Raw genomic sequence first — 138485 nt, forward strand, 5'->3', positions numbered from 1 at the left:
AGGCTCCCACCCCTCTGCCCCCAACCAAAAGCTCCCAATAATATGCATGGGAGCCTGGTGCATTCGTCCAATACAAAGGCCAGTAAGAAATCCCAGCACTCGGGAGGCAGAGGCAGGTAGGTCTCTGAGTCTGAGGCCATCCTGGTCTACAGGGTGAGTTTCAGGACAGGCGGGGCTATACAGAGAACCCTGTCTCGAATAAACCAAATCAAACCAAACAAACAATAACAAAAACTGAACAAGACCAGTAGGACCAGAGTGTCAGAGAAAGTGGACGGGAGTGAAGTGAGAAACACAGCCCAGGAAGTTAGGCTGGACCTGGTTATGTGGTGAAAGGCAGGGGCTTTGTCAAAAGAACTAACTGTGTTTAAGAAAAAAAATCTCCCTGTCTATGTTGAGGGAGGAGATATTGTAACATAATAAAAAAAATAATTGTTTTTTTTTTTTTTTCTGTTTCTGGTTCCTATCATGGAGTATCTGGAACCTTTGTCTTTTAGCTTCCTCCTGTTGCTGTGATGAAATACCACGACAAAAGCAATGAGAGAGAGAGGGGGGAGGGAGAGAGAGAGAGAGAGAGAGAGAGAGAGAGAGAGAGAGAATTATGCCAGCTCACAGTCCAATCATGATGAGAATGTCAAGGTGACAGGAACCGGAAGCAGCTGGTCACGTCACATCCATAATCAAGAACAAAGCATAAAAAAGCGTGTTGAGTCTCAGTTCCCTCCCGTACTCTTTACTTACACAACTAAGGAGCTCAGCTAAGAACAGCGCCACCTGCAGGGGGACAGGCTTCCCAGCTCAACGAACACAGTCAAGACAATGTCCCCATAGGTGTACGTGCACTCTGAGGCCATCTCCCAGGTGATCCTAGATTCTGTCAAGCTGAAACACTAACCACCACAACTTTACCCTTTGTAAACACCCAACCATGTTGCTCTTAACCTTCCACCTCTTGTTACCATGGGTTCATGACGATCTTACAATATAAAATTGCATTCTGTTTCGGCTCTGAAAAGCCCTATAAAACAAAAAAAAAAACAAAGTTGCAGACTTCCAGCACATAAGGGCAGAAAGTAAGGGTACGCGTAGGTCAGAAAGGAAGAATCAGGAAATAGTGGGGAATAGTCAGACCAAAACCTCAGCAGGATGAATCTGAAAGCTGAGATGGAAACTGTCACCATAGTTTAGATGGACAAGGTACCTAAGTGCTGTGTGACTCTTTTCTCACCTGTAAAGACAATGAACGCTCCAACTCTTGAGTGAAAAATGAGAAAATCGCTATACACAGAGTGTTAGTGTGAGCCCTCCATAGAGTGAGCACTATTTAAGCATTGCTTCTCAGCATCATTTTCCCGTTCATACAGCCGGCAAATCACACTTACACAGCAAAACATCGGCCACTGGACCACTGAGCCATGGTGAACCTCCCTGGTCAGGAGTAGGTTGCCAGGGAAGTACACAGCAAGGTCATTCAAAAAGCTGATGGGAGAGGTGATGAGGTGAGTGTCACATGCCAAAGAGACATTTAATAACTCGTGATTAATTTGCTCTGAATAATACATTGTAGTGAGGACTCACCAAAGGTTTATTTGGATCAAATTCCTGCCTGTTCCAAGGCTCATCTCACTGGCCAGGAAGCGTGTGGTTTGAGCAGTGGTGTTTTGCCCTCAACAGTAAGAGTCCAGTTATTAGCAGGTTCTGCCCCCTGCAGTTCCTTACTGTTGTGTGAACTTCCCCCCACGAAGAGGACAATAGATGTCTCCATCCTCAGATTAGGGCACCACGAACAAACCAAAGCTTGATGCCATTGAAATACAACTTTGGAAAACAGTGGGCATATTGGTCTTATTTATAGAGCGTAACTGAGGGATTACTTCCATGAGCATGGTGACCCCAAAGTAGCTACACCACCTACAAGTCTCACCCCAACCTGGACAACAACTTCCCTAGAGCTGCGTAGGTGGAGTCCTCACTTCAGTTAGCCTTTCAAAAGGCTGTAAACTCTAGCATCTTCAGATACAATAAGGTCATGTGTAATAAGAGCGGCGTAACATGCAGCCATCTGGGAGATTTAGGGTTCAATGACCTTCCCCACCCTTTATCCCTTCTGTGAGAGAATGTCTTCAGTCAACAGGCCTCATCCTGAGGGTCTCTTCCAAGCAGTCACAGATGCTCTGCTGAAGGTAATGGCTGTCACATCAGCCAAAGTTCTGCATCTCAAGCTTTCGACTGGGCTTAGTGATTGTTACACACTACAGAGTCTAAGACACCTACCAGTCAAACTAGGGTAGATTCCTCTTTGGTAACAAAAGCCAAGACTGCATTTCAGCAGTTTGAAATGACTGTCTCCTCTTGCCTGTGTTCTTGCCAGATCCACGGAAGTGATGGGAATGCCCCGTTCCTTAAGGCTCTGAGGAGCCAGGCTGGTACCTCCAAAGGAGACTCAGACATAAGAACAGAAGGAATAGAGTGATACAAACCACACATTCTCTCGTAAAAGTTTTTGCCTGGAAATGTCTACCATGCAACTCTTATTTTGTTGGTCAGAAAAGTCACGCGGTGGTCGTGCCTGGGCTTCTTAAGTACCTCTACTGTCCTGAAGGGAAGTGCCCCAGGTGTGAGAAAACAATGAGATAAACTACCAGAACAAGGTCTCCATAGAAACTAGAAACTTATCTAATGGCATTGTAAACAGTAAAGGGATGGTTTTTCCTTCAACAAGAAGTCAAGAGGCAGATGAAGCCCAAGCAAGAGAGCTCAGTGGTTTTTTTTTTTCCTTTTTTTTGGGGGGGGGGGGGACAGGGTTTCTCTGTAGCTTTGGAGCCTGTCCTGGAACTAGCTCTTATAGACCAGGCTGGCCTTGAACTCACAGAGATTCGCCTACCTCTGTCTCCCAAGTGCTGGGATTAAAGGTGTGCACCACCACTGCCCAGCTGAGAACTCGGTAACTTAAAGATATTTTCAGTAATCCTTTATCTCTGAATTTCTGCTTTGCCATTTTTAGGCTACCAGCAACTCATTCATGGCCAGATATCACACGTACTTCCAAACATCCCACAACATCAAAGAATAATAAAAAGTGTCCCCCATGAGTTATATTAGTGATAAAGTCTTTCCCAGAGTCCCAGCTTACTTTCCTTTGGACCCATAGACTGGAAATAAGTTATATACCCATGACTGAGACAGTCACTGGTACGGGGAGTACGGTCACCTTCTGGCATGAGAGAAGACATATTTTCCCTATCTGTACAAATAGTCCTGTCTTTCTAATCTTGCTTTTGTTTGTCTTTTGCAGATTAAGCCCACAGTCTTGTGCCTGCTACATACACACAGACTCTTGGCTTTATTGAGCCAGTGGCTCACTAAGTAGACCAGCCTGGTCTTGAACTTGATATCCGCATACCTCCACCTCCTAAGTGCCAGGAGTCCAGGTTTGTACCACTACACCTGGTAGCAATTCTGGCTTCTCTAGGCAACAGGGCACACTGAGCTGTGCACAAGCCTGTGATTCTAACACTAGGTTCTTCTATGGGAATACTGAAGGTTCAAGACCAGCCTAGGCCACATAGAGATTTTGAGGCTAGTCTATATAGAAAAGGGGTCTCAATAAGAAAGGGTGGGAGGGAGACAGGGGAGGAGAGAGGGAAGGGAGAGAGGAGGAGAGAAGGCAGCATAAGAGGAGAATTCAGATGATAGGAGTCAGGGAAATATAACCTGTTTTCACCACTTCTGGAAGCTCTTTTGTTGAGAGGACCCACAGTGTCCCTTCACGAAAGCTTATGCGGTTATTCATAGGGGACTAACTGTGGTCAAATAAAGAGAGCAAAGCCAGCATTTAATAAGGAAGGATCATTTACCTAAGGGTCAGGGAAATTAGAAACTGCTCTGGGCTGATATTACATCCATCTCAAAAGAGTTGACCAAAAGAATCCACCACTCCCTTCGAGGTGACCCCTCCATTATACCTAAATATTGGTGATTGTTTCACTCTTTGTTGTCCGTATCTGTGTACCTGTCTGTCTCCACCTCTGAGGCTGAAAATTTAGACCGTTTTGTGTTTTTAATCCTCTGCATGATAGGCAATAGTAATAGCTGAGGGCCTTTGTCCACTCTATACACCCGAGCCGATTGTAAGTTCTGAGGAAATTAACTCTTGTAAACCAACAACCTGTAAGGCATGTGTTGATATCTGTGTTTGCTAGACCGGGAGGGTACAAAAGTTAAATCATTTGACCAAATGTACACAGGAGTAAGCAGGATTTCAAGTGAAGGCAGCCTATAGACATGCTTAGTGAGCCTGATACACTTTATGCACACGAAGGTGAAGGAGGACAGGCAGGAAGAGCAGTCGATATCAGCTTTCTTTTACACGCTTGTGTTACACGACGCGGCCACCCACGCATGCGTCCCTTAGTTCCATCTGGTGTCTCTAACTCCTAGTACAGTTGTTCTCAGCACCTTGGGAGGAAGGGAGGGACCAGGAGACAAGGAAAGAAGGGAAAACGCTAGCGCCTTCTTTTTTCCCCCATTTTCCCACCTCCTCTTCCTCTGCAGTGTGCAGGAGCAACTTTGTTTCTGCAACCTAAGTGTCACTTAAGATACTAAATGTCACTTAAGATAAGAGGAACTGTCAGAGTTTCTCAGACCCAGAGGTTTTCAAAGGGAAATGTTGAATTGTAACATTGTAACCCAGCAAAGCTTCTCTGCTGGCCTTCTCAGTCGGTTGCATTTGGAAACAATGTGTCTCACAGAATTTTTTTCCTTTTTTTTTTTTTCCTAATTGTGTACTGTTTGAAATGTCAGTGCAAGGAAGGGATGCCAGTTTCTTCTCAGGCATATTGATTTATTTTCTTAAAAGCAACTCAAGGTCATAAGTAAACGAATGGCAGTAATTAAGGGCCAGGAAACGGCCACTGTCAGTTGATGGGACTGTTGCTCCAACATCCTCTTTGCAAGCCGCATGTTACATTAGACAGATAATAGGCTACGAACATTAAAAGCCCTGCTTTCCTTCTTGCTTCCAGGACTATTATCACAGGACACCGCTCCCCAGGATTGTTCCAAAAGCCAGACAGATGTAAGGTATCAGATCCAAGCTTCAGACTGTGCAGACTCTGCTCCAGAGCACAGCAAAACCATGGTGAAAAGGAAACACTGCTCTTTTGCTGGTGTGTTCTTGTTCGTACACGTTGTTCAGATTTTCTGTTGTTCATTCTGCTGTGTTGAATCCTATCTGGAGAGCTGTGCTGTGTGTGTATCTGCCCCCGGGGGTAGGAAGTATTGGTGTGTGTCCCTGCAGAGCCAGGAGGATAACCTTCTGTTTCACCCTTGGGAACACCACCCACCTCCTTTGAGATAGGGTCTCTCACTGCCCTGGAGATCACCTGATTGGCCTAGATTCGCCAGTGAGCCCCAGGATCACCCTGGTCCTGTTTCTACCTTTCTAGCACTGGGATGGTAAGTGTACACCACGGGATATGTAGTGTTTACATGGGTTCTGGGTCCCAGTTCAAGTCCTCATGCCACTGAGGTATGTTTTCTGACTGAGCTATTTCCCCAGGCAAGGCAGTTGATTTATATATAAAAAAGATTGCATCTATTTATTTATGTTGGGGTGCTTATCTGGGCATCCATGTGGGGGTCAGAGGACAGCTTTCTAGAGCTGACCATCTCCTTCTACCATGGGGATCTCAGGGACTGAACTAGGCTTGGTGACAAGTGCCTTTGTCCACTGGGCCATCATCTCACTGGCCCCTAAGCAGCTATGTTCGTGTTCTTTTTTAAGGCATTTGGTCTAATGTTGAACTAGAAATTTGTGAGTCTCTAAATATACCCAAAATTCTCTTATTTGATTGTGTGGTGTGGTGATATTTTGTTTGTGCTCTAATAAAGAAAGCTTGCCTGAAGATTAGAGGTGGAGCTAGCCACTAGTTAACCATAGAAGCCAGGCAGTGGGGACATACCTCTGATCCAGGCACATGCCTTTGATCCCAGCATTGGTGAGGTGTAGACAGGAAGTGATGTGGTTGGCCAGAAAGAATATAAGGTGGGAGGAGACAGGAGCTTGGCCTTTTTGGTCTGAGAATTTCATAGAACTCTAATGGCTGGCTGCTCTGCTTCTCTGATCTTTCAGCTTTCACCAGCTAATATCTGACTCTGGGTTTTTATAATTAAAATCAATTACAATTCATGCTACAGATTGTTAGTCATTCTTGGATTATTTTTATATTTTATTCAAATTTCTTTGAGCTTGGGGAAATTTTTTAGGTGTCTTCTTCAATTTCAAGATGTATGAAAATGAACTTCTGAACTTCCCCTCTGGCTTTCTCTCGGGTCCTGTCTCCTGTCAACATCAGCCTCATACTCTCTCTGAGAGACTTCACGGTTTTGCCGTTTGTGACAGCTTTCTTTTGCCACCCACAGCCACTGGATTCCCCAGTATTCAGTCTGAAGGACTGTTATTTCCTTTTTATTATTTTCATACCCAGGATCCTGAATCAGTCTTTCACTATCTTTTCCTGGAACGTTGTAATGGCTTCCATAGAGCTAGGCCATCTTCTATAATTGCTATTTGAGAGAGAGAGAGAGAGAGAGAGAGAGAGAGAGAGAGAGAGAGAGAGAGAGAGAGAGACAGACAGAGACAAGATAAGATATCTCTGAATAGCCTTGGACTATACTGGAACTTGCGCTGTAGACCAGGCTGGGCCTCTAACTCAAAGAGATCCTCCTGTCTTTGCCTCCCAAGTGCTGGGATCAAGGGCATGTACCATCACACCCCACTTTACTACTAATTTCTTAGGAGCTTATTCTCTTACTGAAGCTCATATCTCTCTTCAGCAGCCCTGCCTGTCACTCCACAGATGCTTTTTCCCCAGATTCATCAAGATGCTGCTTAGGCCCAGCCATCTGGCAGAATCCAAAGGACCTTCTAAGGCTTTGCTCAAGCACCCACTCCTTCGTGGGTCTCCAGGCAGAATTACTCACTTATTTCATTCAGACCAGTGTTCCTGTCTTAGGTCAAGGTTCCTAGAATCTCACTCTGAGAGGAGAACATGCCGGGATGGGAATGCTCCCAGAAGAGGCCAGCAAGTGAATATATGAGGTATAAGGAGGGAAAGAGACTAAATAAGGGGAAGAATTTAACTCTAAGTTCCCAGGGAGCATCAGCTTGCCCCTTCCCCACCGGCACTGACTTCTCTTACCTTGGTGCCCATTGGCTTATTAGTGTCCCCTGAAGGAGTGTGGTAGATGCTGGCCTCTGAAAGCAGAAACATGCTGGAATTGCTGGTAAAACAATCTCAGAGCAGCATCAGCCATGGGCAGTGTTGTATTCTGCCTGGGAACCGTTGTATCCCAGTAAAGTAATTGTGGATGCTGAGGCATAGGGAAGCAAAGACTGCTTCTTAGTCATCTATATCCCTGTCACAGCCACCAATTCTCTTGCAGCTGGTCATGGTTTACATAGCATTGATTGGCTGGAGTCAAAAAGTCCTCATGCAACAATCTAGGGCTTATGATCATGGTACTGAGACCCCTTCCCCTCACCCCAGTGGTTTTAGCTTAATTATAAAATTCATGGTTTATGGAGTTTCAGAACTGGAGGTCCAACTTCTCTTCCTGGTACAGCAACGCGATCAGCACAGCTCTTCCAAAATTCCAAGACAGGCTGCTTGCTCTGTTCAGTCAAGATGCCAACCCGAGACTCATTTCTGAAAGATCACAGTCAGCATCATTGCCAAGAGAAGGAGTTCTTGGCACACAAAAAACCTGTTTCAATCTGAGATGCCAGATGGTGATTTCAACTTCAGCTAAATTCCTGCTGAAAAGTGTTTGAACTGCAGATGAGAAAAGATTCTATGACAAATTTCCAAGCGTGAGAAGCTTCAGAGGAAAATGGCAAGTGTTGAGACTTCCCCAGCCCCCAACAGCCACATGCACACATACCTCAGAGTTACTACTGGCATCTGTGGCCAAGATTCCCACAAAGATGCTTTTGCTTCTGAGTGCACTGTGGATCCCAATCGATGTTCCCCGAGGTTGACGGGGTCCACTGAAAGCAAATACCACTGCGCTCATAAGCAGTGCTTTGGTGAAGAGTGTCTCCATGGCTTCAGAGACAGCCTTTCCTTCTCCACTGATGGCATCGTCCTCAGGCCAGTGGATCATAGGTGTTGCTCACCTCCCTAACCACCATCAAGCCACAGGGGACCTGGCATCCCTTTCACAGGTTCTTCTTGTCCACATCTGCACCAGAACTTTCATGATTGGTTCTTGCAACTGTGATCAAATACAACTATTGGGATTTTATCTTTTTACAGACAACTGGAAACTTCTGGAAATTTCCCACAGTCTTGAGGTGCTAACCGTCAGGGACTTACTCCTGCAGGAGAATGAAAGTCACTCTCCTCTGACTTGATTTAGAGCCAACACAGTGATGAATTTATGCCCCAGAATGCTTGCCACTGTGAGGTTGAGACTGGTACTTTGCCCAAGCTAACACCCTCCTGTAACTCCTTCTCCCTCTGTCTCTTGCTCCACTCCACATGCCACACTCCCTTGTCCCTCTCTTCTTGATGCACACACTAATTATCCTAATAAAAATCATGTATAGAGATTGCCGAGATGATTCTGGACAGTGAAAGAGTTCTGGAAGTCCCACAGTACCACTGAGGGGACAATGGTCTCTCGAGCAAGAGTGCATGCGTTTCCTACTTCATCGATCCTGATCTCAGAAGGCGAGCTGGGAAGGTGGCTCAGTTAGTAAGAGGCTTGTTCCATGAGCATAAGGACCCGAGTTCAGGTCCCCAGCATCCACACAGAGCCCAGCGGGGAAGCCGAGAAGAAGGAACCTTCCACTTACTGGCCAGGAAACCAAGCTGAATCAATCAGTTTCAGGTTCAGGGAAAGATCCAGTATCCAAATAAAAGTTGGAGAGCAGCTAAGGAAGCTGCCTGACATCAATTTCTGATCTTTTACATTCACGTATGTGTGTACATGTACATGCACACACATGCACGCACGCACACACACACGAACACGTACATACAAAACTCTAACTGGGCATTCACAGGCTAGTTAATAATGGGAGGCCTATTTGTAACAGCACTTGTAGAGGCAGACAAGCAAGGCAAGTGCAATCCTAGAAGCTGGTCATAGCGGCCATTAATGGCCATTATTGACCCTGGGCATCAGGGTAAGGAGAGAGCATGGCTTTGAGAGCTGGTGACAGAGCTGTGTGACAGACCCTACAGGGAGGGAGCTGGGACCCCATCAGCTGAAGCTAATAGGATTCCAGGTTTGTTTTGGGGGAACCTGTTCATCAGAGATGTCCTGGGGAACAGAACAGGTGGAATAGGGCAGAGAGAGGATGTAGAGGGACAAATGAGAGTGACCCAGCATACCTACCTATCACAGGCAGACAGACAGACAGATCTCGGGTCAGGAGGAAGGTGAGGATCAACACCCAAGGTTATCCTCTGACCTCCACAGGCACACCATGGCACATGCACACACATACACATGCACACACACACCAAACACACACTCATATACTCACACACACCACATATATACACACATGTGACACATACACCACACACACACACACACCTGTTCTTGATATTTGGGCCTTTTACCAGATGCACACAAACAGACCCCACCCTTTTTCTCTCTGTTGGTCTTTTGTCCTGCCTTATTTGCTTGCCCTTCGGGAGACCCAGAGATAGGCTACCTATTGTGGGAGAAAGGGCCTGAACAGCCAAGAACCAGACTAAGTGCATTTCCTTTACAGTCTGGGTACGGCGTCTGGGTTCCTCAGCTCTGGCTCAACTACAGCAACCTCTGAGACAGAACTTGATTGTAACTCGAACGTGACTCACAGAGCTCACTGCCATAAAGATGAACACCCCTTTAACCTTGGAACTTGGGTGTGCAGAGGTCTCAGCGTAACCTTAGAAAGCCACGCCATTTCTTTCCCAGTTGAAAATGAAATGCAAATCAAAGGTTTTCTTGTTGCTTCCCGTAATGCCGCAGCTGATTGTACCCTCATCAATCCAATCAAAGAAGCCTTCCTTATTTCGATTACTTCCCATTGCCCTTATTACTGGGAGCAATGAACCGCTCTCACTGGCCTTGTTTTACTCTTTCCTCTGTGTTTCAGATTTGGTCGGGGGAGAGGGTAAAAGGACAGATCACCTAGTTATCATCAAGGCCTTTGAGACTAATCATGGACAGCAACATGGGTCTCCAGGATGCTGGCAGGGGCTGATGTGAGTGGGATGGAGGTGGATGGGGCCCAAGCATCCTCCCACGTTTCCTTGGAGGACCAGCATCTCACAGTTGCCACTGCCTTCTTAGTCTCTGGTCTTCTCTGCCAGGCTCCCTGCAGACTGGAAGAACAGGTGAGGCAAACTTCAGCAGTTTTCTAGTATCAAAATACTGTACAGTGGGTGCCTTCCTTCTGAAATTTTAGTTTAAGAAATACTTTTGGAGGGAAGTGGAGAGATGGTTCAGTGGTTAAGGGTACTGGCTGCTCTTCCAAAGGACCTGGCTTCAAATCTCAGCACCCACATGGTGGTTCACAACTGTCTGTAAAGCCAGTTCCAGGGGATCTGACACCCTTATAGCAATGCACAGAAAATAAAATTAAATAAATTTAATTTAATGGAGATCTGAAGAGTTTAGAAGGTGGCAAGTCTTAAATAATAATATCATTACTTTGACAACTTGCATTCTTTTAAGGTAGCTAATTGGGTCATCCATAAACAGTCCCAGGAAGCAGATGCTGTGGGACCAGGCTTGGGGTCAGATACATCTACTTTGTCTTCTTTTGTTTGTTTGTTTGTTTTGTTTTGTTTTCCAAGACAGGGTTTCTCTGTAGCTTTGGAGCCTGTCCTGGAACTAGCTCTTGTAGACCAGGCTGGCCTCGAACTCACAGAGATGCACCTGCCTCTGCCTCCCAAGTGCTGGGATTAAAGGTGTGTGCCACCACCACCCGGCTTACTTTGTCATTTTAAGCATAGCAATCTCCATCGGTCTATATGACCAGCACGAAGAGAGATGGGCTACAAGCAAAAATATATAGCAGGAGCCAAAAATCACACAAACACAAATGGAAAAATACTTCATTGGTTTTAATAGTGATTACATGTTGAAAAGATATTTGGGGACATATTGGTTAAACATTTTAAACAATAATTTCATGTGTTTACCTTTTAAAATACTGCTAAAATACCGCCACCATTAAAAGCTTGAGCTACACATGTAACTTACATTTATTTCTATTGGACAGAACTGCTTTAAGTGGGTCCCCAATTCTTGTACAAAACCTCAAAGGTAGTCCCATTTGGAAAAACATTATATTCTACTTAAAGATCTTTTAAGTGAAGCTTTCATGTCGCATTGGTCAAGTGCTTAGGGTTTTTTTTTTTAACTAATTTTCCATTTCCTTCTTTGAATGAAGCTGCAGTGGCCATCTTTAGCACGTTAGAACAGTAGACCATTTCCAGACTCCAGACTCACAGAACAGGATGGTTCCCAGAACGATAAGCAGCCTAATGCCACCAAGGGCATGCACCATCCTCTCTGTGCTGTGTGCCAAGTATCTGGAATACACCTAAATGTTCAGCTCTAAAGATCCGCAAGTGCAAGGATGGAGTCCTGCTGTGCTTTTAACTTCTGCACCAAAGACAGAACACGGGACAGAGACAAAGGCACTAACTACGTCAAAGGACCGATAGTCTGGTTAGAAAGAAAAACTGTGGAAAGATTCAAAGGCACATGCACGGAGCTGAGCGCGTGGAGGTCGGCTTCCAAGAGGATTGGCTTTTTCTCTACTGAGGTGGGCCTTAGATGCCTAGAAAGGCACCAGTGGTCTCAATGAGAGTGGCAGCCATATTTTAGCGACATCCTTGCCCTCTGCTCCGCTGTGCTGAAATCCGTCTACGTTTGCCCAACAAAGTCCAGTGCTGCCTCCAACGAATCCCCTACTCTATCACACATGGGTATTTTTTTCTTCTCTAGGGGCAGGAACTGAGAATGCTTCCTCAGAACACTATGGCAGTCCTGGCTACTTTCAAAATTTGAGCCGAACCCATCTCCTCTTCTTTTATATACCTCACAGAGGAGGGTGGAGAGACGGGAGTCCTAAGGAGAGTGGCCAGGGGTCAAGGCCAAAGTCAATCTTCCATCCACTCCCTTCTTTCTGCTTGTGTTCTTTCTTCCAGGCGGACTGTTGCTACATCTCCTAGTCCCTGGGTTGCATCTCTGGAATACAGATCTCTCTCTCTCTCTCTCTCTCTCTCTCTCTCTCTCTCTCTCTCTCTCTCTCTCTCTCTCTCTCCCCTTTTCATCATCTAATCTCTTCTTAGTTCCCGGGATAGCCAGAAGGATTTGGGAGCTATTCTGTGAAATAGGAAAGAACACACAGAGCACGGCATGGTGGCACATGCCTTTAGTTCCAGCACTCAGGAACAGAGGTAGGTAAGTGGTCTCTGTACCCTGGTCAACAGAGTGAGTTCCAGGACAGTAGGGCCAGGGTACACAGAGAAACCTTGACGAAGGAGGAGGAGGAGGAGGAGGAGGAGGAGGAGGAGGAGGAGGAGGAGGAGGAGGAGGAGGAGGAGGAGGAGGAGGAAGAAAGAAATAGTGAATGGGGGTGGGTAGGTTGAGTTGGGTCAGAACTGCAACCTTGCCCTTACTTGGGGCAGGGCATCATTCTTTAGGTACCAGGAAGTTTGGATTTGAAACACCTGACAACTCCAGCCCAATACTGCAGTATGCAACATACAAACAAACAAATGTAGCGAGCAGAAAACAAACCCCAAACAACAGGGGAAAATACTTTAAGGTGCCAGGCTTCATTAACAAGGTTCTACAAAATGAGGATCAAAATCAAAAACAGATGAACTATGACAAATAAAAGGTGAAATTTTGCTAGCAATGGATGGTTGTAATTGTAAAACGCTCACAGGGCTCACAGGGGAGGTTTGTTGGAAGGGGAGAGAGAAGGGGCAGAGAAGGGGGCAAAGAAGGGGGCAGAGACCAGTCCCTGGGGACAAGAGGGGTAGAAGAGAGAAGAGAGGAGAGGTGAGGAGAGGTGAGGAGAGGAGAGGAGAGAGAGAGAGAGAGAGACAGAGAGAGAGAGAGAGACAGAGAGAGACAGAGACAGAGACAGAGAGACAGAGAGAGAGAGACAGAGAGAGAGAGGAGAAAGAAACAGGAGGTGGGCAGGGCCATTTTAAAAGGGAATGTGCACAGGTGGTGCTCTAGGGGATGCAGCTGAGGACATATCCTGTCAGGATCCCATGGTCAGGCCTGTACAGATGCCTAAATACTAACAGTGGCCATAACCTCCATCCTGTCAGGACCCCACGGGCAGGCCAGTACAGCGCCTGAATACTAACATTGGCCATTACCTCTAGGCAAACGTTCACAGCGCTTTACATTTTTTTCCTTATCAGTAGAATGAAAACTATTTCTGCCAAGCGATAGGTTGGTTCTAAGTGAAGCTTTTGGTTTTTTTCTAAGGCTAATTGCCCACCATGTGCAACCTAACCTGCAGGCACAGGGTCTTAAAGAATCTGCCTCTCCCGTGCTCTCAAGAACCCTGTACTACCCAGTAGCAACTGCCTGGTTCCATGCTATTCCCTCCTCTGTGGCACTGCTGGAGGCAATCCCAGCACTAACTCCACCCTAGCGCATCCTTTCAAAAAACCAGTCTTGTGTTTTTCTAGTTACACCATTCCTAGCAATCTGTGCTTCCTCCGCAAGGAGCGAACACTGCCTCTGAGATCTCCTGCCCAAAGGATCCCTGCTTTGATCTAAGGCACTATCTCCTTCTCAAGGATTCTTGGTGGTGAAATAGAGAGAGATAACCAGCAGGATGGATCTGCCCTGGCAGAGGCTGGTCGAAACAAGGAAGCTGCCTCTTCATCCTTCCCCGCTGAGGCTGTTGGTTGTTTGAGTGTTCAGTGAGCTGATTCATTCTCTTGTTCATGACGTCTCTGTAAGTATCTGGATAGTGGGTTGATGAGTGGTGTTGGCCAACTGAATAGCTGTGTTTGTAAGTTTCTGTATGCTAAAAGGGATGGGTACGAGGAGCTCTCCTTTCCTAGTCTCCAGATGCACTGTAGCAGAGATTTGGGTTTTTCAGATAACTGGCTTTGTTATATGTGTTTCCTAAGTTTTGAGACAACTGTGGATTCATGTAAGAAATCATGGAGAGTCTCTAAACGCTCCACTCAATTTTCTTAATTCTGCAGAACTGTAGCACAATACAAGCAGAAAATAAGGAACTAGGCCATGCTCGGCCAGGAGCCCCACTAAAATCTCACCGGTTTCCCGGGTTCTGGGTTGTGAGCATTTAAGTTCTAGGCAGTTCTGCGGCAGATGCGCTGTTCTGAATTCTAGGTCTGTGAAGGGCTTTCTGTGTGAAGCTCTGGTTTCCGGCACTTCCAGCTTCCTGCTTTGAAAAAAACGCCAAGGCATCTGTCTACCTCCTTCGGGGCTTCCAGCCTCCTGGCTTTTAAAATGCTGTGGTGTCTGTCTCCTCGGGGTGCTTATCATGAGGAACAGGTCACATCTGTTTCCAGAAGCCTGAACTTGCCAGTTTCCTTTCTGTCCCCTAGAATTTGTCCAGTGTTCTTGTGGAAATCACTTGAGAGTGTAATAATTTGGGCAGATCCTTTCTTCCACAAGGGCCACTCTTGGAACCCGGGAAAGGTATTGCCTCCGGCCTATAGCTCCCTCCACCTCTAGCCTGGATTTGTGACCCTGTGACAAAGGATTGCACCCTCAGAGGTTAGACAAGGGGCAGGGCACCTCTGAGGAAGAGGTGGGCAGCTACTGATGTATCTAGAAGTGGTAGGAGGTTCAGAGGGCTCAGCGCTTTACAGGGTTCTTTGCTCTTTGGGACCCTTCCCGCGACCTTCTGGGGCTGGGAATTCCAGGGTCGCCTATAGGTTACAGAGGCACCCGAACTTCCACTTTAGGTCTGTCAGGCTGGGGTCTTCACTCTTCAGAGACGTTGTGGGCCATGCGCCAAGCCACCAGGTGCTAGCGGATGCCTTTGAGAGGAAAATGAGGCGACGGGCAAGGGACCTCGTGGTGGCAGTGCCAGCTGGTGCACCGAGGTGACCTCGGGACGCCGAACCCGCACGCAGAGCCAGGGCGTTCCCAAGTTCAAATCTCCTAGGAGGGGGTTCGCTCCCGCCGGCTTACAACCGCCACCCGCTCCTCCCTCGGCCGGGGCAGGAGGAGGAGCCGCGCCCTGGCCGGCGTCCCCTTGACTCCTCCCTGCGCGGCCCGGCTCTTCCTCCCCCGCGGCCCGATCTCCCGGTGGCGGCAGCTGAGCGGGGAGAGAGCGCGCTGGGCGCGGCCGACCCGTGCTGCCCGGCGGAGCTCAAGAGCCCCGAGGTCATGGTCTGTGCTGTGACGCGGGGTGCCTGAGCCCCGGGACGCGGTGAGCGACAAGCTGGGGACCCCCCGGGAATCTAGCGACCTGGGAGATCGCAAGGCCTTGGCTGCCCACGCGCCGTCTGCTGGGGACCCCGAGCGTACCGCGCCGCGCTGACCCGCAGATCCCGGGATCTAGCACGCGGTGGCGGTCCGGGAGGGGCGCTGTCGCCGGAGGGTGGCGGCGGGGGCGGGGGAGGGGCCGCGGCGCCGGCGGGGGCAGGGGTTGCGCCGGCGTGCTTTTGTGAGCGCTGGCCCCTTACATATGGAAATGACGCCCGCGCGGGTCCCCAGTCGCGTCCTCTGGAAGGACGCGTGCCCGGATCGGCGGCGCGGGCTGCTCGGTGTCGCGGCGCTAGCGGGGCCCTAACAAAGCGCCCTTTCCTTGCAGAGCTCCGGAGGCAGCTGGCGCGGGCGCTCCCCAGAGGCCGACGGAAGGTAGGCTAGGCCGGCGGGGCCGGACCACCGGCCTGAGCGTGTGAGCTCCGCGACCCGTGGGTGGGCAGGTGGAGCGGGGACGCCGCGCGGGTTGCTAGGGACCTGGGCTGGCCCGCCCTCCCGCCACACCTCCGCTTCCCAGACCTGAGGAGTCCGGAGCTGAAAGCTGTTACTGTGCCTCGCTCCAGCATCCGGCAGGACCGGGAGCAAGCAGAAAGGGTTCTTGTTCTGTGAGTCGAGGCCACCCAGGCAGCCCCGAGGTCCAGAAGCCTGCGTGGGGAGCCCCTGGGTGTCGGCCCGGGAACGCAGGGCTGTTTGGAGTCCTAAAAGTGGAGATTTTAGAAGGTGCGTGGGATCTGTGCAGGTAGAGACTTTTGGGTGCAGCTAGCCGGAAAGGGGGACAATACATTTTGACACTTGTTCTGAAAACTCGATCGCCAGAGCAGAGGAGTGTGGAATGAAGTGAGGAGTGGGTGTAGGTGCGGAAGAAGTATCCGAGGCTCGGGTCGGCACTGCAGTACCACCCCCACTTCCCCCGAAAAAGATAACTGTTGGAAAGCATCCTCCGCTAAAAGCTCTCTGTGAAACTGAGAGAGACTGGAAGGGGTGATACTCCCAGCCTCAGCCCCGACAGATCCGAAGGTGCAAATGAAAGGGGACTAGTGCTGGGGTAGTGCCCTGCCAGAGATCGTGTTTCCATACAGCTATTATGAGCCGGCCTCGACATCCCTTACCGGGAACCCTTCTCCAGTCGTTGAGGAAGTCTGAGAAGGCTTTCCATGCAGCTCAACCAGTACCGGCTGTGTGGTTGTCTACGTGACGGCCACGGTAGCTTTTAGGGCGCTCCTCTCAACCTCATCGTAGCACCCGAGCTAAGCTCCTGAGACCACGAACTATTTCTCAGTCGGGTTCTCTCAGATATATCATGTTGGCATAAATTTATCTGTTCGCATACTTCCTGAGGCCTAACAAACCACAAGGAAATATTTTGGGGGCATTGGTGTGCCTTTTTCTAATGTCTTCTCCAGTGGTAGCATGGGCTGTTGGGAGCTGGCCTGGAATATTAGTATGTCTCGCTGTGGAACTGAAAGTAGCTGTGAAATACCCAGACTGTTTGCCGGTGACATTACAGGCAGGCTGAGAGAGGAGTTTGTGTGGTCTCTTCGTCTGTGGTTGGTGTTCATAGGGAGGTGATGAGAACCTCTGGGGTCAGGGGCTGTTGGCAGCCTGTTTATTTTCTCAGCTCTCTGGTGCTTTTGAAAGAGGCCTTCCGAACTGCAGCATTGAGAAAGCAAATGGATTGCCCTAAGCAAAGGCCAACACAGATACCGGGGCAAAGAAGAGGAGCCACCCCGTATGTGGTCCTCTCGTTGAAATGTCACAGTCATTTTAATAGGTGCTTGCTCAGAATGTCACAAGTTCTTTTTGCTTACTCCCTCTTCATTATAGATATGTCACAGTCCTTCACATGAAAAGATGTCAACTCACAGGACAAGAACAGCCAGTATTCATTTAATAGGCAGCGTTCTTATCATGAGTCAAATGTTGTTCATATAAATTGTTTTAAATGTCACTGTAAATGACTTTCTAAACTAACGTTTCACTGGTCTTGAAACTTCCATTTTATGTTGATAATGAAAATACATTTTCTGTGTCTTCCACTGCTGGAGGCTTGGCAGGTGTCACCAGAGCATTTTAAAGGGAGTCAGACAGAAGGCTTACTTTTATAGATGCCATCTCATTTGTCAGCCAATAAATAATGCAGTTTGAATTCTGGCTATTGATCTTGCATCTGTTGGCCAAAGACTTGTGGGGTGACTCACTGAACCTTGCAAAAAGATGTACTTACCCGATTATTTTTACAAGGAAGATAATTTAAAACATAATGGATTTATGCAAACGAGAAACTTCATCAGCAATTAGCTTGCTTCTTTACCACAGTTTGTGTAAGCAATTAGATCTCACTCTGCACCGAAAGGGCAAGAAGCATCTATACACTAATACCCCAGCCCAACTGGTGAAATATCATGTGTAGGCGCAAGGACAGCCCTTCTCCACGCATGCATCTATATACTAATACCCCAGCCCAACTGGTGAAATATCATGTGTAGGCACAAGGACAGCCCTTCTCCACGCATGCCCTAGGGAGTTCATAGCTTCAGCCATCCTAAATAAACTTATGCAAATACAGCTCAAGAAATGAAAGCTGAGGTGGATGGTGGTGCGCGCCTTTAATCCCAGCACTCGGGAGGCAGAGGCAAGCGGATCTGTGAGTTTGAGGCCAGCCTGGGCTACAAGAGCGAGTTCCAGGACAGGCTCCAAAGCTACAGAGAAACCCTATCTCAAAAAACAAACAACAAACAAACAAACAAACAAACAAAAACCCAAAAAAGCAAAACCACCCCCCAAAGAAAGAAAGAAAGAAAGAAAGAAAGAAAGAAAGAAAGAAAGAAAGAAAGAAAGGAAGGAAGGAAGAATTGAAAGCTGTTTCAGGCTTTCATTTTTAGAAAAGAAAGTAACAAACACAACTTTTTTTGGCTCCTGTAGTTTGCTGTAGTGGTTGATTGTAGGTTACAGGATCTGTGTTGTGCAAAGCTGTTTCTCCTTAACTGATTAGGTAATCCACCTGCTATTAGGTGTTACAAAAGCCTGGGCTCAGGACAGTAAAATGCTAAAGCGTGCTTAGGCTGAGAGTAAATGCTAACAGGGTGCCCTTAGCACAATTACATGTTAGGATATGGTTAGCAAAGCGAGCTTTCAAGTTCATTTGAATGTGAATTTCCCCTGTTCAGTGGCATGCTATCATTTCTCTCTACTTCAGTTGTGTTCCTGGTGATGCTGTGCTGCGTGTGGTTCCCAGCTTAAAGGGAGGAGGCCTTTGGCAGTTCGCGGCTGAGCAGCAAGCAGTGCTTTGAAGAAGTGATTTAGGTAAAAGTGGGAGCCACTGCTTACCCTGGAGCTTGTCCCGCACTTGAGTTTATATTCCTTATTATTTCCCTTTATACTAAAATTGGTACTGGAATAAGCCTGGAAAAATCTTTCAGCTGGAAAAAAAAAAAAACGCTTGTGGAAGAGAGGAAAGAAAAAGGAATACTTTAATTTGCTCATGGGCATTATTGGGGTCTAATAAAGGCGCACACGAAAAGCCTTAGCAGGCGGGGTTTGTCTGTGTTCATCACTGCTACCCCGAAGTAAGGAAATGAGTGACTTGGTGGTCACTGCCTGGGCTGTGGCCCCCCAACAGCTGTGTCTGAACACAGGTCCGAAAGCATCTATTATGTACTCTCGAAAGGAAAGAGGCTGAACCTAGAGGGGCGCGCAGACATTCCGCAGAGCTGTTCAGCTGCTGGGCCATCTGGAAGGGAAATAAAAGGCCTGGGTTAGGGACTCTGGTTTTGTGCTTATTTATGATTTAGTTTTCACTCGCCAGATTTTGTCCCCTTTTCACTCCTTCCAGCCCAGAATGGACACCCACCTTGGCTAGGCTTCCCTTCTTCCAAGCTCCTTGCTATAACCTGGTATGGGGAAGTTTATACATGTACTTCATGCTGACCTTCTGTGGGACACTTCATTACTTCAACCCCCCCCCTCCCTCCACCTATTTTTTTTTTTTTTTTTTTTTTTTTTTGGTTTTTTTCGAGACAGGGTTTCTCTGCAGCTTTAGAGCCTGTCCTGGAACTAGCTCTTGTAGACCAGGCTGGTCTCGAACTCACAGAGATCTGCCTACCTCTGCCTCCCTAGTGTCCACCTATTTTTTTTTTTTTTTGAAGTCCCATTGTCATCTGCGGGGTGGGGTGCCGAGTAGCGAGTGGCATATAGCACAGATCTGAGAGCTGTCTCTGCCAGAGTCTGTGGCCTGGTAACGTGGCCCTCGCCTTGTTTAGGGCTCTTTGTGAGTAGGATGCTCCCGTCATTGTCAGTACGGACGGTTATTGGGCAGTAAGTGTTTGGAGTGCTCGCTCTGTGTATCCGCCTTTTATTCAACTCTCCCTAGTTACAGCGTCAACGTATCGCCCACTCCGGCCCCTTTATTCCTAAGAAGTCATAAAGGCTTCTGGCTGGCTGATTGGGAGGGTCCTCGGTGAAGCTTTACCAGGGTTTATGGCTGTCTTCATTGAACTGGAGCTGTTCTTTGCAACTTCAGGGAGTATTTACTATTCTAAACTTACTTTGCAAGTTTCCTGCTGCTGACGTGTGTCTGCTGGGCCTGGAAAGCACTGACTTCCCAGATTAGACACTGAGTATTCATTCGGGGAAAGGCCCAGAATGATGTGTGAGTCCTGAGCTGTATCCATTACTGAAGGTCTGGGGCACTTCATGGTCATTTTAACATAAGAATGTATTTCTTCTCAGCTTCAAAGCCAACGCTGCTTCAGAAAAAGAGAGTTCCTATTGTATCTGGGTATTCCTAGAGATTTATAGGCTGTGCTCATTTGATCACTAGATGGAGGTAGGTGGGGATTCCCCCACCTCTGCCCATTCCAGTTTGGAAGAGTATGGCCAAAGATCTGTGCAAGGCTCTCTCTCAGTTCTGTCCCACCTGCTGCCACATAAAGGGATGTCATTCAGTCGTCCCTCCATTGTTGCTTCCGGGATGCAGGTATCAGATTGAGGGGTAATAATGGTTACACTCTAAGTCAAAACATAGCTCTTCCTCCACCGTAGAGGCATTTCATTTGTATTTTAGTCAATAAAGCTTGCCTGAGGATCAGAGAGTAGAACAGCCCCACTGGTCAGCCTTACAGACCAGGCAGTGGTGACACACACCTTTAATCCCAGTAGCCACACTAGTTTGCCATAGAAACCAGGTGGTGATGACTTTAATCCCAGCCCTAGAGAGGAATATAAGACGAGAGGAGACAGCTCACAGTCTCAGTCTCATTTTGAGATTCCTGGAGCAGGATTGCCAGTTCGTACTGAGGTTGAGGTAAGAGCCGGTGATTAGCTGTTTTGCTTTTCTGACCTTCAGGTTGAACCCCAATCTCTGCCTTTGGGTTGTTATTAATCGTGCTTCACTCCAATATAATGCTGTGGCCTTGAGCAGGTTGCCTAATTTTGCCAAGGCCCAGTTTCTACATTTGAAATGGGGAAGTGAGACTATCTGTGCCCCTGAATTAGGAGGATTAAATTCTATGAATCACAAAGTACTCGGCATAGGCCATGTTCACTGTCTAAATGCTGGCAACAACTTAATAGTGATGCCTTCTGAGGTCCCATCTCTGCCTCGGCCTTCCTGCAGTTACATGATGTTAAATTTGTCAGTAATCTGCCGTTTTAGGCTCAGGGAGCCGAGCTCTGTCTGTTACCGTCACCACTTACTAATATAGTGATGTTCCTGTGGGTGACATCGATGGCCCATTCTTAGCCACTGCTCCCTGGCGTTCCACGTTTGGCTGCTCTGAAGGCAGACGTCTTTCTGACTGACTTAAGTTACTCTCCTGAGCTTCCTTTCCAGGCCTCAGGTATTTTCTTGCCTGATTTTCAGTTGCCTCTCTTGGACCGGTTTCTCTGAGTCTAGCCACTTCCACTAGCTTGCCCTACTTAGTTCTAGAATAACCCTTCCAGATGGCTGTTGTTGTTCCCATTGTCTAAACGAGGGGACTTGAGAGGTGTTTCAGCACAGATCCTCCTCCCAAGTTTTGTCTCTTCACTACAAAATGCAGCTGTAGTTTGTGACCCCTTTGGCACCATCTCTAATGCACCAGATTTTACTTTTGATGTTTGGTAGTATTTATTCTTGGTTATGCCTAACGCTGAAAGTGCCCTGGGAAAGGGGGAGGGGGATGGAAACAACGTCTGTGTGTGTGTGTGTGTGTGTGTGTGTGTGTGTGGAAGAAGGCAGTGCAGAAACAGTCTGCGCTGACTTTGGCATCTCCCGCAGGGGGTAAGTTTCCTTCCCTGGAATCTCCATAACATGAGGTCAGCCCATTTACTGAGTCCCTCGGCCAAAAGGATGGATTGTTATTTTGCGGGGGAAGAAAGACAATAATGAAGTAGAAACTGTGGCCCCCTACGCTTGCGTTCTTGGCAAGTGGGGAGGGGAAAAATTCTTGCACGGGAAATTTCAGATGAACATTTGGAGGATTGTATCACCAGCAAAAATGCATTTGGTGCCAGATGAGAACTGACAGCTTGTCACCGTGTGTGACATCTCCTGGATGCTGCAGCTGGGGCACTTGTCCCACTGGGGTGGAGCCCCCCTTCTCCCATACCACCCCACCCCCACCCTCACATACCCCTCACCTCCCACCCCACCCTCACGTCCCAACCCACCCCCATTCACCCTTCATCTCACACCCCCACTCCCATTCACCCCTTACCTCCCAACCCCCACCTTCGATTTCAGTCTGAAGAACGTTCTCCTAAGCTTTATGCTCGCTGTCTGGGGAACCTGGGAGCTGAAGTTCAGGGCTAAGAAAGAAAAGCTGCTTTCAAATGAAGGAAGTTTGATCTAGTGAAAATCCAATGGCCTCCCGTAATTGTTAAATTACGGCCCACTCAAAGCAGCAGGTAGGGCTGGGCCTTGTCAGCACATGGTGAGTTTCGCTCCCTTCCATTGGCTGAGACAGACAGATCACCAGCCCTAAGATGATGTTGAAGAGGGGACTGTTGGGAGGCTTTCACTTTTGAGTTTACAAACACGCATGCAGAAATCACGTGAAAGTAGACTTGGCTGGCTTTTCTGAAGTTGGTCAGATTACAACCCAGAGGACTAAGAATGAGCCTTCGAGCTGTGAAAAATCCCAGAGCCCATGGGGGTTCCCAGCAGATCTTAGTTGACAATTAACTGGCCCACTTTGGTGAATCTCATTAGCCAGAGCGCCTTCCTTTTGTGGCTTGGTTTAACACCTTCCTGTTTCTTTTCTGAAGCTCTGCTGTTTATGTAGCACTCCCAACATATTTTGAAAACATTTACATACTGATTAGTTAACCCAACAGACCAACCCTGGGAAGGCAGCCAGAGCCCGCTGCACCTCAGGAGTAAGCTGTTGTTGGGGGAGACCTTCCCAAGCCGAGGAGCCCGGACCCACACACCCTGCCATGCTGCTTTCGGAAATGGCCCTCCTTAACACTGAGCTAGCTGTGTGGCGTCATTCCAGCCCGTCTGAGGTCACCTAGCTGCGGAGGTCATGGCTTTGTCCGGCCTTGTCATATTTTAGACAGCTGTCTGTGGAAAGAAAGCCATCAGCCTAGAGCACCGCTGAATTGCTTCGAAAAACTCCATGGCCTTCGGTCCTAGCTGTGTGTAGCTTAAATTACCGGGTCTCTGTGTTACTGAGAGCTGCCCTTTGAGTTCTGACTCAGGGCTTTGTTGAGTTAAAGGTGCTGCTGTTACTGTCAGTGCTCTCTGGGGGGTTGAACCCAGGACCTTGCGCTTGCGCACATGCATACATGGTGTGCGGCCCTGGTGGAAGGTGCTGTGTTCTGTAGTAAAGGGGCTGGCTGAAAGCCTGATTGCAAATGGCTGAGGTCACCCTCCCGAGGGGATGTCTTATGTTTGACAACCACTGATTGCATCATGAAGTTTCTTCCAGGTGCTCAGGATCTGGGCCGGATCCAGCACACTAAAAAATTGATTATTGATGCAAAGGGAAAGAAACATCTTATCCCTCTCCACCCCCACCCCCCGGTTTATTGAAACAGGATTTCTCTGTGTAGCCCTGGCTATCCTGGAACTTGTTCTGTAAACTAGGCTGGCCTTGAATCCAACCATCCACCAGCCCCTGCCTCCCAAGTGCTAGGTTTAAAAACATGCACCACATCTGGCCTATGAAACATCTTATGCTTGAAGTAAAATACCTGGAATTGTGCGGGTTTAGTGTTAGCAGAAGATGATTCTGAGTTTTTGATGGCTTCAGGTTTTTACTGCTCCTAGGGATAGTGGAAGCCTGGGAACTAAAGTCTGAGGGCAGGGGGATCAGAGCTATAGGGACAGGGCAGCCGGGAATGAAGCCCAGTTGCTGGAGGTAGTGGAGTTCAGAGATGCTGTTCAATTCTCAGAAACAGCTGGTGCCTCCTTGGGACCTCTCCACGGGAAAGGTTGGAGTGGTGTTTTGCCCTTTCTCTTGGCAACGAAGATTTACCTAGAGCACCCTGGGATTACAGAGAGCCTCGGGGAATACGTCCTGTCATACTGCATGTAATTGCACCAGCAAGGCTAATTGAGTTGCTTTTTGAGTAAAAGGCGTCTAGTCCCCTGTAAATGGAGATGGCTAAGCCAGTGCCTCTGTTGTCACTGTGATGCGGGAGTACCTCTGCTGAATGTGGTGGAAATAGCTGACTCACCCCTCGGGTCCCAGCATCGGGGCAGGTTGTCTGGAGCTTGCTGACTTGCCTGTGGCTTGGTACTGACAATGATCTCACCTGACCTGACTGTCAGGTAGAAGTAGGCCTTTCACTTTCTTGAGTCATCGGGGATGATAGGGGAGAAACCCTCCTGGGTTTGATGGATAGGCCGTGATCTGTCAGGAGCTGAGATTCTCCCTGCCTACCTCCTTCTGTTGTAACATTGCAGATTTGCCCCTGGTACTAATGTGTGTAGGAGTACCATTGGCCAGGAGGGCCTTGCTGCAGTGTCCCGAGTGGCTGTATGTGTCCAGAAGTGACCTGCCCCAACCTGTACTCCTCTCTATCCCGCACAGGTGAGCGCTGTGGGCTATGGGATGGATGAGGTGGAGCAGGACCAGCACGAGGCCCGACTCAAGGAGCTGTTTGACAGTTTTGACACCCTGGGAACTGGGTCTCTGGGTCAAGAGGAGCTCACCGACCTCTGCCATGTCCTGAGCTTGGAGGATGTGGCCCCGGTGCTGCAACAGACGCTACTTCAGGACAACCTCGTGGGCAGGGTAAGAGCTGGGGGACAGCAGTTTGTGGGAAGTGGGGCGTGGTTTTCTGTCAGGGTGCTGGGGCTGGTGACAAGCCACAGGTGTGTTGCAACTTGTCACTTGCATCCTGGCCGTTAACCAGGGCCATGCAGTTTGTTCTTGTGATAAGGGCATGGTGAATTCAGTCTGTGCTGAGTATTATGGGTAACAAGGGAAATAGACTGTCTCCCAGATTTTTTTCTTGTTATTTGTGGGTCATTTCATTGAATCTACATTTATCATCGGGACAGAGAAGGGAGGGGCAAGGTTGCCATGGCAAGGAAGAAAAAGGGAGGAAGAAAAGCTGCCCTTCACAGGAAGTGCAGGTCTCTAGCCCAACTTTTAAAAACCTGTTTCTTGTGAGGGCCATTTTGAGGTGGAGATTAAACCTTCCATCCAGGAAGACAGGAAAGTAGACATGGCTCAGGCCAGCATGCATGTGTGTGTGAAAGCCAATGTTAACTTCCACATCTGACAACAAATGCTCATATTTTCCCCTAGATCACATCACAGGCAAGAGAAAGAGGAAGGAGTTTCCCCTTCCTCCCGCCCCTTAGCAACGGGACAGACGTTTGGTCTGTTCCAACCTGAAAGCGCCTTCAGTTCTCCCACTCTTGACCAGTAGCCTCACTTAGGACGCTCTGGCAAGAGTCGTTCACTGTTGCCTCTGGACTGGGGAAAATGAAAGAGGCGGAACTCTGAGCTGTGCTGATAATTGTAACACTCTGTCCACGGGGTTTGTCCTGTGCTATATAGAGGAAGCAGTCATGACCTTGATTCAGGCAGCTGGACTTCCTCTCTTTATTTCCTGTTCACTGTCTTTCAACTGACAAGACGGATAAGTGACCCAAGGCATAGTAGAAGATCTTGGCTGTGTGTCGTGTGAAGGAGACAGGTGTAGCACTAACCCTGAAATTAATGTTAAAAAAATGACATTGGGGGCTTGACATCATGGACGTGAGATCAAACAGCTCACCTCACACTTAATGAAAAGGAAGTTGAATTCATTGCAGAAAGTTGGGCCACTCTTGGTCACTTGAGGAAGATTAGATGTCTGTGACTATGTATAGTTCCTAGAAAATGTTAAAAAAAAGACTCATTGCAAAGGCAGTAAGAATAGGGGTGTGGAAGATCAAACCATTTACTCCATGCGTGTTATATCGTGCGCTTTAGGGTTTTGAGTACTGCCTGGGGTTTAGGTGTGGTGGAAAACAGAGTACCATCTCCCAGTGTGGTCCTCAGAGGTTTTAGGCTTTTTGGTGATGAAGGAGTTGCTTTCTTGTTTCAGAAAGCATGCTTGCCTTGCTTTGACTGATGGTCTCCCCAGGAACCTCTCTTAGAGGAAGAGGGGATCCCCGCTGCACTCAGATTCCACTGCAGCAGCTGGCTAACAATTTGCTCTGCAGATGTTAGGCCAAGACCAGGGAACAGTTATCGATTGATTTGTTAATGGCTTGACACCACCAGCCCGCTTTTTACATTTGCTATTTGCCTGAGTAACATTCACCTAAGTGGTCTAGAGTGTGATATTTACTTAGTGAGCCAGTGATAAAGTTAAATAGATGTCTGCATATTGATTTTATGTGGGAGGTCCCCGATGACTGTCTTGAGAGACAGAATGGGCACGAATTAATGCACTACTGTTAGATTTGCATTTTTATGAAACTGAATTAGTCTCCTGGGTTGATCGTATAAACTTGGCCATATGCTGTGAAGACGTCTCATGGTTTGTAATTTTAAGTTGTAAAGCAATAAATCTCTTAGAGTTTACTGGAGCCATTCTGTATATCACCTTCATGATACACTGAGTAGGGATCAGACATTGTTAAGGTATAAGTGTTAAAAATTCAGTATACATGACACATGGTAGCTGTGTGTACTAATGGGACAGAATGTGGAATTTCAATACACATGTGCTATACATTGTGATCAGGTCAAATGATTGGCATGTCCTGTGTTAGGAACATTACAAATCCTTTCTGTTATCTTTTTTGAAATATTCTTTTATTATTGTCAACTGTAGTTATTCTACTTTTTAATTTTTACTTATTCTCTGTGTGTGTGTGTATGTGTGTGTGTGTGTGTGTGTGTGTGTGTGTGTGTGTGTGAGAGAGAGAGAGAGAGAGAGAGAGAGAGAGCTCAGTGAGGGTCAGTAGACCACTCATGGTAGTAGGTTCAGTAGTAGGTTCTTTTCCTTCTACCATTTGGGACCTGGGGATCAAACTCAGATTATCAGGCCTGGGTAGCAAAACTTTTTACAAGTTTTTGTTGTCATTGTTTTTGGTTTGTTGATTTGGTTTGTTTTGAGACAGAGTCTCGCTCTGTAGCCCTGGCTGGCCCAGAACTGGTTATGTAGACCAGGCTGGCCTCAGACTCACAAAGATCTTCCTGCTTCTGTCTCCCAAATGCTGGGATTAAAGGGATGGGCCACTATACCTGTCCTAAATTGATTTTTTTTTAATGTCAACTGTCAACTGTCTTTTTTTCTCATTAGAAGTCTATTGAGAAAGTTACAGACTGGGGATATAACTCAGATGGTAACGTGCTTGCCTGGTATATATGAAGCCTCAGGGTCAGTCTCTGGGACCACTGCCATCCAAGGGTGAGGGATTATAAGGACTAGAACCTTGATAATAAATAGAAAAAGTAGCATGATAAATCATAATACATTCATCAGTTCATTAATTTAGCAAATAAATATTGTGTGTCATGTGACAGTCATTCTCCTTGTCTCATTGTACTGGTGCAATTTATTCATGTTTATTGTAAACTATAGTAGTTCAAAAAATTAGTTTTTGGATACATTAGGATCCATTGTCCTCCTAAATGTTATAGGCAGACTTTTCTGTCCCACCAGCCAATTCCCAAATAACCACACAGAGACTTCTTACTAATTATAAAAGCTTAGCCAATAGCTTATGCTTATTACTAACTAGCTCTTACAGCTTAAATTAACCTATATTTCTTATTTACTTTCTGTCACTTGACTGTACCTTCTTTCAGTACTGCATGCTCATCTCCTTCTTCATCTGCATCTCTCTCTCTCTCTCTCTCTCTCTCTCTCTCTCTCTGTCTCTGTCTCTGACTCTCTCTCCTCCTCTTCCTCCTCAGACTCCACCCTTCTTCCCAGTGTCCTGCTAGTTTGGTTCTCCCTCCAAATCTCTTCCTGCCCAGCTATTGGCTAGTTAGCACGTTATTAACCAATGAGACTAATACATATTTACAGTGTACAAAGATTGTTCCACAGCAAGATGCTTATGACTTTAATCTACCTTTTGAATACAAATGAACACCTTAAGTAGATAAAACTTTTATTATTATGTGTGTGCATTTACTTATAGAACATTTCCTTTTAGATTAGATTTAGTTGATCTGCCTGGATTTATAACTTAAATTTTGTACTACCCTGAGCCTGTTGATTACTGTTCGGATATATGAAAGGCGTTACTCGTGGACCCTTGATTTAAGGGAAAGTGTAGCACAAATAATAAAAACCCAGAGACAGAAATTGAGGTTAACCTGAAAACCAGAAAAGCAAAGCAGCTACTAGAGAAGTCTCACCACTACCAAGGCTGGGCGACTGCAAAACTAAGCAGACTAAGCCTCTCTTTGCTCCCATTTTATGTTCCCTCCAGTGCTGGAATTAAAGGTGTGAGACTCCCTAGGGCTGGGATTAAAGGTGTGAGCCACCATCACCTGGATTTGTTTCTGTATTTATCTTGTGTAACCCAGGGTGGCCTGGGAGATCCATCCGACTCTGTCCCCCAAATCCTGGGATTGAATGTGTATGCCACACTGCCTGACCTCTCGTGACTGTAGCTTTGCCCCTGGTCTTCAGGCAAGAATTATTTATCAAAATACAAATGATATACCACTACAGGAAAGGTTCTGGTGTGTGCGTCCAGTCCATGCCATCAGCTAAACATAAGTGACTCCCCAACACTAGGGCCTCCTCAAGACACTGAAGCATTGGTGGTCTCGTTGGGTGAAACACTTGGCAGGTGCGCGGTGAAGGCATGGGGCACTCACACAAGGACGGGTGCTGTGCTAACTCTTTGCCGGACCAGGCAAGTAACCCTGTATTAACGTGCTGCTTCCTGTTTCTTGTGTCCTCATTTTTAAAATTAATTTTTATCAGTTTTAAAAGTCAGCATACAAAGCGATGGATTTCATGATGGCACTATCAGAAACACTTTGTTTCTTGTGTCTTTTATTTTAACTGAGGTGTTTCCCCAAGCCTCTTTTTCTTTTATCAACAGTTAGGACAGAAAGGAGAGAGCACTTGCTTTGGTTTGATAGATAGTTTCAATTTAGTTCAGGTTTGATGGCTGGCTCAGGTTGAATTTAGATAGATAGCTGAGACTTAGTTGGAAACTAAGAAACACACTAGAAACCTTCCGACTCTAGTCACGTCATACAGTGTATTTCCCTTTCCTTATCCACGGGGACAACCTTGAGACAAGACAGTTCCCTGACGTTTTGGAGGCTTCCATCTCTGTGTTCCTTGATACAGATCTAAAACACCCTGTGTTCTTGGCACACCTGCTTCAATGAAAACAAGCCACCTGGCAGCAGAACTCACCACTGCCTCCCAGAGTCCCATGGGTATGTGGCCTTTGGAAGTGTTATTATTAAGCCAAGAGATGGGGCGCACATCTTTCTTTAATCCCAGCACTCAGGAGACAGAGGCAGGTGGATCTCTGAGTTTAAGGCCAGCCTGGCCTACACACAGAGTTCCAGGACAGTCAGGGCTACAAGGGAAACCCTGTCTCAGAAAAAAAAAGAGTTTTAATATTAAAATTTGATAGCTGTGCAAACATTATAATTTAGCTGTACTCTCTAACTTCCATTTCAAAGTGCTTAGGGTTCTTTTCAGAATGTCATGATTAAGTTTGAATGGTAGATTTGCCCCTTTTTCCAGGACATTAAAAGCTTCTCCTGGTTTCTTCGTCTTGCACATATTTAATTATTAGAAGAGTAAATCTGAAATAGAGAAGGGCTTTGGCGGTGCTTATTTGGACTCGTTCTCAGTGTATGCAATTACACTTGATCGTCAGCTCTTGCCTATTTATAACCCACTGCAATCACACTCCTGTGGATATCGCTGAGCTGAAGCCCTTCAGACTGCCTGCAGCGGGGTGGGAGCTGTCTCTCTCTCCTCTCTCTCTCTCTCTCTCTCTCTCTCTCTCTCTCTCTCTCTCTCTCTCTCTCTCTCTCTCTCTCTCTCTCTCTCTCTCCTCCCTTCTGTTTAAGGTGTAGTAGTGAAAACAGTTATTCTTTGTGCTGGTTTTGTGACTTCCTTTGGGACTGACTGAAATTCCACCGTGTCTGTGTTCAACCTGATCTGGGAGCTGCTGGATTTGCTATCATGTCAAACAATGAACTCACGTTTCCAATTCTGTGACTCCTTAAGACTCACAGTATTTAGTGTGACAGGAAGGAAGGGTAGAGGGGTGACCTGGACTCTGAAAAGGGAGGCAGGACAAGCACTGGATGGCCACTCTCTTCTGTCTGCATTGCTTCAATAATGCCTGACTTCTCAGTCAGAGATGACAAAGTCAGGAAGGCTCATTAAAATTTGCCAATATTTTCTGATCCTTTTCTTGGGTAGCTTCTTGTCTGCCAGTGGGTATCTCACATCCTTCGGTGTCCATCACAGCTCTTAGTCATCAGGGCTCATCTGTGTGACTGAGAATCCTAGTACCTTCTAAGGTTTGTTCAAGGTCAGATGATTCCTTGAGGCTGTGCAGTTGCCAGCCCTTGCATTTAAGTGTGAGTCTCTACACTAACTATGCAAAAATAATCTCCCCGGGTGTGGTGGTGCCCGTCTTTAATCCCAGCACTTGGGAGGCAGAGGCAGGTGGATCTCTGTGAGTTTAAGGCCAGCCTGGTCTACAAAGTGAGTTCCAAGACAGCCAAAAACCAGAGAAACCATGTCTCAAGAAAGCAAACCAAACAAACAAAACAACAACAAAATGAATGTCACTCTCCACATCTGTCTAAACACCGCCTCCACCGCCACTGCCGTCACCACAAGTCCATAGTGACAACATGCTGTCACAGTGCAGTTCTTGATGCCAGACCTCAACTCAGATACGGGCTCCTGCCACTTCTCAGCTGTGTCACCTTTCCCAACCTTGGGTTCTTCATCCAGAGCCTGAGCATTGCAATAGCTTCCTTCCAGGACTGATGGGAGCCCCAAGTGTGTGAACCAAAGGGCCATCAGAACCAGCGATACAGCCCTTGGCTAAATCTTACTGTCTTCCCCCTCTACAGGCATGAGTCTTTGATATGACTACCTATGATGATTTTTCTACGAAAGCCTGTTAGTGTTGAGGGCGTGTATGGTGGTGGTTTTACAGTGTCCCCATCATTAGCAGGACTCCTTGAGCCTGTCTCGAAGCATATAGTTGCCTATTGTTTAAAACTTGTCACCTGCTTAGATGGTCTTTGCCTCCACGCTGTCTGCAGTAAATGGCTGCTAAGTCATAATAGCCCCAGTGCTTTAATGAGAATAAAACATTTCATGACCTGGTCTTTTATGGCATGACACACCTGTTCATTAGTCTATGAGGCCTCTCCTTACGTAGACTGTTTTCGAATAGGTCCATACATTTTTGCCCATCTCAATTAACAATGTCCTGAAGTTTCTGTCACTGATTTCCTTATGGATTAGTAGATACAAACCAATAGCATTTAATGACAGTTCCATAGCACCTTGTCTTTAATTAGCTCACCCTGTTATAAACATTGGTTATGATTCTCTAAGTTTGGGTCTCTTTGAATATTACCTGTGTACCAGTGGAAGCTGTAGGCATTTGGTCTCTATGACTGCACAAAGTGATTGTGTGCAATATCAGATTTTTTTTGTGGGGTGGGGGGGAAAGGGCATTGGGTTGTTGTTGTTTTGTTTTGTTTTGTTTTTCCCAGACAGGGGCAAATTGTTTTCCTAAAGCAGCGTTCTTTCAAGGGGTGGTGACACATGGCTGAGAGAGAGAGACAGAAAGCGACTCTTGACTAGTCTTCCTATTAATTGAGTTTAAATGTCATGTGTGTTTTTAGTCAAGCATGTAATTTCGGCATTGCTATAAACTGCCCTTTGAGGCACGGGGAGCTGCTTATGAAATGAATGGCAGCAATTCTTATTCAAATGAGGAAGTCCCAGCCGGAGCACCCGCAACCTGGACACTCATTACCTTGTGAGACTGGGTTTCCTTGGATATTTTTATATTTCTAAATCCAGACATAACATGGTAGTCAAGCTCCCTTGGACAAGGGCACTAAAACGTCTTAGTTACTGCACACGGTGAGCTCACTCTTAATGTGATTCTTAACAATAAGGGCCATTTCCCAGCATTTGTGATTCTGGATTGAACCCCAAGGGGCTTTTTGCCACATCAGTATTCATGAGCATTGATGGGGAAAAAAAATGCAGTCACCGACCCCCGTTAGAGAATGGTCTCCTGGAATCAAAGATGTGGCATTTACTGCTGTTTAAATCCCGGGGCCCTTGTCTGCCTGCCCTTCAAGAAGGAAATAAAGGTGGAAAAGAGGTTTGAAGCTGTGCTAATTGTTCGGCTCGGCTGCTAAGTGCTGTCGAAGGGACCAACTAGATAGGTGACATTAGATCAGAATTTTTATTTATCTGCCACAATGAGATTGATTTACCACTCTGTATGTCCATTTTGGGAACCTTTAACTCTGATTGTCTGAGAAGTCAAAGTCACAAACAGGTCACTATTTCCCTTCTCGCTGGCCAACTAGGACATAGTGACTGACTGATCAGGTGGCCCTGCCAGCTTTCTAGGTACTCACCAGATTCTATCGTCTTGTCTCCTCTCTTCCCCATATCATTCTCCTGCTCCCTAGAGTATAGCTGATAAACTCCTTGAGAGCAGAGGTCAGGTGTCTTGAGGCACCTGGTGGCTTGTCATGAAGCCCAAGGTTTGACTTGCAATGGTGGGGTTCTCTTGAGAGGTCAAGTCAGAAGTGAAGTGGGCACAAGTCAGGCAGATTGCTGGCTCTGGTAGAGCCACATCAGAAGGCCTGGTTCCCCACACAATGCCACCACGTCTAAGACTCGTGGCCAGGAGCATGGCACATGCCTTCTCTTAGCAACCATCTTGTAGACTTCTAGGTGGGCTCTCGGGTGGATGTTGTGAAATTCAAAGACAAGCTCCCACTCATCTGGGATTATTGGAGACGTTCATGGATAACACTTTCCAACTGAATTCTTTATCCCAGGTACTTACATGGGGGGGGGAGATTGACCATTGGAGAGTAAAAGAAATTGGTGTTTTTATTTGATCAAAGAGTATATATACACATAATTATACTGTACTTAATCATTTTTGCCCTATTAGCTTTTTCACTATAGTAGAAAAGAGATACTTCAGGCTTCATTTAGCATTTAGATACTTTAGCTTCATTTTGCCGAAAACTAAACAACTCCAGTCTATTAGTTTTAGAGTGCATATACTTCATTTTTTAAAAAATAGGCTATATAGAATTATTAAAAGAGCTTTTTTTTTAATTGTAAAAACATCATCCATTGTGAGGAAGGTTGGTTAATGTCAGTAGTTACTTTATGTCCTTGGGGGTGTCTGTCTTTTGCTTGCTGTTTCTGGGCTGTAGTCCGTGGGTCACAGGAGGATGATGTTTGTGTTAAAGCAGTAGAGCCAGGTGTGGTGGAGAAACCTTTAATCCCAGCACTCTGGAGGCGAAAGCCAGGGGATCTCTGTAAGGTGGAGGTCAGATAGTGAGATGTAACAACAACCAAAAATGTGTGTGTGTGTTTGTGTGCACGTGAATATGTGTGTGCATGTATGCATGTATGTATATGTGGTATGTGGTATGTGTATGTGTGTGTGCACACATGTGTATGTGTGTGTTGGGGGGGTGGGTACTGGAGAGATTGCGTGGTAAGAACATGCGCCCTTGCAGAGAACCTGGTTTAGAATCCTAGCACATACACAGTGACTCACAACCACAACTCTAGTTCCATGGACCCAGAATTCTTTTCTGACTTCGACTTCTGAGGGCACCAAGCACATATATGGTGTATATACATACATGTGGGCAAAACACTCATACATATAAAGTAACTAAATCTTTTTTTAAAGTTTTTTTTTTTCTCTGTAGCTTTGGAACTTGGCCTGGAACTAGCTCTTGTAGACCAGGCTGACCTCAAACTCACAGAGATCCACCTGCCTCTGCTTCCCAAGTGCTGGGATTAAAGGCATGCACAATTGCCTGACATAACTGAATCTTAAAACAACAACATAGATTTGAGGGCTCCTACATTGGCCCTATCTATCCTGCGTGTCTCATGACAGATATACTTTAAGCTGGAACCGCGGCTCCTCATCCTTTGGTTTCCTCTCTGCCGGGCCATATGGTAGATAATCAGATAATCGGGGTTGTGAGATTAGGGACCTACCATCCCAAATGCTTCTACTTGTTGCACTGTAGTCAGGGAGACTTGAGCCCCACAGAAGACCTTTAACGTTGATTTGAAGTAATTCCAGAGTATAGAGATGCCTGTACCTTGTGTTAGGAGAGGTTTGTAGACCCCAGGGTGACCTTAGCTTCTACTTTACTGAACTGAATTAGTCAGCACCAAACAGCAATGAAGGCTTTTTCTTTGGTTGGTGGGTGGCGGGGGAGGGGAGTTGTGAAACGTTGAAGCAACATTTCTCTGGGTAGCCTTGGCTGTCCTGGAATTCCTTCTGTAGACCAGGCTAGCCTCAAACTCACAGAGATCCATCTGCCTAGGCAGAGTCTTATTTGACTTTGGCTGTCCTGGAACTGCCTCCTCGGTTTGAGGCTGTCCTTGAACTCTCAAGCCTCCACCTCCCAAGTGTTGGGATTATGGGCATTCATCACCACACCCAGTTCCCAGAAAGACTCATCTATAACTATCAAAACACAGACCTTTAGAAACTCCACAGAGACCTGCAGAGTCCAATATAAAGGGCTTGAATTTCTCAGGACAAATGCCCCCCTTTCAAGTAGGTCTCCTGTTTAGGTCATCACTGCAAGTAGGGGAGAGAGAGGCTTCATTCCGGGCCCTCTATGAATAACTCAAGCCAGGAAACTCAAAGTTAGGGGTCTCCACGTATGTCAGACCAGCTCAGGTTTTCTAATTCCGAGCAACTCTACTGCTCTCTGGAGTGGACTGGCCCCAGGATCTCCCCACTGCTTGCCTACCCTCGTGGAACTTGACTACATCACTCGGGCGGCCCTCTGCTGTGCTTCAAATATGATCCTGAAGCCGGGCGGTGGTGGCGCACACCTTTAATCCCAGCACTCGGGAGGCAGAGGCAGGCGGATCTCTGTGAGTTTGAGGCCAGCCTGGTCTACAAGAGCTAGTTCCAGGACAGGCTCTAAAAAAAGCTGCAGAGAAACCCTGTCTCGAAAAACAAAACAAAACAAAAAAAACGAATATGATCCTGTTTCTCTGCGTTGGGAGCGGTCAACCCCAGACTATATATGTTAGTATTAACTACCACTTTGTGGGGACTGACAGTCCTAGAATGTTCTAGACATTTCGTGTAATTTTTTTTATTTTACCTCCCTAGCTCTGCTTCAGGAAGTAGTGTTATAAAATCATAAATGCATGCATCGTTCTTCAGTACCTGCCTGACATCCTGTGACGTTTCCTAGGAATCTGAATTTCTTGAAGACAGCAGATTGTGTGTCATCCTTGCTGTGTTACTAAGGTTTAGTGTCTGGCACATAGCGGCTGTTCAGTACATACTTGTCAGATGAATCATACGAGATGTTTGGTAGATAGCCCCAGTGTTGCAGATCAGACTCAGAGCAGGGAGCTAGCCAGGGCACAGAGGGCAGTGAGCAGCAGATCCGCCCCCATTCGGAGACCCCCTGTCAGCTGGACTGAGCACCCAGATGTGTGATGCTGTGAACTGGGTGAGCGGCCTTAGCCATGTGAACTCCAGTTCACCCTGAGTCTATTTCTGAAGTCAGGACTGTGCTTCTTTCTTCCTGAGGTTTGAAGATGATTTGTCAGCAGCAAACCACAAATTAGCAGAGCTTACACTCCTGCAATTGATTCATCTTTCCATGGACCAACCTATTGCTTTAGCAGATGCTCTGCCTCCCTGGACAGACTTCTGTTCATGGTTTCTTTGGTATGTTGACTCCAAAAGTCCATAATTATAGGAAATTTGCGTGTGCACACACACACACACACAATATGTAACTGAGGTGATGAAGACATTGCATCACTTGATTGTGGTGACCATCTCAGTCTATACATGTATCAAACCATCAAGTTATACTCCTTAACAACAATAGGATATTAAGTAAAGCCCACATGATCTAAAAGGAACATAGGGGCTGAAGTGATTGCTCAGTAGTTAGCACTTGCTGCTCCTGCAGAAGCCTGGGTTTGGCTCATAGTACCTATACCCAGTAGCTTACAGCCACCTCTAACTCCAGTTCCAGAAAGAAGCTCCAATGCCCTCTTCTAGCCATGATGGGCACCTGCATTCACATACAAACAAGTAGGCACACATGTTTACATATACACATAAATATAAGTAATTTCAAAAAATTTAAAACTCTAAATGGAATATAATTTGGGGGAAGTTTTAATGAATCAAAGTGTAGTAGAACTCCTATCTACATTGGGAGAATTACCAAATTATAACTAAATACAGTGCCCCACCCCCCGAGACATGGTTGGTGTTGCCCTGGCTATCCTGGAACTAGCTTTATAGACTAGGCTGGCCTAGAACTAACTCACAAGAGATCTGCCTGCCTGTATCCCTGAGTGTTGGGATTAAAGGTGTGCACCACCACAACTGACTTGTTTGTTATTCAGGCTAGCCTGGAACTTACTCTGTCACTCTGGAAAACTTAGTGCTTTGGCCTCTTTAGTGGTTGAGTTACCGGCTGCAGCCACTGAACCCGACTCCTAATTCAGTCTCGAAATGGACTCCAGCTCTCGTGTGCTGTGTGCAGATGCAACAGTACGTGAACTTTGCCAGTGTTTAGATAATGGATATGATTTGTTGATTCCCCAAACTTAATTTGGAACTTTTTAAAAATTTATCTTCTATATTGAAACCACTATCCAGACATTCAGGGTATACAGGGTATTCACATACCCTGTGAATAGCCCAACACAAAAATCATAAACTTACTTAAACATTTATGGGACTTTTCCATTAAAAAAAAAAAACAACTCGATTGTGTGGTTCTCAAGCATGAGCTTTGTAGATGAGAACACTGTGTCCCAGTGTCAAAGGCCAGGCACACCTGCCAGCGCTGAGAAATGGCATTCACAGGATCCAATAGCGGTACAAATTTCACACTCACCGGCTTTCATCTTGTCTTATGACTGTATAGAATTCCAGGAAAAGAAGTGCCACACATTCAGACTAGAATTATGCTGACTAGAAATATCACCTGTCCCTGCTGTCCCAGGCCAAGGTCACAGAAACTGAAGGTGTAGTAGAACTTTTACCCTTGTAAGCACTTCTGACGGGTATTCCCCTAAGTCCCCCATGCTGGTCAAGGCAATTATAGATTTATGAACTGCTGAAAGGGCATCTCAGGCTTCTTGCATTCTGTGTGTTTAACATTGATTTTTGTTTGTTTATATACTATGGGGATCTGGGAGATAAATATTATATACCTGCCTCAGGCAAAACCATATAGTAAGTTTTTCCTCAAAAGTGTTTATTTCTTTCTAGTCTATCTCGAGATGAAAGTGTCTATGGCTAACATGACAAGGGGTCATTTACTTGGGGAGTTTTTTCTGACATTGAACCTTATGCCTTTCTCTTCTGATCTTGTTTAAAAGGTAAAAGTAGTTGAGAGTTCAAAATGTATCTTTTCCTGAGTGTACAGAGGGTTGGTAGCTTCGCTTTTTCCACAGGAGCTATAGATATTCGTATCTGTGCATAAACACAGGAGTGTTCATGGTATTAGACGTCAGTAAGGACCAGCCCGTCCTTCCTCCCATGCTTTAAAGAGACGAAGGAAAAAGAGAACAGACGTGGGTGATGATTTGCTTCAAGGCTGTCAGGTTGGGAACAGACAGTTCAGATGCCTTGCGGATGGATTTGCATTCTTAGGGCTGTGGGAGATGATTTTAAATTTATTTTTAATTGCTTTTTAGGTACATTTTGACCAATTTAAAGAAGCGTTAATACTTATCTTGTCTAGAACCCTGTCCGGTGAAGAGCACTTTCAGGAGTCAGGTAAGAGCACTGACGTTTCTTCTCTGTATTCCCCTTTAAAAGATATCCAGGCGCGGGCTGGGAATATAGCTCAGTGCTAGAGTGCTCACCCAGTATGCACAGGACCCTGAGTTCAATCCCCAGCTCTTCCCTCCTCCCCAAAAGAGTTTGAAAAATTTTCTGGAGGAAAAATGTGAGGACCTTGAAGTACGCATGTGGAGGATTTGGGACGTCCGCTCTTCATAGACGGGGCCATTATTTCCAGAGACTTCTCTTTTGATATCATCCCGAAAGCCTTGCAGCTGTTAAACTCTAAAATGAGACCTCTCTACCACAGCTGCACATTGTAGCAGAGACCATTGGATTATTCCTAGGCAAGTGTCAGAGGGTATAACAGGAACTCATTTTTGGCTCGAGCAGAGTGAAGCTGAGTGGTAATTCCTCCAGCCTTACTTCCTGTGTCTATGTGAGCAATGATCTGGGGAAAAGTTTCCTGTAAGAAGAAATGTGGCCACCAAGAGAATTCTATATGGTCCCACTGAGCAGAAAACCCTCTGCTTATAGGCATGGCCACATGATGGTTTAATGATGTCTGTGTGACCCCCCCCCACTCTCAATATATATATATATATATATAAAAGAAATATAGTGTATCAATATTTCTAGCACCTAGAAGAACACTTAGCCTTCATAAATATTAAGTAACTGTCATGAAAGAAGAATAAATGTTGTACCTCATTGTTTTTTTAAAAACTTCTATATATTGTAAGATATCTAGTTACACATCTCAAAAGAGAAACGTGTTGTCAAATATAACCTAAAATGTTATCAATGGTTAAATGTATTCTAATTTAAGTGTGTTCAAATCTGGTACCGGTGTATATATGCTTTAAAATCAAAGAAATGTGATAAATATTTGAGGGAAATTCTAAAGTGTAGAAACTCATATTTACGTATAGAGAACTATGACATCATTTGATTGATATGGGCTAGGGACAGGGTTCTAGCTGAAATGCGGCATCAGGAAATTTAAGGGTACTGTAACTTCTGTCTCTTGTAATGGGAATACCGTGATCATACTTGCTTTCCCCACCCATGCATGGGTAGATGAATTACACCTCTGTAAACCTGACTTTAGATACAGAAAACAAACAAAAAACTATAGTCCCGTCTGAGCAGAGATCATTAGCATTTCATGGAGTCCTTTAGTGTGACCTGTTTATGTGGAACACAGATGGGAACTCATTTCTTCTCTTCACCAGCGGTCTGGGTCTCCACTGTACTTTGTAAAATGCTCCAGATTTGGGTCATGCATCTAGGCTTTACCTTTAACCATGTTATTATCTACCCTTAGTAAGGCTGTTCCTGGACCCAGGGCTTGATACAACTTCCTGGAAGTTCCTACTGAGCCTGGGGGAAAGTTCTTGCATTCTTTTAGGCTAATAGCAGGATGTCCATAGGTGATCACTGCCGGAATATGGATGGACTTCTGTTACTTGTGGGATCTCACATCTTCTTGGTATTATTGATTTTTAAAAGTTTGTTACCTTGATAGCAATTATGTTAGATCTGGGAGCCCCGGATAGAATGGTAGATTTGGGCTAATACGAGGATAGGCAATTTAAACTATTTTGTGTCCTGTGCTTTCACATGGTTTGGGAAGGGGGCAGCCTTGGCATTAATCCATGGGACACTTTCACCATCCTTTCTTGAAAACCCATACTGTCTTCTGATAGAAAATTGCCACTGTCAAAATACAGGTTTGTGGTGACCACACATGGGGAGGCTGACCCCAGGGCTGTACTGTGTTGGAGCCCAGCAATAGCAAAAGCTGCAGGAGGACCATGAGCTTGGGAACTGCCGGAAAGTCAAGCTGACAGTGCTAGCTGCAGAGGGTGGCTTCAGTACTCCAGGTGGGCTCCACACTGCGCAGACAACGGCCATCCCTTGGACCAGTCTTTCAGGATCACGGAGAAAATGCTTTTTTTTAAAAAAAAAAAAAATCATTTCACCATGTGACGGAACTGTTTCCAAACCAGTGTAATCCAATGGTTAGATCCCTATGGACAGGACAACATTTTAGCCAGTGTCTCAGTGATGCTGTTAACCCCTGTTAATCCTAGCAGGATACACATCCAGAATGGAGTCAGTGCCTTGAGTACTTTATCTACTAGGAGGCTTGGGTTGTGGCCCCTGACTCTCACACTTCCTGCTTTGTTCTGCACATCGCTGCTTTGTCTGTCACTGGCCTCTGTCTTCCTAGGCCCGCCAGTTGCTCATGGGTATCAAGGCATTCTTTGCACCGAAACGTACCCCCACCCATTTGGAATCTGATTCTTCTACCACTCAGATTGACTGGTTTGCATAGCAGGCTATCTGAGTTCATCCCTGCCTCCCCCTTCATGGTAATTATCGTCCTTAAATGATAGACTGCAGCATTTAGGACTAGAAAGAGCCCTGCCATTTTATAAAAAGCCAAATGGAGGCATAAAGGAGGGTCGAGCCTAAGTAAAGTCCTATGAATAAATGACAGGGCAAGGGTTAATACTGTGTCATCAACACATGTACAGAACCTAGTTTTAAGTATTTTTTATGTATGTGTGTGCTTGGGTGTATGTATGTGCACCCTGTGTGTAACTAGCACTCAAAGAGGCCAGCAGAAGGCATGCGATCCCCTGGAGTTAGAGTTACAGGCCATGGTGAGCCATCATGCGGGTGCCGACAACCAAACTCCAGTCCTCTGCAGGAGCAGTAAGTGCTCTCAAGTGCTGAGCCATCTCTCCAGCCTCCAGTTTAAAGACTTTGAACTTTCAGATGGATGAGCAGGTCCTCAGTCTGTGCACCCCATCCCAGAGTCTGCCAAGGGGTCCAAGGTAGCAGCAGGAGGGAGTGACCTGTAATTAGTTAAGCCTGACTGTCGGGACAGAGCTGCCTGCATCCTTGTATCATTGGGAGCTCAGAACTTAATTCCTGTCTTCCCACACGGACCTACATGTGTTGTTTGCCACGCCTTTTGAGATCCAGTTGGACCTGGAGAGAAAAGACAAAACTGGGGAGGGGACTAAACAGACAGGGCCGTGGTGTACAGGCTGAGAAACCCAGAGAGTCACGAACTGATGGCAGCAAGAGTCCTAGAAGACAAAACGTCCCGTGTCTGTATTAGACAGGCGTTCTAGAGAAACGGGACCAAAGGGATGTGTATATGCGTATGCAGATAGAAATACTGCTTATAAAACGGAGTCTCCTAGGCTGTCTTACACGTCGGTGCCTGAACAATCCAACAATGGCTGTCTATGTACTAGAGAGGCAAGAACCAGGGAGCCCAGGTATCCCGAGTTAGCACCGAAAACCCAGAAGTGCCCACCCCTGGAGAGACACCGGTATTAGGTACCCTTGAAAGACCCAACATGCTAGAGCCTGACATCTAGGGAGGAGAGCAAAAAATAGCCATAGAGCCACTCGCTCACAAAGAATCGGGAAGGCAGGGGTCACACACATTCTCAGCTCATTCATTCGACTTCTTTTGAATCCTGGCCACTCTTGGAAGGGCTGTCACAGCCCACATGGAGTGTGAGGGCCATTCCCCCATCACGTTCTCCCACGTCAGTGCTCTCTGGCAATGGTCCTGCAGGCACACACGTGTTTAGTCAGTTACACACGTTTCCTAATCCACTCAAGTTGACAACCCAATCAACCCTTGAGGTACTCGACCAGGCGACAGCCTCGAAAAGCCTTCTTGGTTTGATGCGAAGAACCTGGATCCAAAAAAATGCTGGTTCAGCCTTTTCAATGGTGTGACCTCATACATCACACCTTTATGGTCTTAGATCAGCTGGTATCTAAAAAGTGGTTAGACCCCTTTCAGCTTTACGGGTCACTTATGATATCTCCTAATGCCTGAATGACATTATTTCAATCTAGGGGAAAGCCACAAACACTAAGCTTTCTCTTTCTGTAAGATTTTACTTAACATAAGTGGACTCGGAAGAGTTCTTCTGAAGGGCAGATGCTCAGTGTTTCACGCTTCTGTCTCCTAATAAAAGGCAGTTGCACATAAATAATACAAAGCAAAGCTCTAAGGGGATTTGAGAAGCTATGGAATTAACTGGTTATTTTTAACTTCATAGTCTTGGGCTCTACCCTTTGTAACTTCTCTTGTGTAGTTTTTAGCATCTTCATAACTCTGGCCATTGTAATTCTAAGGCTGTAGTAGTTTTTTCCTATACAAAGGACAGCAACAATGGAGACAATGAAACTTAGATAAGGGCAGGAGAGGGAACTGTCTGTGCTTGGGTGTCCTCTGTAGCCTCCAGCCTGATTGGCAGTGACAGTGGTAGGACTCCCTCATAGCTGCTGCGTGTGCTGTTTAATCTTTAAGTCATGCTTTTGGAATAAGAGGGGGCAACAACGTATTAACTAGTTATTCAGTTTGTAATGGCTTTGGGTTGGGGGGTGCGGGTTGTAGTGGAAATACTAGCCTGGCTATACAATGCACGGCGCCCACACACTAGCCTGGCTATACAATGCACGGCGCCAACACACTCCTGGCTTCAGTCTCTAGATCTTGGCTTTTTTTTTTTAAATGCATCTTCTACTAGGTTTCTGATGTGAAGTAAATGTTAGCATAATGCAAGAAGCCCCCTGAAAATGGCTCTCCTTTGTTGGCAGGAGGGGGGGAGCTCAGCCTGGGAAGAGCCAGCTCACTGGGAAAACAGGATGAGGCATTGTTCTGGCAGGTGGTGGTTTCTGTTACAGAACTTTTATGTTCCGAGTGCCATTCCATTTAATTGCAGTTGTTTTCCTTATTTGTCAAAAAGCCATAAATGCAACCAACACGCCCTTTTATTCACTTAGCAACTACACAGCAGAGTGGGTTTCTTGGGCATGGGGCAAGATCCTGATTCATAGCGATCAAAGATGTGTTTGCGCCTGCATGGACGTGTGCTAGGCCAAGCTCTGGAGTCTAGCCGCAGACTTGGTAAGCCATCATACATATAGCTCAGAGGCTTGTCTGTGTCCGCTCTTTGCCTCAGATAAGAACATAGGCTCTCTTCTGATTGTAAGGATCAGAAGTTTTCTCTAAACTACCATCATCACCATCAAAATCAACCATAGAAGTAGGTGCTAGACTGTGTGTATCTGGGCATGGTGGTGCATGCCTGTCATCTTAACGTGACAGCTGAGGAAGCTGAGGTAGGAGGAACACAAGTGCAAGGCCAACCTGGGCTGTAACAGCGAGCTCCCACCTTAAACACAAAAGAGGGTCTCTGTGTGTTGTGAAGCTGGACACACATGTGCCTACTGGTGGTCAGGTAAGATGCCAGAGCCTTCGCTGTAAGCTGTAGGATGCTTTTCGCTAATCAATGCATTCTTCTCTCAGATTTCATGATACATAAATAATCATGGATGCGCATGAAGTGTGTATAAACGGATGCTCACTTTGGATAGTGTGTGTGTGTGTGTGTGTGTGTGTGTGTGTGTGGTCGAGTGAGAAAATGTTGGCAGTGTGTCAGTAGGCAAATTGTGGCTTATGTGTATAATTGGGGTCTAAGCAGTTATTAAAATGCCATAGAAGGCTGCTTATTGTTCGGATGATTTTACTAAGGATAAAGGGCAATCTTTAAAAAAAATTCCATGCAGTGTCCTACAAATACGTATGTTACTTGAGGTTAGTAAATAGGGTGCAGAGAATCTTGATAATGAAACAATGTGCTCGGTACCCGTGTGTTTCATTTCAATTGCGTGCATGTGGAAGGAGGCTTCTGCACAGGGGACATGAAGGACACGGGAGTCTTGGAGAGTTGGCTCATCCGCTCATAGCAGCCTGTCCACAAAGGGACAAACAGCTAACAGGGAAGAGAAAGTTAGGATCAGGTCAAGACCCGGGTGGCTCCGGTTTCTGAGCTGAACAGTCTTATTAGACATCTGCCACAAATCCGACGTGTTGGAAGAAAGTAAGGCTGAGGAGATTTCTTCCTGACTCTGCTCAGCCAGGTGCCCACCGCTGGGTACCTCTTCCTACGCTAATGGCTTCAGGCTGCCAGCATCTCCACAGCAGCCTGGGCGGAAGGGCTAGAATTTGGGGAGGAGCTCCTGTGACAGGAGCCGCTGGACAGGACTGTGACCTTGCTCCACAGACACTAGTATTTTCCCTCTTTTCAGAAATGAAGGCTTCATGAAGTTAAGGACTCCTATCCCCCAAGATCCTGGTGGTAGTATCTCACCCCAGGTTTATTTAATGCCCGCGTTCTTCCCATAAAATACAGATGCCCCAGAAAGTGTTACAGTCTAAGCAGATAGGGAATCCTAACACACAAAGGTGCTTGTAGAGAAACGTGACTGGTCATGTTTAAATTGGAAGCTGCAGTCAGTATGAGTTACGTGACAGCACAGGAGGAAAGACACCATGAAAGTTGAGCCAAGAAGTTCTTTGAAAACTTAAGCATCAGGGAAGATCCGGTCAGGGAAACGGGGCAGCAGCTGTGGAGCCTCCTCACATAGGTCATGTGGTCAGTCCTCCTGGAGAACCCTGAGAAGCAGTGTAATTGTTATTGGTGCAGATCTTTTCGTGGCCACAGATCCTTGGCTGCTCTAAGTCTGAGCTAGACTGTAAAACTGGCCCAGTTGGCCCAGGGCGTTGCCACACCACACTCCTCCCCTGCTTTTGGCTAGCTTTCCCCTCAAAGCCTTCCAGATCCGGCAGAGCTGATCAGAACCTCACGAAGCGTGCTTTTGTCTCTCTTCCTGCAAGGAGCATCTCCCAGCCAGTTAAGAACTAGGATAGACGCTGCTCCTAGAATTCGGTCCCTGCATCCAGGGAAAGCCTGAGCAAGATCAGTACACAGGGACTCCAGAGACAGCGAGTGTTCCAGCAGCACACGGGAGGTGGCGATCCAGTTTTAGGAGGGAGAGAAAGTGAGCCTGACACAGGATTGTTCCTCATGCTTCTGGGAGGTGCGGAGGAGTCAAGGCTATGAGCCTTGTTCTCTTCCTGACACTGGCTCATCCACTCGGGGTACCATTGTCTGAGGCACTGTACCTCAATTTTAGTTTTCCTGTAGGTGCTGGGCCTTCTGGTCACACGCCATCCATGCCCCTGCCTCCTCTCTGTAGCGTCTCCTCTTAGGATGAGCTATAGAATAATGATGAGACCTATGTGCTTTGTTGGCCTCCTAGGTGGAAGAGAAATGAGTGGGCGTTGTTTTTCGTTGCCCTCTGAATTCCCCACTTAAAATCTTTTCTTTCTTACCTGCTTTGTAGAACCTGTGAGTTTCCCCACCTTACTCAAACATCTTTAGAGACTTGAATCCAGGTTTCTCTTTGTTTCCCTACTTCTAACCGGGTGCTTGGTTTATGGAGTAAACAGACATCCAAACTAGGCCATGTGGGACTGCCTCAAAGCCATGACCCTTCTCTAAGCTTTTCTAGGATGGAAGAGACCCCCCAAGAGGGATCGGGCTTTTCTAATGCCGAATATTATTTTATTGTCTTATTTTATGATTTATTTCGTGTGTAGTGTGTGCATGTTCATAGGTGTGTGTACGTGCGCGTGGAAGCCAGAAGTTGTCATTGAGTGTCTTCCTTTATCCACTCCTCACCTTCTTATTCTTTTCCCCCTTTGGTTTGGTTTTTCCAGACAGGGTTTCTCTGCAAGGCCCTGGTCGTCCTGGGACTTGCCCTGTAGACCAGACTGGCCTCGAACTCCTAAAGATAATGCATGTCAAGATATTTAGCAATGCGGTAAGAAGGAATATGTGTAGCACAGGATAAGCGATCACTGTTTATATCAACAATGATGATAACATTCATTGTGATTCTTTTATCACTTAGAGGGTCCCTCCTTTTCATGGATTAAAGGGGTGCATCACCAATACCCGGCCGCACCTGATTTCTTTTAGACAGGGTCTCTTACACTCTTAGCCATCCGGTGCAGCTCCTCCAGAGGGGCGTAGCTCTGAGAAGCTACACTGACAGGCCAGCAAAGCCGCAGGACCCTCTGCTGCCACCCTACCCAGAGCGGGGGTTATAGGTCCAGCTTTGAACTGGACTCTGATGGTCCGAGCTCGGGTCCTCCTGCTTGTGCAGCAGGCTCTTTGCCAGCTGAGCCTCCAGAGGAGGACCGTCCACCCTCCCCTGGGGGTCTGGCCTATGCTGAAGGAAGCCCTGAGGTGAAAACAGTTCCATTTCTTCATAACCCCACATTATCTGGCATCAAGAAAATCATTCCCAAATGAAACCCCAATAAACGGTCACTTCTGGGTTCACTCCCAAAATAAATCACCTTTGCCCCAGGGCAGCAGTTCCTCTCATGAGATGTGCTATGTGGGCAGACCCTGCGCTTTTCAACTTGAGCGTCTGAGGATACCTTGAAGTCCCACAGTGGCCTCCTCTTTGGATTGCTGCTGTTACCTTGGGACGCCCAGTTGACTTCGTTGGAGAGAATCATAGTTCTCAAAGGCTCCCCGCAGCCAAGGCCGTTGACCTTGAACGTCCTCTCTGGACCTTCTTACTCGCAGGGTCTCTCCTTCCCTCCTGTAAGCTGAGTGATGCTGATGTTCTCAGAACAGGGATGTGTGAGTGTGTGATGCTGAGGGATAACCATTTCTAACTGCTGTGGTGGCCTGGTTTGTATTAGCCACATGGGGTCTGGGAAACTCTGACAAGGAATCCTTAATAATCCACCTTTCTTATGTGCATGCTAACGTCTTCATTCTAGTAAAATTTGCTTAGGGATTGGAAACACATGCACACGCACACACACACACACATGAGCTGATTAGATATGTGTGTGGGTGCATATACACATATATAGATTCTGTATATACATATGTAGATTTATAGAAGTAATCTTAAAATTTGCTTGCAATTGGTTATTACAATAAAATATCATTTAAGAGATTTTAAAGTTCCTGAAATTAAAAAAAATAAGTAAATAAGTAACCCCCAAATTGACATCATTTCCTAGCAGTTCACATTGGCCACCTTTTTTTTGTTTAGGTTCCATCAATGCTCCCTGCCATCACAGACGGGAGAGTTAATAGCCAGGGGGCCACTTTACCCACAGATAAGCTTAGGAACCCCATCTTCATTGGCGTCTGCAGAGGCTGTTGCTTCCCATACTTTTCATGTTAGAAGCAGTGCACCACACAATAAGAACTCCGTTGCCTGTTCTGTCCCCAGCTACAACCTAATTCTCATACTTGGAACGCCCTGGGTTATACGTTTCCCTATTAATCCTTTCTAAGCCCTCATAGTCACTAATGGTGTATCCTGTTGTCTGCCACTAAAATTTAAGACCATCTAATAAATTAAGGACGCTTCTGCATTGCTTCCTGTCTGACCAGCACCTGTGGGTGTCAGCTGCCAACCAGGAGCTCCGGTGTCTGTGCCACTCCTGAATACACACAGGCTGACACACTCACTTCTGATGAAAGGTACCTTCAAGTGTGCATGCTATTTTCAATACAAACTGTGTGTGCTTAAACACTTCCTGGAAGAGAATCTCTCCATCTAATGGAATGTCTTGGCTGGGACTTATAAAGAGCTATATATTAATATTGCTGGAAATTGCATAGCTATCATAAATACTTCACTCTTAGCTTTCCTGAACATTTCAGAATGTTCCTGGTTGCATCTGTGAGCACCAGAGAATCTGAGTTTGTGCTCAAGGAAGGACACAGGGGAAAGGTAGACAAGTAAACAGGGTCATCTGCCTTCCCAGGGATGCTGAAGTAAGAGTCCACCACCCCAACCTTGCTTCCATTGAGAGTTAAAAAAGGGTTTTATTCCTTCAGCTCATATCTGATTACACACGCTTGTCCTGATGATATATGTACACATGTCATTTAAAGCACTTGTGTCTGAGTTCTGGAGCGTGCTTAGACTGTCATGTTCAAACAGGACCTAGAGTGTGTCCTCCTGAGAGTCAGTGTGTCTGTAGAGACAGACAGTAAGGCAATAGATCATTGCCACTCTTTTATATTTTAATAGAATATTTTATTTCCCCTAAAACTACGCAAAGCCTTTGCAAATCTTGAGGATGGCATTTGAGCGGAGTGAAGTATTTATCTGTATTGCTTTAAAGCTTCAGAGTAGAGCGTGAGGGGCTGGCTGGTGGAGGTGGTCGCAGAGGAGGTGGCGCCTGTGGCAGCCGTAGAGGTGATGGTTGTAGACGTGGTGCTTGGTGGGAGGGCTGGCGGTGGCAAAAGTGAAAATGGTAATTGCTGAACTTGAGAAGTGTTACTCTTGAACACCAGAGTTCTCCTGAGATGGAGATGACTCGCTTGGGCATGGCCCTTTTTATTTACAGGTCATTGACATTGAAAACAAAAGAAGCAGGATACCATTTTCCTTTCTTTTCTTTATTTTTTTTAAGATAAGATTTCTCCCTGAAATAGTCCCTGCTGTCCAGGAATTCACTCTGTAGACCAGGCTGACCTCGAACTCACAGAGATCAGCCTATCTCTGCCTGAGTGCTGGGATTAAAGGTGTGCACCACCGCTGCCCAACTATACCATTTTTTTTCTTAATGTGGCTTTCCACTTACTATTTTATTCCACAGCTTTTTTTTTTTTTTTTTTTTTTTTTGGTTTTTCGAGACAGGGTTTCTCTGCAGCTTTTTTTAGAGCCTGTCCTGGAACTAGCTCTTGTAGACCAGGCTGGCCTCGAACTCACAGAGATCCGCCTGCCTCTGCCTCCCGAGTGCTGGGAGTAAAGGTGTGCGCCACCACCGCCCGGCTTATTCCACAGCTTTTAATTTTATAATATTATAATGAAATCTTGGTGCCAGGTTTCACAGCGGTGAGGAGCTGTCAATAATTGATTAGAATTCTCAGTGTGAGTTTAGTCTTTGTGCTGCTCTGCTTATCTGGTAGATCAGAAAGGAGAACAGTTAATAAAGGGGTCCCTAAAGTGGGAGGGAGGATGTTTTGCACTAATTGGTATGGACACTAATTTCCCGAACTGTACAAGGTCCAGGACTTACTAGAAGTTGTCTCTTGGTTAGATATTTTTCTTCTCTTTCTCTACTTCTTTTGCCTTCCCGTGCTTAAAGCCACCAGCTTAAGAAACAGAAAATCAAATGTCGTCAACTCCTATATCCCCTTTTTGATAGGGAGTTCCCTGTAGCCCCAGCTAGCCCCGAACTCACTGTGTAACTGAGGACACCGAGGTTCGGGGCTTCCTGCCTCTACTTCCCGAGGGCAGGATTACTGGAAGACCACCATACCCAGGTCACAGGGAGCTGGGGATCGAACCCAGGACTCTGTGATTGCTAGGCGAGCACTCTACCAATCAAGCTACATGCCCAGCCCTCCTGACCTTAGTATGAGCTTCTCAACCCATTTCTTTCTGCTATCATCGCTTCTGTAACTTGCAGATGCATGGATGCAGGGACTCCGGACCATCAGAAGTAGAAACCTCGCTGCATCCAACCTGAGGACTCATGCGCGCCTCTGGCCACCACAGCTGGCCACCACAGCTGGCCCACAGGGCTGGATTATTATCCTACAAGTGTCAGCTTGCGGCTACTTCTCATGTAATGCGGCCTTAACTCTTGTCTCCCTGTCCAGACTGCTCACTAGAGGCTCAGCCCAAATATGTTAGAGGTGGCAAGCGTTATGGACGAAGATCTCTACCCGAGTTTCAAGAATCTGTGGAAGAGTTCGCAGAGGTGACAGTGCTCGAGCCACTAGATGAAGAAGCAAAGCCGTCACACCTCCCAGCTGGTGACGGCAGTGAGGTAAGGAGCCTGTCATAGTCACGGGTCTCGGGCAGAGTCATCCATCGTGGGCATGAGCACTCTAGCATGAGCCGGAAGTTAGGCGTTCATCGTGCAATCGGCTCTGCTCAGATATGGCTCCTTGCTCGTTTTCCCTCCTGTGCCTCTGAGGCATAGATGCTAATCTTCCAATTTGAGTGTTTTCACGCATGTCTTAGGTTTTGAAAAGTTGATATGTCTGAGAAGTTGCTATGTCTGTCCCTTGTTATGTGTATATACCTCGATTTCAGTTATTGTCTGCTATTCTCCTAGCTTTCCTTAGAATTGTATCTTTCCCCATTATGCTCCCAACCCTGCTGCCTTTTATAGTGACTTATAAAGCTAACCAATGCTGGGGAGATAGCTCAGTGGGTAAGAGCACTTGCTGCATAAACTTGACGAGCTGAGTTCAAATCCCCAGAACCCATGTAAGAAGCTAGGTGGGATCACACATATGCCACTGGGCTTGGAAGTAGGGTAGAGGCAAGAAGATCCATGGTGGGGTGGTAGAAGGATAGGAAGGAAGTTATAGATGAAGACAGTAAGAATGCTGGGGGCTTGCTAGTGGTCAGCATAGTTCCAAGTAGAGATGTAGTGAGGAGCTGCGGGCTGCGTTCCCGCAGCCCGGCTTTCAGCCTCCTGGCTAGCTTATGCCCCGAAATAACAACACACAAATTGTATCCTTTTAAACACTGCCTGGCCCATTAGGTTCAGCCTCTTACTCACATCTTAACTAACCCATATCTAATAATGTATGTAACACCATGAGCGGTGTCTTACCGGGAAAGATTCAGCATGTCTGACCTGGTGGCTGGCTTCATTGCATCTCTCTCCCTGAGGAGAGGCACGGCAGTCTGGCCCAGAGAGCAGAGGCATGGCAATTTATTAACTTCCCTTCCCAGCATTCTGTTTTGTCTACTCTGCCCACCTAAGGGCTGGCCAATTAAATGAGCCAGGCAGTTTTTTTATTAGCTAATGAAATCAACTCAAACAGAAGACCCTCCCACATCATGGAGAGAATGACCCTGCCTCAAGGGAATAAGATGGAAAATGCTAAGACAGGACACCAATGTCCTCTTCTGAACTTACAACAGGCATGGACACAAGTATCCATGCACATACACGTGCACATATACCACCATACAAGCATACATCTCACATACATGCATGTACACAGATTTAAAAAAACTAAAATTTTCACTGTCTTCACACTCAAACCATGAAGCAGCTTCCATGATAGAAGAATGGAAGTCACGTGTTCCATTTTTTTCAGTATTTTTTAAGATTCACTTATTGTATGTGCACGCTGTGCATGCCTGTAGCCTGGGGTGGGGGTGGTGTCAGAGATGGCATCAAAAACTCCAGAACTGGATTTACAGATGGGTGTGAGCTGCCATGTGGGTGCTGGGGCTTAAACCCGGGTCCTCTGTAAGAGCAGCCAGTCCTCTTAACTGCAGAGCCATCCCTCTAGCCCCATGTTTTGATGTATGTAAAAGAGCCTGCATCTTAGCTTTTGAGATGTGGTTCAAGCACTTGGGTTCTTGCTTCAAAGCATGGGCTAGGGCTTTTCCCAGGGATTGGCATCTGACAGAGATTTTCCTCTTCCCTGGGCCTGTCACACCCTAGTGCAACCTGGCTCACACGCTGAGACCCCTGTTACATCCTGGTGCAGCTCGGGTCACACGGTGGCTCCCCTGTCAGACCTGTGTGCTGCTCGGCTCACATGCTACTGGTACCCTGTCACACCGGGGTGCAGCTCGGCTCACACACTGGCTCCCCTGTCTTTCTCAGTGCCCTTCTTTCCATCCTGCACACCGCTGTAATCTGCCAGTAAGGGAGAAACAGTAACATTTCTTTAGTCTTTCTTTATGACTCCTTTGCCAACATCCCATTTATAGAGCATGATCATGAATGCCTTGCTGAGCAAGTGCTAAATATTTCTTGCAAATCTCAACTCAGATTGGAGCTGTAAATATTCCAGACACGAATATGAGCTGGAAAAGAGACAAAGTACCTCCACTTTCCGGAAGTTTCTGCAGACTGACTGGGTGTGTGTGTGTCTGTGTATTCATGTATATTCATGGGCTTTTGGAATCCACATTACTAAGATCTATAGACTCACTCCCAAGGATGTCCTTAGCAACCAAGCATCCATCCTCAACATCCTAAGAAACCTACAAACCTAAAGGAAACTAGGACAAGCCCAGGTGTGGGGAAAGAAATGAAGCTGACAACAAATACTAAAAACAAAGAGAAAAAAAGGATGCTTATCTGCACCCTACAAATGAAGGTTTAGTGGCAGAAACATAAGGAGAAAGAAAAACAGCTAGAAGAAAGAAAGAGCTTACAAAAATGGAGTAAGAACAGTGTGGGTGACATGTGCCCAACAAGAATGCAGAGAAGGAGCACGTGGCCTAGGGCCTGCTGGTGCCCCAGGCAGATCAGCCTAGGACAGACCTGCTGGCCACCTCAAACACTCAGTTCAGCAGTCTCTTCCTTTCTTGGTCCCTTTGAAACGTTCAGACGGGGACTTTTGCCTGGGAAAACGCACATGCTCACATGCACAGGCATTTTGCATACAGTTTTAAGAGGGCAAGAATCTGTACATGCCGTGCAGTTGAATATTCATAACACCGTGTTTTCCTTGCTGTTGGAGAGGGTGTCCTCTTACTATGTAAAAAAATCTGTCTTATTGTGAGTCTGTGTGATATGAAATTTAATTGAGATATACATCTTGAAAAAGAGTCGACACTTTAAGAGGTAAGCATAATTATCTGGAAACCTTTAAGTCTAGAACCTTATCTCTTGGACTAGTGTCAAGATATTATTTCTTGGTGCTAAGAAACCCAATAATTGTTTATTTTTTCACACAGTAGTTTCTGCTTTCTCCCCAGGGATACCCAGACAGCCTCAGCAGAGTCAGTGTTCCTGGCAGTCTATTTCTTGCATCTTTGTTAGCTCAGTTACCGACTTATTGGGTAACTTCTTACTCTGCTGGGTTGCTATTTTAAAAGGTGAGCCTTAGGTTTCATATGTGAGTAAGCAAGAGTTGAAGCCGGAGGCAGGAGAAACTTTGCTGTTTGTGAAGTGTGACATGGAGAGATCACCTCACCCCAGTGTGCTACAGCTTCCTACAAATCCTCCAGAAACCTCAGTGGGGACCTTTTGATGCTACAGGCTGCCCTGTTCACCACCCTCTAAAAGAGCTGCAGCAGAGGCTGGAAAGGGTCCTTTCTCTGCAGCTCTGCTTCTAGCAGAAACTCCCCACTGCCATAGTCTGCTGCATCCCATACCAAAGCATCTACAAGGGTGCCAGGTACTCTCTTGCCTTGCCTGGCGAAGTTGTCACAACTGCTTCTTGTCTAAAAAAATAGGCTGAGTTGACCCTGCCATTTTTTGTTTTTTTTTTTACTGTAGATTGAACCCAAGCTTTGGTCATACTAAGCAAGCAATCCTCCACTCTGCGCCCAACACTATCATTTTCAAATCAATTTATCCCTTCAAGTTTTTTTCCTATTGGGGTTCAAAGGGTGAGGTGCATCACGCCCATCTGCGCTCGATGCGCTGCCATACAGTTCGTGGGCCGAGCAAGAAGCTGGAGATTTAAACACACAAAGACACACAGAGACACGGGTCATCCTTGAAACAGGAATGCCCCCTTCATTATGTACAGGGGCAGCTTATATAGGGATCCTTAACTGATAGCCACACCCCAGCCAAACGCACCAGAAACCACTCCCCTGCCATCGGGAACTCCTGTGGGTCTTGTGCTCAGAGCAGCTGCAGGCTGTCTCAGAGCAGAGGAAAACAAGTTGTTTACAGGAAATTCAGGATCTGGGGGTTCACAGCTCCCAGAAAAAGGGCAAATCCCACTTTGTGTGGCTGTGGCCTGTATGTAGCAACTTCCTTTTGGGCCACTAAACAGCTCCTGAATCGTGACATAGAATGCTTGGCTTTATAGTAGGCCTGTTTCTTGCTAGCTCTTATAACTTATTTTAACCTGTTTCTCTCCATCGACTTTTTGCCTTGGCACTTTTTACCTTTCTTTCATTTTGTATGTTTTCCTCTGTGTCTGGATGGCTAGGCTGCCTGGAAGCTGCCACCAGGCTTCTCATTCTCCCTCAAGCCTAGGTTCCTCCTCCTGCTTATTCTCTCTCCCTGCCAGCCCCGCCTATCCCTTTGCTGCCTAGCTATTGGTTGTTCAGCTTTTTATTAGCCCAAGCAGGTGCCTTAGGTAGGCAAGGTGAAACAGCAACACAGGTTTACATAACGAACAAATGTAGCATAAACAAATGTAACACACATTTATATAGTTAAAGTAATATGCCACAATGTAAACAAATGTAACACATCTTAACATAGTTAAGGTAATGTTCCTCATTAGTGACCCTGGCTGAGGTTTCACTCTTCCTGGCTGCCTTCTACAATGTAAACAAATGTAACACATCTTAACATAGTTAAGGTAATGTTCCTCACTAGTGACCAGGTTTACATAACGAACAAATGTAGCATAAACAAATGTAACACACATTTATATAGTTAAAGTAATATTCCACAATGTAAACAAATGTAACACATCTTAACATAGTTAAGGTAATGTTCCTCACTAGTGACCAGGTTTACATAACGAACAAATGTAGCATAAACAAATGTAACACACATTTATATAGTTAAAGTAATATTCCACAATGTAAACAAATGTAACACATCTTAACATAGTTAAGGTAATGTTCCTCACTAGTGACCAGGTTTACATAACGAACAAATGTAGCATAAACAAATGTAACACACATTTATATAGTTAAAGTAATATGCCACAATGTAAACAAATGTAACACATCTTAACATAGTTAAGGTAATGTTCCTCACTAGTGACCAGGTTTACATAACGAACAAATGTAGCATAAACAAATGTAACACACATTTATATAGTTAAAGTATATGCCACAATGTAAACAAATGTAACACATCTTAACATAGTTAAGGTAATGTTCCTCACTAGTGACCAGGTTTACATAACGAACAAATGTAGCATAAACAAATGTAACACACATTTATATAGTTAAAGTAATATGCCACAATGTAAACAAATGTAACACATCTTAACATAGTTAAGGTAATGTTCCTCACTAGTGACCAGGTTTACATAACGAACAAATGTAGCATAAACAAATGTAACACACATTTATATAGTTAAAGTATATGCCACAATGTAAACAAATGTAACACATCTTAACATAGTTAAGGTAATGTTCCTCACTAGTGACCCTGGCTGAGGTTTCACTCTTCCTGGCTGCCTTCTACAATGTAAACAAATGTAACACATCTTCACATAGTTAAAGTAATGTTCCTCACCAGCGACCCTGGCTGAGGCCTTACTTACTGGCTGCCTTCTCTGGGGCAGACAGTCCTGTGGCATTCGTTTTGTGAGCATGCAGTGTCTCTGCTTGCTGGTCGGTTTCTGCTTTAGCCTCAGCAATTGAAAGTTACCTGTCAAGGGGCTTGTTCTAGAATCTTTATCCTTTCTGCGGTTGCTGCTCATGCCTCCGGGGGCTGAAGAGGTGAAGGCATCTTCAACTCAGGCATCTCAGGCAATATAGAAGGGGAGGGCCTGGCCTTCCCTAGTGTGAATGTCAGGTGGGGATCTGGAGACAGACTTATGTTTGCAAGATGGGATGCTTAGCTGAGTTTAGAGGTCTGTCAGTTCCCCTACTTTCAATGGGTCCTGTTCACTGCCTTTCCCCACCTCCAAAAGTAGCTTTAGATTTTTCTCCATGAAGACAATAAAAAAAGATCAGAAACCTTTTATCAGGAGTTGAGCCGAGGGAGGTCTGGCTGTGCTCCCTGGCGGGAAACTAATTTTAGCTCCAGGTTGAGTCCAATCATGCTTTTCCTGAGGTCCTGTGGAAGGAGGTGTGCGTGGGTGGTCGGATAAAACAGTGTCCCACTCGCCTATCAAAGCCATCCCCAGGCACCTCACTTCCCACCAGGATCTCATCCTCTCCCGACGCATGAGCATGAGCAAGCCGGTGTAGAGTAAGGGCTCATCTTTTCTCCCTGGGGCTATTCAAAGGGGAGGCTGCTGCAGGCTGACGCTTCCACACTAAGGCTGTCATTTCTAGGCTGGGGGTGGTAGTTCGCGGTGTCTTTTTTGTATCATTGGTTGAGAGGCTTTTTCCTGTAAGTATAGCCATAATTATTGGTATTTCTCCACAGTAATTCTCTGCAATTGACCTGTAGCTCCACCTTTCCTCATATTCTTGGAAATGTCCACAAATGCAGATAAGTGTGAGCAAGGCTATTACAGAGACTGCGCTAAAGCAGCTAAGTTTATATTTAATGTAACCCCATGTGACGCCTCAGGCTTCATTAAGCACCAGCAGCTTGAAGTGCACATAGGCACTGCTCACAGTACGCCTTTGTTGGGAGTTGTGGGTGAGGGCCACATGGTCACAGGCCATAGCTGCCACGTCTCCTTTGCACAGAATGTATGAAAATAAGCTATGTTGGGGCTGTAGAGATACCTCAGTGGTTAAAAGAACTGGCTGTCCTTCCAGGGGACCCAAGTTCAATTCCCAGCACGCACATGGCAGATCACAGCTGTCTATAACTCCAGTTCCAGGGCCTCTGATGCCCTTACACAGACATACATGCAGGCAAAACACCAATGCACATGAAATAACATTTAAGAAAAGGAGGGAGGGGGAGGGAGTGAGAGAGAGAGAGAGAGAGAGAGAGAGAGAGAGAGAGAGAGAGAGAGAGAGAGAGAGAGAGAGAAGATAATAAACTTGGCCATGAGACAGTTATGGTGAAGCTTGGCTTTTGTTTCTGTTCGTCAATGTTCAAACCCAATATGAATAGTAAACATATTCATCATCTCTGGCCCTTCCCTATCCCCTGGGCTTCTACAAGGCAATTTGATTCTTTTCTTCTGAAAGCGAAAATGTCTAAACTAGCTAATTAAGCATGCCTCTCCTACCACGTGTAGTTTGCAAGGCAATAAAGCCATTCTGTAGGAAGATTTCTGGGGAGTCTGCAGTGCTAAATGTGGTCCTTCAGAAATTTCATTTGGAAAGCAGGACAGGATGTGCTAACTCACTGAGCAGGTAGAGCCCACCAGCAGCCGCGATGGGCCTGGTCTCCGATTTAGTGTGTTTATCTGCCGATGGGTCCCTTGGGAGTCTGACCTTTCATCTCGGCTGGGATTGAAAGGAAAGTGGCGATTTTTCTTTTAACGGGATCATTTTCACCCAAGTCAATTCAAGAGGACATTCTACTCCGAGTGAATCCTGGCCAACAAAGGGCACATTCTTGGTCCCAGCCTAAGGTGTGACTGATGAGATGGCTTTGGTTGACACTGTTTGTGCTTTACTTCATGAAGAAACCAAAGTAAGATTCTAGGTTTCTAAGAGTATATTTTTATCCCCTTTGATAAATAGCTATCAAAGAACCTTGGGCTTTGGGCCCATGTTTCCTCATAGGTAGCTAGCAGGGGAAAGAAAACACACATGCGCACGCACACGCGCACTTGCAAACACATTTTAATCCTGTTCTCCATTGGTAGGAAAGGCTGTGTAATTAATACAACTGGGGCAGGGACACTTTGCTTTCTGCCCTAGTTGAAAAACAGGGAACACCTTGTTAGCTGTTTTCCTCCACAGGGAATGAATTGGGTCTCGTAAGATCTTTATCAAGAACAAGGGGCTTTAAACAATTATTCTCCAACTGCAGACAATAATGATGTAAGTCAAAACCGTTGGCTCACACGCTGCAGTTAAGTGAGAACCTGGGAGAAGGGTTCAGTCTGATGGCCACGTTGGCCCGAGGATGTTCACGGAGTCCAGGCTTTGGGTTGCGTCCATGCAGGTGAGAGGTGGAGGTGGTTCTTGGTGAGTTAACCCCCACCAAAAAAAACCCTAAAACAAAAAACCGATTTTGCTGTCTGCATCAATTCAAACTGCTTCAAAAAGTTTGAAATTGACTATCTTTCTCTTGTGTTCATTTTCATATATGTAAAACTTGGTGGTGAAATTGTAAATTATTTCCATTATCTGGATAAGTTTTTAATTGTGGGACACATACTTTTTTTTTTTTTTAGTAACCGAGAGAAGCTTTACTCAGCGCTCTTAGAGTTGAAACACACACATTATTTTTTTATTATCCCCATTATGTCCCTTGTCCTTATTTGACAAAGAAAACAGTCTCCTCATTGATGCTGTTTATTCCCGACTCGAGGGATGATGTGCCCCGGACCGACGTTTTATTCCAGCCTTCCCCTTTATGTTCGTCAGTCTTATTAGACCACTTGGCTCCTCCCACATGGGATTGTCGATCCCTTGAATGTGACCTAAGATCTCAGAAGCCTCTTTGAAGCTAACAAGACAACATTTGTTCTTACAAGACCCCAGTCGGTCTTCCATCTCTGCTCCACTCCCTTCTAGATCAGTAATCTCTGATACTCATTTTTTAACAGGAAACTTAAGACAGACAGCAAATCAAAACTGAACTAATGACGATAGTAACCCCTGCCAACAAACCATTAAGTATCTTCTATAGACAGAAATTTGTTTACCCCCCATTCAGCAGCCGTAATGAGTAGAAGAGTAGAGACTGCCTGTTCCACTCAGTGAGACCCTGTGTCAGTGGTAGTGTTTGTCTAAACTTAGGTTCAATCCTCAGTGCCTCCAAAAGGGGTGGGGAGACTGTCCAGACTTTAAAATCCACTGCTCCCAGCCTGGCTAAGGGAAGAAACTTACACTCAGCATTCCTTTGCCTTGGCAGCCCTTGAAGGCTTTCTGGCTGTGCACTAGGGCTTGGGTAGATGTGTGTGCATTTAAAAGCCATACATTAATTCCCGTTATCCCCGACTCTTCCTTGCAGCGTTTAATTGCCTCCTGAGATGAAGGCACCAATTTGCATTCCAGTCCAGTAGCTCCTCCCTGAGAGACTGGAAGCTGGGCTGTCGGGCTCTCCACTGCCTTAGCCTTCAGAGGTGGCAGAATGGGAAATGAGCCCCAGTCCCAGGAAGTTCGCCCCACAGAAACAAAAGCCAGACCCCCCCCCCCCCCAGGCACATTCAGCTTCCCATATCCAGCTCAGAGTGCAGCTTTCTAAACATTTAAGATGAACCGAACACACCACAGATACTGTGCTTTCAATCATGTGTACGCTCCCTAAACAGCTTTCTGGTTCTCTTCAGAGAAACCCTGCACTTTGACTCTTGGTCTCAGCCTTCTGCAGAGTTTGTCTGTCTAGGAAATTGCATTGCGCTTCCTCTGGCCTTTTACAAGGGATCCCCTTTTCAAAATTAATGTGCTTCAGTCTCCTGAGCTGCAGAGATCATCTCAGCAACCTCTGTCTCGGAAGAGTAGCCCCGTGTATGCCCATAATCATTTTAATTAGCCATACATTCTGTAGGGCGCAAAGGTCTTAGCTGGGGCAGATGGTTAGTGCGGGCAGTGGCTGGCCTATTGTAGCAGGGGGAGAGGAGGGTACACGGTCCGAAGGCTGCAGATGCTGGCTCCACTTTGGGGCTAGAAGCCAGGGATCCAAGAGACTTTGGCCATCTGCTCTGTAGTCCCCCAAAGCAGGTGTCCCTCCGAAGAAAGCATTCCTGAAATTGGTGCATTGAGGCTGATGTGTCCAGGGTACCTCAGCCAGCTGTAAAACAATCCAGCTGGCCACAATGGCCAGTGTGACATTAAGATGTGTGACCCTTGGGCTGGGTGCAAGGGCATCCTTTGTCTAACTGAGGATGGTGAGGACCGCTTTCTGTAGCAGCCATTTGGGGGCCAGGCAACCTCTGACCCCATCTCCTGCATCTTCCCTGTAAATAAGGAATCACAGGGTAGCCCATGCCAGCTGTACTGATCCAGGAGCCTCTGTGGAGAGGAGGGGCGGAAGGGGGGCTTCTCCCAAGTTGAGTCCCAGTTGATTGCTCCAACACAATTACTATGCCAAACCCTTAGCTCCTCCCACCCCCAGTCTTCTTAAGGCATAATTTGTCACTATCTTGGTGGAGACCTCCAATTGCCGCGCACCGCGCCCCTGTGTCTGCGTTCAGTGCTCTGGAACCCTGTTCGCGAGATTCGGGCAAGGGGCAGGAGGTTAAAATACACAGACACACACACACACACAGACAGAGAGACAGAGACACGGGTCATCCTTGAATTCCCCAAGAATGCCCCCTTTATTGTGTTCAGGGGCAGATTATATAGAGATAGCCACGCCCCAGCCAAACCCACCAGAAACCACTCTCCTGCCATCAGGAACTCCTGAAGGTCTCCTGCTCAGAGCAGCTGTAGGCACTCAGATCAGGGGATTACAAGAAATTCAAGATCTGGGGTCTCACTGCTCCCAACAATGATTGACCATTGTATTGTTTATGGTCACGAAGATGTTCTATATCCAAAGGTATCTTTGTTAGGCGTAGACAGTGTGAACTGAGAGAATGGAGCCATTTTACCTGTTAGAGCTGTGGTTGCTAGTTCTCCTCATTCCTAAAGCTGACGTTGGGCCGTCTGCTGTGTCTTCTGCCCTCCTCCTGTTAGGAGCATCAGTTAGCAAGGAGAGTGGCTGCCAGCTCCTTACTCTGTTTAGTAAGCAGACCGCCTAAGCATCACGTAGACCCTGGCACTGTCCAACGCTTTCCATTGTGAAGCATGCCTTCACAGGGAAGAGCTGCTATGCATTTACCCATGGGGAGACTGAGGCACGAGAAGGGTAAGTGATTTGGCCAAAGTACCCATGCCACTAATAGGGCAACGAGCCTCAGCAGTCCAGCTTTGGAGTTCAACCTCCCGGCCACATCATTGTTCTGATGGAAAGATAGCAGTAGTTTGGCTGTCTCTAAGACACTCACACCTCCATGTCCTGTTTGTGGGGTGGATCACATCCCCACTTTGTGAGTGAGCAGTAGCAGGAGGTCCCTAAACAGAGAACAGTCTCTGCCCAGCCCTGTGTGACTTTGCCTCCCTGGGTCCTGAATACCCAAGGTGTGTGGAGTGATGTTTACAGGTTCTGACACCCACCCCTTACCCAGTGTTTACATGTTCTGACACCCACCTCCTTACCCGGTGTTTACATGCACCCACCTACTCAGAGGACCCTCCCCCATGGCTTCGCAGGACTGAATGGCAAAATCTCTTCTGGTGGATTCAGCACCCTGACAGCACCCCAGCCTTGGGTCTCCCCGCTCCTGCCCTTCAGGGCCCTTTCTGATTACCCTCCAATACTCTGGCTGGACCTGTGCCTAGAGGTCACCTGCCAGCCCTCACTTCGCTAGGGTGACCATCAGCAATTAAAGGACCCTGTTCCACAATGATGCCTCCTTTTATTGGTGCTGTTTCTGTAACTGAATGATCTAATCTCCAGCCTTCTAAACTGTTCCCCCCCCCCCAGCTTTTTAATTGGACTCACTGGCTCCAGGCAGTAAGAATGAAAATAAATGAAGCGTGAATGAATCAGCTCTTCCCTTACCCACCCCATCCCTTCAAATTGCAATTTAATAACAAACATTCAGCTTTTATGAGCCTCCCTCCCTCTTAAAGGAACAGACCCTTCCTTTGGACTAAGGAGAGGCAGACTTTGGTCATGTCAGGGTGAGGAACTCTGGTCTCTGGCAGAGGTGATCTTGGAATGAGATGGAGCCGTTAGGGTGAATTCACTGCCTCCCACAGGATGGCCCCTGGTCCATCACTGCTTCTTGATAAAGACCATGGGAGGATGCTGGGGAGACTGTCACCCAGAGTTCAGTTTGGCTTGTTATCTCCCATCCTGGGTCCCATCATCTTCAGGTTTTTTTGAGAAACCATTGCTGCTAAGTGATGCCTGGGCTTTGGAAGCCGGGGCTGGGCTGGGCTGGGCTGGGCTGGGCTACCCTTTCATTCTCTCCTAGCATGTATGTTACGTAATGATGGGTTCCTTTCAGACATTTGCATGCACGTACGCCATGTGTTTTGATTATATTCACCGCCGATCCCTTTTCCTGACCAGCCCCCATTCTGCTGTCGCGTCTTTGTTGGTGAGTCCCTGGGTTTAATTCGGGTTGCTTATGGAAGGAGTTTTCATAGGAACATGGACACTGATCAGTGGCTGGCTATGCCACTGAAGAAAACGTCTTTCCTACCCCCAGCCACCATTAACTGCCTACAAAGTCTCAGGCAGGGGTAGGGCCCTGTGAGCCCCTTCCCACTCCATGATGGAATGTTGGAGGTCTCAAGACCGGTCTCAAGCAAGCCTGTCTTACGAAGGTGGTCAGATGTGCTATGAACTCCAGGGCAGTGTCCATGGCATGCCTAGTGTTGGGCTTTCTCAGGAAAAGAGAACTTTGGGATGGTTGCTGTCCCCACGGCAGGGCTTCGCTGAGGGTCTCTGATGACCCCATGCTCTGCTGACCTCAGGAGACATTGGTAGCGTTTGCCTGCCTGAGCAACCCTGGCTTCCCTCCAACCTGCAGCCACCACAGTCTGCTGCAGAAGGTGACTCCCCAAAGGGGGTGAACCCCGAGTTGCTACAGTTATGTTAGCGAGGGCAGTGAGAGCTACGCTTGTTAATACTGCAGAAAATCCTTTAGAACAGTGGAGAGAATAAGAGTTTATCCTATAGTCCCTCAACTAAAACGAGTCTTGTTTTTATTATCTATTTCCTTCAGGTCTTTGTCTGGTAATATAAATATTTGCTGCCGGCAATAATCATAGCACAGGTCCTTTCCTTTGTTGTGCCCTTTCATTTAACATTTATTAAAATGTTTCCCCATGTTCCTACATAGTTTTTTTAATTGCTTTTAGTGACTACATTATGTGGCACCATTATGCTTTATTCCCTATTGTTGAATATTTAAGTCATTTTAAATACTTTGTTGTTATAAAAGTACCTCAGTATACATATTTGTGCACATGGCTTTCTTTTTTTTTTTGAAATTTCCTTTAGATAACTAATGAAATTATTGGGTTGAAGAGTGTGAATATTTTATTTTGATACATAAAACCATTTTCATCATGAAAATAATATCCATGCACATCACTGCCAGTCATACATGAACAGGGCTGCTTCAGACTTGGTGGGAGTGGGAGCTGTAGCTTAAATACTTAGATAATTCGATAATCGCGGTTCAGTAATGACAGTTATGAGCCCGGTTTTAGCGCCTGTGACCTTGTGTGGTGTTGAGTGAACCATACCGTTGTGAGATGCTGCTGAGGTGAGGGCCATCTGTACCCCGTGCATCTCTGCCGGCACTCAGTGGTTAAGGTACCGTTCCAGCAGAGCACGCCCCCCCCCCCCCCCGCCTCCCATCTGGCTGTCAGTTCAGTTCCCAGCATCATGTCAGGCTGCTCACCACTGCCTGGAAGTCTAACTTCAGGAGATCTGACTCTTTCAGGTCTCACCTATGTATATTCAACACAGACACACATGAACATATACTTAAACAAAATAAAATCCTTTTTTAAAAAAATGCACAGATACTTCCAGAGACATAACCAAATGAAAGATTTAATTTTGAATATAGAGGTGAAAAGAATTCCACATATTCAAATTTCATATGTCTTGCCTACAAAGGAGCCTCCATGCTGGGCCTTCCAGTGGGCAGAGGTGAGAAAGAAGTGAGCAGGCAGGGGCTATCCTGTATGGTAGTGGACCGGTGGCTGGGGTGGGCACGCCTACCCTGACTGTAGACATGTGAGACACTGGAAACTCTGCTTTTGCTCTCTATTTTAATACGCACGGGGAAGTTCATGAGGAAATGTGAGAAACCACATGAACCCCGTCACTTCAGGAATTGTTGCCAAAGACTTTTTGAAGCTGGCTGTTGCTCTTTCATTTTTGTTCCCAGATGCTATATCCCTGCAGAGGCTCTTTATGGTTTGAGCTCAGTGAAGACGTTTTCCTTCCATGTCCCACATTACTGTCTACTGCTAAAAAAAGAAAGGCCACGAACAACTTGTAGTTTAATAGTTTCATTTGTACCCATGGTTCAGAGGTCATAAACTCCATTTAATATGTTATAGGTGGATTTAGTCGGTTCGATCTGAGGGTACTCAGATGTTGAATAATGAATTTGCATAATTTCAGGAGCCAAGGTAGGGTGGGCATTTGACTCAGTCTGTTGGCAGGCAGGATGTTTTCGTTAGTGGGCCTCTATGGGCTTGAAGTTTTATGTATGCCAGTAGTCTAATTCTGGTCAGACACAGTAACTGAGGAAATCCAAGGAGGACTTTTGCCTGCTCCTCCCTCCCTGCTTCCAGGCTGCACACATCTATCGGCACAGATTTCCATCTTCTTCTAAAAGCGTCGGCAATTGAGGTGATGAAATTATAACAACAAAAGACCAGGAGGACTCACCTGGGCCCTGCCAGTTCGCCCCAGCAATCCCTTGTCAGTCAGTCACTTTCAGCTGTGATCTGAACGGCTGCAGGTGACTTGGTTACCCTGAGAACATGGCCTTTGGCCAGCTTCAGTTTAGCAAGAATATTCTGTTTCAGGATTTCACTTTGAGGTTTCAGCTTAACTGAGTCTGTGGCATCTTTAGGGTCCCTGTGAGTCTGTGGCATCTTTAGGGTCCCTGTGGAATAAGGAGCTGTGAATCTTAGACATCGAAGAGGTCACCACCATGAGTGTAATGGTTAATATTGTTAATTTGATGGGATCTAGAGTCACTTGGAGACAAGCCTCTGGGCGTACCAGTGAGGGGTTATCTAGGTCAGCGTAATTAAACTGGGGAGATCGGCATTAACTGTGGGCAGTACCGTTCCGTGAGCTGGGGTCCTGGACCAAACAAAAAGGAGGAAAAGTAGCATGAACAGAAGCATCCATGGCTCCGCTTCCTGACTGGGGACACATTGTGTCTAGCTGTCTCCTGTGTCATGCACCCCCTGCCATGATGGTCTGTGTCCCCTGGAGCTGTACGTTGAAACAAGCCCCTCCATCCTAAGGTTGTTTCTGTCGGGTAGCTAAGACGATTCGTGGGTCTGGGGAATGGCTAGACCTGCTGAGGCTGCCGGAAAGACCGCTAAGTCATGTCAACTCGAACTACTGAAAGGCCGTGTTTGATGGACGTGTCTTTGCACGACGCACCATCTGCCGCGAGGAATCCAGGCTCTACAGACAGGAGTTAATTAGGCCCATCTTCCTGCTGTGTTTATTTCAGGAGTCTAGGAAATCAACTAGCGTTATGCAGTTCAACCATCTCAGAGAATAGGTTCCTCTCTTTAGTATATTCTCAATAATAATCTCAATATTTATGACAAAAGGCAACCTTATTCATAAAATTTTACCTGGTTTCCTTCCCTTTTTAATTTTTGATTTTTTTTTTTGCCTGTGTGCAAAGAAACAAGTTTCGTTCACATACATCATTATGTTTTGTTCTGATTTGCCCCTCTCTCTGTCCTCCCAAATAGTCCAGTCTCCCTGTGGCTGTGACGAAGCCCAGGCTTACACAAAGCTCCCAGGCCCCTTACTTCTGCGTCCTGAGTGCTGGTATTTATAGGCATGGGCCACCACATCTGCGGATTACAGTTGTTTGCTATGCTAGCAGCCTAGATTCTGATAAGAGGAGGCCTCTCTTCTCAGTAGGATTTCTCTCGCTGGTGTAGAACCTCGCTGTGGGATGGGAGCAATAGGCAGCTTGCTCGGGAAGCCCAGACCATTTGCAGAACAACCTAAGCCGCTGAGGAACTACATGTTATAACTGGTCCTTGGAAGATTGACACAGAACTTGGCCAGTGGAGCAGGGGCTGGATTTGTTCCTGATTTGGGATGAATGGGTATTTATCAGGACAAAATCCATATGCTCTGACCTCGGAGGAGACACACTGGAACCTCAGGATAATAAGGGTCTGTAGGCGGTCTAGATCAGGTCCTTTCCATCACACTCAGTGTCCTTCACTTCCAGCACGGAGTATGTTTAGTTCCTCTTTCTGTCCTAACAGTGTGGACCACATCTGTGTCTGCTCTCAGTGGCAAGTACACCTGACTTGTTCTTCCTTCACCAAATATGAATGACTCCTCCTGTTCGCTTTGCTCTTTGTGGTGCAGATGGCCCTCAGGGCTCAGTTTAGCCATTGCTGCTTTTAGGACGTCCACCCTCACCTTCCGAGCCTGACATTTCCTACTCAGGAACCATCACATCTTCCTCTCTTTCTGGTCCCCGTGTCTTCATTAGCATCGGTACTTTTTGATATTACAATATAATTACAGGTCTCCCTTCCCTTTTCTCACTCCTAGCCATCCCACTATACCATACCTCCTTGCTCTCTAAATTCATGCGAGGTCTCTTTCTTTCATTAATTCTTACATGCATATGTTGATGTCTTTTTATAGATATTCCTAAATATAGCCTGCCCAGTCTATACACTGTTACTCATATGTAGGTTTTCAGGGCTGACCCATTGGTCTTGGGTAATCACTTGGTGTGCTCTTCTCGAGGGAAGACTATTCTACTCTAAGCATTCCATAGTTGCCCGCCATTCTTTGTGTAGAGTTGAGGCTCCGCCTACTTTGGCATGCCCTTGCTCCGCTGCTGTTTAGGCAGTCCTGTTGGTGAGACTCAATGGGCGTAGCTTCTGACATTGCTAGAAGATACAATCTTACAGGAAACTTCCAGATGCTCTGGCTCCTGCAATCTTTCTGCCCCCTCCTTCACATATGTACCTTCTCAGACAGCAGATATGTGTGTTCTGATCTTGGTTGTGGTTCCAAGATGTAGCATGAAGGTGAGCACTCAGTCTGCACTTTCTGAAGAACAAACCTAAAAATTTGGATGAACATTTGCTGGTTGGCAAACTCTGGACGTTTGTTTGGGGCTGGTTTAATGGGTTGTAACAGGATCTGTCGCTGAAGAAGTAACCTTGAAAATGACAAGTGCTTAGTGGCCTGTAAAGGCGGCACCTTGTGCTGGTGCTGGCGAGGCCTGCAAAGAACAGTCTATTTCAAGAGGTTTCAACCTGTTGGTTGGTTGTCTGGTTAACCGAAAGGAGCCCACAGTGAAGCGGGAGGGTGACTTAGAGCCAGAGAGTAATCTGGTCTAGAAGCTGGGTTCAAATGCACACTAATCTTCTCTTGCCCTTTCTAGCACTGGAAGACACAGCACAGTGAGGAGTATGAAGCTGAAGGTAAGAGAGAGCGTTGGGGTGGGAGGGGACTGCTAAGGAGGCGGGCGGGAACTGCTGAGGAGGTGGACAGTGGGTGGGGACTACTGAGGAGGTGGGTGGGGACTGCAGAGGAGGTGGGTGGGGACTGCTAAGGAGGTGGGCGGGGACTGCTGAGGAGGGACTGCCCAGGGCTACTATGGCTGAGGCCTTTGTTACCCACTTGCTTGCTCCTTCCCTGGAAGCTAGCTGGGCATTGACATTAGGACCAACAGCACCAGGAAAAAAGCAAACAAACAACATTTCCAAGTGAACTTCCTCTTCAAGTCCTAGTTATTAATATGGCCTGAAAGACAGCTTCTCAGGGTTCTTATTGCTGTGAAGAGATACCTTGACCCTGGCAACTCTTACAAAGGAAAACATTTAATTGGGACTGGCTTACAGTTCATAGGTTTAGTCCATTATCATGGCAGGAAGCATGGAGGCATGCAGGCAGACTTTGTGCTGGAGAGGTAGCTGCTAGTTCTCCATCTGAATCAGCAGGCAGCAGGAAGTGGCAATGATACTGGCCGGGCTTGAGCTTCTGAGACTTTAAAGCCCGCCCCCAAGTGACACACCTTCTCCAACAAGGCCACGCCTCCTAATAGTGCCACTCCCTTTGGGCCTATAGGGGGACCATTTTCATTCAAACCACCATAGCATATAATATGTAGCAGCCCACTTACAGACCAGTTAGTCTCTGTTCGGACTCTCAAAGGAATTTGAACATCTTGTTAAGTACATCCTTTGCAAGTGTCCAGTAGTGATCATACACTTGAAGCAGAACACATTGATCCTCTGGCCACCAGATGGCACTGTGGTTCAGCAGCAGGAGTCCTCCGCTTACTCTTCTGCTAACCCCAGATGAGCTGTGGTTAAGTATAGTTAAAACAATGTGTGCTCTGGCTTGCCAGCCTGGACTAACAGGATAGTGATGGGTTTAATTTCTGTCAATAAATGGCATGAATGACACTAATTAGTCCTTTCCATCATCAGTGGTTCTTCCAGGTACAGAAAATCGCTCCCATATTTATCCCATGGTGACTTCATGGGCTCTCACATTTACAGCAAGATGGTTAATACCAGATAAATAGTCTTGTGTTTCAATAAGTAGCTGGGCCCTGTCTTTAAACAGATCGTATCCTGCTTGCCACATCTTCTTTTAAGTTGCATTCTTGGGTTCTGTGAGTCAGGAAGATTTGGAGACTAGCTGAACCTTGAAAGGCTCATTATGGTTGTTTCCTTCCCAGGACAAGAGGCTGTGATGCTTAGACCAGAAAGAAAACAGAAATAAAAAATTCTGGAAGCCTCAGTTGAGGCATTTGACCTCATGTCTCCTCAGTGTGAAATAACGTTCCTTTCTTGTGGGCAGCTGTCCCAGAGCAAGCAGGAGCAATATTTATAGTTGTCTCATACAATATGTATCTGGAAGATAGAGAGGTAGTTTTGTAGTTAAGAGTACTAATTGTTCTTTCAGAGGACCCAGGTTCGAGTCCCAGTAGCACCTCTATAACTGTAGTTCCTCCATGGACACTATATGCATGTGGTGCACAGACATACATGCAAGCAAAACACTCATACGTGCAAAAGTATAAAAACAATTGAAAGATTTACTTTCCAAAGGTACGTTTTCTGTCACAGCCGCCATCCCTGTGGGAATCCTTTGAACACAACACAGTCTATGCTCCATTTTAGGTCAGCTAAGGTTTTGGAACCCGGATGACCTGAATGCTTCACACAGTGGGTCTTGCCCTCCCCAAGACTGGATAGAAGAGAAACTGCAAGAGGTTTGCGAAGATCTGGGGATCGCTCGAGATGGTCACCTGAACCGGAAGAAGCTGGTTTCCATCTGCGAACAGTACGGACTACAGAACGTGGATGGAGCGGTAACCGGGTGCTTTGTTCACATTTGGGGCTGATACTGTGGCTACCTTGTTGGAGACATGCATTCTTTTTTCCTAGAAAGACATCCTACTTGTACACTCCTTTTGTCTTTGGGAAAGTCATGCTGTGTGGCAGAAATCAAAGCTGATGTAACTGAGCTTCCTGAATATATAATACGGTCCCCTACTGTGCTGTTACCTCACATGAGATAACCAGACAAGCTCAGCACTGCCAGCATATAGCTCTAGATGCATCAACCAAAAGAGTAAAATGTGGGGAAACATGGAAGAACTAAGGAACGCCAGAGACTGGAATTAGAGTGCTTCGAAGGCCAGGCTGCTGGGTTTGCAGTTCTGGAAAGATCTCAGTGTCATCGCTTGTCACTTGGGGACACTGAGTGGTGAATGGAACAGGCAGCCTCGGCAACCTCGGTCTGAAGTTTGCAGACTGGTGTTCGGGGAGCCTTGCTGTGAGAAACAGCCAGATTCAGGCCCACGAGGTAACGGGGTCAGGTAGGCTGGTGACTTTGAAAGCGTAAAGGTTCTTGAGACTCTGCTTTATGCTTTATGAGGAATCGAGAGGTCTCCAGAATTAGTGTGTGAATAGCCAGGAAGCACCGAAAAATGCATGAGGCAAGTCTTTCAAAAAGCTACAAACAACCCTGTCTCGAAAAACCAAAAAAAGAAAAAAGAAAAAAAAAAAGCTACAAACAAAGGTTAGGGAGAATTGGAGGTTAGGAGACCGCCATTGCTCCAGGATCCTTGAGTCTAATGATATCTGACACCACGCTGGCTGCCTCAGGGGGGAAAGTGGTAGCATGTTCCTAACCAAGAGACCGGTCTTTAACGGCTGCCAAGTAGCCTGACTTGCAAGAAAGCCTGGTTTTTCTCATCTGACGTGAGCATTATATAAACCCTCTGACAACCTTTGTGATACCCCAGTGCTCATTTATTTTCAACAGTGGCTATTGAGTCATAGAATTAATTGTCCCAATTTCTGAACCAATGTAGTCCAAAGAGCCTTAGGTTGTTGTTTTGTTTTTTGTTTTTTAACCCAGAAACATTTCACAAACTTGGATCGCTGATCTGGGAACAATCCTTGGGACATAAACCGCAGCCACTCACAGGGAGCCGGCTTCCTTTTTTTCTGCTGGGAGCTCCTAAATCCTGAGATGCAAGCAGCACTTTCGGTTCTTCCCTGTGCTACACCAATTAGGAAGGCATTGCGCATGGAGCTTGCTCCTGCTCAGGGTTTCCACCCCCTCCCACCAAGAGCAATCAGGAGAGGTCCTGCACTTCGTGTCCTTAGTTAGCTCTGAACCGAAGCTGAGTGCAAGCTGGTGTTATTGGCATCGGACTTGGGATCCTGGAACTTTACACCTGCAAGCAGTTTGAACTCTGTCAGCCTTTTGCAGAGGAAGCCAGCGAGATTGCTGCCGCCCCTGTTTTCTGGAGGGAGAGCTAGATTTGTCCTCTGTCACTCACACCACACTTTCTGTAAGAGAGGCCAGCGGAGAGGGCAGGGCTGGCGGACTAGCTCCCTCGAGGCCACATCAAACCCAAGGATGACTTTGTTTGACCTGTTCAGTATTTTAAAAGCCAAACTTTGAGGCACACTCTTTAAAATTGGAAGTTTTCCCTAAATATTTGCAATAGCAAGCCCCAGCCAGCGTCTCTGGAGACCGCAGGCAGCCTTGTGCTTGGCTAGCATAGACCTCACCACTTGCTCTCTGATGTCGGAAGCCTTCAAGCCTCGGTGACTCCTGTCACCTCCCAGACCCCTGTGGGTGTCCCAGTCCCTGGACCCTCTTCTGGTGCATGTTTCCCATCCTACACAGGGAGAAGTCAGCCACCCACAGACCTGGCCAGTGTGGGAAATGAAAATGACCTTGTTCTAGATGGGACCCCTGTTTCCAATGAGGGCAGGCACCCCAGTTGCTCATGTACCCAGTATTCTCTTGAGCCTAGTCATGACCATCCAGCCCTTTCTAAATTCACATTCTTTTACCCACCACTTCTCATCCTGAGTGCTGCCTTAAAATAACTGGCAAGGGTCTATTAGTCCAGCAGGTTTGGATGGATTATGTGATGGGTGTTCAGGCCACCTAGAAACTGCATGGATTTGGCCAAGTATGGATGTAATCCATTGGTATGTCTGGATTTCATGGACATTTCTGCTTGGATGGCCCTCAAAGCTACGTCCCTTAGGACATAGTTCTTTAGCTTGGTGAGAATGAGACAGAAAAGCTGAAGGCTTTCAGCAGCCTAAGCATCTTGTCTCAAATGCCACTGATCACAAGATCCAGTTAGAACCTGTTACTTCTTCCACAGTTTTTTTTTTCTTCTAGAAGAATTTCCTTGTCTCAGAATCCTCTCCCAAATGAAACATATGTCTCCTCTGACTTGGGAAAAAGTGTTTGAGATAAAATTCGTTAGCATACTGTCTTCTTGCTTCTTGAGTCTTGGACATCATATGGTAACTTGTCACCAGTACAGTCTTAAGTCCCTCCCTTAGCGCACGACAGCAGCCATATTGTAAGATCTCTGAGTGGTTTCTGTTTTGCTCTTGGAGGCCTGTTCCATAATGAACTTTTATCACACAGTGAAGAGAATCTCAGAAGGAGGCCTATGTCTTTCCTTCTGCCTGTGGCTTCATGGTTCATGCCACTCTTTCCCCTGTCCCATTCCTACTGGGACTAAGGAACAAACCATCTCTCTGACAAGCCTCCACACGGGTTGTAGTCCAGTCTCTGTTCCTTGTTATATGATGAAAATTATACGGTGGCCACCAGAGAGCACAGAGTGGAGAGTCAAAATTCCTTCCTCTTTCAATATATGAGACCCTCTTGCACACACACAAGACCATTCTCACCCAGCCTTGGTCTTTCCTGGGCTAACACACTAAAACATGATTTCAGCATGTTCCAAGGAGCGTCACTGTGTCTGGCCCAGAGCAAATTTGCCGAGTGAGCATGCTGCTTGAGTTCCTTTTCCTGTTTCTGTAATAAAACATCCTGGGGGGGGGGGCAACATAGGGGAAAGGGCTTTGTCTTAGTCACCGACCCAGTGCCATGACAAAACAGCATGACCAACACAACTGATAGAAGCATTTAATCGGAGCCTTGGTTACAGCTTCAGAGGGTGAGTCCATGGTCATCATGGCAGGAAGCATGGTGGCTGGCAGGTAGGCGTAGGACCAGTGCAGTAGCTGAGAGCTTCTGTCCTAATCTGCAGGCAGCAGACACAGAGAGAGGAAGACTGCACCTAAGGTGGACTTTTGCAACCCCAGTGACACACTCGTCCAACAAGAGCACACCTCCAAATCCTTCCTAAACATTTCCACTGTGAATCAAGTGTTCCAATATATGTGCCCACGGGGATCATTCTCATTCAAATCAGCACAGTCTTATTCTGCTTCACCATGCACAGTCCCCCGCGGCATGGAAGTTAGAGCATCAGGGATTTGAATCATATCTGGTCATATCCCATTCATAATCAGGAACAGGTGATGAACAAATGCTTGCTCCAGCTCAGCCCTCTTTCTCCACTTGGGGAGTCTAGGATCCCAGCCTTCATGGGCAGAGCTTCCCATTTTAGTTGATGCAACCAAGATAACCCCCCACAGACATGCCCAGGAGCCCCTTATGTTATTCCAAATCCTGTCAAGTTAGCAGTTAACACTAAACATCACACACGCCAATCTGAACATGTCAGTATGAGCCAGCTATCAATTGCTTAGAACCACCACGTTTTGAAGGCATAACGAATGTCCAGTTAACATAGGGTTATAAGCCGTATGTATGAAGTGATTTTTAAAATTTATAAAAATAATAATACCTGAGACATTTAGGGCTGCCTGTCCTGGAAGGATGAACGAATGAAAGAAAAGTTGATTGCTAAATTGTGTAATATTATGGAGATATTGAAAATGGACTTTTATTTTGTTTGAGGGAGAGGGGAGAGGACATTATTTCTGAAGAGGGAAATTCTTTTAAGTGAGACTCGAGACAGCAGTATACGCCTGAAGTCCTAGAGTCGACAGCGGGATGGATTTCTGCTGACCGGAAGTATACTGTGCGTGTGCTGTCTGTGTGTGTTTAAAACATGGGATTGCTCTTTCCTAGACACTGGAGGAAGTCTTTCTCAGTCTGGATCCCGATGGTACAATGAGCGTCGAAGACTTTTTCTATAGTCTGTTTAAAACTGGGAAGTCCCTCACAACATCGGCATCTACTCCCTACAGACAACTAAAGCGGCATCTCTCTATGCAGGTAAAAGGTCAGGGCACAGAGCCGGCCGGGTGTGGTGGTGCACACCCGTGATCCCAGCCCTAGGGAGGTAGAGGCCAGACAGCCATGCAAGGTGGAGGTTAGCGTGGACTAGTTAGTAAAACTCGTCTTAGGAAAGAAAAGAAGAATCAACAGAATATGTTTTTCAGAATAAGTGTTACGAAAAAAAAATTTAGTAATTCTGAATGGCTTAATTTGTTGTCTAAAGGAAAATACAAAGAAGAAAAGGTATTCTGGAGAATGAGAAAGACTAAGCCATTCGAAAGGAAAGGATGGTTCGAGTAATGGCCATAAATTACAGAGTGTAAAGACCACAAATTATGTCTCTTGATGACAGTGTGGGGTAGAAGAAACCTGGAATCAAGTAGCCAGCTCTCCCCGAACAGTTCTTTCTGATAAGCTTGTAGGCTTGGCTCCCTGGGAACCACAGATCAAAGGCACAGCATGGCTTCCCTACCTCTACCCCAGGCTGTGCCAATTGAATTCTGCCCAGCCTGGTGGTCCCAGTCTTAGCTGGTATCCAGCTGATTTTCTGGGCTCACCTTAGTTTGCTCAATACTCTTTCTTCTTCCAGTCTTTTGATGAAAGTGGACGGAGGACCACCACCTCGGCAGCCATGACAAGTACCATCGGCTTCCGGGTCTTCTCCTGCTTGGATGACGGGATGGGCCATGCATCTGTGGAGAGGATCCTGGACACCTGGCAGGAAGAAGGCATTGAGAACAGCCAAGAGATCCTGAAGGTGTGGCAGCTAAGCTGGCAATCCCAGGAAGGGGGTGTCAGTTTATCTTTTGAAACTCATGTTTGACTTGATTTTTCCTGAGTGACTTAATGGTTTTGAGGTCTCAGAGATAAGAGATAACTTTTCATGCATACTTTAACCAGAAGCCTATGGCTGAGTAGTTTCATGTTTTTTTTTGTTTTGTTTTGTTTTGTTTTGTTTTTTATCTCAAATTATTGACCTAGGGAAACTCTTAGTTCATCTTCATTTGGCAGAGTTTGAAATTACACCTACGGTGTTTGTTTACAATCTCAGGTGGGCTGTCATGAGATGCCAGCTTGGTTTCCTTAAGAAAATGGTGTTCTAAATGAAAGCTGCCCTCTGAGGGACCCTCCTGGTCTCGAGGCTGGCTTCTGTCTCCGTTTATACAGCTTCCGCACTTTCTGCTTCTGGTAGCTGGGGCTTGTCGTTTGTTTTGACTCCGTGTTGTATTCTGATTCCCAGGCCTTGGATTTCAGCCTGGATGGAAATGTCAACCTGACGGAACTGACGCTGGCTCTTGAGAATGAACTCTTGGTTACCAAGAACGGCATTCACCAGGCAGCTCTGGCCAGCTTCAAGGCTGAGATCCGGCATTTGTTGTAAGTCAAGCCGAAGGTTTGCCTGGTCCATTCCCTGTCGCCCATGTCACTGTCCCCTGGAGCCTTTTCTTGTCCACAGGCTAGTGTGGCCATTCTTCCTATCTGTTGAAGGGAAGCGAGCTGGGGCTCCGATTGGCAGGAGCTTCTAAAAGGAACTGTGGATGGCATTTTCATTTGGGGAAGGTTTTGGTTGTCTTGGTTTTGTGTTTGTTTTGAAGCTAGTCAGATGAGAGGGTTTTTTTTGGGGTCTCCTGGTTGCTTAGAAACAGCTTCCTACTAATTCACTTTCTTTCTAATTCTAGGGAACGAGTTGACCAAGTGGTCAGAGAGAAAGAGAAGCTACGGTCGGACCTGGACAAGGCAGAAAAGCTGAAGTCTCTGATGGCTTCAGAGGTCGACGATCACCATGCGGCCATTGAGCGGAGGAATGAGTACAACCTCAGGTGTGGCCAGAAGGGCGAGGTCAGGGTCCTTCCCTGACTTTCCCGACCCTCCATTATCCCCTCCACCCCAACTCAGGGCAGGGTGGGAACAGAGCTGGGGACCACATCTGACTGGAGAGGTGCAGCCCAGGCTCCAGGAAGGAAGGCAGAGCACTTTAGGCGTGGTCACAGTGTGCCTCTGTCTCCAGTTTTGGAATCGTCACATACTGTCCTCCTGGGAGTCTAAAGGCCACCTGTTGATCTGTTCTCCATCACAGGAAGCTGGATGAGGAATACAAGGAGCGTATAACAGCCTTGAAAAACGAACTCCGCCAAGAGAGGGAGCAGATCCTGCAGCAGATGGGCAAGCAGCGGGTGGAGCTCGAGCGGGAAATTGAAAAGGCCAAAACGGAAGAGAACTACGTCCGGGACCGCCTTGCCCTCTCCTTGAAGGTAGCCTTCCTGTTAGCCCTGCAGCCTGGATCCGTGCTGGGTACCCACACAATGCTCCTGCGCTCTGAAAGCATGAGTCTGCATAGGGCTAAACGCAAGGATCCTCACTGCCCTGGCCAGGACATGGTGGTGGCTTTGCTGGCATTTGGGACTGCAGGGGGCTGTATCCCCAACACCGCAGGCCATATTAACTTTCCATTCCCATTACACCCCCTTTCTTGTTGTCAGTAGTAGGTTGTGCCTCTACTATTGTAGTTGTTTGTACCCCCCCGCCTTCCTCCTGTCGCCCACATTGTCCCTCGTGCTCAGTATATGACTTGGTATCCAGAGCATCAGCCAGGGTCTGGAGTGCAGGGTTTGCTCTGTCAGTTCAGCATCTAAGTGTGGCTATTCTTTGAGAGACTGGAGAAGGTAGTATTTTGTTGTTGTTTTTGTTTATTTGGTTGGTTTTTCAAGACAGGGTTTCTTTGTGTAGCCCTGGCTGATCCTGGCTGTGACTCTGTAGACCAGGCTGGCCTAGAACTCAGAGATCTACCTGCTTCTGCCTGTCTAGTGCTGGGATTAAAGGTGTGCACCACTACCCCCCCTCCCCCACCGCCTGCTAGTATTTTTTTTAATGCGTTAAGTACATTTTTTAAACTCCATATTGCTATGTGAGAGTGTGAACTAGAATACATTAAAAATATACTGGCTCTCTATTCTTTTGGCAAAATGTACTTGGAAAATAGCATACTTCCAATCAGCCCTTAACACTGGAGATGAAAATATGTCAAATGGCAAGTCTGTATTCCTGCTTTTTTTAAAAAAACAAATGTGGGTGAAATCATTCTAAAATGTACTGTGAAAAATCTTTTTTTTAATGGAAAGAAAGTTCGTGAGTTTCAGTTGGTATATTATTTTATTATAATTTGCTTTTGCATATAAATTATGAGCCATTTATGTGTAACTTCTATATCCTTACACCAAAATTATCTATAAATTAGCTGTAAACTGCAATGCCCATTAATTAAGATTGATTTTGGATTTACTCTTTTTAGTTCTTCTGAGCCTTCTGCTATAGCTAGACAAGGTGTTTCTCTTTAACATGAATCAGTTTGGTGAGGACACAGTGACATGAGCACATGGCGGTCAGGGGATAACTTTCAGGAGTCACTTCTCCCCTTCTCCGTGTGGGCCTTGGGGCGTTGGCTCAGTTGGCCAGCCTTGGTGGTGAGTGCCTTTGCCCACTGAGCCAGCTCGTGCCACCGGCCCTAGAAAGGGACTTTATAACCAGTTTCTTACAACAATTCTTTGAGAATCACTTAAAGTAACTTAAAGTACTCCATTGTAATGCCACATAGAAATAAAATAAAGCCATCTATGTACTTTCTTTTTAGAAAGTAAGCATGTATTGCTGTGCATTATTAGAAAATAGTATCCAAGCCGGGTGGTGGTGGCGCACGCCTTTAATCCCAGCACTCGGGAGGCAGAGGCAGGCGGATCTCTGTGAGTTCGAGACCAGCCTGGTCTACAAGAGCTAGTTCCAGGACAGGCTCCAAAGCTACAGAGAAACCCTGTCTCGAAAAACAAACAAAAAAAAAAAAAAGAAAAAAGAAAATAGTATCCACATTAAGATGTGGTTAACTTCAAGCCATTTAATGCAGTATCTACAAGGCACTGTCATTTTGGGACGGAACCAGTGAGCAGAAACCACTCTGAGCCGTCTTCTGCATTTGTAGCTCGCTGTGCGGATCCAGTGTGAATTCTCCTCTGACAGTGTATGTCCCAGTTGGTTCTGGATGTATTTCCGATGCTCGATACCCACATGGGCCTGTTAGTAGCTAAGGCGTGGAGGAGCACAGTTTTATAAGGTCCTCTTTAAAGCCAGACTTTGAGATCATGCCCTAGGTACCGGCCCCTTTAATGTCTTGTTTCTAGTTTTCCCTAGCCTTCATGATAGATAGCTTTTCTTAATCTCACGTCCTGGTATTTATTTCATAGAACAGTGACAAGACGGTGCTCTGACCTCTGGCTTGTGACATGTTTACTTTACCAAATTTCTTAAGGAAAACAGTCGCCTGGAAAACGAGCTTACGGAAAACGCGGAGAAGCTGGCAGAGTATGAGGCCCTGACCAACAGACTTCAGCACAATCTGGAAAATGTGTTGGCAGAAAAGGTAGTCCGTCTCCTTCCCATTTCCTGATGGGTTGCCCAAAATGTCACTCACCCAAAAGAGCAGAGGCAATGCCAAGAACATTTTTATTAGGGAACTGTTTGGACTCCTACAGGAAGTTGTAACTTCTCAGGGTAGAATTTGGAGTAGTGGCTATGAGGAAAAGCATTGCTTGGCATGGAGGTGGGCTCCGACCCAGGCGGAAGGCATAGCTCCTGGGTGTTCTCCTGTTCTGGTTGGTGGTGTCTCTGCTCAAATGCCACATTCCTGTCATATCTGGGAGCTCGGGTGACACCAGAAACTGGGATCTTTGGAATGTGATAGGTCAAAGAACGGCCCTTGGGAAAAATGACAGCTTTGTTTTTTTTGTCCTTTCTAGTTTGGTGACCTCGATCCCAGCAGTGCTGAATTCTTTCTTCAAGAGGAGAGGTTGGCGCAGATGCGAAATGAGTATGAGCAACAGTGCAGGGTGCGTGGCTGATGGGAACTTAGCAGTGCAAGGGGGCCTGGGTTCAAGTCCCAGCCTCAGCGCTTCCTGATCACATCTACTGCAATCTATGGGTGCCTCCGCTTCCTTTGTGCACAGTGGCAAAGGGCAGCTGTGGAGGCTCAGAGAGAATCTATGTAATGTACTTAGAACAGAGCCGGCCACACACTAAACACATCCATCCATGAAGGCTAGCTACTCATTGTAGCCATATCCTGGGCGGTCAGTAGTCAAGCAAACTGCATCCAGGTCTACCTTGTCTTGTGACTGTATAGAGGAATGTCCAGTTTATGCTGAGTGAAGAAGTACGTGGCTATATTGATGTGCTTATTCCAGAATTAGCTTCCCCTAGCTGCTGTTGTAAACTCATGTGACTGAAATTAGTTTTGTCCTAGTTCCCTCCCCATTTCTCCAAATATTTGAAATTCTAAATATTTCTAAATTATTTGACAAAAGCAAAAACTCGGAGCAGAAACCACTCAAGTTTTGGTTGTTGGCCATCCCCATGGCCTTCCAGATGCAGTTGTTCTTAGGACTGTTTCTTAACGCCTCTAAGCGTAGGAATTTGATTTTTTTTTTCTTAAGCCAAAAAAATATTTATTAACGACGTAGGTGGAACTGAGTTCTTGTTTTATATACAACTTGTACTCATGCAGAGATGAGGAAATCCATTCCCCCATGAGATTGCTGCTGGCCTGCCTCCTCAGGGGCTGAGCTGCACATCTAGGAAGTGACAGGCACTTCTGCTGCCTTCACCATCCGCTCATGTAGTTGTTATTTTAGTTGTCTCTAAAGTGAATGAATCATCAGTAAACCTGTTACTGATGCCCTCAGCATTCTCCCGTTTCATCACGTTGGAACCGCTCTGTGTGCCACACATTCCTTGCGTTCGATGTATGCGTACGATTCCGTGTCTTTAATTATAGTCACACAGCTGAGCCATCCTGACCACACTCAGTATGAGAATGTTGTCATCTCTCCAAGGACACCACCCGCCCCATTCCACTTTAGCTGGCTTCTCTTGTTTATTGTCCCCCCCCGCCCCACCTCCCACCACAAGCAGCTATGGGCCTATTTTCTGTCTCTGTAGAGTTAATCTTCACCTTTCATAGAAATGGAATCATGTAACATGGTTCTTAGCAAACGGCTTCCTTCAGCTGGTGATATTGTCCATGTTTATCATGTTGATGCATGTATCTGTGTTCTCTTCCTTCCAGTAGCTGAATAAAATCCCGTTGTATAGATATGTAACATTTCAATAATCAGTTAGTAGAAATTTGGGTTTTTAGCGATTATTATGAATAATGTATGCTTTGATGTAGATTTTTGCATGGGCAAATACGTTATTTTTTGGGGGGTTTATACCTGCAAGTGTTCCACTGGGAAACAAGATAAATCAATGTTTAACTTTTGGGAACTGGCAGACCTCCTCTGAGGTGGTGACACCATGTTCCTTCCAACCGTATGAGAGTTCCAGCTTCCCCACATCTCTCTTTACCATTGTTGTCATACAGCATCCTGGTAGCTAACAGTGTCACAAGTTTCTGATGTACTTATTGGTTGTTTGTGTGTCTTCTTTATTGAGCTATCTGTTATAGCCTTTGCCCATTTGAATTCCTTGTCTTTAAGTTCTAATAATCTTTATAAACTCAAGTTATAAGTTCCTACCTAATAGCTAAAAAAACTTTCCTCCAATTACAATGTATTATCTTTTTACTCATCTTAAAAATATGTTTTTATTTTCATTATGTGTATATGTGTTTGTGTTGTTTTGGCATTTGAGTGCAGTACCCCCAGAGGCCAGAAGAGGGAATCAGATTTTCCAAGAGTGGGAGTCAGGTGATTGTAGACCCCCTGATGTGGGAGCTGGGCACCAAATTCAGGTCCTGTGCATAGCAAGACAGGTTCCTAACCTCTGAGTTCTCTCTTCAGCCACCTTCTCTTTTTTACTTTCTTGGTGTCTTTTGAAGCATAGAAGTTTATATTTTGCTATTTCCATCTTATCTGTTTTTCTTGTTGCTTGCGCTCTTGGTGCCCCATGTAAGACTAGTGTTGGTTTTTAAACTCCAGCTTTTACAAGACCAAGTAGATGAACTTCATTCAGAGCTAGAAGAATATCGTTCACAAGGCAAAATCTTCAGGCTCCCCTTGAAGAACTCGCTGTCAGAAGAACTTGACCTTAACAGTGGTGGCATTGAACCCGACCAAGGTAAACACAGTTGTACACAATCTTTCTGGTATCTGCCTTTGACCTGGTTTCTAGAACCATGGCTGCGTGCAGCATTGCTGAATACTGGCATCCTAGAATCCAGGGAGGGAGAGACTTTGGCAGTCTCAATTTCTTGAGCTGTTTCTCTTGTGGCTGAGTTTCTCGTTTGTCCTTGAGGTCTCTATAAAAAATATTTCTGATTTTGATATTGCTGACTCTTCCCTCCCCACCAGTGTCTGCCTGGTATGAAGATGGTTTGGAAGAGTGAGCCAGCCACACACCACAGAACCCATAACTGGTTTTCAAAGGCTGGCTAAGCTAAATGCCTTATTTGCCTCTGCAGAACAGCAAATGAGTTAATAGCTAATGCCTGTGGCTTGGGGGGAGGCCGTGAGTGGCGAGGGTGGCAGGCCTGTTTGGGAGCCACAGTACAGTCCCGCTCAGCTCTTTGCCTGATGCCTGCCTCTTTGCTCGGTGTGTTGTGTTTTCATTTCAGCAAGGCTCACGTGAATCCTGCTGCTCCTGTAGCTTCTCCCTCCCCTTTAGTTCTTAGGAAGGTGGTTTATTCCTTCTCGCACCTCTACTGTAGGACCATCAGGTGGTTGGGAGGTGGTGGAAGAAGTCATGAGTCCTTTCTTTTGATCTGTGACTCGCTTACTGTAGCTTGTCCACGGGAATTGGGATTTAGTGCCAAGGAACTCCACCACCTTGGAGTGGGGATGTGTTGAAATGTGTGAAGAGAAAGCTCAAAGCAAGACTGTCAATTCCAGCTGCTAGGACTCTGCCCCAGAACGATGTCCATCTGCCTTCAGGTCTTGCAAAGGAAAAGCTATTTGAGTCTCACTGCCCTGAGACATCTCTACCTGGTAGTAGATGTATTTGACCTTGTGCTAGCTCAGCCCTCAACTTCTGCCCATATTTTCAATTTCTCTGTGGTTCTTCTTGTGACCAATGGGAAAGGTAAACTCCCTGGAAGGCATTGAGACTCTCCTCCCCAGATGTCTACACCCACTCCTCTGAGCCGCGCCCTATTTGTAGCTGATTGTTTAAGGCGGAAAAAGCCTAGACACCAGGACATTCACGACAGTAAAACAATGTGTGCGACATTGAGGGAGGGATCAGACCTCTTGGCCCATGAAGTTAGTCCGATAAGACTCAGCAGCAGGGGTATTAGCCATTTATACATTCCCTTGCCACACCCTCTGAATTTGTCACCCGGCAGTTTCTGGATTGACAGAAGCCTGGTTCATTTGAACAAACTCTACCTATGCTATCTCCTTGCCACATAGCATTTTTACAGAGAACTCACATTCAACAAACATATTCCATACATGCCCATAAATCATTAAGAAAAAGATGCTCTGTGGAGGCAGATAAGGCATGGTTTGGCACATTGCCTATGTTCAGGAGAATCTATCCCCCTTCCTCTTGATGCCCCAATGCCTGGAGAACAAAGAAGCTTTTCCTGGCTTCATACATGGGCACATCCGGCTGAGAAGGATTCCTTAGTCAAGCCATACCGCTCACCAGATGCCAGCGTGTGCCAATGACAGAACCTGAGGCAGCGTCCGTGGTTTCCGTGTGTTTCCAGGGCTCGGTTCTGAAGAATGCAATCCCCTGAATATGAGCATTGAAACAGAGCTGGTCATCGAGCAGATGAAAGAACAGCATCACAGGGACCTGTGCCACCTCAGGCTGGAGCTGGAAGAGAAGGTAAGCCTTGCTTCCCAGTCTCATCCTCTGGTGGTGGGGAGTCCTGTCAGCATGCCAAGTTCCTGCCGCTTCTTCCTCACAGGCCCGTTCTGCAATGTGATTTCCCCCTCATCCTTGGTGTAGACAGTGAGAAAGTTGTTCAGCGTGTGATGTGCTCAGCCTCTCATATCGTAATATACTAATTCTAGTGTTTATAACTTGCTTAAAAATATCCCAACTAAAAAACAAACAAACCAATCCTTTCTCTGATGTAGTGCCACTTACTAGATTAGATACACCTTCTTATATCCCTGGCCTCTCAATCCTTCACTATGTGGCCGCTCACCTCCACCATGTTTTGAGTTTTGGGGTTTTTTTTTTTTTCCTTTCTTGCATGTGGTATGTGGTACACATGTTTACACATGTATTCATGCTAGCACTCAAGAGCATATGTGTGTGTCAAGGCTGGAGATTGACATCTAGTGTCTTCCTTGATTGGTCTCTCCCTGAACCCAGAGCCCGGCCATCCGTCTAGTCCAGCCAGCCCAGGGGACCCTCTGTCTCTGCCTCCACGGAGCTGGGGTCACATGCATCTTGGACATGTACACATCACCACGCCCAGGCTGTCTGTTTGTGGGTTTCAGGGATCAAGCAGAAGTCCCCTTTACCGAGTGCCACCTCCTCCGCCCCTGCTTTCATGCGTTCACTTGAGTTTTGCTGGTCTCCAAACGGCTCTACCAAGCTCTGCGTGGAGCCTCAGAGGTGCTCCCCTTCACCTTCCCACCTCTTCTTTCCCACTGCAAACTTAGGGTCGAAAACACTTAGTCTGTAAGGTACTCTGCAGGCCACACCAAACGCGAAGACGGGGAAGGCATTGTTAATTCAACGAGAAACCCTGCAGCTCCCTGGTCCACCAGCCTGTTCAGTGAGTTCCAAGCCCATGAAAGACCTGTGTGTGAAAAAGAATGTGGATAGTGGCTAAGGACTGACACCGTGGTTGTCCTCTTGCCCCCACGCATGTACACACACACCTGCCTTTGCATCTCCCTGTACACATACAAACACACACATGCACAAACACACATACCTAAAGAAATATAAGCGGACCTTGCTTGCTTTAGTATTTTACTTCAGGTGCTTTTGAACCTTCGCTGCTTTCAATCAGTGTGAGAAGTCACGAGAGTCCCGGGGGACAGAGGCGCTTGTTGCCGCCACGCTCCCTTTGCATAGCCTAGAACCCAGTCATCCCGTGCGCTCACTGTCCGGTTCTAGGTGCGCCATTATGAGAGGCAGCTGGATGAAACCAGGGTGACCTGTGAAAAGGAGCAGGCGGCCATGAAGCAACAATACGAGCATGGAATACACACCTTGGAGACCCAGATAAGTGACCTCCGAGGTGAGATTGCAGATCTCCAAGGGCAGGCAGTGGTGCTGAAGGAGGCCCGCCACGAGGCCAGCTGCCGGCACGAAGAGGAAAAGAAGCAGATGCAACTGGCCTTTGAGGAGGAGAAGACTCAGCTTCAGGAGGAGCTGCGGCTGGAGCGCGAGCGGGAGCTCGAGGCCAGGCTGCAGCAGGCAGAGGAAAGCTTTCAGCGGGAGAGAGAGGAGCTCGCTCAGGGGGCTGCCTGGGCCCAAGAGAAGGTGAGGGACTTGACTCAAAACCTGGAGCAGTCTTACCAGGAGCAGCTGATGGGCCTGGTGGAGAAGCACGCGCTAGAGAAAGAGGAGCTGAGGAAAGAGCTCTTGGAACGCCACCAAAGGGAACTTCAAGAGGAAAGGTAAGAAAGTGAGGGGAACGGAGCCACCTGGCCACTGCTTCTTTTCTTGGGGGTTCCCTAAAGGGCAGAGAAACCCGTATATCGAATTGGTTCTTTAAAAGCTAATCCAGCCAGTTTTGTCTTGTTGACCAGGAGTCTCCCTTGGGGTTCCTGGAACTATTGTGATGGTATGTGCACACGGGAGGCCGGGCAGCAGAGGAACTGTTCCTGTTTGAGACTTATTGCCTCTCTGTGCTCCAGTTGAGGGCCAGGTCCTTCCTGCTTCGATGCTGTTGCTTTCGGAGAAACGCTGTTTATAAGCTAGGTTCTGGACACACTTATATTTCCTCCCCATCATGAAAGGCCATTTTGTGTTTGCCTTCCTTGTGTGAAATCCCAGGTGTAACTGAGAGATTTTGTTTCCCGCCTTGCTAAATATAGTGTTGTTTTAGTAAATGAGAAGCAAACGCAGAAGACAGTTATTGTTAATGTCTGATTTATGCACCTGAAATCCCACAATGCCTTCTTCACCCAAATGAAGAAGTGTTTCCTAGATGAGGGTGAGGTCACTGTGTCTTTGGTCATTTCGTGTGAAAGGGTAAAAGCATTGGGTTAAGCCACAAAAGTACATCCGGGAATATATAAAAAGATTTGGTTTTGTAAATTCCTCCTGCTTCAGAGAAAGGTAAGTTTTCCGATTTATCACACCAGCCATGGCTCCCGGAGGAGAGGACCCCTTTCTGGTACACCTGAATCGCATAGGAATCCGATCCCATTGTTTGCCCAGCGGCCTCCCTTGTGCCTGGGGAAATGTTGGTTTTGCTTCCAGAGTTGACAGCAGTTTCAATAATGCTGTCTGTTGACCACATTTAGGGAAACAATGGAGACAGAGTGTACTAGAAGAGTCTCTCAGATAGAAGCCAAGTCTCAGGCTGACTGTGAGGAAGTCACTGAGCGCTGTGAACAAAGTCTGCAAAGCCTGGAGGGGCACTACCGCCAAGAGCTGAAGGACCTCCTGGACCAGCACCTGGAGGAGAGAGCCCAGTGGGAGTTTGAAAAGGATGAGCTCACTCAGGAGTGCACGGATGCCCAGGAGCAGCTGAAGGAGGCGCTCCAGAGGGAGAAGGCAAGCTCTGTCATCCTGACCCAGGAGCGAGAGATGATGGAGAAGACATACAAGGAACGCTGGACCAGCCTGAGCATGGAAAGAGATCGGCTGCTACAAGACCTGGAAGACCTACGGAACACTTCTGAGAGCCAGCACCGCCTCTTGTCTGACCAGATACTTGAATTAAAGAGAAGTCAGGAGAGAGAGCTGAGGGAGCGGGAGCTCTGCCAGACAGGGTCCTTTGAGCAGCTGGCCAGCCAGCAGCTTGAAAGGCTACAGGTAGAACGAGAGCAAGAGAGGCAGGAAATGCTAGGCAAGCTTGCGGCCCTGGAGAGCGCCCACAGAGCGAGCCGTGAGAGAGCAGATCTAGAGAAGGCAGAGCTGAGTGCAGAAATCCACAGGCTTCAAAATACAGTCAAGGACATGCAACAGGCGACGGCTCCCCTCTCGGTGTTTCAGGGTGCTCATTCCCTGATAATGGCAGGGGAGGAGGCAGAAGGAAATGGGGACATGTCCCTGCTCCAGCAAGGCGAGCAGCTGTTGGAAGAAAATGGAGACGTCCTCCTTAGCCTGCAGAGAGCCCATGAGCGCGCAGTGAAAGAGAATGCAAAAATGGCTACTGAAATTTCCCGATTGCAACAGAGGCTGAAAAAGCTGGAGCCAGGGTCAGTGATGTCGTCCTGCTTGGAGGAGCAAATGGCTGAGACCTCTGGAAGTTCCAGGGAGCAGGCAGAGCCATTTTTATCACAAATTAAGCAAGGAGAAAGTGTAGCCGCTAAGCACATTCTCAGTGACCTAAGAGAGCGCGAGGCCCAGGACTTGGGAAGTACGGGGACAAGCTCTGTACGGAGGCAGGAGGGCAAAAGCGAGGAGTCGGAAACTTCCCTGGAGTGCCTGTCTGAGCTTGGAAACAGTGAAGATACCAGGACGGAATCCTGGGACCTGAAGAGCCAGATCGTTCAGCTGCAGGACCAGCTAACGGTCTTGCGTGCAGACTGCGATCGGGCTTCGGAAAGGAAACAGGACCTGCTCTTTGATATCTCCGTGTTGAAGAAGAAACTAAAGATGCTCGAGAGACTCCCCGAGGCATCTTCCAGATATAAGTTGTTATATGAAGATGCCACTAGAGAGAACGCCTGCCTCCAGGAGGAGTTGAGACTCATGGAGACACGCTACGATGAGTCGCTGGACAGCAACAAAGAGCTCACTACTGAAGTCTTCAGGCTGCAGGAGGAGATGAGGAAAATGGAGGAGGTGGTGAAAACGTTCCTTAGCCTGGAGAAGAGCTACGATGAGGTCAAAATGGAAAATGAGGAGCTCAGTGCTCTTGTGTTGAGACTTCAAGGGAAGATGGAGAAGTTGCTGGAAGGAGCCCCTCTGCACTATGACAGCTACCCCTTGTGGGACACCCCTTCAGAAAACCTGGAGGTCATCTCTGATGAAAATGTGCTTGACCTCCATCCGACCCCAGAAGCGCGTACACCCAAGGTCACGAGCATGCACGTCATAGAAGAGCGCAGAGAAGAAACCAAATGCTGTGAGCAGGGAAGCACGCGACTCCTGGCTCGAATAAAAGCGCACGAGGTTGCCTGGTTCCACGGGACAACTCAGACCCATCACGAGAAGCTCAGTGTGCAGAATCAAGTCACCCTGGAGGAGAGGACTGCTCTCCCAGGTCTCCAAGACACACAGTTTCATCAGGTCACAATCGCAGAACTAGGACTGGAGAAGCAAAAGCTACAGGAGCTGACTAGAAAGTTGAGGGAGCGAGTCAGTACATTAATTAAGCAAAAAGACGCGCCTTCTCAAGGAGAGAAGGAAGAGGAGCTGAAGGCAATGATGCATGACTTGCAGGTCACGTGCAGTGAGATGCAGCGGAAAGTTGAGCTTCTGAGGTAATGTATGTGCCTTCTAGACCTCATGGAAGCCTACAGAGCACCTGAGCAAATCTAACCGCCGTCGTTTGCTGTGCCTAGAGACACTAACCCGTTAGTCTCAAGAAGAGCAGTGTTCTGGCCTTCTTCCGCTTCTGTGTGCATTAACACCTAGTGTAACCTTGTCTAGGAGGCATCCCCTTCCACATAGTAAATCCATGTTGTCCCTCTGGAGCGTGGGAACTCAACATGGTGAATGTCTGCTATTTAACCATGTGCGGCACAGGTGTCCGTCCTTAGCCCTGTCCTAGCACTGACCTTTGGATTGACAGATACCGTCAGTTCCTGTCCTCATTTCGATGAAGCATGGTGTATGTGTAGTATTAACTCACGTGGTAGCTAGCAATGCTTGTCTTACACTAATATAGAAATGTGTTGACTAGACTGTACTTTTTTCCTTCCGTACTTGAAGTGTATGCTAGTATCCTAGAACACATCACTATACCAGGGAGTTACCAGAATCTAGTAAATATTCTTGAGGGACAAAGACAAGCAAAAATAAAGTTTCTTTGAACAAGTATCAACCTGACTTTATGAAATACGATCACACTTTAGTATTCTAGCATCGCTGGGTTTTTCTTTCACTGTAAACTATTACATTGTGTCTGAAGTATTTAATGGTATAAAACAAAAAATAATCCAGTTGTGAGTGTTGTTTCCTTTTCCTCACATTTCGTGTACTTCAGAGCCTAAAATACAGTGAGAAGAATAAACTGTATATTTTGTGTGCCCCTTGGTTTATGTAGGACATTTTCTTTCTTAAGGTCTCTAGGGGCCTAAACTAAAGCTCACACAGCTTAGTAATGTGGCTTTTGTCTGTTCAGAGCAGGGAAGACTTGAGGCTGAGGTAAATGAAGCCAGCTGTTCAAAGCAGCCTGCCCGCCACTGAGAAGACAACACCCAGCATTGGCTTTGAGTCATGATGCCCATCTCCAGGCTCCAGGGCTTCCAGCCACACTTCCCTCCCCACTTTACCCCCCCCCCCCATGTCTTTTAGTGAGATTCTTTCATCCCAAAAGTAGTGACTCAATATGTTACAATTTGATTTCCAAGTACCAAGAGCCGACTAATTTAGACTTCTACTTTAACTGGCATGAAAAGCTTTCTTTGTTGGAAGTTACTAGAAAATATTTCCCAAAGATGCCAGATGACTGCCATGTCCTAACATTCTTTTCCTCTCCACACTGCAGATATGAGTCTGAAAAGCTACAGGAGGAAAATTCTATTTTGAGAAACGAGATTACTACTTTAAATGAAGAAGACACCATCTCTAACGAGAAATCAGATGCATTCAATGGATCTCAGGAGGAGCTGTGGTAAGGCTAGAGAGCGTCTTTGAATTTTCCAAGGACTGAGAACTATTGACTTTCATTGTTAAAAGCTTCACTCCTGAGTTGTGTTCTCATTGCCCCTGTAGGCAGAAAATAGAAACTGTAGAACAGGAAAAAGCTTCGATTCAGAAGATGGTAGAAAAATTAAAGAAACAGGTAAGGAATTCAAATTTCCCAGTGATCTTGACTCTGAAATTTCCTTTTTTAAAAAAAATTTAAAATTTACAAAAATAAACAAATAGATTAGAAGAATAATGTATTGTGTGTGATAGTGAGGTTGGCAGGGGAAACTCACCTCGTGGTGGCTCTAAACTAGGCTGCTGCCTTTGGAAAGTCATATGTAGTCTATGTGCAGACCCTAAGTGCTAAATGCAAGCTTTATATCTAACACACATGGGAAGATAATGCCTTTAACCCACAAATACTGGTTTTAGCCTTTATTAATTACGATTAATGTCAGCTCCTTCGTTTTTCTGATTAAAAGCAGAAAGTTTCGGACAGAATTTCACGGATATAGAATGCCAGCAAATCTGCATATCATTTTACAGACTTATAGCTCATTCAGATGGCTTATGCCATTCAGTGCTCATTTGGTATAATTTTCCAACATGTACTCCAGTATGGAGGGCCTATTTAAGAACATAGTTTGAAATAGTCACAAGACAGGGACATCCTTGGGAAAGGAATATTTTAGTGTCTGAAATAGCCAAGGTAACATCTAGAAATATATCTTGTATTATTTCAAATAAATGGTAGAACTCAGTTGAAAAATAGGCTATAGATATAAAGGATCAATTCATAGAAGATGTAAAAAAGTGTACAGGTTGGCCTGCTTCAGAAATTTGGATAGTTTAGTTTTTTCATCTTCTAAACTAACAAAAGCTAATCATTGATACCATCCAAGAGTATGAGGAAATAAAAACTACATTGTTAAAAGTAAGCTGGTAGCACCGGGAGGAAGACTTTTGGGGTCTTCTGTCAAGGCATTAATGTATGTGCTTTCTTTCTAACCCAGCAAGGCCATTTCTAAACAAACACGACGAAACAAACCCAGATATGTCACCATTTTGTTGTTAATAATAAAAAGAAATGATAATAACAAACATATTTGTATCTATCTATCTATATCTATCTATCATCTATCTATCATCTATCTATGCAGGAATGGATAATGACAATATGGGAGATTTTTTTGCATAAAATATTCTGCATTCATTAAAGTGTATACCATATGGTGGTATCTAGACACACTAAGTTGGAAAGATACCATCTATACAATATCTATCATAAGTGGAACAGGCCGTCTGTTCAAACATGCAATGATTCTTTTTATCTCTATTTTTATTTTTATTTTTTTGGCTAAAAGTAAGGTGGTATTGTGGATGCACAGAAGATGACCTAGTGGTATGTGTATCCAACTATAAAGAATCGGGAATCCTGCGACCTGAAATTAATCTACGTATAACTTTTTCATATGCTTCTTAATAGATTGAATTTTGTAATAATGAGCATATATTATTTTTGTTATCATGTGTGGTTAAGAAAGCACACAAAGAAAAATTACACTTATTACAGGAAAGACATACAGGCCCATTCCCCACAGCAGCAGTTCTCAACCTGGGGGTCCCCACCCCTTTGCGGGGGGGGGGGGTGTTAATAACCCTTCCACACGGATTGCCTAAGACCATTGGAAAACACAGATATTTACATTATGACTCATAACAATAGCAAAATTACAGTTATGAAGTAGCGAGGCAGATAATTTTATGGTTGGAGTCACTACAACGTGAGGAACTGTGTTAACAGGTCGCAGCATCTGGAAGGCTGAGAACCACTGCTCTGCAGGCAGAGCAGCCAGGGCAAGAAGCAGGGCTGCCCTGTGGCAAACAGCTCTGCACAGAGATCTTTATAAACTTTACATTGCGGGGGAGAAAAGTCTCTTTTACAGCAAAAGTAGGGCAGCATTTAAAAAAAAAAAACTTATTTCAATTTTAATTAGGTTTCAGATTTAAAAATCAAAAACCAACAGTTGGATTCAGAAAATGCAGAACTCAGCCAAAAGAACTCCCAAAACAAGGAAGAGCTGCAGAACCTCAATCAACGCCTGGCAGAGATGCTATGCCAGAAGGAGGGGTCGGGAGCTTGCTCCTCGGAGAGATGGGAACAAGAAAACGCGGCTCTGAGAGAAGAGCTGGACCACTACAAAGTGCAGGTAGGGTCTCCAGCCATGCGCAGCTTCGCTCTCTCAGGCCAGAGAAATAAAAGACAGTTTTTACACATAAGACCTAACGATTAAATCAGTGTGGTACTGGCACATTAATATGCACTCCAGATAAATCAGGTATATGAGGGGGCTGGAATGTCCCCGACAAATGAAAAGTGAGTTCTGTGAAGCATCTGTAAGCTAGGAATAACACATTTGTGAATTCATCTCAGCCATGATCAAAAAGATTTAAAAAAAAAAAAAAAAAAAGATTTACACTTGTGCCAGATCTGCACAGATTTCCCTTTTGCTGTTGTTCTTCCGCAAAGAACACAGGTAACAAATATTTACTTAGGTTTACATTGTACTACTGGAGATGAGCTGAGTCTGCAAGTGAATTTAAACAAGGTTTCTGTGCAAATACTGCAAATTCCGAGCCAGTTTGTAAAGGACTTTGAGCACTGAGGATTTGCGGGGGGACGGGGGTGCAGGGAGGAACGCTCCTTGGTCTGATCCCCCATAGATGTCAAGAGTAAATATGTGTAATTCAAGTGTTTTCTCAAACCACTGGGGTCAAGATGGAGGGGTGTTTGTTTGTTTGTTTGTTTGTTTGTTTTAAAGCACCTGAACAAATTGGGTATTCAGGAATAGATTCAGACTTCCTAGAGATAAACCCCAATGGAAGTAGAACGTAACATATAATAGATAAAACCATCCAAACACCAGGAAAACTCATGGGTGAAGTTGTCTTTAGCCACAGAAAGAGATGCTGTCTCTCAGTAAAGAAAGGGGACAGGCTTGGAGAGATGGCCGGTGGTTACGAGCACTTCTGCCCCTTCAGAGGATCTTCTTTTCTGGGAACGCCTGTGGCAACTCACAAACCGTCTATAACTCCAGTTCTACCAAATCTGATGCCTGTTCTGATCCTCCTCAATGGGGTGCACACACATAAGCACACAAGACATATAAATTTAAAATAATTTTTAAAGAAGAAAAAATATAAGGACATAAGAAAAATCTGATAGCAATTTGGAGAAAAAAAACAGAAACAAAGTTTTTTTTTAAAGCTTAAAATGACCCTCAAAGTTCCAAAAAGATATTCAAAATCACTCGTAATTAGAGAAATGTACAATAAACAGTCCTGGCATGTAATTCCTCACTTGAAAGATCAGTATCTATTTAAAACTATGGCAGCATGTTCTGTTGGCAAGACTGTGCTGGCAGACATTTCCATATATTGTGGTATTCATGCACTGGTGCCATCCGCATGGAGACAGGTTTGGCACTACCCACCACTTACCTTTTGTCCAGCGATCTCACTTCTGGGAATTTAACCTTGAAATATCTTCTGCAGCAATATGAGAAATTATACACATGTGGCTATTTATTCCAGCTTCGTTCATATCTGCAAAGTTGTACAAGCAATCGAGATGCCCATGCACACAGGAGTGATTGGATTAAGTGTTGAGGCTATATCCATATTTTGGGTAGTCTTATATATCATTAAAAAGATAGGAACATAACCTGTGGTGGTGGTGCACGCTTTTAATCCAAGCACTCAGGAGGCAGCAGGTGGATTTCTGTGAGTTAGAAGTCAGTCTGGTCTACAGAGTAAGTTCCAGGCCAGCCAGGACTACACAGAGAAACCCTGCCTTGAAAAACAACAAACAAACAAGCAAATGAATAGATGGAGGGACATAAAATGAATGAGAACAATCAATATGAAATGAGTACCAGGACATGATGTTAACTGAGTGATGGGTCCATCAAGAGCACCAACAGTGTGCTTCTGTGCTTGTATGGAGAAAAAGGGAGACTTTAGAAAAGAAACACATGTCTGCCCATTTATGCAGAGCAAATATAAGAATGATAAACCAGGCACTGAAGAGATGGTTGCAGAGTTGGGTGGGAAAGGCATGGTCAGTGAAATGGGAAGAGAATGATGCTCTGTTGAGTTGTCCCTGTACAAAGCGCTGGCTCCTATGGTTCGTGTGTTCTTTTGTTTTGCTTTGGTTTTCTCCCAGTTCTTGGGATTTAACCTAGAGCTTTGCGACTGCTCGGCAAATGCTCTGCTATTGAGCTACATCTCAGCACTGTTTCACAGTCTTTACATACTCAGATAAATAAAACCAGTCATGATGGGTCTGGGGATACAAAAATCGAACACAGACACTAACTAATAGACCTGATACCATGTATACTATAACCATAGTTGGGAGAAAAAAAAAAAAGAATCAACAGTCTACAAATGCCTTAATAATTGAGTCGGAAGTTGTGATTCTTGTGGGCATACGAGGTTATTTTGCTATGCTAGAAGTGAATGACCAGTGGCTATAGCGTAGGCCAAAGATGAGAACTATGTTTCTCACTGTTGGAGAGGAAAGTTGCAGTGTCAGAATATAGAGGGCTAACGTGAACCATCTGATGTTCGCTCAAGATCTGAGACATTCGTATGTATAACCCAGTACATACGGAGAGATAGAGAAAGAAGCATAGATGCATTTTTGTATGGGATAACCAAATCTTGATTTCTAAATACTATTTTTTTTTTATAAAAGCATCTTGGAAAAAAAATTACTGATTCTGAGGTCAGAACAGGAAAGATATAAGTTGAACTGAAATGTCTTATAGTCCCAAACAGAAAAAGAATGCTAAAAATAAATTAAAAATAAAAAAATTGGTGGCTGGAGAGATGGTTTGGTGGTTAAGAGCACTGTCTGTTCTTCCAGGGAACCTGAGTTCAATTCCCAGCACCCACATGGTAGCTCACAATTGCCAGGGGGTCTGATACCCTCACACAGATATACTTGCAGGCAAAATACCAATGCACCTAAGATAAAGTAAAAATAATAGACCTTTTTTTAAAAAAAAATTCTAATTAAAAATAGGACAAATTTAAAAGGCTCAGGCCCACACCTAAAGGAACTCCTAATAGCCCAGACTCAAACAGTTTGATCAATGAGATACAGGATAGAATGAAATAATTATAAAGTAAGTATAATAGGTATCTGAGTATGTCGGGTCCATCCTTGACGGCTCATACTTTCCAGTGTAGCGACTTGTGGATTAGAAACATTAGGCGGAATAAACAGAGATACAAAAGAAATACAGAGACAGAGGATAGTGCCGGGAGGATGACTATTTTCCTTTCACATATATACCCCAATACAAAAGGGGGGAAGAAAGCAAAAGATTGCTTTAACATGACACAAAGGACAACCAGAACGTTACTTACTTCAGTACTTGAGACAGCAAGCCACTATTTCCTGAGTTAAGCATTCTGATGTTTTGGGCAAGATATGCAGCAAATATACCCTACACCACTCTCCTTGGGTCAAACCTCCTGTTTTAAAAAGAAGGTGCAGGAATAGACTTGGATTCTCTGACCTTTGGTCATGGTGGAGCAGATTCACCTCTATGGACTATCTTAATGTCTAAAACCACCAAGTAACCACACCCTAGGTTATCTCTTGTTTGTAGCTGCACCTGTCATCAACTTTGAAAGAGTAAAAATAAGTTCAAAGTCTCTGTTCTTTAGTCAAGGTGGAACAGGACTCACATCTGTGGGCCCCCACATATTCCTTACTTTTTATTTTATTTAATAAAGTCTGAGCTTCTGCTATAGGACAGAGAACTGTGCCTGGCTTGGGGGCCCTTTTTTCATTTTCCAGACTTACCCGTCATTGGTACATACATTCCATTAAGTACAGTCCTGTCTTAGAATGGTTTTTTTTTGGGGGGGGCGGGGGGGGGTATGGAATCTTACCTATCTTTGACTACTAGCCTCTGTAAATAAAGGGTTAAGGGAGAATACATCTCTAGGTGCTGTATACCTCTGAGCTAACTTTCTGTCAAGAGAGTTCACCAACACCTAGATAATCATATGCAATGCAAGCAAATAATGCTTTGTGATATACATGTTCCTATGGTCACAGTATCTCCTGATAAAGGAGTGGAGGATGACCAGAGGTGGGATTGCTTCTTCAGATTGGCCTAGAAAGTCGTTAGGAAACCCCAAGTGATAATTATTGCAGGCTGAATGTACTGGTAGACACTGAAATGAATAACCAGAAATCCAAGGAAAGATTTCAACCACACAGTACCTCTTCCCGAATAAGGTAGCTTTACAGTAGAGGAGCATGCAAAGACATGGATCAATCATTATGCCCATGCTATATACATGGATAGCCTTGGAGATAATTTGTTTAATTCATGGAATATAAAGATAAATACCATTGAACTGATGTTACTGTTTCCTTGGATTGCCTACTGGTGAAGTTTCCCCAGCCAATGAATATATGTTATATGCCTGATATTTTTCTTAGACTTCCACTTTAGTGGCTTCTCTGGAGGCAGAGCTTTCTGAAGTTAAACTGCAGACTCACATTGTGGAACAGGAAAACCTTCTTCTCAAAGATGAACTGGAGCAACTGAAGCAGGTAAGCATGCGCTTCCCAAGTAGAGTCAGGAATGACATGTACTTGATGGTGCGGTGTCTCCAGCCACCAAAGGCCCTTTGCACTGTGGTTGCTCGGCCAGCTGAGAACTAGAGTGCAAGCATGTTTATAAGGACTCCAGTTGCTAATTCTCTAGTGGAACAATGTATTTACATGGTAGACTCAAATTCTGTTACTATGAATCCCAACTGTTTCAGTTTCAAAATTTTGTTGCTCTTATTTTCTCCCAGACAGATGAAAGTGTAACGTTAGTTTGTCTGATAAGAGGGGAACTTTCTGGCTGATGACTTCCAAAACTCTTCTTTGATTTCTGAAGACCCAGAGGAAGCTGGTCCCACCTGTGTCCTTTCCTTGTGGCAGGCATGAGTTGCCTGGCTAGGAGGATAATAAGATCGCCAGTGTCCTCAGAGTACACTCTCTCCCACTTAAAGTTTGACTTGTAGAGTTCGGTTTGATGTTGCCTGCTCGCAATCCCAGTACTCAGGAAGCTGAGGCAGGAGGATTGTGAATTCAAGATCAGTACAGGCTACATGGCGAGGCCCTGTCTCAAAAAAATATTGTGGTTTTAGAAGGTTATTTCAGAGTTTCAAACAAAGACTTAATTTTAAATATAGAAAAGGGCATGCCTTAAAAACTGCAGATGAAATATTGTCCAATTTTCTTTATTTTTATTATATCTAAAAATGTTTCCATTGTATGAATCTTATTTTATAATAGAATTAAGTTCTGTGTATTTGCCCCACCCTCAGGTTACTTTAATATTTGTGCCATCAGATTATAAAACGCAGCTTCCTACATCTGTTCACTCTTTAAGCATAGTGTCCTTCCCCAAATGCCATAACAATCTTAACCAGGTTCATACTCCACCTGTACCTTGTGTGTTGTTTGAGCCGATTGCTAATTGACTTCCTTACCTAGTAACAGAGTAAGACCCACAGAGCACTGGTGTCTTTGGTAACACTCCTCACAGAACCAGCACCAAACAAGTGTCTTAGAAGAATCTTTCTATGCCAGGTACAGTAGTGCAGAATCTGTCTTTCCAGCCACAAGTAGAAACTCCATTTGCACCCTATAAACATGATGGAAGCTAAGGTTCACAGTCTTTCTGTGAGGTGAGAGTATCCCAGAGCCATTGCTACCAGGTTTTTTAGAATTAACTTCAGTACCCCTTCTCCCTTGTAACTTTGAAACCATTGCCAGCTCACCCTTTCAGTGATAATAACCAACCCGTGTGCATGCTGTGTGGGATGTATGCCAACCAGTGCATGTGCATACTGTGTGGTATTTATGCCAACCAATGCATTGCATACTGTGTGGGATGTATGGCAGCAAATGCATGCACATACCGTGTGGGATGCATGTTGTATGGCCTTGCTGAGCTACATAGCACAAGAAAAGTAGCTGAGTTTGGAGAAAAACAACATGAGGAGGACATCACTTGGCACATTTTATTACACACCAGGGCATTGGTATAAATAGATGGGAAAACCATGAGTCCCTATGTACACGTGGAAGGAAGTCATTTTTCATCAGGATTCTTGATTAAGGTGGTGTCAGCTTCCAGCCCATCCTTGCTGCCTGCAGTTGGACCCGGAAAGCATGTACCGCTCTGTGTGGCATCATGACTTAGAGCTCTGGAAGCACTTTTACATATATTACGTATCACCCCCAAAAGAAGCATATATAGGATCCAAGGACATCCCCTGCCAGTCTGTAGATACCCAGAGTGGTGTCGAGCACTGCAGGTGTTGGTGGGGGAAGGGGTCAGGTATTGGGGAGGCACAAGGCTCCATATTACATCAATGTACAGATACAGGACGCTTTCTTATATCCTTCTAACTTGTTCAGGCTTATGAGGTATGTTGGATTTACTATCAGTTGAAGACAAGCTTCAACCTGTAAAATCTATTTTATTGTAACTATTTCCAGAGTTCTGTGGGAGGCCTTCAGATAGAAAGATAGCTCTATCTTAATAGTAATTAGAGAATAGAATGCGCGAAAGCCAAACAAACAAGAAGAATGCTCTGATTAAAAATGTATAAGGTATGGGAGAGGTAAAGGGGCGTGGGAAACAATTGGCCTCCTAAGAGTGTTTCCCAACTAGGTTGGAGTGAGGCTCACTCCCCAACACCTTTTGGGGAGCAAAACCAGGGCATTTTGGTTTTCACAAGTTGGGGAATTAGTATTACTAAGTGTAGTGGATAAAGCCGGAGATGCTGTGAAATTCCTACAATGGACAGAAAGACCCCTGCAGCACAGTATTGGGCCCAGAGGGTCACTAGTACCAACTTGGGTAAAACAGCCTGGATTGCATCAGCTCCGTGGAGTGGAGAGATGGAAGCCAGCATGTCCGTTCTATTGGCAAGCTACTGGGAAGTCATTAGGCTTCTCCCAGGGCAAGGGTACATCCTTACTCATCCACATGCTGATACTCTTGTGTGATAAATACCAGCCCCCTAGTTTGTTCTTGTTTTTGAAACAAAATCTTGACGTGTAGCTCAGGCTTGCCTCAAACTTCCAATCTTCCGGCCTCAGCCTCCCACGTGCTGAGGATTATAGGCTTCTACAACCATGCCATGTACTTCCATTTTTTCTCTTCTTTCTTTTCTTTTGGAGGCAGGGTCTCATAAAGCCCTGGCTGAACTAAAAACAACTGTGTGTGTAGCCAGGACTGGCCTTGACCCTCTAGAGTAGGGGTTCTCAACCTGCAATGCAGTTCCTCATGCTGTGGTGACCCCGCCCGTAGAGTTATTTCACTGCTACCTCATATCTGTAACTTTGCTACTATTATGAATAATAATATATTTGGAGACAGAGGTTTGCCAAAGGGGTTTTGACGAACAGGGTGAGAATCGCTACTCTGAATCCATCTCTTCTTCGCGTGCTGGGATTACCACGCTCCGCTAATTCCATGGTCCTGACTAAAATGGTTTGAAAAACGTATTTTGAGTACCTTTTAAAAAGCATAATTAAAAAAAGGAAAACCGTGCACCATGTCCCATGAGCAGAAGTTAAGCGGATGGCAGGAGAGCAGGGTGTTACTTAGCTGTAACAGTAACATTGAAACTTAGCACTGTTATTTAGCAGCTGCTGCCTGCATCTCTCTACGCAGACGCTTCAGTAGTCAGCTAGGGACCGGTGAGAAGCTAGTTGGGAACAGTTAGTTCAAGTTAATTATAGGCTGCTAGAGTTTATATGTCCCTTGAAACATGTCCAGCTAGGAAGGTTTCAGGGTCACGCAAGCGCCCTGTTTACAAATCGCCCTCATCAAGTTTATCGTATAAACGTAAGCTGGGAGGTGAGGGCTCATTTGTTTCCTGTCTTTCAGCAGCACAGATGTCCTGACCTCTCTGACTTGCAGCAAAAAATGGCTAGCGTTCTAAGCTACAACGAAAAGCTGCTGAAGGAGAAAGAAGTTCTAAGCGAGGAATTAAACAGCTGCACTGATAAGGTAGTAAGAACAATAGGTGTTCTCGTCATTGTGGAGGGCGCCCTGTGGAGGGCGCACGGTGTGGGACTATGGCTATGGACTGTGGCCGCTGGGCTTCCTGTGTTAGTCCACAGTTATAGATGCAGTTATATGACCCTAGGCCTAGTGGAGTCGAGATCATGGTGTTGTCTCACTTAATATATCGTGATGCTATTTGGCATATAATATATAAAGCACTGTGCAACATAATAGAAATATGGCTTTGCTCCTCTGAGATTTAATTCGTAGAGAAACACTATTTTTTTTCTATTATATTTTCACCAGCGATACGAAGATGTGGTTTTCCTTGCTCCGCCTGCCTTACAGGCGTTCTTTATTTTCCTGTTACAGTACACTCTTGAGATTTCCAATTGCCTTCGGCCCACTTCCTGCCCCAAAATAGGAGATGCTGGGGGCGGCGGGGGCAGTAGAAAACAGAAACCACAACAAGGAAGAGAAGCCTGCCATTAAGTTGGACAGAGCCAGGAAAACCCCACCCCTCACACCCTCCTGGGTCTGCTCCTTGAGGCAGATAGGCTGGTCCTTGATGGCAGTGGTGGATGCCCCCATCCCCCACCCCATTTCCTACCCCACCCCTGCCTACCCTGTTCCTCGAGGCAGAGAAGCTGGCTCTTGATGGTAGTGGTGGGAACCTGGGTCTGGATTTGCTCATAAAAATGCTCTCCCACCCGTTTCTTCCCTTCCTGAAACAGTTGGCAAAGTCAAGCCTTTTGGAGCACAGAATCGCTACAATGAAGCAGGAACAGAAGTCCTGGGAGCGGCAGAGTGAATCCTTGAAGTCACAGCTGGTGACCTCCCAGGAAAAGGTGTGGAGACAGTTCTCCCTGCATCTCAGTGACTAGCCCATGGACTGAAAACTTGCTTGCTAGGAAGGTTTAAGGGGAGGGCTCAGAGAGAACTGCTTGTTGGTAACTTAGGACAGGACTTCTCAAGCCAGTCCGTGTCCCCTCACACTGAAAGCCCTAAATTGCTACCTGCCTTTTTACAAATTGATCTTGCATTGAAATGAAATACATTTGAGATACTAGAGTACAGCAGAATTCTGCAAGTAGAAATGATTATTTCCAACCAAGAGGTCCTCTACAATCCAACCTCAGACTCAAATGTAATTTCTCAAGACTCACCGCAAGTTTGACTGGCAATGGCAGCTGGCATCCTCAGTTCTGACCCCCAGTCCCTGGCAGTTGATTAGATGACCAAATCAGCAGTATCTGCTTTATCTTTTCCGTAAGTGTAACTAAACATCCTGTATATGTATGTAACATCTTGAGTTTCCACTGAATCTCAAGAGAACTTGGATGGAGCAAGGGGCCTTGGCTTAGTCTCTTGTTTATTCTTCCTGGACATTCGAGAGGTGAGGCCATGAATGTTGTGTCACCATAGACAACTGTTCTTACCGTGCAGGTTCAGAATTTAGAAGAGATCCTGCAGAATGTAAACCTTCAGATGTCCCAGATTAAATCAGACCTCCAAGTGACTCAGCAGGAGAAGGAGGCTCTGAAGCAAGAAGTGATGTCTTTACGCACACAACTTCAGAATGCTTGTGACAAGGTCATTTCTTTTTTTAATTATTCTATAAATTATTTTAGTATATAATTTGATTGCTTTTCTATATATGTATGATAATGTTTTTTAGCACATAGGTTTTTTTTGTGTTTGTGTAGCCACTACCAGGAATAACTAGTATTTCTGTCTATACCCTTTGTCCCCTCCAGTTGATAACCCCAGGGGACCCAGTTTTGTATTCTTTGCCACCATAGGTCAGGGGTGTTTGCTTCTGAACCTCATATAAATGGAATTATAGTGGTATAAAAGAGGGTATTTGTTTTAGACCAAAGAAGCTAAAAGACCATAGCTAAGTTGAGTTTTATAATAGTAAAACCAAAGCATTTTCAATGTTTAAATAAAAGCATGCATGGGAACCTGCAAAACCAGCCAAGAAAAACATTAAGAGAAATTAAGCTAGGAACACCCATCTCCGGGGGGTGGGGGTGTTAAAACTGCAGAAAAGGAAACCTCTAGCCTAAGACAATGGTGCTGACTTAGAAGGCAAGTCCCCACTGCCAAATGGTTTGCCTCTGTGGTAACAGAAAGTCTAGGAAAAGCTATTTAAAAATAGCCTTCCTGGTGTTGTTCGAAACACATCTCATTTCAAATATCACAGAGTTCCTAATGTGCACACACATCATTAGCAACATTCCAAAGGCTGGTAGATGTTAAAATTTTGTTCTATAATAAAAATAGGTCCCAGTTCAGTTATTTTTTTTTCTCTTGGTTGATCATACTTTAAAAAACGATTAAATAGTTTTCAATTTTTAAAATACCTAGGGACTGACCTTTAAACTTGGTTTTCTCTTTCATGTTTGACTTAAAATGTGGAAAGTATATCTAGCTGTGTGACCTTTTTTTTTTAACTTTTCTAAGTCTGCTTTTAGGATTAAAAAGTCACCTTGATGACTTAAAGCATATCTCTGAATTCAGGCCTCAACCGCTAAGACGATATGTGCTCTTGGAGCCTGTGCGAAAGCGGGGTGGTATTAGCCTGTGGAAGCTTGCAGGGTGCAGTGCCTCTGAGGGCCCTGTCTTCTGTTAATCTAACAATCGTTGTGTGAATGCAAAGAGAGCTCCCAAGAAGGAGATTTCGAAACCACTGACTTCTAGACACTTGAGTCCTTTGTAGACTGGGTCAGAATCCTTCCCTCACATTTTTTAGTTAAGTTGACTGAACTGTTTTGCCAATGACCACTTTGAACCTTTATATAAAAAAAAAAATCAAAATCTAAGTGTACCATTTTCTTCATATCTGTAGGTATATACACATAAGCTGAAAAAGTGTTCACTAAGGATTGTCATTAGGTAAACAGGATTGCCGTCTCAAGACAGAAGTGACTGTCCGTTTGCTTGTAAGTTTTTAACACTGCAATTCTGTCTTAAGGACTGGGTCTCAGAAACAGCCACCCATGACCAGCAGCAAAGGCTGTCCTGGGACAAGCTGGATCACCTGATGAATGAAGAACCACAGCTGCTTTGTCAAGAGAGCAAGAGACTCCAGACAGCGGTGCAGAACACCAAAGCGGACCTCACGCACTCCCGGGAGAAGGTAACTCAAAAGCCGCACATTGTTGAAAGTGACTGGCTCGATATGAAAACAAACTGTTTGATGAGGCCCAAACAGTTCTTAGGTATAGATTCAGTATCCTGTGGAGCCAGACTTCTTTTAAGGATGAATAATTTTTCATTTAAGTTTATCTTTATATAGTTAAACTATTTTCATTTTATAATAGGCAGTTCTATACAAAAATAAAACTGACTTTAACCCTCCTATTGAGAGTACAGACTCATGGAAATGATGACATCTGTATATACCTCCTTCAAACTGGTTAGCTGCCCGGACCAATAATAACAAAATGACAAAATCAGACTCAGATCTTATGGATCTAGCTAACCCTTTATAAGAGAAAACATGGTGCCCCTTCTTAGAGACTGAGCATTTCAAGGTCAGAACAGTGTTTTAAAGTTTTTGGTAACCATCCAGGTGACACTTGTTTACTGTGCTTGTGTTAACCATTTAACCTTCATCAGCGCCTCTGCTGTGAAATTCCCTCAAGAATCGTGAATTTTCCTTTCGTATACCTATTATGTGCAGAAATCCTGCTGTTACTGAAGCTACAGCAGGAATAGGGCAACCCAGTCCCCATGTTCCTGGAACTTAGCAGATGCAGGTCCATGGGTCCAGCAGGAGCAGTCTCAGTCAGCAGCATGCACACCCCAGCCTCCCCTCAAGTCCTGCCCACGACAGAGCTAAGGAACCCAGGACTGCTGCCCCCATTGCTAGCACGCTCACTCTTGGCTCCCAGAGACTTGGCTGACCCAGAAGTCTCCTCTCATCTATCTTACCCTTACCACATTGAGTTTGTAAGCTCAACCAGATTTATCTAGAAAGGATATTTTGAAATAATTAAAAAGGAAGGAAGGAAGGAAGGAAGGAAGGAAGGAAGGAAGGAAGGAAGGAAGGAAAAGTAGGCTTTAAGAATGAAAGAGCCCTGTCTTGCTATGTTACCCAGGCTGATTTGAACATTTGATCCCCTACTCAGCCTCCCTGAGTAACTGGGAACACAGCCCTCTATCACCTTGCTCAGCTGAAAAAGTGTTTTTAATACCATGGACCCCAAGTAGTAAATAAAAGCATTCCTCGTCTCCTATTTGTTTTCCTGGCTGTGTGGTTATATAAGCATTTCTTCCTTTTACATTTGTTCTTACTAGGTTCGCCAACTGGAATCCAACCTTCTTCCCAGCAAACCTCAGAAACAACTCCACCAGTCATGTACTGTGAAACCCATAGAACAAGAAAAGTTGACGTTAAAGAGAGAGTGTGAACAGTCTCAGAAAGAACAATCTCCTACTAGTAAGAAGGTGGGTTTTTCAAGTGTAACCATGTACCTATGTTCTGACAAGTGTGGCCCCAATGTCTGCTTCTTGCCATGAATGTCAGGCTTTGAACCTTCCTCACATCCCTTGATAGCGCCATAATCTTTTCAAAATAGTATCATCTTTTTTTAATTGAGTAAAAGCCTAATCTAAGACCAAGCTTTCATAATTAATAATAAGTCTCCATGTTATTATTTGTGAGCTGGTGGCCAAACAAAAGTCTGACTACATTTGGTCCCCAACATGGGGTTGTGTAGCATCCCTTGTTTAAGAATTTTTCACTGATATATTTAACAGGCTGAGGATTATTATAGGTAGGCACTGTGAAGGCAAATTTTTCTCTATTCTATTTTTTTGTTTGTTTGTTTTTTTTTTTTTTCGAGACAGGGTTTCTCTGTAGCTTTGGAGCCTGTCCTGGAACTAGCTCTTGTAGACCAGGCTGGTCTCGAACTCACAGAGATCCGCCTGCCTCTGCCTCCCGAGTGCTGGGATTAAAGGCGTGCGCCACCACCGCCCGGCTCTATTCTATTTTTGTAAAGGTATAGTAAAAAAAAAAGCAGTCTTTTAGATCAATCACTATAATAGATCATACTTTAAATAATAAAGAAGGCAAGGCAATCCCAGGCTGGTTGAATCACCTTATTTATGGCTCTCAAATCTGTTAACATTCTCTATTTTCCAGATTTCTTCCTAATTACAAATATAGGGGAATTCTAAGGACTGGTCAATTCTTCGGTATTTTGAGCATTTAGTTGCTCCTGTACCAGCTGTTCTAGTGCCTTTAATTTTTCTGATGTCAAAGGCTATGTGTGTTTCACCCACATAGGTTTGTCAGTTAACCATTTTAAAGGCAGGGTTGTTGATATCTTTGAAAGACCTCAACAGCTGTTTTTTTTTCCTGCTTACGTACAGCCTGAATGGTCTGTACCATTCTTGATAATACCTTGAAATATTTTTCTCAGAAGTATTCTTTATTTTATGGTTTGTTTCTGAGGTTGAAGGAATGTTAAGCTGGTTTTTTTTTTTTTCCATTGCTGCAACAAATCACATCCCCATAAATGCTTTGCTTTGCTGGCCACACATAGATTTAATTTTCCTGTCTGTCACTATTCATTCAACCCATCTTGCACTTTATTTTATCTAAAAATAAAGTCCCAGTCCATAGAAGTTGAATTTTTGCCTCCTGAAGAGGTCAGTCTGGATGCCAAGATTTTGATGAAATTGTTAAAATCTGTCCCTTTATCTACTAGGCCTTTGATTACAATGCCATTTATTTGTATTTTTAGCTTTGATCTTTGATCATTTATTGAAGTTTGCCAAAATACTTGTTTTATGGTCTGTCCTGAATTTTTGTGTTATCTACTAAAGCTATTTGGTCCTTGATCACTTATAGAGCCATGTGATTTTTAACAATGAGCATTTTAATTGCTTAATGGATGAGTTTCTCCAATGCTAACAGGGAGTGATTGGATACTGGAGTCTGCAGGCAGACCCCTAAGGTGTTTCCCAATGGCAAAGGGTTACCTTGCCTGTCCCTTGTTGCTCTGTATTCATTAGATCAAAATGCTGGCCATTGCCACATTTTCTCCATACTTCAGAAAGCTGGGACCTTCCCATTTGCATTATCTCTAGAAAAGACATTGTTTCTAGGAACCCCTTGCCAACAATACCTTTTCATATGATCTTGCTTACCCCAATTAAAACATGACATTTTGATTTTTCTTAAAACTTTTAGAAATCACTAAGTGTGATTTAGAAATCACGAAGTGTATTGTAAGTGTGAAATCCAGTATCAGCTGTATTTCTAATCCACTTATTTATGGATGCTGATCTTGCCTTTAGAGGCCTAATCATCTTCTTCCATTCTTAATTGTTTGACTTTCCTCTTGGCTGCCAGTTCACAAATGACGACATGGAGACTTACTATTAATTATGAAAGCTTGGCCTTAGCTTTTATAACTTAGATTAACTCTTATAACTTAAATTAACCTGTCTCTATTAATCTGCATTTGCCACATGGCTTGGTTACCTCTCCTCTGTACCTTATGTCCAACTTCTTCAGTGTCTCGCTGGTGTCTTCTGTGCACCTAGATTCATCCCAAGTTCCTCTCTCTGCCTGGAAGTCCCGCCTATTCTCTCCTGCCTGGCTATTGGCCATTTGATTCTTTATTAAACCAATCGCAGTGACACATCTTAACACAGTGTAAACAAATATTCTGCGACAGTGATGCACGGGGAGTGCTGGTGTGATTTTACAAAGCTTCTCTGAGGGAATTAAGAAGCTGGAAAATTCCTTATCTCCCAGTTAATGTTTGATAAATGTTTGAAAACAAATGTGCATCTAAACTAGAAAGAATTTACTTAGAAAGCCACAAAGAATAGGTTTTTATTTTTATTTTTCCAGTCTTAATTAAGAAATTAAATGGGTAAGAGCAAAGATGATATTTCTGAAAAAGATTGTTTATAAAGCCTTAAAGAGAAACAAATATTAGTAGTGATAGACAATGTAAGATTGTGTGTGTAGAAAGCTGGGGTCACGCTGACTCAAGGGGAGGGAAAGAGCTGTATATTCTTAGGAGTTTTTCCAACTAAGAGTGCACTTAGAACTGATTGCACACGTGCACCTGTGGGCATGGCTACTGTGTTTTGGGGTAATGTGTGTTTCTCGCAGTGGGCGGCAGAGAAGTTTAAAGCCAGCTGCCTCAGAAAAATCTTTGTGAGACCTGACGGTTAAATCCAGATTGCTTACAGGCCAGCTGTGCACCGAATTGTTGTTTGCTGGTTTTCCTTGCTGAATTATCTTGGCTTTCTTCCAAGAGTAGAGATTTCTTAACACAAATTTATCAAAATAAAAGACAGCAACTCATATATTTTTGTCTTTTTTTTAAGTGTTTTGGTTTTTTGTTTGTTTTTGTAATAGGTCAGTCAGATGAGTTCTCTTGAGCGAGAATTAGAAACAATCCACTTGGAAAACGAGGGTCTGAAGAAGAAACAGGTGAGACTGGACGAGAAGCTAATGGAGGTGAGTTTAAGTAAATGACCTCAACTGTGGAGAAGCCTGTGGGTCATTTGTTAGTAGGGATTCGACGTGGCATTGAATTCCTGTCATGAAGGTCTAATTGCCAAACTTAACTCTTGAGTCTCTCTTCCCAAAATGAACAGACATGTTTGCTTCGTTTCAGTCACGGGTATCTGTACCGCTTTGCAGAATAAAGGATGACTTTAGCCTCAAATATACATCAATATACAATATACAAATATACATCAATAGCCCCAGTATATATCAACACATGTGGATCACAGGGACCCTGCCTGACACTGTCTGAGGGGCCCCAGCCCTCTTGTCATTGGTGTCTATGTGACAGTTTCCTGACATATCCTATCTTGCAGTGTTTTATGACATAATCTCCCTCTCTCCACCTGTTCAGATGTATGTGGAGATCTGAGGACCTCAGTATTTCGGTTTCTTTTCAGCAACTGCCTTCTCGGGCAGATAGAACCCAGTGGTAGAGCACTTGCCTTGCATCGCTTGGGTTGGATTCCCAGGGTCCATGGCTTCTGGCTACACTCATAACCCAGCTCTGCCTTGTGAAAGGTCCACATGACAAACGTGAAGCTGATTTAGAAAACTCACCCCTGTGAGTCTGCTGGGCCCCAGGAACCACAGCACGCTTTCATGCGCTATTTTAGAGGACTTCATTGAGCTGCTTTGCTGTAGATGAAAAATTAATCTCACATGAAATGAACTATAAAATCTGTATAAGGAAGTGTTCATAGAATTTATCTTGCTATGTTCTTAGAATACCATGTGAACACCTTTTGGTTTTTCAAGGCAGAATTGGTAGAAGGAAGGAAGGAAGGAAGACATTGCAGTATTTTCTATATTATTTATTTATTGATTGATTGATTGATTGATTGATTGATTATTTTGGTTTTTCAAGACAGGATTTCTCTGTGTAGCCCTGGCTGTCTTGAAAATCACTCTGTAGACCAGGCTACCCTCAAACTCTGACATCTGCCTGCCTCTGCCTGTCAAGTACTCAGATTAAAGGTGTGCACCACCAGACCTGGCAAAGTATTTTCTTTATAAAGTTAGATATATGGCAAGGTGGCTTTAATGCTTAGCTTTAAAATAATGTGAAAGGTGCGCAAACATGTCATATTGACATTTAAATGGCCACTGAGGTTTCTTACAATTTTATTGTCTCTAGTTTATCCTCTAGTTGGGGGCATTGGTGAAACCATAAATAGTGAAATCAGAATAGTGTTTTCTGACAGCATATAATAAATGTATTAAAACTGTGAGTTCAGCCTGTGCATTGATGTAGATATGCTTTTCTGATGAAATAATTGTGGATGCTAATGAATCTGTCTGAAGCTGAGCTCTGTGTCTGGTGAGAAACTGAAGGGTGGTATGGTATGTGTACTTCCTCACTGATGGGCTCTTGCAAATGCTCAACCAGTAAGCTGGTTCTTCTCCTCTTTGCCCTAGCCTGGGAAGCCCCCTTCTGCCGGGCCCCAGTTTCTATTATTAATTGTCATCAGCCATTTCCTGCCATTCTTTTTCCATAGTAGCAAATATTTGCTGATAAGGAAAATAAATGTTCCTGGCACCGGAACGGAATAAGGAAAAAGCCTGAATTTAAACACCGAGAAGAACATTGTACACACTCTTCTAATGCAACTCTCATTAGGAAGCAAGACTGGGCTACTAACCCTACAGTTAGATGGACTGGATTTTTTTTTCTCTGCTTTACTTTTCTGAGAAGGGATCTAGCTCTGCAGCTCAGGCTGTCCTTGAACTTACAGCCCCTCTGCCTGAGCCTTCTCAGTTTTGGTACTTGAGGCACACACCAGCACAGCTAGTTCCAGGTGGGATTTTTAACAGCTCTTTGGAGGTAATTCACAGGCTGCACAATTCTTATATTAAAATGTACAGTTGCACTTGAGGTATGTTTTTACTTCTTAAACTTTTGGGGACATGGATGTAACAACTTTGCAACTTCAGCCATTTTTAAGTTTCCAATCCAATGGCTTTAATTAAATTTGCTGTTTCTACAGCCTTTCATAGCTCCCGACTCTAACTCTTCAGCACTAACCGTTCCTCCCACCAGCCTGTTGGGTGGGATTGCAGTAAGGTTGTATGGGGTTGGTGGACAGTGGCTTTCAGGCTACCTTTTGTATTCTCCCGAGGCATCCATGTATTCCTTCCTCGCTGGCAGTGTTCCCACTGGGCAGGGTTGAGGGGTGATGAGCAGACATGGAGGTGTTCCTGTATCAGCGTCCTTGGGGCCAGGAACTTTCAGAGAGGCTTTCTAGATGGTTCTTATCTGATACGCTTACTTCCTCAGAAGAAGTTTCCCTCATCTCTGCAGACTAGTTTTAAGGGTCCAGTGTAATTAAAGATTACAAATTACTAGGCTGGCAAATGGAAGGATTTTGACCTGAAACCAATTCCCATTCTTGGACTTCTTCAGCAATACTGTAGTTGAATATTCAGTAAGCACTTTATTTTGAACGTTCAAAGAAAGCTTCGGAGACTACCTGTGCTGGTCTTTGTCTGCATATCACTTGGCAGTCCACAGCTTAGAGGGTTGAACAAAAAGTGCTTTCCTTCTGCGTGTCCATGGGACAAGGGACTTAACCAGAGATCCTGTGCTTCCTGGATCTGGGGATGGGTAAAGCTGGCAGGTTCACAACCAACCGGATGCCAGCAGGCAAGGGCGCATCTGCAGAGTTCCAGGTGTAAGGTCCTTTCCTGTAAAAGTGACTTACAGCAAAAAGTGACTTTGGTTGCTTGTATGCTCTTATTTATGTGTATAATCTGCCCATTCTTTCTCTTGGTGACTTGCACTTTTCTTATTCTTCCTGTAACCCGGTAATTTTCTTTTCTTTTTGTTTCGCCTGTGGCTAACCTCTACCTAGAACTCAGTGGTTGGAAGTAGCAGAGAAGGGTGCAGTTCTATGCCCGAGCTAGTGTGCGAAGGTAGAGCATTCTCCTCCGGTGAACCGTCATAGCATGGCACCATCTCGACATCATGCCCATCCACTCATAGCTGTTGATTATGCCCATTGATATGTACTTGGGCAAGAGCCAGTATCCATTTTTTATTTTACTTGAATTGGAATATATCTACTTACTTAAGGGTTTTCCTCAATATTTAAAGCGTGATGAAGAAAGCTGTCCCTCTGACAGAAACTCCTGGGATCACAGTTCAGCATAGCCTTTATTCATAAACTTGTGTTGTATTTTCACATCTACAGCTAACTAGAATATTTCAAAGTGGGTAATGACCCAATTCAGAGATTTAGAGTTAAGAAAATGGATAGTGGCTCTGAAACCTCATAACATTTAATTATGGTTGAGTGTGGAAGGTCCTTTCCCTTCCCACAAGCCTGGTGCTCCCTCCCCAGGTTACTTTCTGCTCATGCGTGTTGCATGCCTCCCATTGGGCCCTGTGCCTGCCGAATGTGTGATGGATGAAAGTAGCATGTTCCATTGGCCAAAATGTGCCCTTTCCAACTTCTTAAACTTGATTGGCATGTTGATACACTGTTTCCTCATTGTTTCCAACAAATACTTTGAGTCCAGTTCTGGGGTGTTCTGGGCTATGACCTTCTGTCCCATGCTTGCCTATCCTGTTGCTATTGAAGGGCATAACCATAACAGCACATAGATAAAACTAAGAGCCTGAAATTTAGGTATGATATTCTTTTTAAAGTGTTGATTTGGGGTCAGAAGATAGGTAGCCAGTGACTAGTCACCTTCAAGAAACTTCATGGTAAGGGAAATAGGGAAAGCTTAAAACCACGCCACCCTCTCCATCTTTCCTGCTCCTGTCTCACTTTGAACAGAAGGAAAAAAGGCAGTGGAATGTTCTAGAATCAAAAACTTAGATGTAATTTAAATGTGCTATGTAGATCACGTACCTCGTGCCCTTATAGTCTCTTGAAGGTGATGGATGTCTGTCCTTTCAAGTTTAAAAAATTGTTTAAAAAACCTGGTCACAAAATGTATTATCTCCAAAAGGCAGCGAAAGGGCTCTGCCCACGCACTTCCCCCAGACTTTGTCCTGTTTCTAAGTGATCAGGCGCTAGGAGGCCATGAAGGGACTCTGGACTTAGTACTCCCTGCTTGGCACTTTCCTTGGCAGAAGGCCCTGCACTAACCAAGCTTTGTCCTTGCCCTTCAGATGCAGCCCCTGAAGTCCACTGTGACGCTTAGCCCATCCTCTCACTGGGATCTGCAGCTGCTCCAGCAGCAAGCCTGTCCGATGGTGCCCAGGGAGCAGTTTCTGCAGCTTCAACAGCAGCTGCTGCAGGCAGAAAGGAGAAGCCAGCACCTGCAGGAGGAGCTTGACAATAGGACCTTGGAAACCAACACACCGCAGGTACAGAGCGCTTCTCCTCCACGGAGAAACCAAATCAGCCGCTTCGCTTTACCTTCGTTAGAAAAACCAGTGCGAAGGTGGGGATGCAGAGCTACATCTCCCTTCGCTGTTCTGCCTTCCCTGAGCTGCAGAGCCACAGAACCACAGCCTGGCATTTGCTTTGGTTTGACAGTTTCCTTTCTAGCTCTCTGCTTGTGACTCCAGCAGTTTGGCATGTTGGGCTGCGTCTCCTTTGCACACTGGTACATGACAAAGGATCAAGGTTACTTGTACACAGTACACAGTTGTCCTAATGTTCTTGCCTGATGCCTAAAATGTCACAAACTCAGTCCTCGGGTAGGAATCTCTGCTGACAGACATCCTCAGTCTTCCTGTACAGTGTGGCCCGCCAAGGTCTGCGGACTCACAAGTAGGGACTTTTATAGAATGTGCAGTTGTGTGTCTGCTCTTGGTTATCCAGTTCATGTCACTCAACATTTGAAAGAATCCAGTGTGAGAAACTACTTATGCTCCAAATAGTTGTTTCTCTTTAGGGCATTTATACATAATCTTCATTTTTCAGAAATTTCCTCTTTTGTTCTTACCCATTTAATTAAGTCGTAATTAAGGGTGAGAATTAAAAATAAAAAACTCATCTTGTGTATCATTTCTAGTTTAGAAATACCTATGTCCCAGTTAGTGTTTGAAAAGGAATTTTCCAGTTTCTTGGTTTCCCCAAGGGGAACAAGTCACATTAGCATTCCCCGTGGGCCCCTCGGCTTCCTCCTCTTCTTAGTAGATAGCCCTGTGTGCTGTGTTGTGCTGTGTTGTGCTGTGTAGTGTTGTGCTGTGCTGTGCTGTGCTGTCCACTTCTGTCACTCATTCTTCTTAACCTTCAAAAAGTCTTTTTATTAAAGTGCCGGGAGCTTTCTATACACCATTTCCCCTCCCAATGTTAGCGTCAGCTTCATAAATTAAGTCTGCTGGGCTGGGCTGGGCTGTTAAAGAGACGTTCCAGCTCTCCTCAGAGTACTTCAGCTTCTCAGTATTAAAGTGAAATTTTAGAACAGAAACTGCTGTGGTTGAGTATGAAAGCAAAGTCACAGTTTCTCATCTTGGAACTGAAATCTGAAACCTTGGTCTCTGCTTTTGAAAAGACCTTCTAGTTATTTGGCAAAGATGTGCTCCTTGCCTTCCCGTACACCCTGGTTTTAAAGTATACTTTTCCTAATCTGCCCATCAGTCTTAGAGAATTTAAAAACAAATGTCTTGTACCAATAGTTCCAGTATTAGACAGAAGCTATTAAGAAAAAAAATGGTAATCCTTCAGCCAGAGGAAAGAGTGGACTATTTATTACTTGAAGTGGAATGGCCTCCAGGCTTCTCCTTTTCCGGTTGCTGAGCTGACTCTAATTCTAAAAACCCTCCACATTACACAGATCTGGGCAGTGCCTGTGGATGGAGTGAGGGCTTTCATCTGTCCTTGTGTTGATTTGCTTGCACGCGTACTGTGCCTGTGTGTGCTTCTGAGGATGTGTTTGCATTTTAAGCGTGTGAACTTAGACTCCCCTAAATATAAGCCCTACTCTTGACCCCAGGGTGAAGTGTACCCCTTGCCTTCTTTCTCTAGGCCTTGCTACCGGAGCAGCGAGCAGTGCATGCAGATTCCTGCAGAAGGATTGGGCACCTCTGAACTGGGCTGCTGTCGATGCCTTTTGTTACCATGACAGAGTCTCAAATGCACACCTGCACACATGCACACACACCCCCACACAGACATGAGCTGGGGCATGTTGGAACCAAGGGCTCGTTTAAATTATTCCGCTGTTATTCCCACTGTTACAGCCTCACAGGACTGTCTCTTATTTATGTAGACCTGGGAGACTCTGTGAGTCGGTCACAAGCTTCAGCTGGTTACAAACTGGTTGATTTAAGATTCTTAGAAAGGGTATAGTTGATATATTTTCTCATTCCATATGTTGTAATTTTTTTAAAAGAAGGTACTACTTTTATATATGGAATTTGAAGAAAATCAGGGTTATTTATACTGTTTTGTATAAGATGTATCATACTTTTTGACAGAAAAAAGAAAAATTTTTGATGCAACAATAAAGTAAAATTTAAATATATGACTGTCTTCTTTGTTTTTCTTCTGCCTTCTCCTTTGCAATACTCAGTGTTCTTTGACTTATCTGCTACTGTGGTTTTCTATTTTGCTTTTTTTGAAACAAGCATTATTCATTATGCGTAAACATTAAAAGGCCAATATACCTTTTCAAATATAGGCTTTTTTAAAAAGCCAGACACCCAAGGCCCTATTTATTGAAATGTAATATTAAGCTTTGAATTTGTCTTCAAATTGACTATGTGATTTAGTGCTATTATTTAAATCCAAGCAATTAATGGGTTTCAACTCATGTTTGAGCATCCTACATTCTTTTCAAATTACGCCTTTTAAGACACTGTTAGCTGTCACCCAACTGTTAACACCTGAATCACAATAATAATAATTAGTAATAATAATCTTAAGGATCTGAAGTACCTTCTGAAATATGAAATTCCTGGTGTGGACATTTTTGTAAGGGAGGGTATGGGCAGTCTCATCTCTCTCAAGATCTCTTTGCTTCCTAAACTCAGGTTCTCCTTATCCCATCCTTGCTGCATTAGACGGAGAGGAAAGGCTGGTCCTGTCCTGTGGTTTTATCTGGGTTGGATGTCTGTGAGATTTTTCACTTTGACTCTGCTCTGGTGATAAATGCATCCTCTAGTGAGATGTTTGCTTCCCAGCAACAAGTCATTGGGATGAGGAGGGGAATTGGCAGGAAGAAGCTAATTACTATGAAGAAAAAGCTAGCCTTGGACGGTCACCAGTCATGCCAAAGGGAAAATGAGAGGCATGTGTTGCAAGCTGATTGGAAACGTTGGGCAACCAGAAACAAACCCAGTGTTTGCGGTGCTCAGAGGCCCACAGTATTGCAGAGACCCATGCCACAGTGGGAGGTCGGCCACTGTGGTTTGGTTTACTTGTATGCTCACTGTATTAAGAGTACACATGGATATCCATTATGGGTTGTAGGGAACGGTAGTACGACAGGTAAGAGTCTTTGCTTTTTCTCTGACTCCTCTGTGATAGGACTCCTTTTCTAACATGGTCAACCCGTGCAGTGCCCAGAATTCCCATTTCACTAGAAATCTGTCCTGGTTACGAACATAAAGCATCGGCTGTGGTTTCTCTCGATCCCTATGGGGAGAGGAACTCCCTCAAGTTAGGCGTGACTTTCAAATGATGATGCACTTTTTCTCCCTCTTCTCCATAGGGAAGCCAGGAGCACCTGGTCAATCTCATGGAGGAACGAATGATAGAAGTGGAACAGAAGCTGAAGCTGGTCAAAAGGCTTCTTCAGGAGAAAGTGAATCAGCTCAAAGAACAGGTCAGCCTCCTTGTCACCTCTGCCCGTCTCACAGTCCAGTGTTTTGGGGTGTGTAGGGGGTGTGTGTCTGTGCATGAGTGTGTATGTGTGCGTGCATGTGTGTGGTCTGAGTGTGTATATGCATGTGTGTGTGAGTGCATATTTATGCATGCGTGTGTATGTGTGCACCCGTGTGTGAGCGTGTGTGTGCATGTGCGCCAGAGACCAACCTCAAGTCTTAATTCTTCGGGAGCTTTTCCACCTTGTTTCTGAGAGGACCTGGGTCTCTCTGGTTAGGCTAGGCCTGTGTTGTACTCAGCACAGGGGTTACCACGGTGCACACTCACTGTGCCCAGCTTTTTTTGTGGGTGCTAGGGATCAAAGTCAGGTCCCCATGCTTTCAAGGCACTCACTGTACCAGCTGAGTTGTCTCTCCAGTCCCAACAGTCCAGACTTGACTCCAGATTTTGTATCCTCCTTTTTTGTTGGCCTTGAACTCACAGAGATCCATCTGCCTCTGCCTCCCAAGTGCTAGAATTAAAGGCTTGTTTCCTTCTATTGCTGTTAATTTGTGTTGTTAATGAAAGTTAATTCTGCTGAAAATGTCTAGAGAGCTTAGGGATCACTTTCTTTTAAGCCTCAAAATATGAATTCTGCATTCTACATTTTTTACTAAAACTCCTTTGAGGCCTATTTGTCTACAAATCTCTAAATGCATATTTGCGTACAGTGGCTCATATACGAAGTGTTCCTAACAAAGTTCAATGCCTCAAACAAAATAAAGGTTTTTTTTTCATCCAAGATATGAAATATACATCTCTAAATAAATAGAAAATGATACATTCACTTTTTAAAATGGGGTAATAATGGAACGTTGGCTTTCCTGTTCCCAAAAGCTTATGGCAACCTCAAAAGGTACCTTAGGGCTGATAAATTGGCTTAGAAGGTAAAGCTGTTAGCCACCATGCCCGACACTTGAGCTCAGAACCTGGCACCCACGTGGTAGAATGAGAGCACCAGTTCCTGGAAGTTGTCCTCTGACTCCTCTTAGCCCCAAGACTTGAGCGTAGTTAACACAGACGGAATGAGATGCTTCTGGTTCTGTCCTAGCTCTGCAGGAACACGAAAGCAGATGCCATGGTGAAGGACTTGTATGTTGAAAATGCCCAGCTGTTGAAAGCTCTGGAAATGACTGAGCAGCGGCAGAAAACAGCAGAGAAGAAGAATTACCTCCTAGAGGAGAAGATCGCCAGCCTCAGTACCATTGTCAGGAACCTGGCACCTGCGCCCCTGGCTTCTACGCCTCCTTTGAGGTCATAGCCGTACCAAAGGATGCACCTGCGTTTGTGTACTGTCCTGACATCCTTGGAACACTTCAATCCGTTCTCTGAACCCTCTAAGAACTTTCAATGGCTTCTTGTCGAGCCTACCCAAAGTCTGCTCTGCCAGCAATGGAATCTGAGTCTCCGAATGAATGCTTAGAGGAATTCCATAAATGACATATTTCACTATTTAAATTACCCATGAGCATTAAACTTTTAAAGTATGCTCTGGATAGCTACCAAGAATGAAAATAATTTAAGTACTTAAAATGCCAGTTTTTAATGGGTTTTTAATTGCTATTAGCTGTATATACAACCCAGATTCCCTTTAAGTTTGAGATCTAGCTAGAGTGGTTATTATATTATTATAATCTTTATTTTTGGAAACATTTAAGTACTGTAATCATTATGCTTATACTAGTTTTGTTTCTTTGAATTAATTGGTTGACTGCAGTTCTGCTCAAAGAAGGCTTGGCCAGTAGCTAGACACTGAGGTCAGAAAAGCCCCAGTTTTGTAAGATTCTGGCTTCTGGTGCCTGTTCTTACTACTCCTGCTATGTAATAGATTCAGAACCGACTTGCTCAACTGTACTCTATACTGAGGATAAAGTCTTACTTTATTTATTAGCCCTTTCTCCTCCTCTTAAAGCTTTTTGTTTGGGACCTTGTGTTCTAAAAAATGGATAAAACTGCATTTTAAAAATATTTGAACTATGGGAAGATCACCAAACAGCCCTCTTTGGAGTAAAGCACCACTCTTGGAAGAAGATTACCTGGAATGTGACGGGCGTGGTTTCCTCTCTCCCAAGCCTTGGAGTTCATGGACAGAACTTTTGAGTTTGCATCAAGAGCTCAGGGAACAATTTCTAAGCTGTCTTCCTGAACTTCTTACTGCCCAGCCTCTCTAAGAATTGGAGTTGTATAAACCTAAACCACGTGACCTTACTTGTACTATATATCAACAGCCATAGAATTCTTATTTCTATATTTTAGTGCACTTAATTATCTGGAAAGGCCTTGACTTCAGAGTTAATAACCTCTCCAAGTTATAGAAGAGTTTTTACTGTTTGTTTAATGCAGGTCAGGAGTCTCATGCTTCTGGCCCCTTTGATACCTCACTTCTGAACATCTGAATTTCATACTGTGGGAGAACAGTGGCATGTCATCGGAGGTGGGGGAGCAATAATGGGACTTTGCATTTGTTCTCAAGGTCTAGGCTTAAAGAACAATAAACCTTTTAAAGTACACACACACACACACACACACACACACACAGTGGTTGGTGGAGAACTTACTAGGTGCAGGACACTACCAAAGCTCTTCTCAACCACCTTCATGTTTCCAAGGGGAGAGAAATGAGAATGTCACATTATTAGAGGTACAAGAGAAAAGTAAACCATCGCTTATGGGCAGGAACACAGGATAAGTCAAATAGGCTGAGAAGTCAGGGGATGTGAGGCAATCTCAAGTCATTTCCATTGTGACTCTTTGGGATTTCTTGGGGCGCAACCACTTAGTCCTACCAGCTCAGGGCCGCTCTCCAGGGCTCTGACGTGGCACACTGTCTGTGGTCCAGTAGTTCACACTGGTTTTGCACTATTGCTACTATCAGGAAGTTCCGATTTTCCACAGGGAAAAGAATCCTTCCCTGTTGTTATACATCTAAATATTTGGCACCTGGTATTAGCGCTCCTCTACAACCTTCTCAACTACTTGTATGGCCTTAGCTTTAGTTAAGAAAACAAACAAACAAAAAAAAAAAACAAAAAACAAAAACCTCACTTGCCTAGGCTAGGATCAGAGGCAAACTAGAACCATGTGAAGGGCTTCTGTGAGATCTTCAGGTTCTCAAGGTCAGTGCCACTGAACCGAACCACAGGCATATTTCTCCAACGCTGGCTTGCCATGGGGTCATGTTTGTTGTGCTTTTCTATTTTATTTTTATATTATGAAAGTGTAGGTTAGTGTTTCTTATCAATTTGTATTTATGTGTACATAAAGTGATGTACAATGACTGTAAATAGGACATTTAGAATTATTTTACCCAACATCAAAATGCTACTCCAGTAAAATGTTAATTTCTTGCTTTACCCCGCTTATGAAATGGGGGATCAATGTAAAAAAAAAAAAAAAAAAAAAAAAAAAAAAAAACCACCCTACAGACGCCTAAGTTTATACATTTGTGCAGCAGTTTATTTTTGAGAAACCGTTTGGAGCGGGAGTTTAGCTGGCCGCTTAGAATGGCTTCAAGGTTTAAAGGCGGCAGACGGAAAATACTAGAATTCCACGTAGTTGGACTCTCAGGCTTTGCAGTTGCTCTCTCCCAAATCACAAGTTATGTGTTTTATGGTCATTCATATGCTTGTCTTTTTCAAAGCCCTGGTTTTTAAACTGCATCTGAGGACAATTCTCTAATAGTGGTAATAGTGATAAGACAATGCTGGACTTGCTCAGATCTCCCTTGTCCTGCTTGCTGCTACCTTTTAAAGGCCTCCTCTTTCCCTCCCCGCCTGCCCAAAGGAGAAAGGACTTATCTAAAGGCCTTTACTCTTAAAGTCAAATTTGTGAAGGAAGTGAAAGAAATAGGAGCTGTGGTTTAGAATGAACTTCATTGTATTCATTTGTTTTTCTGAAACTCTAATTCCAGCTAAGCCATGTTTAATGAGAATACCTCTTTGAAGCTTCCGTGTGCTCTTTGTGTATTTGGCCATCAGCATGCTTTTAGATCATGAAATCATAGACTTTAAGGAAGATATCTTACAGGTTTAGTGTTTTAGCAATATCAATATTCAGGGCAGGTATTATTTGGGGGAAACTTTAAAAAAAAAAACACATGGAAAAATTTGTGGTTTCTCTTTTTACTTTCCTGGTAAAGGACAAGAAAACACGCAGCTGTGATCAGCATCTTTTAAAGGCATTCTGACTGTTCTCAAGTACAGTATTAAGCAAGTGCTGTTCTAAATGGATTACCTGTTATTGAATAGCACTCCAGTGAGCCAGAAGCCAGGTCTAGGCCTAACAACCAAAGCACTCATACTGGGAAGTCAGGAGATCATGACTGGTCCTGTTGAACATCTCTGTACTGTGAAGGCTTGGTTTCTGGTATTGGACAGCTAGTTAATAGCAAGTTAAAGTCGCCTTTTTGTTCGTTTGCTTACTTGCTTTTTAGTTTTTTTTAATGATACAAGGTAAGTTTATTCTCCCTGTGAGAACATTACCACAGCATGGTGTAAAGGAATATGAATTTTATGAAAGAAAGCAAGTTCATCTAGAGTCCGTCTCCAGAACTGTATTCAGATAAAGGTTAATGTGAATATGTTTATATCAGGTTTGTAAATTTCTTCTTAGTCATTCTATCCCAGGAAGATTTTTAATGTGAGCTTAAAATGTAAATAAATAATTTTGCAAATATGCCTCTGGATTTCCATGTCTTAGAGTTTGGTTGAGCCGTTACAGTAAGTGAAACCATCAAAATGCTGCAGGAAACACATTCTGCAAACACAAAATCATTGCCCTACTCTGCACACTAAGTCAGAACCATCGTTTTTCAGAAGATCCCCCCAGGTGACTTGGAGAAATGGTTCAGTGCTTAAGAATGTTTACTACTTTTCAGAGGGCCTGGATTCAGTCCCCTGCATCAGACAGCTCACAAGGGCCTGTCACTCCAGCACCAGGAAATCCAGTGCCCTCTTGTGGCCTCCAAGTGCACCTGCATGCATGTGGTGCACATAAACTCATACAGGTACTCATACACATAAAGTAAGCAAAACCTCAAAAAGAAGACTCCCCCAGGTGATTTGTTGTGAATTAGAGCCCAGAGACTCATTCCCTACCTGTCAAGGAAGTGATGACGTTCATACCAGTCAGCTTGTGGTGTTTGTGTTCTGTAGCATTGGAGAGTTCACACACCATCTTAACCAGAGGCAAGGCCCTGCTTGGCATCCAGGATGCTTCAGGGATTGAGCTGTGCCACTTTGCCGACTTCGTAGGTGAGTAATTCAGACTTAACTGAGATGCTCATAACTGATGATATGACACCCCGAAAGATAAACCCAGAGTACTTTGTTAACAAACACTGCCCAGCCCATGGGAGGCAGAGGCAAGTGGAGCTCTGTGTATCTGAGGACAGCCAGGGTTACACAGAGAAACCCTGTCTTCAAAACACAAAATAAACAAACAAATACCAAACACTGAAATGTAGAGTGAAAATGTTGGCCAACCTAGACCCGTCTCAGAAGCCCTGTTCTAGATCACTATGACTTGAGCATGATTAACAAACTTGAATTGACATTTATAGAACATTCCAACTATAGCATCAGACAACATTCTAAATATACATGAACGCTGATCGAGAGAGATCCTATTTGAGGCACTACAGCAAGGATTCAAATCATATGATATACATTCAATGGTCACAATTAAGTCAGAAATTAGTAATACAAAGATAGTTTGAAAAGGTACCCAAATATTTAGAAAATGGATGCTTCTTTAAAAATTTCTTTTTCTGTATGTGTATACATATGTGCCTGAGTCTATTTGTGCAACATATGCATGCAGGAACATGTAGAAGTCTGAAAGGGCAATCTAGCTCCTGGGCCTGGAGTTACAGGCTGTCAGGATTCATCATGTGGGTACTGGGAACAGGACCTGGGTCTTCTGTAAGAGAAGGAAATGCTTTAACCACTGGTTAATGTCTCCAGTCCCCAAACTGGATGTGTGACAAGTCTTTCTCTGTCCTGCCAGCCAGCCACCTCCCAAATAATGTCATGGAGACCTCTTATAAACTATGATAGCTTGGGTTATCACTTAGGCTTGTTCCTAACTAGCTCTTATGACTTGAATTAACCCATATTTTTTTATTAATCTACATCCTACCATGTGGCTTTTACCTCTCTTCCATTTTCTGTGTGTTCAACTCTTTCTCATATGACTGGCTTCTATGCCTCTCTTCCCAGAGTCCTCTCTGTGATTGGAAGTCCTGCCTATACTTTCTGCCTAGCTATTGGCCATTTAGCTCTTTATTAAACTAGTCAGATGCATCTTCATAGTGTAAAAAGGAAAGTTTAACTCTAGCACAATAAAACTATATATAATAAGAACAATTATCAGGTAAGAATTACATTCAAAATGTCCAGTCCATTTGCATTTGGCAAATTCAGAGAAAATATTCCATTATCTATCCTATCTTGGTGAATCTAAAGTTTTATACCCAACTTACTTTCTACTGTAGCTTATGTTATTAACCCAATACTATCCTTTTTTACCTCAAAACATTTTCTTAGTAAACAATTTAAGTTTTATGTCTCTCAATCTTATACACATTACACCTCTTCTGTAAGTTTCTTTTCTGAATTTGGTAAGAAGGAAAACTGTAACTATTACTATTTAATCTTCAATGTCATTAAAAACCCAAGAAGGATATAATATTACCTGAGTAAACAAGAAGTGCAATGTAAACAACACTCAAAACTATAAAAATGACAGAGACATTGGGCTGCATGGGCAGTCACCCAATGTTTCTCTGTAACACTGGGGCAACCATCAGCCTGCAGGCCCAGAATATCTAACAGACTTTTCTGTGAAGCAGGAATTTTGAAGGATTGTCATTCCTACCTTGTCTTGGCAAAGTTTGGCATTGCCTTCTTTTGTGTCCTTCTTGTCCTGTTTGCATAGCATATTGTCAGCAGTTGAGGCAAGGGCAGTTTCTTGCCCAAATAACTAGCTATCTCACATTGAAAGCAAACTCCATATGGTGGTTTTTTGATACTCATTATCCTTTTTTGAAGTAAATTCATACTGCCAGGAGCAGATGTGTCGCACTGTCATGAAAAGCCTTATATTATTAAGACATCTTAAATGTCATATTCTATAGGTCTCTGAAGTGTTTGAGGACAATTTGTATATCTAAAATATATCTCTATATGGCTTTAAAAACATACCTAACATGACTACAAGTTTGATTATTATAGATTACCAATTACTAACCTGCATTTATTAATTTAGATTTAAATGGTTTATAATAATAATTTTCAAGGACTAGAGCTTTACATTACATTTTAAAATGAGTTGCATAGGTTCAATACCTTGAACAATAGTAGAAACATATATATATATAATAAAAATAATCTTAAATTATCAATATACAAAAATTCATACCAGTGTAAAATATTTGAGACTAGAAGTTGTTTAAAAGTAGACTCAACAATCTGTCCCCTTGACCCATCATTTCTATACTATATCCCCAGTTTTCCTTTCAGAAAGAGATCCCTGAAACTAATCTCCTTTGTTCAGCTTTTTCTCTGACCATGACCAACAACAACATGCAACCAATCATCCTAAATGATGCTGTGGAATATTTCTTCTATTACCTTTAAAAGTTTATGCATTTTCATAACAAGGATACCAGACACCAATGAAAACAGATGGCCCAGGTGATCCAGCATTTCAAAATGTCTCTGTTATAGTCTCCTCAGAATTCTGCATCCAGAACAGCTTCAAGGCTGCTGGCTGGGATGATCTAGCCTCACAGAATACTCCAGTCAGGACTTGACCATTATCCTAAATTTTATCAGGGCCCTCAAAAGATAGGAAGTAATCTACAGAGTGATGTCCACATTTCCAAAAGGACTGGTTATGGATTTTTGTCATTATTTAAGGAGGGCTGGTTACAAATTGTTATTGGTCATAGTCAGGAAAAAAGCTAAACAAAAAAGGGTTAAATTCAAAGATCTCTTTCTAAAGGTAAAAAAGAGATATGATATAGAAATTATATAATAAAAATTAGATTATTGAATCTACTTTAATCCCCAAAACAATTATTAATCTCAAATTTTTCTTATATTGGTATGGATTTTGGTATATTGATACAATTTTTTTTGTTTGTTTTTCAAGACAGGATTTCTCTGTGTAACAGAGTCCTAGCTGTCCTGGGACTCATTTTGCAGACCAGGCTGGCCTTGAACTCACTGCCTCCACCTGCCTTTGCCTCCTGAGTACTGAGACTAAAGGCATGTGCCACCACAAGTTGGCCCCTTGATACAAGTTTAAAGTTAACTTTGTTATTCTGTATGTATCTTTTATTTGGGGTATTGTGCTTATGCAACTTATTTTAAAATGTAATGTATAATTAAAAATACAGATTAGTTATTCATCTATAATAGTCAAACTTATAGTCATGTTTGGTATGTTTTCAAGGACATACACAGATATATTTAGTGTCTCAAACACTTCAAAGACATAGAGAATATGGCATTTAGTAGGTTTAATAACCTAAGGCTTTTCATGACATGACTGCTCCTGGCAACACAAATCTACTTCAGAGATGATGATGCACACTGAAGAAACTCCATATGAAATTTGTTTTCTTTCTGACAAAAGCTAGCTACATGGGCAAAGAAACTGCCTTTGCCTCAATTGCTGACAAATACTGTCCAAACTGTACCAGCAGGATGTAAATAAAGTGATTGCCAAACTTTCTCAAGACAAGGTAGGACAGTTCTTCAGTATTCCCTGCTTCACGGGAAAGTCTGTCAGATATGCTTGGTCTGAAGGCCAGAGTTTGATGTCCCAACATTACAGAAGAATTTTGGATGACTGTCCAGGCAGCCTGATGTCCTGTCATTAGGTAACATTTTACTCTTCTGGGGCCTTTGGCAGAGTTGAAGCAGTCATAATATATATGAAGATAGTCATAATCATAGCTTTTCTATTTTATGGATAAAAAGATAAATTAAATGAAAAACTTTAGACTCACAAAGGAAAGAGAGATAAGAGTATTTTCTTTAATTTTGCCAAATATAAATGGACTGGATATTGTAACTATATTTCTTAATAACTGTTTTGTTACATATGGTTTTACTATGTTAAGGTTAAAACTTTCCTTTTTAATTAGACAAAAAAGAGGTAATGCTGTGGAATAAGTCTTCTGTACACTATAAATATGTATTGCTCTCCTTGTTAATAAAAAGCTGGTTGGCCGATAGCTGGGCAGGAAGAGATTGGAAAAGACAGCCTGAGACAGAGATAATGATAATGATGGAAGGACAGAACCAGAAGAGTCACCAAACAGACACAGAGGAAGCAGGAGATGAACATGCCATGCTAATAAAGGTACCACCATGTTGCAGAGTGTAAATAAAGAATATGGGTTAACTTAAAATGTAAGAGCTAGTTAGTAATAAGCCTGGGCTATTGTCCAAGCATTTGTAATTAATATTAAGTCTTTTAATATTTTTTGGTTTTTCGAGACAGGGTTTCTCTGCAGCTTTAGAGCCTGTCCTGGAGCTAGCTCTTGTAGACCAGGCTAGCCTCGAACTCACAGAGATATGCCTGCCTCTGCCTCCCGAGTGCTGGGATTAAAGGTGTGTGCCACCACCGCCCAGCTCTGGGTAATTATTTGAGAGTGGTTGCAGGACAGGAAAACCCCGCCTACACAGAAATCTGAAAACAATCAAAATTTTCATCGATCAATCCACAGATAAGCACCTCTGGCACATCCTCTAGGTGAACTATTATTTCAGTGAAAAAGCATGAGTTACTGTGCATGGAACATGGATGAGTTCTAAGAGAATTATCCTAAGACTAGAAAGTATGAAACAGTAAAAACTTATTATTTTTTTTTTTTTTTTGTGGAAATTAGAGATCCAAACTCAGTCTCATTGGGCTCATAGGTGTCAGAGAGCTGGTTCCTCCAGGAGGCTCTGGAGGTGCCTGGCATTTGTCTCCTGACTACTTCCTCACGTGAGAATTGTTTGCTTCCGAGTTATGTCTCCCAATCCTATTAGCTTGCTTCCCTCCCACTTACAAATACCCTTGTGATGATCATGGGTCTACTGGGATGATCTAAATCCATTCACCATAGCTGCAAATTCTTAATCTGTCACCATAGTCTTTTAGAACTATTGTCTTTCTATTGCAGTAATCAAACACTGACAAGAAGCCACTTGGAGCGGAAAGGGTCCATTTCATACTATACTGCCACATCATAGTCTGTCACGAAGAGAAGACAGGCAGGAACCTGCTGACAGGAACTGAAGCAGAGACCATGGAGGAACACCGCTTACTGGCTTGCTCCTCATTGCTTACTCAGTCTGCTTTCTTATACAACGCAGGCCCACCAGCCCAGGGACAGCATGTGGGAGTCCCCTTTTAACCACCATGGTCCATTGACCAACAGGCCACGCGGGCAAAGGAGGCAGACGCATGAGCAACGCTTTGTACCTGACTGTGAGTATGTCAGAAACAGCGTTCTGGGAGGTCGGTCACTGTTTCCACTCCATTTTATTCCAGAATGAGGGGAGATACAAAAGATGGGAACAGTAGCTGGGGCGTCGCCTAATTTGCATTTGGCAGCATGGTCCTACCAGCTGGGAGCACAAAACCTAATTATCACATGGGCAGCCGGGGAGGGGGGGGGGAGCATCTGCAGGGATCTGTGTCAAAGGTCAGGCTTGAGGAAGGTCAGGCATCAGGCTTAGGGACAGCTTCTGCATAAGGTCAGGCCTCCAAGCCTGGAGACACTATCCAGGGAGGGAGGGAGTCCTGCTGGAAAGGGAGGGAATCCTCCATTTCTCACCAAGCCCAGAGAACTCTCCAGACTGTGGTGGACTGCGACCTAAAGGCAGGGTACTGCAACAGCGGTGCCTCCCACAGTGGGCCAGCCTGACCACACCTGTCACTAATTAAGAAAATGCCCTACAGGCTTGCGCCACAGGCCAGTCTGATAAAGGCTTTTTTTCTCAGCTGAGGTTCCCTCTCTCCAAATAATTCTAGTTTATTTTAAATTGGGGGGGGGGAAGCCCACTAATCAGCATAAACATGTCAGGGCGCTCACAGGTTCTAGAAATTAGGACCTGACTATCTTTGGAGGATCACTATTTAACCTTGATGTTTTAGGCCCAGAAATATACACAAGGATCCAGCGCTTGGTCTTGCGTATTTATGCGGAAACCAAGTGCACCTTAAAAAGCTGTAGTGTTTGCTGTTTCTCTGAACTGTTCTAATTATGGGTCCTCCAATAATACCCACTGGTTCCTGTCGTTCAAATACTAGTTATTAATATGAACATCGGAACCCAGAAAGCTTAGGTTGTGAGTGGGAACAGAACAGTTTTTATGTGAAAGATGATGTACTTATCCCAGAGCGAAGTAAGTGGAGACAGCAAGAATGCCAGTTGCAATGTCTCTTTTTTTCACCCCTCTTTCTATTTTCAGGCAGCATAATCCCTTCAGAACCGTCATCAAAGCAGCGCTGGAAAGATGGATGATACCACGATTAAGAAAATTACCTTCATTGTTGATATGATCACTCCATTCCACGCAGCAGTGTGTGAGATCATCAGGTCCTGCCGGGCAGACAAGCCCCACGTGCTCTAGATTCATAGGCGACACTGGGAGGATTCTGAGCAGCGGCCTGTCTGGAAGTGTCAGGCTTCTGGTAGCTGTGAGGATGTACGAGTCAAACACGCAGTAGAGATACAGAATTCGAACATCATCATCCCATCATTTGGGATTCTCAGTGAGTGAGTAGGTACAAGAATTGAGTTCACTGAGTGACCCCGAAGTCACAGGGAAGAGCTCTGTGCCTCTATTCACACTAACCTTTTCTCTTTTTTCTGTTGTTTTACAGGAAATTCCATCTTTTCAACGGCTCACAGATTGTTTTTTTACCATAGCCATGTCTTATAGCATTCTAAATTTCTTAACCTGTCCAACGTCTTTGTTTCTGCCTTTACTCCTACCACTGACGAGTTAGTCACACCTGATAACTGTTATCATCTCAAACTGGAATTCCTTTCTGACCACAGCCTCCTGTCCCCGCCCTCCTGTTCCCCACTCCACTCAGTCTGGTCTTTGTCTACATTGTTATTTCTAGGTCTTCTGCGTTGATCTGCATGAGGTAACCAGCACCTCAGCCAAAGGCAAAGAATCTTAATATTGTATATCCTGCTCAGACCTGCCCTGACCGAGGGCATGGCTTCAGTGAATTTTTTTAAAACACCAGGCTCTTAAAAGTAAAAACTTAAAGATGTGTTCACATGGGGAAACTCAGGGTATGTATGTAAAGTATTTTTCCATCACCTTTTTCCAGGCTTTTCTATAGTCTAAAGCATATCCAACATTTAATCTCTAGTTTTTCAATTGCTTCCGCAATCCCAGGTTCTTTTCCTTTGTGATGCTGGGGATGGAAACCATGTACTGCATGCTTGCTGGGCACACTCTTTCTACTGTGCCACTCCGCCGTCTGCCACACCCCAGTCCCTCCAGCAGTATGGATTCTGCATGTGCTCTCTTCAGGAGTAGGTATTGCTCTATAGTTCTATTGGGTAACCAGCCGCAGGGGCACGAGCCTGTAGTATTTGAGGGTTATGATAGTTTGAATGGAAACGTCCCCCATAGGCTCATAGGGAATGACATTATTTGAAAGGATTGGGATTTGTCAGGATGGAGAATTCTCAGCTTCTTCTCCAGCATCTTGTCTGCTTGCCTGCTAACCATGCTTCCCACCATGATGACAATGGGCTAAACCCCTGGACTGTAAGATAGCCCCAATTAAATGTTTTCCTTTACAAGAGTTGCCTTGTCTCTTCACAGCAATAGAAACCCTGACTAAGACAAAAGACCATAACTTACAGGGAGGGAGCTCATGCCCAACACTAGAATCTTCATTTAATAGCTGTATGATGGCTAGGAGTATTTTTTTCCCTCATACACCTAGAATACTCCATTTAACATTGAAAAGTACATTTTATTTCCTTTAATTTTATAATTAGATTACAAAGTAGCAGGTCTCCTTGTGGCTTTTTTAAACATACCTAGTTCTGGTTGATCTTCCTACCACTCCCTCCTCCCCTGCCCCATCCCTGTTATACCCTCACTATTTCCCCTTCTATCTCAAATCTCATGTGTTGTGCTGCCTCCCCACCAATACATCTCTTCCCCCTTTCATGTGTCTATTCTAGTTTTCTGTCTTCTATACACACTCATCCCCACACAAATTCACATGTAAAAATTAGAAGCTAAGATCAGAAAGTGAGAAAGAACATGTGATGTTTATCTTTTTGAGCCTGGGTTACCTTAGTTTCTATTTTCTAGTTCCATCCATTTTTAAGACAGTATCATAATCTCATATTTTAGAGCCAAATAAAATTCCATTGTATATATACAGCACATTTTCATTATCTGTTCTTCAAACGATGGACATCTAGGCTGAATCTGTTTCCTTGCTATTTTGAATACAGAGGCGCTAAACAAGGATATACAGGTACATCTGTAGTAAGATAGAGTCTCTTGGGTACAAGCCCGGTAGTGTGTACCTGGCTCATATGGGAGTCCTATTTTTAGTGTTTGTGAGACCTCCAGAATTATTTCCATGGTGGCTGTACCAGTTTACACTCTCATCAGAGCAAATAAGGGTTCTATACCCACATCCTTCTCATCATTTGTAGTCATATGGTTTTGTGTGACAGTCATTTTGACTGGGGTGTGATGGAATCTCAAAATAGTTCAAATTTGCATTTCTCTGTATCTAAAGATTTAAAATATTAGGCCATATGTATTTTCTCTTTTCAGAACTTGAGTTTCTTAATCCATTTTTACTGGATTATGTCTCTTGCTGCATATTTACTCTTGGTTTTTTTTTTTTTTTAGTTCTTTGGCTATTCTAGATATTACTTTTCTATTATCAGATGTATAGCTGGCAAACATTTCATTCTCGGGGCTGTCTGTTTTCTTTGCTTATAGCTCTTAAATTTTCATGGAACTCGATTTGTTAATTATTGGCCTTATTTTCCGAGGAACTAGTGTCCTTATCAGAAAGCCCTTTCCTGTGCTTGAAGTGACTCCTCTACTCTTCTGTCGGGCATTTTCAGTTTCAAGTCTTAGCTAAGTCTTTGATCTGCTTGGAGTTAATGGCTGTGAAAGACAAGGCTCTGGTTTCAGTTCTCTACGCGTAGCTGCTCAGTTCCCAGCACCGCTTAGGAAAGAGCTGTCTTCTCTCCAATGATCAGTTGTGAAGTCTTTCCAGGAGGCTGGCTTCAGCTTTTGGGGATTATGTCTTCTGTACTTCTATTCTATTGATCCACATGTCTGTTTTTTAAAAGATGCTCTCTCTCTCTCTCTCTCTCTCTCTCTGTGTGTGTGTATGTGGTGTGTGTGTGTGTGTGTGTGGTGTGTGTGTGTGTGTGTGTGTGTGTGTGTGTGTGGACTCGAGGGAATCAGTTTCCTCCCTCTACCACACAGGCCAGGGATCAGACTTAGGTCATCAGGTTTGACACCAGGCCTCTTTACCGGCTGAGCATCTCGCCAGCCTGACATCCGCTCTCAGAACAGTACCAGTTTTTTTTTCCCTCTTTTCACACCCCCTTCTCACTAACAAAGTAATGTTTCCTTACGGCATTTTCATACATACTTCATTTCCATTGATTTTTCCCTTACAAGCACACTCCCCCATCTTTTCCCACTGTACCCGTTTATTCCCAGTGGTCTCCCTCCATTCTTTAAAGCCTATTTTTCTGTCTCATGGGCATGTTTCTAGTTCTCTGGCCTTTACCTACATCGATGCATATAACAAGTCTTTCTCTGTCCTGCCAGTCAGCTTCAAAATAATGACACAGAGACGTATTTATTATTATGAAAGCTCAGCCTTAGCTTAGGCTTGTCTGGCTAGTTCTTATAATATAAAGTAATCATTTATACCAATATACATTTTTTCCTTGTGACTTTTCACCTTATCTCTATACTGCCCGTCCTGCTTCCTCTGTTTGTCTTGCTTCTTCTGTATGCCTAGATTCCTCCTCCTCTTCCTTTCTCTCCCCAGAAATTCCTTCTATATCTTCTGCCTAGCTATTGGCTGTTCATCTTTTTATTACACCAATCACAGCACTACACCTTTACACAGTGTACAAATATCCCACTGTCGGGGTTTTCTGTCCTGCCCAGTTCCTGCAATTGTTAAGTCCCAAATAAATCACACAGAGGTCTACATTAGTTATAAACTGATTGGCCCATTAGCTCAGGCTTCTTATTAACTCCTATAAGTTATATAGCCCATTATTAGCCATTATTCTTATCTGTGTTAGCCATGTGGTTCAGTATCTTATTCAGCAGGGCAGTCACATCTTGCTTCTTCTGTGGTTGGGTCAGGACTGTAGAGGAATGAGCTTCCTTCTTCCCAGAATTCTCCTGTTCACATTGACCCACCCCTACTTCCTGTCTGGTTGTCCCACCTATACTTCCTGACTGGCTACTGACCAATCAGCGTTTATTTAAAATATAATTGACAGAATACAGACCGTTTTCCCACACCATCCCACAACAGATACATATATTTAACAACTAAAATCCGAGATCTGCTTCTAAGAAAGAACATGCGAGTTGAGAGTTTCCAACTTGTTAAAATATGTTTTCAAAGTATTCCTTATGTTCTTCTGGATTTCATCAAAACTTGTCTGAATGACTTTTCATTTCTAATTTTATTAAGTCTTTTTTTCTCCTTCGGTTTGTTTGCCTAGGAGTTGATCACTCTTGTAACTGTTTCAAAGAACCAACTCTTTGATTAACTCCACATTTGGTTCTTTTAGTCTCTATTTCACTAATCTCTGCCACCATCTTTGTTTACTGCCGTAAACAAATTTTTTTCTTTTGCTTTTATAGAGCTTGATATACATCATTAGGTTATTTATCTAAAATCTAACTTTAAAATTATTATTTTGTGTGGATGAGTATGCATGTGCCATGTTATGGATGTGGCGGTCAGAGAACAACTGAAGGGAATCAGTTCTATCATGTGGGTTCCAGGGCTTGGACTCAGCTCATCGTCATCACCATGGTGGCAGGTGTGCTTAACTGTCTCCTGAAGTGTAGAAGGAGCGGCGGGACTGTGTCCTGCCACCTGGCTAGCTTTACCCAAAATAATTACACGGAAACTGTATTCTTTTAAACACTGCCAGCCCGTTAGTTTCAGCCTCTTATTGGTTAATTCTCATATCTTGCTTTAACCCATATTTAGTAATCTGTGTAGCACCACGAGGTGGTTGCTTACCAGGAGAGGTCTTAACCTGCGTCCATCTCAGAGAGGAGAAGCATGGCGACTCACTATGGCAACTGCCTGAAGTGTCTCCCCTCTCTTTCCCACAATTCTGTTCTGTCTACTCCGCCTACCTAATTTTCTGTCCCTTAAAGGACCAAGGCAGTTTCTTTATTAATAAATGAAAGTAACACATAGACACTCCTCCATCACTGAAGGCCTCTGAACTTTTAATGTGAGCACTGATAGCTAAACACTTTCTTTAGAACTGTCTTAGAGATACCTCAGCAGTTTTTGTTGGTTGTGCTTTCCTTTGCATTTAATTACAAGAATATTTTTTGAAAGGACCAGGATTCACTGTTTAAATGTATATTATGGGGAACCTGGGCATGGTGGTGCATACCTTTAATCTCAGAACTTGGGAGGTAGAAGCAGATGTGTTTCTGAGTTCTAGGCCAGACAGGACTACCTAGTGAGACATCCCCTCCCAAATGTGTGGTTAGGAAGATGGCTCATTAGACAATCACACTGGACATAAAAGCCAAACACTATAACCCACATAAAAAGGCAGGATGTAACAGTTTCATCTTAATACCAGCAGTCCGAGCAAAGGAAGGAAAAGAAAACAGGAGAATCAGAAGCTCACAAGCCAGCTGGTCCAGAGTATGCAGTGTAGCCGCAGAAACATGAAAGACCATACCTCAACAAGATGGAAGGTCAGCACTGACTTCAGAAACTTTTCTACTTACCTCCACAAGCACACCATTCCAAACATGTACCTGCACATACATGTACACACAGAACTACTAAAAGTGTATTGTTCAGTCTCCAAGTGATTTTGTGTTTTCTGATAGTAATACTGTTAATGATTACTTTTCACCTTGGTCTGATAGAATACAGAGAATTGTTTTTGTTAAATTATTAAATTTGCATTGTGTCCTATAGTGGTCAATTTTAGGGAAGGTTCCACATGCCACAGAGAAATGTGCTTTTGCTACCTGTTAGGTAAATTATTCTGTAGATACCTGTTAAGCCCAGTTGATGTATGATGTAAGTTAGCTCTGAGGTTTCTTTTCTTATTTTTATTTGGAAGATCTATCTAGATATGAGAGTAGGTTTCTGAAATCTGCTATCATTATTACTTTATGTGTTTGTGAACCACAGCAGGCATGTGGAGGTCAGGGACAACTTAAGGGAGTCAGTTCTCCACTCCCATTATCTGTTCCCAGGGATCAGACCCAGGTCACCAGGCTTGTTGTACACACCTTCATGCACTGACCCATCTTATCAGTTTAAAATGTGTCAGCATTACTGACACAAATTACAGATTTGCCAAGATCTATGTGATCTTTTTATGATTTTTTGTGTTTCATTTATGATATTGGGGCCCTAAGACTTGGTACATAAACATTGTAATAGTCTTTTTTTTGATTGGTCAGTAGGCAGGCAGGAAGTAGAGGCAGGGCCACCAGGCAGGAAGTAGAGGCAGAGTGACCAGAACAGGAGAATTCTGGGAAGAGGAAAGATTCAGTCTGCAGCCATCTCCCAGATGTAGAAGATGCAAGTTAAGAATGCCTTCCTGCCCCCAAGTTCCCATTTTTTGTCTGGCAATCTTGTCTACTTCCAATAACCAGGAGGATAACTATATGTTTTTCTTTGGATTCACCTTCTTATTTAGCTTCTCTAGGATTTTTTTACGAATTATAGGCTCGATGTCCTTTATTTATGGCTAGAAATCAATTATGAGTGAGTACATCCCATGTTCATCTTTTTGGGCCTGGGTTACCTCACTCAGGATGGTGTTTTCTATTTCCATCCATTTGCATGCAAAATTCAAGATGTCATTGTTTTTTACCGCCGAGTAGTACTCTAATATGTATATATTCCATACTTTCTTCATCCATTCTTCCACTGAAGGGCATCTAGGTTGTTTCCAGGTTCTGGCTATTACAAATAATGCTGCTATAAACATAGTTGAACAAATGCTTTTGTAATATGATTGGGCATCTCTTGGGTAAATTCCCAACAGTGGGATTGCTGGGTCCTGGGGTAGGTTGATCCCAAATTTCCTGAGAAACCTCCACACTGCTTTCCAAAGCGGTTGCACAAGTTTGCATTCCCACCAGCAATGGATGAGTGTACCCCTTACTCCACAATCTCTCCAGCAAAGGCTATCATTGGTGTTTTGAGATGGTGGAACAGATCTAACGGGAGACCACCAAGTCCAGTTGGAATGAATGGGACTGATGGAATAGGGGACCAAACCGGACTCTCTGAATGTGCCTGACGGTGGAGGAGGACTGAGAAACCAAGGACAACAGCGATAAGCTTGAACTCTACAGCATGGACGGGCTCACTGTGAGCCTTGTCAGTTTGGTTGCTCACCTTCCTGGGCTTAGGAGGAGTTGGGAGGACCTTGGACTTAACATAGTGAAGGGAACCCTGATGGCTCTTTGGCTTGGAGAGGGAGGGAGGGAGGGGGTGTATGGATGGAAGGGAGGGGAGGGAAGGGGGAGGAGGAGGGGAGGAGATGGAAATTTTTAATAAAAAAATGAGAAAAAAAAGAATGCCTTCCTGATAAAGGTACCAAGCCATGAGCTAACACAGAGAATTATGGGCTAATATAAGATGTAAGAATTAATAAGAAGCCTGAGCTAATAGGGCAACCTTTTGATGATTAATGTAAGCCTCTGTGTATTTTTTGAGACTGAATGGCTATGGGATCAGATGGGACAGAAACCTCTGTCAACATTTTTTAGATTATTTCTTTTATTACTATGTAGTAGCCCTCTTTATCTATTTTGACTAATTTGGCTTGAAGTATATTCTATCAAAAAAGAGTAGTGGTAGGCCAGCTTGTTTGTGCTTCCAGTTACTTGGTAATTTCCTTTTCAAACTTTGACCCTCAGTTTATGGATTCTTTCCTATTTACATTTTTTGGAGACAAAGGATAATTGATTGTGTTTTTAATCTATTCCATTAGTGTGCTTTAACTGATTGATTAAAACCATTTATATTCAAGGTTATTTGAGAAGGGTTTGCTATTGTTTATAACTTTGCTGTTTGTTGTCCTGGTTGACTGGTTAATTGGTAGTTTTTATTCTTCCTCTGCTAGTGTTGGATGTTTGCTGTATTACACAAGATTAATTTCTTCCCAGTTGTCTTATGCTACCCATTGCTTTCATGAAATGTATCTTTCCTATCTTCTTTGTGTAAAAATGTCTTTTTTTCTCTCTCTGTATAGTATTCCTTTGGGAATTTTCTGCAGTGATGACTGGTCAGGAATTGCTTCGTTGCCTTGAAATGTTACCTTTTCATCTATTTTAGTAAATCATTTTGTTGTCTATCGGAATCTTGGTTACCAAGTACTCACTTTCAAGGCTTGAAACAGAGCACTCCATGCTCTCCTGGCTTTTAGGTTTGCAGATAACAGATCCATTACCACGCTGACATTTCTGAGTCTGTATGTTAGTTGTTTTTCCTTATAGCTTCTAATTTTGTTTCTTTGCTTTATATTTTTGACATCTTGGCTGTGATATATCATGGAGAAATTCTTCTCTAGCCAGATCTATTTGGGCTTCTAGATGCTTTCTTGTTTAAATGCCCATTCTTTCCCTAGGTTTGAGAAATTCTTGGGTAAAATTTCACTGAATAGCTTTTCTGAGCCATTTGATCTTATCCCAATTTATTCTATTCCATGAATTCCTAGGTTTGGTCTTGTGTGAAACTTGACTTGGAAATTGTGATCATGTTTACAGATGTTTCTTCCTGGTAGAGTATAGCCTGTCCCTTGTTTTCTATGCCTTTAGAATGAAATTCTTCTCTATGTCCATGATTTTTATAGTTCCCCAAATATAATGAAGTGTACCTTATTATCTTTGTTGGAATGTCACAATTGCCCCACCTTGTCTTTAAGCTCAGATCTTCTGTCCTCTCTACAATCCATCCTAACAGTGAAGCCTTTCACAGTGCTTTTTGTGTTTGTCATTCCCAGCATTTCACTTTGTTTTTCTTCAGTATTTCTTATTAAATTCTTCTTTCCTAGCACATAGATTTCCTTATTCCTTCAAGTTGTGTTCTATTGAGATTATTATCTTCTTTTAATATCTTTGAACATATTTATAATCATTCTTTGTGGGCTGAGATATTTTTATTATTTAATTGAAATTTTACCTATCAATTCCAGTTTCTACTTCCTCCACTCCTCTCACTCCCTCCACCTCTCCCCCATCTATTTTCATTCTTCTATATGTTGACGCCCAATTATGTCATCACCATTTGTTGAAGATGCTTTCTTTTTCCCATTGTATAATTTTAGCTTCTTTGTCAAAAATCAGGTGTTCATAGGTGTGTGGCTTAATATCAGGGTCTTTGATTCGATTCCATTGGTTCACCTATCTGTTTTTATGCCAATACCAACGTGTTTAAATTACTGCAGCTCTATAAAAGAGCTTGATGTCAAGGATGGTGATGCCTCTGGAAGCTCCATTATTGTACAGGATTGTTTTGGCTATCCTGGGTTTTTCTGCTTTTCCATATGAAGTTGAGTATTGTTCTTTCAAGGTCTGTGAAGAATTGTGTTGGGATTTTGATGGGGATTGTATTGAATCTGTAGATTGCTTCTGTAGGATCGCCATTTTTAAAATCATGTTGATGCTATTTATCCAAGAACATGGGAGATATTTCCATTTTTTGATATGTTATTCAATTTCCTTCTTCAAAGACTTAAAGTTCTTGTCATAACATAAAGGTCTTTCACTTGTTTGGTTAGAGTTATCCCAAGATATTTTATGTTATTTGTGGCTATTGTAAAGGGTGATGTTTCTCTGATTTCTTTTTCAGTCCCTTTATCATATTTTGTATATTGGAGGGCTATTGTTTTTTTGAAATATTTATTATGTATACAGTATTCTGTCTGTGTGTGTATGCCTGAAGGCCAGAAGAGGGCACCAGACCCCATTACAGATGGTTGTGAGCCACCATGTGGTTGCTGGGAATTGAACTCAGGACCTTTGGAAGAGCAGGCAATGCTCTTAACCGCTGAGCCATCTCTCCAGCCCTCAGGCTATTGATTTTTTTAAATTGATCTTGTATCCTGCCACATTATTGAAGGTGTTTATCAGCTATAGGAATTCCCTCATAGTTTTTGGGGGTCTCTTATGTATACTATCGTAACATCTGCAAATAGCCAAAGTTTAACTTCTTTCGTTCCAGTTTGTATCCCCTTGATCTTTTGTTGTCTAGAACTTCGAATACTACGTTGAATAGATATGGAGAGAATGGACAGTGCTGTCTTGCTCCTGATTTTAATGGAATTGCTTTGAGTTTCTCTCCATTTAATTTGATGTTGACTGTTTGCTTGCTGTATATTGCTTTTATTATGTTTAGATACATTCCTTGTATCCTTGATCTCTCTAAGACCTTTATCATGAAGGAGTGTTGTTTGATTTTGTTGAATGCTTTTCTAGCATCTAATGAGATGGTCTTATTTTTTTTCTTTCAGTTCATTTTTATGGTGAATTACCTTCATAGATTTTTATATGTTGAACAATCCTTGCATTTCTGGGATGAAGCCAACTTGTTCAGGTGGATGATTTTTTTATGTGTTCTTGAATTCGTTTTGTCAGTATTTTATTGAGTATTTTTGCGTCAATGTTCATGAGGAAGATTGATCTGTAATTCTCTTTCTGGGTTGTGTGTGTGGTTTGGGTATCAGGGTAACTGTAGCCTCATTTTAAAAAAATGTCAATGTTCCTTCTGTTTCTATTGTGTGGAACAATTGAGGAGTATAAGTATTAGCTCTTTAAAGTTCTGATAGAATTGTGTGCTGAAATCATCGGACTCTGGGCTTTTTTGTGTGTGTGTGGGGGGGGGGGACTTTTGATGACTGCTTCTATTTTCTTAGGAATTATGGGTCTTTTTAAATTGTTCATCTGGTCTTGATTTTGGTATGTGGTACCTATCCAAAAAATTGTCCATTTCTTTTAGATTTTCCAATTTAGTGGAGTACAGGTTTTCAAAGAATGACTTAATGATTCTCTGGATTTCCTCAGTGTCTGTTATGTCCCTCTTTTTATGATTTTGTTAGATATTCTCTGCCTTTTGACTAGTTTGGATAGGGTCTATTTTGTTGTTTTTCTCAAAGAACCAGCTCTTTCTTTCATTGAATCTTTGTATTGTTTTCTTTGTTTCTATTTTATTAACTTTAGCCCTGAATTTGATTATTTCCTATCATCTACTCCTCCTGGGTGAGTCTGCTTCTTTTTGTTCTAGAGCTTTCAGGTATGCTGTTAAGTTGTTAGTGTGAGATTTCTCCACTGTCTTTATATAGGCACTTTCCTCTTAGCACTGCTTTCATAGTGTTCCATAGATTTGGTTTATTGATTTCTAGGAAGTCTTTATTTCTTCCTCAACCCAGGTGTGATTGAATTGAACACTGTTCAATTTCCAAGAGTTTGTAGGCTTTTTGCAATTAGTGTTGAATTCTGACTTTAAAGCATGGTGATCTGATAAGATACAGGGGGTTATTCCATTTTTTTTTTTTGTATCTGTTGGGGTTTGCTTTGGTACCAAGTGTGTGGTCAGTTCTAGAGAATGTTCCACAAGGTGCTGAGAAGGTATATTCTTTTGTTTTTGGGTGAATTGTTCTGTGAATGTCTGTTAAGTCCATTTGAGTCATGACATCTGCTAGTTTTATTTCTCTGTAAGTTTCTGTTTGGGTGATCTGTCCATTGGTGAGGGTGGGGTGTTTTAGAATTCTATTAGTGTGTGGGGTTTGATGTGTGATTTAAGCTTTAGTAATGTTTCTTTTACAAATGTGGTGCTCTTGTATTTGGGACATAGATATTCAGAACTGAAATGTCATCTTTGATGGTTTTTTCCTGTAATGAGTATGAAGTGTTCTTCTCCATCTCTTCTGATTTCAGTTTGAAGTCTATTTTGTTAGATATTACTACATCTGCTTGTTTCTTAGGTCCATTTGATTGGTAAATCTTTTCCAAACACTTTACTCTGAGATAATATGTCTTTGAGGTTGAGGTATGTTTCTTGTATGCAGCAGAGAGACGGATCCTGTTTTTGTAAACATTCTGTTACCATGTGTCTTTTTATAGGTGAAATGAGTCCATTGATATTAAGAGATGTTAATGACCAGTGCTTATTAATTCCTGTTATTATTTTGGTGGTAGTGTTTGTGTGTTTCCCTTCTCTGAGGTTTGCTGGTGTCAGGTTATCTGTTGCCTGTGTTTTGGTGGACACAGCTAATTTCCTTCGGTTGGAGTTTTCCTTCTAGTACTTTCTATATGGCTGGGTTTGTGCATAGGTATTGTTTAAATCTGGTTTTGTCATAGGATATCTTGTTTTCTCCATCTATGATTATTGAACGCTTTGCCAGAAATAGTAGTATGGGCTTACATCCGTGGTCTCTTAGTGTCTTCAGCTTATCTGTCAAGGACCTTCTTGCTTTCAGGGTTTCCATTGAGAAGTCAGGTGTAATTCTGATAGGTCTGCCTTTATATATTACTTGGCCTTTTTCCTTTGCATCTCTTAATATTCTTTCTTTACCCTGTATGTTTAGTGTTTTATTATATGGCAAGGGAACTTTTTTCCCCTTTGGTCCAGTCTATTTGGTGTTTTGTAAGCTTCTTGTACCTTCATAGGGATATCCTTCTTTAGGTTGGGAAAGTTTTCTTCTATGATTTTGTTGAATATATTTTCTGTGCCTTTGAGCTGGAGTTCTTCTCCTTCTATCCCTAATATTCTTAGATTTGATCTTTTCATGGTGTCCCAGATTTCCTGGGTGTTATTATGTTAAGAATTTGTTGGATTTAGAATTTTCTTTGACCAATGACTCTATTGCTTCTATCGTATCTTCAATGCTTGTGAGATTCTCACTTCCATTTTTTGTATTCTGTTGGTTATGCTTGCATCTGTAGTTCCTGTTCATTTACCAAGATTTTCTATTTTCAGAATTTCTTTGGCTTGTGTTTTCTTTATTGGTTCTATTTCAGTTTTCAAGTCTTGAACTGTTCGAACTGTTTGCTTTATCTACTTTTTTCTTAGTTTTCTTGAATTTAAGAGATTTATTGCTTTCATTTTTTTGTTTTTTCTTCCATTTTTTAAGGGAAGTTTTTTATTTCCTCTTTAAGGGTCTCTGTCATCTTCATAAAGTTATATTTAAGGTTATTTTCTTCTGCTTCTTCTGGGTTAGGATGCTCAGGTCTTCCTGTTGTATGAAAACTGGGTTCTGGTGTTGTTGTCATGTTGCTTTTTAGGCTGTTGAATGTATTTCTGAATTGGAACCTACCCATCTCTTCCTCTAATCGATGCAGGCAGTGTCTTGTCTTTGCCTCTTGGTCCAATCCTTGCAGTTAGTGTCTGTGTCTTAGGGAGCCGCTGAGATCTCTGGGAACAGGTGGGTTTGGGGGCAGAGTGAGGATTGTAGATTACAGGGTCTGATCAATGGGGGGGTTGGAGCAGGCTGCCTGCAGGTGGCTAACCTGCTGGCTAGCTAGTAAAGTTGAGGCAGGTGTGGGAAGGGACCCAGGGTTTTCCCCCAGGTTCTAGGGTCTAGCTGTGGAGTTGTTCACTCACCTCTGGGTCCAGTCAGTCTGTGCACCAGAGATCCTCTGAGGTCGCAGGGAATGGGTGGGTTTGGGAGCAGAGTGGGACTTGTGGCTTACAGGGTCCAATTGATGAGGGTGGGTGAGCAGCCTACCTGCAGGAAGCTTGCCTGCTGGCTGGCTAGTGAAGCTCATGGTCTGAGATTTTCATCTACTTTCACTGGAGACCATTAATGTGCAATTAATTTCTGGAATAGTTATGTTGCTTTTTATGTTTCTTATATTACTGCATTGAG

At 44.3% G+C, this 138485-nt stretch overlaps 1 protein-coding gene across 4 annotated transcripts; it reads left to right on the forward strand.

The window, feature by feature from the left end:
* The first annotated feature begins 15324 nt into the window (after positions 1-15324).
* On the forward strand, positions 15325-115536 carry Nin (ninein). Of its 4 annotated transcripts, none has more exons than XM_038337322.2 (32): positions 15325-15460; positions 15845-15891; positions 18713-18819; positions 24534-24737; positions 37903-37984; positions 49534-49703; positions 66790-66829; positions 68540-68730; positions 72852-72998; positions 73591-73758; positions 74242-74378; positions 74681-74821; positions 75079-75253; positions 77299-77409; positions 77786-77875; positions 79964-80102; positions 81694-81815; positions 83067-83572; positions 84425-86554; positions 87784-87909; positions 88011-88080; positions 89924-90136; positions 94453-94566; positions 97913-98035; positions 98767-98880; positions 99479-99625; positions 101010-101174; positions 102338-102487; positions 105423-105524; positions 109696-109893; positions 113190-113303; positions 114393-115536. In XM_038337322.2, exons 4-32 carry the CDS (start codon positions 24555-24557, stop codon positions 114600-114602), a joined length of 6378 nt encoding a protein of 2125 aa, XP_038193250.1. In that variant the 5' UTR covers positions 15325-15460; positions 15845-15891; positions 18713-18819; positions 24534-24554; the 3' UTR covers positions 114603-115536. The 4 variants fall into 4 exon arrangements, with proteins under 4 accessions (XP_038193250.1, XP_038193251.1, XP_038193252.1 ...); XM_038337323.2 differs by having other exon boundaries at positions 97916-98035; XM_038337324.1 differs by having other exon boundaries at positions 114401-114591.
* Positions 115537-138485: the final 22949 nt, after the last annotated feature.

The sequence above is a fragment of the Arvicola amphibius genome, chromosome 7, assembly GCF_903992535.2.
Source record: "Arvicola amphibius chromosome 7, mArvAmp1.2, whole genome shotgun sequence".
Classification (NCBI taxonomy): Eukaryota; Metazoa; Chordata; class Mammalia; order Rodentia; family Cricetidae; genus Arvicola; species Arvicola amphibius.

What these genes read in the sequence shown, in the direction of transcription:
- Nin (XM_038337322.2), top strand. Translation starts at nt 24,555, where the DNA reads ATGGATGAGGTGGAGCAGGACCAGCACGAGGCCCGACTCAAGGAGCTG. An exon ending in TACAGAACGTGGATGGAGCG is followed by an intron (nt 68,731 to 72,851) that starts GTAACCGGGTGC and finishes GCTCTTTCCTAG; the next exon opens with ACACTGGAGGAAGTCTTTCT. An exon ending in AATCTCCTACTAGTAAGAAG is followed by an intron (nt 102,488 to 105,422) that starts GTGGGTTTTTCA and finishes TTTTTGTAATAG; the next exon opens with GTCAGTCAGATGAGTTCTCT.